At 41.9% G+C, this 103606-nt stretch overlaps 5 protein-coding genes across 21 annotated transcripts; 2 read left to right on the top strand and 3 right to left on the bottom strand.

The window, feature by feature from the left end:
• Positions 1 to 7476: 7476 nt before the first annotated feature.
• On the bottom strand, positions 7477 to 38153 carry P4HA1 (prolyl 4-hydroxylase subunit alpha 1). Of its 4 annotated transcripts, none has more exons than XM_028729617.2 (15): positions 37888 to 38153; positions 33326 to 33447; positions 31728 to 31824; positions 31019 to 31170; positions 29660 to 29797; positions 27814 to 28056; positions 25125 to 25333; positions 24804 to 24980; positions 22637 to 22707; positions 15499 to 15598; positions 14144 to 14197; positions 11252 to 11317; positions 10017 to 10085; positions 9020 to 9116; positions 7477 to 8560 (listed from the first exon to the last, which is right to left on the bottom strand). In XM_028729617.2, exons 1-15 carry the CDS (start codon positions 38136 to 38138, stop codon positions 8490 to 8492), a joined length of 1917 nt encoding a protein of 638 aa, XP_028585450.2. In that variant the 5' UTR covers positions 38139 to 38153; the 3' UTR covers positions 7477 to 8489. The 4 variants fall into 4 exon arrangements, with proteins under 4 accessions (XP_028585450.2, XP_028585451.2, XP_028585453.2 ...); XM_028729618.2 differs by lacking the exon at positions 22637 to 22707 and adding an exon at positions 21197 to 21267; XM_028729620.2 differs by lacking the exons at positions 7477 to 8560; positions 9020 to 9116; positions 10017 to 10085; ... (1 more) ...; positions 14144 to 14197; positions 22637 to 22707 and adding exons at positions 11329 to 14085; positions 21197 to 21267.
• Positions 38154 to 42590: 4437 nt separating this feature from the next.
• NUDT13 (nudix hydrolase 13) lies at positions 42591 to 64709 on the top strand. 9 transcript variants are annotated; one of them, XR_013393254.1, is made up of 11 exons: positions 43486 to 43590; positions 45039 to 45129; positions 45715 to 45854; positions 47110 to 47217; positions 48435 to 48541; positions 50292 to 50417; positions 51809 to 51920; positions 59814 to 59968; positions 60780 to 61004; positions 62727 to 62776; positions 64154 to 64709. XR_013393254.1 is itself a non-coding variant. In XM_028729627.2 (10 exons), exons 3-10 carry the CDS (start codon positions 45041 to 45043, stop codon positions 60972 to 60974), a joined length of 1032 nt encoding a protein of 343 aa, XP_028585460.2. In that variant the 5' UTR covers positions 42591 to 42908; positions 43647 to 43740; positions 45039 to 45040; the 3' UTR covers positions 60975 to 62075. The 9 variants fall into 9 exon arrangements, 7 of the variants coding, with proteins under 7 accessions (XP_028585460.2, XP_077786629.1, XP_077786628.1 ...); XR_013393255.1 differs by having other exon boundaries at positions 62727 to 62798; XM_028729627.2 differs by lacking the exons at positions 43486 to 43590; positions 62727 to 62776; positions 64154 to 64709 and adding exons at positions 42591 to 42908; positions 43647 to 43740 and having other exon boundaries at positions 60780 to 62075.
• ECD (ecdysoneless cell cycle regulator) lies at positions 64662 to 75260 on the bottom strand. Of its 2 annotated transcripts, XM_028729615.2 has the most exons (14): positions 75130 to 75260; positions 73728 to 73936; positions 72793 to 72910; positions 72377 to 72464; positions 71889 to 72067; positions 70958 to 71150; positions 69780 to 69908; positions 69353 to 69478; positions 68589 to 68674; positions 67658 to 67764; positions 67328 to 67511; positions 65920 to 65987; positions 65401 to 65618; positions 64662 to 65178 (listed from the first exon to the last, which is right to left on the bottom strand). In XM_028729615.2, exons 2-14 carry the CDS (start codon positions 73924 to 73926, stop codon positions 64954 to 64956), a joined length of 1920 nt encoding a protein of 639 aa, XP_028585448.2. In that variant the 5' UTR covers positions 73927 to 73936; positions 75130 to 75260; the 3' UTR covers positions 64662 to 64953. The 2 variants fall into 2 exon arrangements, with proteins under 2 accessions (XP_028585448.2, XP_077786626.1); XM_077930500.1 differs by lacking the exon at positions 69780 to 69908.
• Positions 75261 to 75262: 2 nt separating this feature from the next.
• On the top strand, positions 75263 to 95570 carry FAM149B1 (family with sequence similarity 149 member B1). 5 transcript variants are annotated; one of them, XM_028729610.2, is made up of 16 exons: positions 75263 to 75403; positions 77479 to 77574; positions 78743 to 78875; positions 80142 to 80284; positions 80750 to 80869; positions 82236 to 82406; positions 84173 to 84360; positions 84774 to 84907; positions 85417 to 85470; positions 86860 to 86972; positions 87673 to 87897; positions 91271 to 91388; positions 91875 to 92000; positions 92982 to 93063; positions 93167 to 93301; positions 94563 to 95570. In XM_028729610.2, the coding sequence occupies exons 1-16, from the start codon at positions 75354 to 75356 to the stop codon at positions 94628 to 94630; spliced, it is 1956 nt and encodes a 651-aa protein (XP_028585443.2). In that variant the 5' UTR covers positions 75263 to 75353; the 3' UTR covers positions 94631 to 95570. The 5 variants fall into 5 exon arrangements, with proteins under 5 accessions (XP_028585443.2, XP_028585442.2, XP_028585444.2 ...); XM_028729609.2 differs by having other exon boundaries at positions 94560 to 95570; XM_028729611.2 differs by lacking the exon at positions 85417 to 85470 and having other exon boundaries at positions 94560 to 95570.
• Positions 95571 to 96078: 508 nt separating this feature from the next.
• DNAJC9 (DnaJ heat shock protein family (Hsp40) member C9) lies at positions 96079 to 101379 on the bottom strand. The gene is made up of 5 exons (XM_028729629.2): positions 101054 to 101379; positions 99182 to 99322; positions 98070 to 98324; positions 97324 to 97410; positions 96079 to 96597 (listed from the first exon to the last, which is right to left on the bottom strand). The coding sequence occupies exons 1-5, from the start codon at positions 101231 to 101233 to the stop codon at positions 96478 to 96480; spliced, it is 783 nt and encodes a 260-aa protein (XP_028585462.1). The 5' UTR covers positions 101234 to 101379; the 3' UTR covers positions 96079 to 96477.
• Positions 101380 to 103606: the final 2227 nt, after the last annotated feature.

Genomic DNA, 103606 nt, shown 5'->3' with positions numbered 1-103606 from the left:
ATGGAAGAAATGATGCCTATATTCATTGTATATGTGTTCAGAATCTAGGTTATAGGGACATATTTGTAGACACATTTTTAACCACAGGCTTGCAACAGCATCCCTATGTGCCATGAGAAACAGGATAGGGTCAGTTGTAAAAGATCAAAACGAACTAAGCCAGACCAAGGTTAGCTGTATATTTAGGGCACTTGGCACTTTTTCTTCTTCTTCTTTTTTGCAGCGGAATAAAGGAGTTGATGTCACAGATCTAGTTTCTAACAGGAGCAGGTGGGTGCTCAGGAGTTAACATCTCTGAGCATGCTAACTACTGAGCTGGCCAGCTTAGAAACAGGTCTAATGCCTTATCTTCTGCTTAAGTCTTTTCAGGCCACAGAAAAGCTAATGGCAGTCATTTTTAAATTTTCAGCTTCCTTCCCAGTTCAGTTTGAAATGAAGTAGTGAAGCAACTTCCCGTTCAATGGCAGCAAGCCATTATCTAACCAACCAGAACGCTTCATTTGTCTCAACGGCAAAAGCAGCTCTCCATTTGCTTTCGAGCCACTCCAAAATCACAAGGCAACAAGCTTGTGCAACATGTTAAAACTATCTTACTCAAAGATTCCATGTCGGGTCCATTTCACTGAAAAACCCTGTGAATTAAACAGAGCCCCCCTTTCCTGCAGGCTGTATCCAGTTCTGGTGAAAGTTTTCATTGCTCTGAACCTGTGGGAAGTAGCCAAAACTATCTAGCATTGTCCATAATTTAAGTCGTGAGACACTATAGAAGAACTGGATTCTGTGGATGAAATGCAGTGGAAAGCAAAGTCACACCACACTTCAATGTGAAGGATTGATTGTCCCTATTAATGGCAGAGCTTTTTATTTAGAGCCTGGTATTTTTCCATATAAGGGACGCGGGTGGCGCTGTGGGTAAAACCTCAGCGCCTAGGACTTGCCGATCGTCAGGTCGGCGGTTTGAATCCCCGCGGCGGGGTGCGCTCCCGTTGCTCGGTCCCAGCACCTGCCAACCTAGCAGTTCGAAAGCACCCCCAGGTGCAAGTAGATAAATAGGGACCGCTTACTAGCGGGAAGGTAAACGGCGTTTCCGTGTGCTGCGCTGGCTCGCCAGAGCAGCTTTGTCACGCTGGCCACGTGACCCGGAAGTGTCTCCGGACAGCGCTGGCCCCCGGCCTATAGCGTGAGATGGGCGCACAACCCTAGAGTCGGACACGACTGGCCCGTATGGGCAGGGGTACCTTTACCTTTTATTTTTCCACTATCCGGAGGTGCCACCATGGTTTGGCTACTGGATGGTGTCTGTAATTTATCTGTGGAAAGGGTCTGGGTTTGGGTCTGGTGTGGTTGATTGGTGATGGCGTTCTGTGTGCCTCTGGATCTGGTGTCAGTTTTTGTGGGGAGGGCTAATTTCCAGATGTCTGGCAAGCGGGATGTGTCGTCACGCTTGTTCATGTTGTGAGGGTGTTTCTCTATCTCGATGGCTTCCATGATTATTCTCTTGTGGTGATGTTCCATGTTAGAGAGCAATTTGGAATCTGCAAAATTAATTTCGTGTCCTGTTTCTTTCATGTGTTGGAAGAGAGAGGAAGTTTTTTCTTCTTTTTTGACGGCATTCTTGTGTTCTGCGATACGTGCATTTATTCGTCTGTTTGTTTGTCCAATGTACGTGGCTGGGCAGACTTTGCAGGGTATTTCATAGACCCCTTGGTTTTCCAACTGGATTTTATCCTTGGGGTTTCTGAGGATATTCACTCAAGAAATCACTCAAGATATCCCTCAAGCAATTAAGGAACAAAAGAAGAAAAGGCACACTAGCCTGGAAACTTCCTCTCTGCCCAGAACATTGGAGGCCACACCTCCTCAACAGTATTTATAGGAACTCAAACACTGAGATCCTGCTCTGTTCCAGTAACAAGAAGCCGAAAGCACCAGCCTGAAGATGACGAGTGAGACCTCGTCGAAACGTCGCCTAGACACCCCAACTTTTACACGGGAAGATACCCGAGGACACCAAAACCTGCATTCCTGTACCCGTGAAAATCTACGAAAGCAAATATATATATATATATATATATACACAAAAAATAATAATAATAATACAATAAGGCAATTTCTCAAAACATCATCGTTGTAAGCCAAAACAGTTGTCATTCATACTCCACACAGAAGTGCATTCACATAAGAGTTAAGCTCAGTCTAGTCATGGAAGTGAAAAGTAGGTTTAGTACTTGTTCTTCTTCCACCATGAGGAATGATCCTATCCATTTGCAAAAGTGAAGTGTCCACCCTCCTTCAGGTAAGGGGAGGCATAAAAGCAAACTTTTTCCAGAAAAAGAAGTACTCTCTTACGTTTCACTTATTCAAGCATCGTGGTGATTCACTTTGTAACAAGTGAGCTGATAAACCAGTAAGAACCAAAATACAAACCTCCTAAGTGCTTAGCCTCTTAAAATCTTACTCGACCGCCTAGAAATCCAAAATACTAGGTTAGATTGCAAAAACAACCCGCATGGATGAAGCAACATTTCTTATCCAAACACCCAAAAATATTTAGATGTCTCCGTGATGCATGTTAAGTGTGTGGCATAGAAATACAGCCTTATATAATTTTAAAAAACCTACTTTCAGTACAAACTCCAGAAAAAAACTCTTTTAACACAAATGGATTTCCTTATGTCTCACACCTCGAGTTAATCAACAAGAGGTCTCTATTGTTTTGGCACATTCTCCATCTTATATGGCTTGTTTTGCTTTTTAGCAAAATCCAAACCAAGATTTTAAGCTTTCATCCACTATCAAGATGCCCCACTGCTTAGCTCTCGAGATTTCTCTGAAGTTCATAGTAAATCACACTGTGCAGTAACTCTTGCTTCTTTTAAATGAAAATAAAGAAATGCATTCTTACTTGTTTGAGGGAATGGAGTACTACTATGCAGTTTAAACTTGACAGGAGCAATGCTCCTAAACCCAGTGTGTTCCTTTGTGTTCCCCATGACCCTTTACAATTCATGGGTTGGTTTTATTATGGAAAGAAAGTGCATTACTTTTGCACACAAAGAAGAGTGTTCTGTATTCTAAGGGCTATGTTCACTATGCCAAGCAAGTGGAGAGTGTTTGAATATAACGTTCAAACACCTATCCTGTTTTGAACAAACATATGGGACCAATGTTAATTTCTCCCCCAGGCTAAGAGGGTTCAGCTCTGATTGGCGGCTTTTAAACAGTCATATAAAAGTAATGAGAAATGGAAACCCTTTGGTGAAATCGGGTGTTCCACATTTCCCCCACCCCATTAAGTTTTGAAATCCAAAATACCCCAAAACTAGTGGTTTTCCAACTTCACTGTTGGAAAATGTGCCAAATGGAGGTAAATCACTGAAGACCCCTTTTCAATGGAAGTCCAAGTGTATCCTGACTCATTTGGCAGAGTATATTTAGGAATGGAGTGCCAACTGATTGGCAGTACTACTGTTTCTCTACCATGGAGATAAAAGCCAAGGATAAGAACTGCTGTTGAATTTTAACTCGCCAAGAGGAAGAAATGGTTGAACTTCGGATGCGGGTGGCGCTGTGGGTAAAAGCCTCAGCGCCTAGGGCTTGCCAATCGAAAGGTCGGCGGTTCGAATCCCCGCAGCGGGGTGCACTCCTGCTGCTCAGTCCCAGCGCCTGCCAACCTAGCAGTTCGAAAGCACCCCCGGGTGCAAGTAGATAAATAGGGACCGCTTACTGGCGGGAAGGTAAACGGCGTTTCCATGTGCTGCGCTGGCTTGCCAGATGCAGCTTTGTCACGCTGGCCACGTGACCCGGAAGTGTCTCCGGACAGCGCTGGCCCCCGGCCTCTTGAGTGAGATGGGCGCACAACCCCAGAGTCTGTCAAGACTGGCCCGTACGGGCAGGGGTACCTTTACCTTTTTTAATATAGGTAAAGGTAAAGGGACCCCTAGGGACGCGGGTGGCGCTGTGGGTAAAAGCCTCAGCGCCTAGGGCTTGCCGATCGAAAGGTCGGCGGTTCGAATCCCCGCAGCGGGGTGCGCTCCCGTTGCTCGGTCCCAGCGCCTGCCAACCTAGCAGTTCAAAAGCACCCCCGCGTGCAAGTAGATAAATAGGGACCGCTTTCTAGCGGGAAGGTAAACGGCGTTTCCGTGTGCGGCTCTGGCTCGCCAGAGCAGCGATGTCACGCTGGCCACGTGACCCGGAAGTGTCTCCGGACAGCGCTGGCCCCCGGCCTATAGAGTGAGATGGGCGCACCAACCCCAGAGTCTGTCAAGACTGGCCCGTACGGGCAGGGGTACCTTTACCTTTAAAGGGACCCCTGACCATTAAGTCCAGTCGTGACCTATTTATCTACTTGCACTTTGACGTGCTTTCGAACTGCTAGGTTGGCAGGAGCAGGGACCGAGCAACGGGAGCTCACTCCATCGCGGGGATTTGAACCGCCGACCTTCTGATCGGCAAGTCCTAGGCTCTGTGGTTTAACCCACAGTGCCACCCGCGTCCCCAGCTCTAATATAGAACATTTTAAATACCTAAAAGGATTAATGAAGTTGGCACCATCAGCCCATCAACATTTTCCTCAAGGATAAAAGTATCCTGATCGAACGTGAATTCATGTCTATAGCATCTTCCAAGAGGCTCATTGTCACAATCATCCCTCCTGCAATACTTCTCATTTTACGCATGCCCCTTTGGCAGTGCACTCCACAATGTAATTAAGCTGATGTATTTTGCACTTGGAAGTAATAGGCACTAAAAGCAATGAGAGCAAAATAAGTGCTTCAGTTTGAAGTACATTGCAATGTTTACTGCTTTACCTTAAAATTGTCACTGTCGCACGCTGCTTACAGATGTTCTTAAATTAAATCAATTGATTCTTTTTAAGTAACCTGAGGCACCCTGAGACAGCTGCAACAAGGAATTTGGGGTGTTTTGCTAATCATTCCAATTAGCTGCAGTTTACTGTAACATATAGACTCGGACAAACTGTGGTTAAAGGAAAAACCCAACTTCAAACCATGGTTTACAAGGTTGGCATGCTCCCTAAACCGTAGCTGAGACTAACTACAGTTTGTCTGGGTTTGGGTGTAAATGGTAAACTGCAGTCGACTGTAAACAGAAATAAAAACAAACATGAAAGTGTGCCATCTCTTCCTTATGGCTGTGCAGTGGTCTTGGTGGTGGGGAGGAAGTTTTTGAAACTGAGGTCCGTGTAAATTAACACTGTGCTATAGTTAGGGTTACATCCAAATCGAGTGGCAAGAGTTCAACGGGAGTTACCATAAAGTAAATGGGCATGGAACTACGGCCTTTACATAATCAAAGGACTGGCCTTTGCTATGACAGTTTAAACGAACTAATTAAAGTTATTCTCATACAGGTGGATTCAGTCTTTAGATTACTACAGTTCACCCAGGCAATGTGTGTAATCTCCCATTCAAGGTTTCCAAATGGCAAAGTTTTTTGATTTAGTACATAGCAGCTTCATGTTTTCAACACTGGAGCTCTCTTCATTCTGGACTGTGTCTGTAGTTACAGCTTCACTCCAAAGGCTTGTTGTTTTTAACTGCAAGCTGCAGAGCCTATCCACAGGCAAACCTATTTCTGAATAGGTGGCATGGTACATTGGTACCTCAGGTTAAGAACTTAATTCGTTCTGGAAGTCCGTTCTTAACCTGAAACTGTTCTTAACCTGAGGTACCACTTTAGCTAATGGGGCCTCTTGCTGCTGCTGCGCCGCCACCACATGATTTCTGTTCTCATCTTGAAGCAAAGTTCTTAACCCGAGGTACTATTTCTGGGTTAGCGGAGTCTGTAACCTGAAGCGTATGTAACCCGAGGTACCACTGTACTATGTTTCAAGTAGACTCCCATTTTAACTCAAGTTCCTTATTATTCCTGTAATGATCTTTGTGCTTATGCACCACAGAAAGGTACAAATAAGGCACGATGAGGAACTTCAATGGAAGAGGCATACTTTCCCAATGGAACAAAATGCACCAAGGAGCTATGGTGCAAAATTAACTTTTGTTTAAAAACAAACAAACTCAAAACCCCGTGTGCACTCAAAATCTTCCACCAAAAAATGTGAAGACAGACGTTAACATTTTACGGCAGCGGGGCTATTTTAGAAATGGCTGCACTGCAGTCAGAGTAACATACCTACTGCTCTCCGGGGCTGAGTTCTTAATAAAACTAGTTTTGCATGTTTGTCGCAGAAGTGAGCTGTACATCTTGCTAGTTTTCATTCCTTTGCCCCCGCATCCCCTCCTCTAATTCCTAGAGCAAGCTTTGCTTTTGCTTTTTTATTATCAGGGAAACGGTTTTCCTAGCTAACATTCAATACACTATTATGCACATCAGTTATTTTTACTGTAAAGCTCGTAGGACTTGCTCCATCACTGAGGTACAAGCTTTGAGCTCTCTCTTTGTATTACAGTGGTATCTCGGTTTTCAAACGTAATCTGTTCTGGAAGACCATTCGAGTTCCAAAATGTTCGAAAACTGAATACGGAAAATTCAGTACAGAAGCTGTGTGGCATGTTCGAGTTCCGAGGCATGTTCAAAAACAAAAGCATTTACTTCTGGGTTTACGGCGTTCGAGTTCCGAAACAACAGAGAGGTTCAAAAACCGAGGTACCACTGTATGTCTGTCTTCACCACAAAACCTGGCCAGTATTAAAGTGTGAAAGTACGGGACTAAATGGTTCTCTTTGCTTCAGATTTAGCATACCATTTATATACTCTCTGTCTCTCCACAGCTTGCAGCAATTTTGGAAAGCCAGTGTCTGTTTATGACACCACAGAATCAAGATGTCATTTACTGCTACCACAGGAATTTTAGGCTGATGCAAGGTCTTTCGATTAGTAGGTTCAGCTGCATCAGAAACACTTACATACCTTGTCAGAAGAGATTTTGTACAGGAACCAGCCATTTCTGTCCCAAAATACTGATCCAACTATTGCCAGGAGTAAATGTGTACACAGTGGATTCCAAATCATCCATCTTTGTTCAGGCACAACTTTGGCTGTATTTGACAGCAAGCATCAAAGATACACCAGGCATGCTAAAAGGCTCTGATCAGAGACTTGTCTATAATAATGAAAACCCTTACTCAGAAGAATAAGGAAGATGGCTATGACTAACCTCTTCAGAACTAAAAAAATTCCTTCTAGTAGCACCTTAAAGACCAACTAAGTTAGTTCTTGGTATGAGCTTTCGTGTGCAAGAAGTGTGCATGCACACGAAAGCTCATACCAAGAACTAACTTAGTTGGTCTTTAAGGTGCTACTGGAAGGAATTTTTTTTGTTTTGACTATGGCAGACCAACACGGCTACCGATCTGTAACTCTTCAGAACTGCGTATGATGCAGAGTTCAAATTAACATCCTGTGTAAACGCAGCCCTAGTTGGGTAAAAGGCGAGTAAACTGAAACAGAACTCATTCAGGGTCCACAACATACCAAAGTACACAAAACAAAAAGCTTTCAAAAAGATTTAGTATTATAAATATATCATCTTTGTCACAAAACACCTCGGCTGGGGGAAAAGTTTGGCATTTTGGGAATGGAAGTGTGCGTCTTCTCATCATACAAATTGTTTTTATACAAATCAAACTCCGAGACTAAGGCACAATGCTGTGTTTTAAGTCCACAATGTTCTTGTCTCTATGGATCCATAGTGTTTTTTCGCTAGTTACAAAACGATAAAAGCAGCAATCGTTTTTTTAAAGGAAGAAGCTGAATCATGATATGGTTCAGAAGAAGATTCATACTTGGAAAGCAAGTCCTGTCCCTCCCACAAAACTGTTCTTGGAAAGTTGCAAAAAGTACAGAACTGCTTGAGCAACTATATAATTATGTGCATAACTGCTGGCTCATTTGTTTTAGGATCACCGGCCAGGTTCATCCAAGAGGGATTTTTTTAAAATATAAAAAAGGAAGACTTTCTGTGTTTGTACTTTCACAACGCTGGAAAAGTCACCCAGAAAGTTAAGGCTCATGGACACAGCCCTTGATCTTTTGCATTCGGTGGGGGAGTTTTGCTACGGATGTCAATGGGATGCAGCTCACAGCCCTTGTCTACAGTTCTATAGCCATGGTCAGGCATTCTTAAAAACAAGGAAGAGAAGTGGAAGACATGTATAGCATCTTACCCTCCAAGCAAACAAAGTCATTGTCTGAGGACAGACTGTCCATATCCATTCTACCCTCAGCAGAATGTAGTTTATAGTGTCTCTGGCAGAAGTTACTTTGGCCATGGAAACTCAAAACATTCAAAATCAATTACACTCTCTCTATAAAAAATTTAAAACGGTATATTAGCAAAGACATTTGTCCTTATGTAAAAGAAGGTCCAGAGATGAAGAACTGGTTGGCACTGGAGACAAAAGTTGTAGGGGAGTGTTAGTGTAAAACTATCAGTGTTAATCAAGGAAAACGTGGGAGGAAGTTGCAATTTGCACCAAAAGGAAGAGAAAGGGGAGAGGTTTGGATCAGTCCGACTCTGATAAACTACACGGTCTTCGAAATTCTTGCCCACGTTCATGGATCCACTTATTGGATACTACAGGAAAAGGAAGAGAGAAGAGGCACATTTACATATGGTTACTCACACCTGGCTAAACTCAGTGAATACATATTAGTTTGTAAAAGACTGCTCTGGTTACAGAACTTCCCAAAGTCTAACTAAAAACATGGCATGACAAATTACTTCCTATTTATTGTTGAACAATGAGATTATTATTTTTTTACCATTACTAACAACCCTGTGAGGTGATTTAACACCTGGTAATATTGATCTGAAAAGATCAATACTGAACTTGCTGTGGAAAACCCCACCTACCTACAATGAATTATACAGTAGCTGGCAAACTGGACTTGCTTAGGTTTCATCTCCTTACCCATCGCTCTCACATTTCATTTAAAAATTGTATTTTTGTTGTTCTTATCTTTTGGCTATGTGCATATGTTTTAAAATGCGGCAGCTATGATGTCTGCGCAAATTCTCTGGTTTCATACTTACCCCATTTGTTTCCGACTAATACTGGACAGGCAGCATGCCTTGTGCTGTAGTCCCCTTCACCGCTTGGAAAAAGATTGTACCAAAATACAGCTGTCCCCTGGGAAGATATAAAGCCGAGTTGACTCATTAAACTGCCTTCAGTTTAACTTCTGGAAAGCGAAAAGCTAAGGCAGGCTAAAAACAGGGGGAACCACAAGCAACAGCAAAAGTGTGGGAAATGTCCTGATCATTATTTTCCCCCTGCGATTTCTAAGTGCTCCTCAGCGCTATGCTCACACATCACCTATTGAGCCCCTGGCAGCGATGCGAATTTCCGTAAAATTTTGAATTAATCTGCACAGGGTGTTTCGCATCGAAAAATTTTCAGTTTGCATCGGGAAATTTTTCTAGTAATCATAATCATAATCATAATCATAATCATAATCATAATGTTTTATTATTTATACCCCGCCCATCTGGCTGGGCTTCCCCAGCCACTCTGGGCGGCTTCCAACAAAATATTAAAATACAGTAATGCATCAAACATTAAAAGCTTCCCTAAACAGGGCTGCCTTAAGATGTCTTCTAAAAGTCTGGTAGTTGTTCTTCTTTTTGACATCTGGTGGGAGGGAGTTCCACAGGGCGGGTGCCACTACCGAGAAGGCCCTCCACCTGGTTCCCTGTAACTTGGCTTCTTGCAGTGAGGGAAATACCAGAAGGCCCTTGGCACTGGACCTCAGTGTCCGAGCAGAATGATGGGGGTGGAGATGCTCCTTCAGGTATACTGGACCGAGGCCGTTTACGGCTTTAAAGGTCAGCACCAACACTTTGAATTGTGCTCGGAAACGTACTGGGAGCCTAATGCACACTTTACCTCTAAGCCAGGATATGCGTAAGTACCAATCTTCTCATCCAGAACATTTCACACAGCTTCATTATATGATGCAGCATAGATGGCTTTTAAGTGGAAGGAAGAGTATGGAGACTGTCAGCTATGATATACAGGTATTTCACCTACCTTTCTAGGCCAAACACTAGCTCCTACTTCAGGAAATACTGTCGCTCCTCCTGCTGCCACATCACTCATCTGACAAAAGAAATGGTGTGAACCATTAAGCTAGCTACTGCAACAAGTAATCCCACAGATTTCACTACTGATCTGATCTCAAGGGTACTGCAGCACTTTGTAGGGATATTTTTCGCCGTTGATGTTTTGAACAATAAGGCAGATTGAATTTTTTTTAAAGGGGTATGCCTGTACCACACGGATATCTAAAGTACTCCACTAGAAGCACACAGCACTACATTCTAGTACAGGAAGCACCAACCTGTACATGAAAGGAAACCCCATCATCTATGGGGAATACGCTGCGGATGCTGGAATGATACCTGGGCAGGTACAGATTGCATTAAAAGCCTTAAGAGACAGAGGTTATTTGCGACAAAGATACCTAGCTTAGACACAGACATTTCATTCATTTAGGTTTGTGACCCTTTCTTTCAACTCTCAATATGTAGGACACTGTAGTTTTCTATTTTAAAAACAAAACAATTGAAGAACTATGGTCCCTAGCAGCAGGCAATCCAGTGATGCTCGCCTGACCTCCCGTGGCCCACATTACTGCTGTGTACCGGGAGATAAAGGTGAGGTTGGTGCAGCGAAAATGCACCATGCTGACCTCACTGTCACTATCCTCCCTCCTTCCCCACCTCCTCGGAAGCAGCATCAACATGGGAAACATGCAATCAGGTGAGCGTTGATGCACAGCTACTGGCTATGCTGCCATAACACAAACAGACGAATTATGAAAAGAACCACACATTTCCTCATAATTTTCACTGTGTGAGAGAAGCTCTTTTGGTGACATGGTTGAATCTTGCCTCCAAAGTATCTTAAAGTAAAGGTAAAGGTACCCCTGCCCATACGGGCCAGTCGTGTCCGACTCTAAGGTTGTGCGCCCATCTCACTTAAGAGGCCGGGGGCCAGCGCTGTCCGGAGACACTTCCGGGTCACGTGGCCAGCATGACAAAGCTGCATCTGGCGAGCCAGCGCAGCACACGGAAACGCCGTTTACCTTCCCGCCAGTAAGCGGTCCCTATTTATCTACTTGCACCCGGGGGTGCTTTCGAACTGCTAGGTTGGCAGGTGCTGGGACCGAACAACGGGAGCGCACCCCGCTGCAGGGATTTGAACCGCCGACCTTTCGATCGGCAAGTCCTAGGCACTGAGGCTTTTACCCACAGCTTACTTACATAGAATAACCATGTTGCAATTCGGTTGCCTGTACCCAGTTCTTTAAAGGCATCCGGCTCATCTTTCTGTGTGGAAAAACATGAAGTACAAGGTCTTACTGTACAAGCGAAACCCAACAATGGCACACAGTGTTAGCGCTAGGGTAGACATTTACAAATATTAATTTTTAGAATGCATGATGTAAGTGAGGGAAAATTAGTAGTAGTTACCTGAAAAATTATCAAGCATTTCACCCAGAAGTTAAAGGTATCCATTCAAATAAGCTGTCATTTCAGCATTTGAGTTTTACACTATCAGCATACAAAGTTCTTAAAGCATAAGGTATGCTTCTGGTGTCCTGGGACCTGGTTAAACTTTACTTACTAGGTTATCCTAACATGGCATCTCTCTGATGCTGCGACTGAGAACTCTTAACTCCTTCCAGTGATGGATAACAGAGAGAGAGAATGGAATGAGCCAACAGGAATGAGATTTGGACACTGTAAGTTATTGTTGATGTATTGCTGATGCTTAAGATATCACTGACAGTTGTATAATTTCATTAGGCTGCAGAGCAAAGGGAGAGAAGGGAAGCGGAGCTATTCCATTTGTTCTGCTATGAGTTCAGCTGCTCTCCCTCAACTGTCACCTAGAAAGCAGCCCTTCTATCAGGCTATCTGAACAGTTCTGATCTCAGCTGATCAATATAAGAACTGTAACTCTAAGGACGGATGCCTAAGCTTACATGTTTCCTCCTCCCTCCCCATTCATTTTTCGTTGTGTGTCATGACTTTTTGGTTGTAAACCTGAGGGCAAGGGCTATCTTTTTAAAAAAATTGATCTGTAAGCTGCTCTGGGAGCCTTTTTGGATGAAAAGCAGTGTAAATCCAATACAATCCAAATAACTTTAATGTGGTAGCCATTGGCCATGACAAATCTGAATCAAAAATAAATACAAGCAAAAGGCATATCGTGCCACAAATAATGGTCTCTATTTAGATCTCTGCGTCTCCCTTACAGTTCACTGCCTGTCCAGGGTCTTCTTTCTGATCTTTTTGGCTGCTAAAGGAAAAAGGGTGACTTTATGAGTCACTGAAGTGTTTACATTGCTAAGAACCTTCTCTGCTGGGAAGAGACATCTTTCCTGTAAGGTGAGAAATTGCCTCCTGGGTCCAATGTATAGTGGGCAATATAGTAAATAGTGTAAGACAGGCATGGGCAACCTTTGGCCCTCCAGATGTTTTCGCTTACAACTCCCATGATCCCTAGCTAACAGGACCAGTGGTCAGGTATGATGGGAATTGTAGTCCAAAACATCTGGAGGGCCGAAGGTTGCCTATGCCTGGTGTAAGATGTCTTCCACCTGCAGTTGCACGCATATACAGAGTAAGTATGCTTTTTAAAAATAAATACATGAAGTTCTGGGGAACATGGTCTTTGGGGACCTCTCAGAAATCCCATGAAGATAGCCATCACAATCTAGAAAAGTAACATGACTTTTGAAGGTACATAATCTTTTTAGGCTGAACAAGTTTCCATTGCTCTCTCCTACATCTGCAGATTAGAGGAATTGGTCTAAAAATCACATAGAACAACCAGGCAACAAGAAATTGTATGCTGACCACCAACTGCAGCTCAAGGCAACCAGAAGTTTAAAATATACTTGGCAATTTAAATGATTTATGTCAAAGCAAACAATGTGCTTTTCACCCCTAGAATTAGAAGGGATTTTTTTCCCCACTGCTCAACCCTAATTGCTTTCACATGTACATGCTTGGGAAGAATCCAGTGTTTCCCACACATTATATTATTGGATGCTATTTTAGTATATTAAGGCGGCACTCTTATACACACTTACTTTAAGTCAATGGGTTTTACTTCTGCAAATATGCTGGAAGGGTGCATTATTAGACATATGTATCTGGGAGGAAGCTCCATTTAGTAAAGTGAGATTTACTGAACAGGATTGCACAGCAAAGATATTCTTTCAAAAGCAGGTTTTTTTCTAAACGCATGCATGGGAGGAAAAAACGATTAACAACATGCATCATATAAGCCAATATAGACTTATTGTATATAATTTTTTAAGGGGGGAGGGAAATCAAGAATTATGTTAAGGCAATAATTTTAATAAATGTATGGTGGGCTCAAACAAAAATGTTAATTGACGGTGTTATTTAACACATAAATGCCCTGTAAACCACCATTTGAGATCATTTGTCCTATTTCTTGCAGCCTTGTCCCAATATAAAATAAAAGATAGTACTAAAAAAAATAAAAATCTGGCAGCCCACCCAGAAGTAAATATAAGCTAACATTAAGAGAAACAGAGATGTTATCCCATCAAGATCACTTGGTTCCTCTAATTTGTGCAACAACTTAAAACAGGTGTATAAACCTGTTAACAGTTTCAGTGATCTGAAACCCATAAATATCCAAGCCTGCCTAAACCCATTTGGATTTTTTTTTTTAAAGCCCTTCACCCTATGGTTGGTTGCAGATATATCACTATGACATAAGAGCTCTGGGGTTTTTTTAATACCATCACCTTAAATGTACCAGCCACCATTTCCTGCAGTTCCCCCCTTTAATCCTTTCATTCACTTAACAACATTTCACTTTAACATTTTGGTAATATTTGTTATTCTCTGCTGTTCAAATGGTGGTTTAGAGGACTTTAATAATTTCACACGGATTAGAAGACTTGAATGTAACACAAACACCCAATTAAACATTTGTGCCACAGGCTGAAAGGCCTAGGCTTCAGGCTATTTCATTTTTCACCCATCTCTTTACTTGCCCGAGCAAAGTCATAGTGGGGCTCATATTGTCCTCCCACTCCATAATTTGCTACCTGGAAGAAAGAAACACAGTGCGTGTAAAGCACAAAGGCAGGACAGAGAAAGACTTACCCTTCCAAAATCAAAATGAGGCTCGTACTGGCCTCCTACGCCGTAGTTGGCGACCTAGAGCAGAAGAAGAACAAACAACCAATGAACTACCCAGGGTGAGAGATGAAGTATCTGCTTCATACGTACATTGATGCTTTGCTAACAAGGAGTGTCATAAAATCAGGCCCAGGAGCAATGTGTGTGGTGGGGCGCAGCTTACCTTCCAGCACTGGCACCGATTCTGCAAGGCAGTGGCAAAGCTGGAGCTATGAAGGTGCACCATCAGGAACACCTGACTGGCAGGTCCCACCCACTGCAACCACATGGTCCCAACCTCACTGCTACCCTGCCATCTGGTGATGGACAGGTTGTAAGTACAGTGGAACCTTGGTTCCCGAACTTAATCCATTCCAGGAGTCTATTCGGGTCGGGAACCAAGGCACAGCTTCTGATTGGCTGCAGGAGCTTCATGCAGCCAATCAGAAGCCACGTCGGACGTTTTTGATTGTCTGGGAGCCTGAACATTCTGGCTCCCAAGGCGTTCGGGAGCCGAAGTTCCACTGTGCAAATAATTAACAAACCAATAAAGGCTGAACTATGCCCTCTTTAGTAGTGCCACCAACTTGAGTCTACTCTCCCAAATAAGGAACTAAATTAAGCAACGGCCTGAGGTTTCCCTTTCATTTGCCTTTACTGAAGATTCACCGACTTCATTTTCCATTAAAAAATGATTTTCAAAGTATTAAAACAATGTATTTCAGCAATGTAGCTCCCACCCTAATGTAACATTTTTCTTTTCCTTTAAAAAAATCTTTTCCCTGTTTTGCTCAACTGAACTCACCCAAGGAAATTCTGAACTGGAGTTTGCATTTTTTAATTTTTCACCATACACTTAAATATTGTGGCTAACTACATTCCGCACACAAACACAGGTAACAGAGCTCAATTTTTTTGTTTCAATGAAAAGCCATGACTTTAGAGTGAAACAGAGTTGCATGAGCCACACTGCCCCCTCCCACCCTTCCGAAACGGAGCCAGGGCTAAGCAAACATGCAGACAGAATTGCTTTTCTCCTCTAAATTTGCGTCTCTGAAAGTGGACTTTTGGGGTTCAGTTACATGCTTGCCACTTTATAATCTGCTAACACAGCAGACAACAGCAAAACAAGCAAAAATCAAATGTGAAGAAGAAAATTTGAACCAATGCTCTTGAAGCCTTCTCCTTTATTAAGAAATGGGGAGGGTAACACAAACAACATATTCGAATATTTTATTTAAACCAGTACGAGATGAGTTGATGCCAGCAAGATTCTTAATACTCAAGTAGCGTGGGGTTTGGGGGTGGCATTTGGGTTTTTCAATATCTCCTCGGCTCACCTGGAGCTCCTCTGCTGTGGAAACATCCAGTCCTGTAAGATCTTGTATTCTTGCATTAATACGTGCTACTACAGGGTTTTCATATCCAGACAGCCAGGCACTAAACATGGAAACAGATATTATTCCTGACCAGTATGATCAGAGCATCACTTTTCAAGACCAGTAAGAAACAATTTTTTAACTGTGCAAAAATGCCTACAGGCAAATGCCGACACTAAATGTGATAGCCGACATCTCAGTAGCTCCACTTAATGAACAACTTTAGCCCTATTGGCATATATTGCAGCTCTGCTGTATTTCTTCAAAGCAATCCCCTTTGGTTGGCCACCATCAAGTGAAGTAAGTTGTGACCTAAAAGAACACTTGGGAGAGCATGATATACACAATATTGCAATGTATGCCAGACCCTCTTTGATTCACCACGACTGCAAAGGAAATGCTGCAGTGGTGCACACTGCAGTTCACATAATAAACCCGTGGAAATTAACTCGCATAATAAACCCACTGAAATTAATACAGGTCCATTGGTTAATAAGTTAGGTCCAATGATATCAATGGGTTTCCTCTTAGTTAAACTTAAATACCACCCACTCTTTCCAGTCCAACCAGTGAGCCTGACTGTGAAAAACCTCTATCTTGCTTTCTTATATATGCATCCACATCATGGTGTATACTTGAACCCTACCTACACTGATTCAGCTGTTGATGCTGATATATGTGAAAAACAGGAAGCCTCTCCATGGCAGAACTGCACTCAAAATTCCCACCTCTCCACTAACAAGCTGGCAGAAACAATTGCCCTAGAAACTGTCCAACAAACAGCTAAGGATGAATGGACTAAACCCTGTATTGTCTAACTGTATTTTAATAAGCAACTGGTGGCTTAAGAAGATTACTTCCCACTCTCACCCCCAAGTGTAGGAAAAATTCTACCTGCCCCACCCCCGCTCCACATGGGGTGCGGGCTCTCCTATATATATTACTAATTATCCTGAAAACCGGTTTACTGAGGTAGCAGCAGGATCGCCGATAAGTGATGCTTATGATTGTGACCATTTTACAAGGTTACAATTCACTGTACGAGACTAGTTTCCAGAGGGCTAGCCATGTTTTTCCAACAAAAAACCAACAATGAGTCTTGTGGCACCTTTACAGGCAAACACATTTTATTGTGGAATAAAGACTAGAGTTGGATTCAAGACTAGATTAGTCACAAGAACTTATTTCCATTCCTACCAGGGACTGTAATGATGGGGTGGACTGTTTGAAGCAGTAAAGTACATGGACTACTCCCAAGTAAAAAGTAGTGTCCAGAAGAAGCGTTCATTTAAATGTGGGCTGAGGGCTGGGGGCAGAGGAATAGCACAATCTTATCTGAAACTGGAGAAGCTGTTAAGTGTTTGGCTCTCTTCCTGCCAAAATTCTTTGCCCTACCAGACACACACAGGCCCACTCAGTTTCTGCCTCTTTCTATTCAAACCTGAATTTTCTGTTAAGGTGTCTACTCCCCACATATTCTAGTAGCTTGGACAACATTAAAGACCCTAGTTTCACATTTTGTACACCTTAAAAACCAAACAGTAATCAAAAGCTAGTTGTTCGATTAGCAAACGTAATTTTTATGCACCATCGATGGTCAAAGATCCCTTGCAGAAACACATCATGTATATATACTAGTTTGAAAGGATTAAACTGTATTTTCACTACCACTCGAGTTTGTTTAGTACCCTCCTTTTCAAAAGGATCACAGCAAATCTCTAATCAAGAGCGGTAAAATATGACACCACACAGGTTACAGAATCTCAAAGGGTACGGAGAAGGGAGAGCTGAATGTTTGTCTGAAGTTAGTAGGCAAGGAAATTTAGGGGGGAAACTATAAGAACGACTGTTAGCATACAGAGCAATTGCAAGCATAAGAAATATAGACAGAGAATATATTTCTTATAACGAAAAACAATGTCATGTCACATAAAGCATTACCCATAGCGAGACTTATTTCCTAAAGAAGAAAATTCGTATTACAGCAAGCGAAGTTAGTTACAATGAAAAACTAGTATTTGCACCACTTAATAACCCCTCTTCATTACCCCTACATTAACCCGCTGGCTTCCCCATCTCATCCCATGCAGCTACTTTCTGAAGCAATTTCTCTTTTCTGCTCTGCAGCCCAGCTTTGTACCTGTTTTCACCTTCACCCTTATGTCCATGTCTCTTTCTACCTCCATTTGTCCAACACTCCCCCCCCCCGGTTGCACACAAACCACCCCCACAGTAACTTCCTGCATCTTCCTCCTTCCACACATTGCAGCCACTAAGTTTGCTTCTCCCCTTCTGCCCGATTATGAAGCCACCATTGTAGTGGCAGCCAGTTGTTCCAGGACTCAATTGAAGGTGCTGGTTTTTACTTGCAAAGCCGTCTGTGGCCTGGCCCAGCATTTCTTATGGAACACCTCATCCTCCTGTTACTTGTTCCAGCGACTATACAAAGCTGCTCTGGAACTCTTCCAGGTAGGCAGGGTTGTTGGGCATACATTATTCCGTGGTTTTCGATTGGGGACAGTTGCCTCAGCTTCTGTCAGGCCCAGCCAGAATGGAGAGCTGTTAGGTATGAGGCAAGCTCTAAATCGCGTTTTAGATTCTGAATGAAAGCTTGGCAGAATAAGGTTGTTCAGCTCCTTCTTTTTAACAGCAATTTTATATTGTGTTTTAATTCTTATATTCTGCTGTAATGTAGACCACCCTGAGTTTTCTTTCAGTAAGGAGGAAGCTAAATAAACACAGTACATTTTAGCTCCCGAACGCCGCAAACCCGGAAGTGTTCCAGTTTGCGAACTTTTTTTGGAAGCTGAACATCCGATCCAATTAAGTGCAGGAAGCTCCTGCAGCCAATCGGAAGCTGCGCTTTGGTTTTTGAACTATTCTGGGAGTCAAACGGACTTGCAGAAGGGGTTCCAATGCTGCTTCTCTATTACTGTACCTGCTGTAATGTTTCAGCCTTCTCCTTCTCCTGTAGCCTAATTCGTAAAAATGTCAACTTTCAATTGTTTCAATGCCTTTTTTCTACTTCAACTCAGTCAACATATACCCATCAATTGCATATCCATCAGAAATGGAGTGGGGGGCAGAGAGAGAGACGTTATCTTGCCAGAGGAACAAGCATATCCTCCCATTTCCTTTCCCAGGAAGATCACTTGTCAATACTTTTCATTTCAGCTCACAGTCATGTGGAAGCTAAAATAATCCTGCAATGCCTCTGTATCATTTGTGAGGGAAATTGTGCTCTCTGAACACTGCAATGTGCTCTTATTGCTCTCGACAGCATCAAAAAAGCTTTTCCACGTTGAATGTTGTTAAAAGTTAAATTTAGTGGGCATAACAATATTTCTGAGGTTCTCTCCTTTTGAAATAAACTATCACTCAAGAAAGGTACCTTCACTTCCATCAACATTTACTTTCATTCCTTAAAAGGTTCAGCATCTTTCCACTGAAGCTTTTAAAAACGGCACTACTAGGAAGGACTGTTCCTAAAACTTTAAAAAGTAATGTTGAAAGGCATGCATTTGTCTGGTGGAGACTCCACTATCATGGGCTAAATAAATTCCTTTAAAGAAGTCCCCCCCCCCCCTCACACACACTTTCTTTCTAGAGAGGAAACTATATCGTAGAGTAATTGGCTATTTCACAGGCATGCATCACGACCAGCAGTTTCCTGAAAGTCAGGGACTGGCCGAAATATTATGGTACTACATACACATGGCTTGGCTCTAAATGCTGCTTTCCACTGCTGGCAAAATGCCACCGTCATGCTGCCTGCCACGTACTTCAGCACAAACAGTAGTCCTGTCATAAGCAGAGGCATGCCGTTAATATAGAAATGTGTTAGCTAGGAAAGAGTGCTTGGAATGTTTGGGAGGAGGAAGCAGACTTCTATTAAAAATACACGAGAAAGTTTTTGGGTTCCCTGTAAATGTGGCTTTACTAGTTTGTTTGTTTTTTATAAAAAAAATACTAATATCCTTGACAGGAATGAAAACCTACTCCTTCGGCAATACAGATTTCGGTTTTGAAAAAAATCTGTCTTCTTAATATTGCCTGGTGTGTGAAACTTTTCACAGAACTGCACAAGGCAAAAACAGATTCAAACTGGATAGTCAGAATGCACAGCCCACTGGCGGATATTAACTGCAGCTGACGTAAATATTTTGAATGTCCACAATAGGTTCTACTGTGGTTTAAACCACCAGGAGAAGAACAGCTCTAAAAGGAGCTTACAGAGGCACAAATTATACCTAACAACTCACACATTAGTTCCTACACTTTATCACTACTAAAACCACACACATGAAACAGCAGACGTAACAATTAATTACTAAAGGAAAGCAGTCTGCATTTTTGCCTGCTCCTGAATTGTGGCTTTTAATGTAACAAATCCCTGAAGGTCAAGGCAGCTTCTCTTTCCTCGAATCAACACACACGATGCAAGCTTCAAGAAGGTGTTAATATTAACAAGTGGCCTTTGCTTTAGCAATCAGCTTGGCTCTTGTACAAAAGTGTTGGATAGCACCTTAACAGGAGACATTCATTTCCTCTGAACAACTATTCCCCATGTTTTGCAACAGGTGTATATGAGGGTCAACTACTGATCCATTAAACAGCTCAAGACCACTTTCTCCACTAAATTTGCCACACAAGCGTGCTCTTGCATGCTAGTTCCCATCTTGAAAATCTCATGTTATGTTTTCAGGAAGTACTGGACATATTGCACAAATCCTGATTTACACACCTTTGATGTAAAAGCTAGATTTCCCCCCCCCCCTGGGCATTTTTTGTGGACAGGCATATTATAATAGCAAATAATTTTTGAGGCTGCTTATGCCATACTTTTTTTATAAGAAGAAAAACCCATGAAATTGAATGATTTACAAACTATTAACAGTATTTATAAGCGCCTCACTGAAATATCCCCTTAAGCCAGTAAGGATTTTTTTTTTTTTTTTGCCACAAACAGTAACTTTTAATCATACACATTTAAAAGGATGGGAAAAGACAACTACTATATTTAGTACACTAACTATTTAAAAATAGAATCCGAACTAGGAATCTCAAGCTACCATTAACATAGAATGTTTCCTGTTTACCATGTGCCTCCTAGGAAGTGCTTAAGATTATCACAGGCATCCTGACATAGAAGTAAAAGCAAGCAGATGCTATATAGCATGTCATTTACAAGGATTCTTTCTAAAATAAAACAATGTTGTGTTAATTCTGGTGGGATCATGCAGGTAAGAAAGTAAGGTTCATGCATCGACACATATACAGAAGTGTTTAACAAAGCAATCCTATACATGTCTACCCAGAAGTAAGCTCACTGACTTAAAACAGGATTTATTCCAGGTAAGCATGTATGGGATTGCAACCTAACACTCACTGATTTGAACAAGGACATTCCTGAAGTGCTTAACTTTGACTGGTTCTTTACCCACAGAGTTTAAATTTGAGGATTTTCCCCTTTAAGCCTTCCAAACTTCCAGAGCCACAGAGGTTAGTGTTCTATTTTAAGGCTCCATCCTTTTCATCTAGCTAGCAATTAGTTGAAGTGGGGGGGGGGGGGAGGTAAAGAATCCCACACCAAGTTTGACACAAGCCACTGCGAAGAGAATTCCTGTAGCAACTTATCGACATACCAGCGTCCCCTTACCTCTTAGAGACTCTGTAATGTGCTGTGGTCAGTTTCCCAGTCTGGGGGTCATGCACAGTAGCTCGGCTCAGCTACAAAAAGAGAAAGGACAAGGGGCTTACTCTAGTAGCAAGCTTCTTTTGGGCCAAGCCACAGGCAATTAGAAGGGTTCCGATTGGTCTGGATGGAATGTAATGCTCAGATCAGCAAGAACATTTAAAAGGATTACAGTAGCTGCTGCTACCGTTACTCCCCAATTAATCTCAATTGGTTCAGTAAATTTGGTTAGATTGTCCTTTCACTTTTTCCCTCCAAATGGAAAGTTTATGCAAGCCAATTATTTGCAGAGTTTCACAGAGAACTTCTCGGTACCCAGAAGTTTATTGTTTTGAATTGCTGCCTCAGTTTTGCTTTTTGAGAAAAGACAAAGCTTTTGCACGAGACTCAGGAGATATACATAGATATTTAAAGATGTCATTAAACTCACTGTAGCAACCCTGGGCCATTCACTATCTAACCTACCTCACAAGGTATTACAATAGGGCTATTTCAGTTAACTGTTGCATGAACTGCCCAGAGTATAAATATTGTAATTCATAATTTTTTGTAGTGGTTAGTGAATGATCTGGGAGCAGCTGAAGCTAAACAGAAGGGGAACTGATCACTGCCATGCACAAGAGCTTTACATAAGAGCTAGGTGTAAATAAATATTAAGCTGGGATTAATTACTATTCATATTGTGTCACGATACATGGGGAAACCCCACAGCTGTTTTAGTAAGTGTGAGCAATTGCCAAGAGAAAACTCATTTAAAATTTATCAAGCCAGTAGTTTAGGTTAATTAAATCTGTTAATCACTTCCCGCAACTAGTAGAAGTCTCTCTGGGAATGTGTCACCTGGCTCTAGCAAAACAAAACTAGAATTAGCAATCATGCAAGATAAAATGATAGCCTCTGTTACGATGGATGTGCAGAAGTGCTTCTATATCCCTAAATACAAATAGCTGAAGAGCCGTCTTGCCAAGATCACTTCTCTGCAGATTTCACAGACAGGAAGCAGAGAGCTCATTTTACTAGTGAACTTGATAACTCTGCATGCCTCTTTGACAGTTCTGTGGGAGGCTATCCCTTAAAAAACCAAGACATGGAAGACTTTGATGGAGAAAATGACGCTCTGTATTGCAGAAGGAAAAACTGAAATCTCTACCCAAGAAAACACTGAGGCAGATTGGAACAAACTAGGAATACATCCTAAATAGGCATACAAGGACAGAACTTCTGGTTAGAGGAAGAATCTGAGAAACTCAGCAGTAACAGTTTGTTACAGTATCTGCAGAGAGCAAAGAAATGGACCAGAAAAATAATAATCAAACTCTTGTGTTTTCTGGTCATTTTCTCCCCTAATGAGCACCGCAGAGGCACTCATTAAAGGGAAAGAATATACGGCAAGTGAAATCTTACCTTTTGCTAATTCTGTAATGTGCAGTCTCCAAAACGCCTGTTATGGGGTTTGAAATGGTGGCTCGCCTCAGCTGTGAAGCGAACCAATCAGAACAGTTGCATTACAATGTATATTATCGCATCACATCAATCCGACCATTCAGAACCCAATTATGGAGCACAGGCTAAAGTAGGTTGGTTCTCATAGCTATGTATAGCAAGAGTATAATATCATACACAATACTGTATGGAGGAGACCCATTACCAAGCAGGTACTTCTCTTTTTGTAACGTGTAAGAACGCGACTCACCTTCAACTAGCTTGGAGCAACAGGGCATTCCCAATAGCCTTATACCCAGCTTTTTACTTTGGTTTCAGTAATTTATCAGCTTGGCTTGTACAATTACGACCAACCAGGATAGCTTACTGTAGGTATTTGAGATACCTACAGGGATGGGGAACCTGTGGTCCTCCAGATGTTGCCGGACTCCCAAGTCTCATCAGCCGCAGCCAGCATGGCCAGTGATCATGGATGATGGGAGTTGTAGTCAAGCAACCTATGTGCGCCATAGGTTATGCATCTCTATGAAGTTTTTTGTTGGATCAGGTATACTGTACCAAGCTGGTCTACGAACAACTCACATCTGGCTTCACTCTAGACTGTTTCCCAGGGGCTGATACAGCTTTGAAATGCAAGATGTGACCACGCTTCTTACCAGGCAGGCACCTCTTGAATAATCATTTTGTTAAAAGAAGGAATGCCCGCCTGCGTGGGAAGAAGCAGTGATGGGTACCGGTACTCCTAATCTGAAGTGGGGAAGAGTTACAGAGCACTGACGTGTGCCACTTACCTCTTAAGCACCCCTCTGATCAAGGCAACAAGGAACAACCTCTCCTTTCCCAAAGAGACGGTGCGAGTTAGGTTAAAAAAAAGCTTGCAACTCACATGCTTCTACCAGCAGCACCTATTCACAAATTGTTGATGGACTGGTGCTGACGAGCGCATGAGAGACGCACATGCTCTTTCAACACAGCAGGCATCTCCTCCCTTAGAAGATGAGAGGTCACCCCTGAAGGCACTTGCATCTAATAGCTAGCTCTTTAGCGCAACTTCTCATTTCTCAGATGGGGTGCCTGAAATCAATCTTTTGACCAAGGAGACAGACACACCCTGGTGACTAGGCTGGGGGGGGGGGAAGTTTGTGCCATGGCTGAGAAAATCTTTTGCCAAACTATTTGACCTGGGGGGAATAAGTCATCTTTTCCTAAAAACCAAACCAAATAATTAATCGTGTCCACATACAAAGTATAAACAAGATTTTACAAATAGGTCTAAAATGGATCAGTCATAAGTTTTCTATTTTTCCAAGGAAAGGCTATCGTTGGGGCCATTTTTAAAAGAATGAAAATCTGCACTGGGCGGCCGGTTGAGAAACTATGCCCTGCACTCAATCCTACACTTAAAACTCTTCTCTTCCCTTAAGTTTACTTGGGAGTCCAGACTATGTGCAAAATGGCCATGTGCAAACTTGGGCCAAGTGAAACTCCATTCGGCTTACACACTATATTGTAACTTCATAATTGCAGAGTAACAAGAAAGCCCGTGATCTACCATCGTAGGTATTGTCACTTACAACTGCAGCTGAATCAATACTTCTAATGTGCTTTGCAAACAGAATTAAAACAATTAAAAGGTAGTAGTATATTAATCCAAAGGAGTTATTTCTATCCAGAGGCAGTTCATGCATGCTGCAAAGATTGTCAAGTCCCACACTATAGTTTTTCAGGATTGTTTTTCACAGCCAGCCACAAAAAGTCCTCCCCAGCTTAATTGCTAAGACCTGCAGAGGAAGTTAGGTCAGACTGTTTGTCAACCTAACCCGGTACTGCCAACTTTAGATAGCCAGTGGCTCACCTTTTCTTTATTTTAAATGAACTTTTAAAAACAATCCTTTTTAAAAGCCTTAAAATGCCAGGGATTGAACAAGGAATTCTGTATGTTGCAGCATGTGCTCTAACATGGAATTATTCTAAAGTGTCAGTTCTTAATGCAATTACAGGGGGAATATTTTATTACAGACTCATCCAAAGCAAAGCGTGCCATCATGAAAACAAGGCTGGCCGGGAGAGCTCATGCATTTGTAGTATCATTTAAGTTATCATGGACAGATTGAGATTCTTTATTTACCCTCGGTTTTGCAAGCTCTTTGACAGTTTCTATTTCTTCGTCAGAGATTATTTCAACAAAGCGAACAATCCGAGGGCGGTCCCATTCATCCTCTTGTTTAACAGGGCCCAGTATGTACCTGGGATTCCCATTCCCATCGTAATAGCGGCAAAAAAGCTTCTTTTGTCTTCTTGGGGTCTGCAAGAAGCAAAATGTTCCAAAAAAGTTTGTAAACAAATGCATAAATATCTGAAACGATATAGCTATCTAGCTGAACCAGCAGATTTTCACCATCTATATTAAAGCCATTTTTATAAACTGTACATAAAAGATATTAATTACCATTTTGAGACCCTCCCCACGGCACAGCATTTCATACTTCTGTCTCTCTGGAAGATAATCTTTGGCAGGTCCCCTTTTCTGAGTTTTGTTTTCCTTTTCAGTCTGTCCATCAGTTTGGGCAATAGACTTGTTTGCTTCTTTTTCTTTTTCTTTTTCCATGATGTACTCGAAGTATTTCATATTGCCATTAGCTCTCTGGTGTTCTGAATCTATTGGAAAAGAAATGAGCCCCTTTGTGAAAGGCTAACCATTCAACAAACTTGCTTTTCATGGTTAACATTTTCTTTTTAAGCATATGCTTAAATCTGAATATTGCCAACATCTAACTCACTCGTATTCTGCCAGCTGTTTTAGTTGCATACTCTCATTAAAGAGATAAGTTCCTAAGTCAAACAAACAAATGATTGACAGAGTGGTATTTTCACAGCAGTTGTGAATCTTTCCATGAAACAACTCAGAACGAATGAACGCTTCTTTAAATCGCTCCAATCCTTGTAAACTAGGGCTGTATTACAGCTATGCTCACAGAAATTTTAAACTACCAGGAAAAATGTTTGTTGAGCTCTAGATGTTTGCAAGAAACACTCTTCCAGCAGATATGCTTTTTGTGAAACTGTAACACTACACTAGCACAGACAAGGCTAGAAATGTAGCTGATGTGCTACCCTCTATTTGATGTTGGATACAAGAATAGCCAATGGCCAGGGGTAATGGGAGTCCAACAGCGATTGGACGTCACCACATATGCTACCTCTGAAAGTTTACAACAACAACAAAAAGGACCAAAGCAGACATGAAGATTAAGGTGAAAATCTCAACAGAAAACACTTGGTGCACTATCATATTGTTTAAGACCCCTCTGGTAGTTTGTAATAAAAAAGTGAAACTTTAGACATTTACACATTATTGCAATTGACAAAAACAAAACAAAACAAAACACCACTAACACGTTGAACAGAAGGTCATTATGCACCAAGCAGCAGTAAAGACCTGATCCTACTCATAAAGCACGATGCAATAGCAGATATACATTTATAAAGCCTTGCATGAATTAACGTACTATTTCCAACAAGCATTTTATGATAGCATAACAAGAATGTATTGCAGGCCAATGTGACAATCTGGGTGTTTTAGGAAAAGATGCTAGAAAAACAGAAGTTGCTACTATCAGAATGAACGTTAAGAGATGTGTCACTTTGGTGTGTTTTTTTTTACAATCCCAAGCAAAGAATAAAGTATTATTATTATTTATTCAGTTTATATACCACCTTTTATCAAAAGATCTCAGGACAGTGTAAAACATTAAGAACACATTACAGAGCATTAATAATAAAAACGTAATAAAAATCATAGTATCAGACAACATAATAAAATAATCGTAACAACAGAGCCCCACCCCCACCCCAGCTTTAGCAAGCCATAGATTAATTAATGGCTAAACGCCTGGGTAAATAAGTCTTTGCGCATATAAACCAATAGTAGCAATATAAATTAAAATAGAAGATGTGGAATCTAAAACTTGTGCTTGAGCAGGAACTGACATGGGGTGATTGGCTTTTGGAATCACTCCCCACATCTGAATCAGATTCCAATGAGAATACATTAGTCCCTTCCAGAATCGCAATGACAATCTGAAATGGGTCTTTTGGGGCCTGCAGCCTAAATGGGGAGAGCAAACAGGAGCAGCAGGCTGCAGGGAGGCTTCTAAGCCCTGCTGCATTCCCGTTTATGCCATCAGGAGCATACAGACGCATACAATCCTCACCTATTCAGAACTGATCTGATTTATGGTCAGACTTGTTTTGAATGCACAAAAGCTATCAGCTAATGGAAGCAGAGCCAGATTATCTTGCTCCCGGTTGCCCAATACAGAATGCCACTGCTGTTGGCACTAGGAAAAGCTATTGTTTTGAAGACAACTACTATTTAAGAGGGGGCGCGGGTGGGGCTGTGGGTTAAACCACAGAGCCTAGGACTTGCTGATCAGAAGGTCGGCGGTTCGAATCCCTGCGAGGGGGTGAACTCCTGTTGTTCGGTCCCTGCTCCTGCCAACCTAGCAGTTCGAAAGCACGTCAAAGTGCAAGTAGATAAATAGGTACTGCTCCGGCGGGAAGGTAAACGGCATTTCCGTGCACTGCTCTGGTTCGCCAGAAGCGGCTTAGTCATGCTGGCCACATGACCCGGAAGCTGTACGCCGGCTCCCTCGGCCAATAAAGCAAGATGAGCGCCGCAACCCCAGAGTCGGCCATGACTGGACCTAATGGTCAGGGGCCCCTTTACCTTTACCTTACTATTTAAGAAGTTCACAACAATGCCTTTAACCCCGAGATAAATTAACTTTTAAAAAAGGAAGGCAAGTTTCCCACTCCCCACCTGCAGCTATTTGTACCTCTTCAAAACTTCACTGGAGAGACGAGAGGGAATGGGAAGTCCTTCCATGGACTTCCTTAAGTTAACAAATTACAGGGACAAAGCTTGTTTTGGTAGCAATTCCTCTCTCCTTCAGAAGCCCCCTCCCATCCCACACTGCTCAGGAAGATTTCCAGACCATCCAGGAGAAAGGGGGGGGGGGACAAGATAGGAAGCAGAAATTGCACTAATCAGCAAACAGATCTTTGGTGCACAGGAAAATTAGTGCACAAAATTAGTTATTGCAACCCACAGGAAATATACAAGTTCTTTAACATACCCAACTCAAGAAGACGCTTGGTAAGCATCACGGCTTTCTCCAGATCTCCCTGCTGGTACACAGCATAACTCAAGTAGTCTAGGACAGAAACCTTGCCAATGGAAGGAGAAACCTCTCCATCATCCAGCTGTTTTAGAGCTTGCTCCATCCACAGTTCAGTGTGGTAGTAGTCTGCTTCTGTGTATGCAATCTTGCCCAGCTCAAAGCAATCCTCAGCTGTTAGAAATGTCTTATGTTTCACTCCTGTAGGAAACAAGAAGCCAAAAATGTTGAATCAAGGTTGCATTGAAATTGCAGTACTGAATCATTTGCACTGATTTTCTTCTTCTTCTGAAGTTGCATTTTTCTATTTTTATTATGTGATTAATGACACCTTACAAAGCCTATGATGGAAAAAACAAAGTTGTGCAAAATTCATGCTAACTATAGCTACTTAATTTTTACATTTTTGTATAGGCTGCAATTTACTGTAAATTAGTGCACTTACCACTTAATGTAGAAAAGCAAACCTAGACAGCATCTTAAAAAGCAAACCTAGACAGCATCTTAAAAAGCAGAGACATCACCTTGCCAACAAAGGTCTGTATAGTTAAAGCTATGCTTTTCCCAGTAGTGATGTATGGAAGTGAGAGCTGGACCATCAAGAAGGCTGATCGCCGAAGAATTGATGCTTTTGAATTATGGTGCTGGAGGAGACTCTTGAGAGTCCCGTGGACTGCAAGAAGATCAAACCTCTCCATTCTGAAGGAAATCAGCCCTGAGTGCTTACTGGAAGGACAGATCGTGAAGCTGAGGCTCCAATACTTTGGCCACCTCATGAGAAGAGAAGATTCCCTGGAAAAGACCCTGAGGTTGGGAAAGATGGAGGGCACAAGGAGAAGGGGACGACAGAGGACGAGATGGTTGGATAGTGTTCTTGAAGATACCAGCATGAGTTTGACCAAACTGCGGGAGGCAGTGGAAGACAGGAGTGCCTGGCGTGCTCTGGTCTATGGGGTCACGAAGAGTTGGACACAACTAAACAACAACAACAACCACCACTTAATGTTATAATGATAGCGGTTTTTAGATAGGGATCCTAAAGACTACCAAGACAATCAGTCCAAAGAGTGTGCCCTACTAAACTGTTGTGTTTCCTAAGTCCTAGGATGTGGAATCTTCCTCCCCTTGCCCCGAGAGGGGCACATTCCCTCAGGGGTAATGTGCAGGGAAAAAGAGCCAAACACAGGTGGGGCAACTCACACTTTCAGTCAACAACACACACACTATTGCTATTTGTACTGTGGGAAACTAATCCCAATTGCTCCAATAGGAGTGCTTGCCACGGTCCAATGCAAAAAACAGGCACTAAGGGCCAAATTTGGGTCCGGACCCTAGAAGGGGGTTAAAGAAGGGCTGTAACGTTTTTGTCTCCTACTGTTTCACAATCCAGAACCTGCAATATGCATTGCCTAAACAATTTTAATGGACCCTTTTTTGACAACACAAATTGCAGGGGACCTAATCTAGATTGGGATCCTAGCATGGGAGTAATATAAACTTTAACTGCCTGCCCTCTGCAGTGATTTGGAAGTTGAACACAAATCATAGCTATGGTTTGAGCGAAAGAGTAAGCCAGTAATTAAAAAAAACAAAAACACATGCAAGCAAAGGGAGGGGAAGAGGAAGGAAAATAGTGGTACAGGTGGACGTAAGGTTCAGTCTTTTAGCAACAAACCATGGTTTAATACGGTATGTGGGAAAAAAACTCTCCCTCCCTAATCACCCACACCCTCATTTGGTTTCTGCAAAGTCATTTTCTTAAAAGTCTTTCCCCATATACTTACAAAAATTACCAAAATTTTACCTGGGAGATTTCCCCTTGATATAGTGTCTGTATCCAAATTATAGGTATCCTGGAGCCGTAAGAGAGCTTTGGCAGCACCAGTCTGATCTTCATCATTTGGGAAATACTGGCGTTGAATAGTCATGTTAGAAATGAACCCTAAAGAAAGAAAGACGCTCTTAGAATCATAGAATTCTCAAGTGTGGTGAGGGATGCTTGAAATCAGGGTGTGTGGGAAGGAGCAGGGAGATTTGGGCGTGTGGTGAAGGATGCTTGAAATTAGGGTGTGTGTATGTGTGAAGGAAGTAGCAGGGAGAATAAGGCATGAGGTGAAGCACCAGGGTGGAATCTGGCATCTCCTTGATTATTTTTGTTGCGTCAATTATTTTCATTGATTTTCCCAATTATTACAAATCTTGCCGAATTAATTCAATTTAATACAATTTTCCAAAACCAGCTTATAAGATATGTCCAAGATGAACCCATTGCTGCTTATGTTCTCCATTAATCTCTAGATAACATCCCTCAATAACCAATAATATTACCCATCAGCTGCCCCTTTACATCTCTGAATACAGCTAAAAAAATCAAGTAAACCTTCATGTGTATGTGTGTGTGTGTGTGTGTGTGTGTACACACAGCCTGTTGAAGGCCTGGTTGCTAGGGCAACGGTGACAGAAGTGCGACATTTGAGAGCAAATGGCCTGGGCATATTTGGGCCACTCCAAGGTGATTGCAGGGTTGAAGACACCAATATGAAGCCATGTGCATTTTACATACCATGACCTGTAACCTTTCTTGATGTATGTAGGAGGATGTTTAAAGATGCTTTGATGACTCTGTTTGCTGTGTGTTAGTAGCCTATATAAGCTTTGCTCTGATATACCACAGGGCAGTCCTTCCAACTATCAGCTGACTTGCAAGGCAATAGTTTTAATAAATGCTGGGTCTCTCCTGGATACTGGACTTGAATTAGTTTCTTTGGTTCCGTGGTTTATTTAAAAGGTGGCCCCCTCACCTGGGTAACTAACAAGGTGGTGCAGAAGTGAATTACACCTGAATTTTTGGTTTCCCCCTCCTCTCACTCATGTCATAAAAACACACAGCACAGTGTTGAAACTCTATTCCTATCCACCACAAAGATTTCTGGCTTCTAGCAGGTACCACAACACTAAGATGAGTTACTGCTGACACAAAATCCCAAATCTCACTGAGATTTCAGGTCTCCTCAGTATGAAATTATTGACCTTTTAGGAGACTAAAGTGGCTAAAGAGAACGGAAACCAGGGATTTTCTGGCCCACCGCTCACTGAATTATCCACTACCCACACAGCTCTCAGCATGCAAGCCAGCCTTTACAATGGCTTTTTAAAAGCCTACCATCAGACATATCCTTCAGGACTAGGTTCTCCAGCTCGCTCCACTCTGTGTTAAGTCGCTTCATCAATTTGAATGCATTCACAGGATGCCCCAAGAACCCCTCTGGGTCTTTCGTTGCAGTGTCTGTCAGCTTATCCAGTTTCTCTGCCCATCTAGAGAGACAAAATGCAACCTAAATATTTTTACTAAGTCACTTTCCGTGTGCCAACATTAATGTTGTGAATTGACACCAGATACCTTGTATTGTTTCATGATCTAAAAGATAAATAAATTGCACGGTCTAAAGATAAATAAAAAGCACAGATTTTCAAAGCTAGCTCATAATGCGACTAGTTTTTAATAGTTTCTTCTCTACATTCTAAATGCTGCAAGTCACTTGGAGATTCCCTGTGTATCAAGCGACTAATAAACTGAATAATGTACATTTATTCATTCATTCATTCATTCATACATACATACATACATACATACATACATACATACATATGTGCATGTATACATACATTTCTGTACTTTTTCCAAAGGTTTGAAGTAAAGGAAGTAAAGTTCTTTTTATTATCCACAGCCCATATTTAAACTCTGGATGGCTTACAGCCAACATTTTGCAGAATTAGCAAATATTCCTCCGCTCACAAAAAGCCATATATTATTTGGCCTGGGGCAAATTTTTTGTCACCCACTAAATATTAGTATAAAAGCCTGTACATACTTCTTAATCTGTTCCAGCTTGCTCTCTTCTGCCTTGATATAGTCTTTTAGCGAAGTCACCAGGTCTTTCTCCGTATTAATTAAGTCTGTCATGTGACCTAAAAAGATAGTTTAATCCACTCATTATGTCTATGATCAATTACAAAATCTTAACAATATGCTTTAAAAAAAACCAACAACCAACAAACCCAAATGCACAAGGAGTTTGCAATTACTTTACACTGTCTAATTCTTACAAAAAAGGTGCAAGGGAAATATTTCTCCCTGCTATTCTTAATTAGTTTTGCCATGTAATCAGAATATATTGTCAGTAAGTTAACCAATATGTCTCAAGTAGAATGTAAGCTGTGAGGCAGCAGTCTGTTTCTCTGAACTAATGTCTTGCAAATATTGCAAAATCACTCCATACTCTCCCTGTGGATTGTGATTTTTCCACATTAGAGTGTTTCTCAGTGGCAGTTTTACAACACATTAAGAATTACTGGTAAGTTTATGCTATCAAGGATTCCCTTCCTCCCCAAATTGCTTTCTGTAGCACACAATATTGATATGAACAGCCAAGGAAAAGGGAATTCAGAAGTGGATACTGAGGTGGTAAGAAGACTCATACCCTTTCCCACTCTTCTGGAAAAGCAAGTCACCTCCCCACTTTGAAACCCAAGTTGTCCCCCCCAACTGATAAAACATCAAATCATGAATATAACACCATAAACCAAACATCCAACTGAAATATCCTTGCCATTTACTAGTTTCACATAGGCTTAGGAAACTGAGAAGGGCTGGGTTTGTAATTATGTTTTCAAGCATCAAATATTTGTCACATTCCATTTATTAGCTATTATGCAAAAAATCTTCCTTTGAATTATATTATATAAACAGTGCAAATTACCTTTCCCTGGGGCAACTTTACCTTTTGAAAAGTCAATAGAACTGCTATTCAAAGTCAACAGGACTACTAATCTCTAAGAGCAACCGTAGAGTTGGCCATTTGCCCACAGTGGCTGGGGAAACCCAGCTGGATGGGCGGAGTATAAATAAAAAAAATTATTGTTATTATTATTATTATTATTATTAGGAATTATTCCTCTCTTCAGGCTAGAATCGTGACCCAAGTAAACTTGTAACAATTGCCACATGCAAAAGGGTCCCCCCCCCCAATTTATTGGCAATGTTAAGTTAGGTGAGATATACAACCATATTACATATTTAACCAATTTGAGTGCATGACCAGCAGATCTGAATACCTGAGTATGTATTATTAAGAGTTTCATAAATAAAATACAAATATTATGCTCCTAAATGTTCAGTACTACTAACGTCTTTTGCCAAGCACAGCACTGTTTCAGTGCTTTCCAATACCTATTTACTGATACTTTTTGCTGCCATGTTTCAAAGTTATCTGCGGGCATTTTCCTGATTTTTATTAAATTTTCAGACTTTATTGTTGGCCATATTTTAGCTCCATTGTCTTCACTAGATCTTGGAAGGGCAACTCATAAATGATATAAACGAACAACGCAACTGAATGAACCACTTCTGCATCATGATTGCTGAATCGTTTAAAAAATGCTTGACAGTTCTGCTCAAAAGTATTCTCACCAATGGAAGTGAAGAAATCTGTATGGGCATATGAAGAGGGAAGCACAACACAGAGGACTAGAAGGCAACATGATTTTGTGGGCATCATTTTTCTACTGCTCTGCTCTTGCCTTAACAAACGCCTGAAAGAGAAATAAAACAGCACTTTTTAAAATACGGCATAGTTTTAACAATTACGAGGCTCTTGAGAACAAACCAAAGGAGCCATTTACATGCTTCTAACAGAACCATGCACACGAGAAACCACCTGGGCAGCCAAGTCTCTTGGCAGATGTGCAAACAGCACCTCTGGATTGCCGCCAAGCAAACTGGGCTTGTAACATGTCAAGCATAAATGAGCGTCATCTCCCCTGCAGGACTTAACGCACATGAGTACCAACTGTTTCCCAGAGCTACTGATTGTACCGGCTGTGCTTGCACTACTTCTGTAAATCAAGAGGAGAGCAATGGAGGTTGTTTCCAAAGCACCCTGGAGTTTAATCTCACGAGTGCTAAAGGTAAAAGCAACTTACTGCCTCTGTCCTTTTTAAAGTCAAGTTCAATCTCAGCACTGTAGTGTTGATTATTTATTACAAACAGGTGGTTAATAAATGTTGTGAAATAACCAGACAAGGACCCTGGTGGCTGGGTTCAACTAAGTAGTTCCACTAGCAGGAGACAGCTTATCCCCTCTCCTTTCCCAACGTGCTCCCATGCCCCCCCTCCTTGAAATTGGCTCTGTGGCATAAGCAGAACCCCCAGAACAGTGCACAGCAGGCAGAGAGGAGAGGTCACTCTGTTGCCGCAACTGAATGTCTATTTGTCAGGGCGTTGGGACAAGATGACCTCCAGTGCAACAATTGCATTGCATTAAATGGTACAACTGAATTGTGTTAAATGTACAATTCAAGACCGGAAGGGTGCTGCTATGCTTTCCCACCCATAGAAAGCCATTCCTGAAAATTTTCTTTTAGGTACCGACAGAATAAAAACAACATGTCAGTGTCTGGAGGGCAAGGAGATGTTGAGTTCTACCAACTAATATGAAAGATACAATGAGAAAGTCTCTTAATTAGAATGCATATCTGTCTGGAACTTTAGGGCCAGATAGCTTCCTGTCAACCACATCCATATTCCCATCCAACTGCTTTTGTCAATGTCTCCTGGTTTACCTTTATCCTCTCTACCTGGACCTCTTTATGAGTGAGTGTTGCTCATCCACATCCTTGCCTGGTTAATATTAGTGAGCCCTTGCTTGGTTCAGGCAATTAGCTCTCTACTGCCTACTATCCCCGCCTTAATATACCCCTTCTGAGCTTGTGCATCAAGACAAAGCTAAGAGATCAATTTTCTTCCATCTACAGAGGCACAGAAAGGTAGCTGACAACCAGCTGGCAAGCCAGCCTCAACCCCAGAGTACATGTTTTACTCAAGTCTGTGAGTTTATAATCCCCAAGTGGTTTGAAAATCACATGGACACATAATGTGGCCTTTCAAGGTAAGGTGGCATTACTGCCATGCCAGTAAACAAACAGAAAATAGCTTTCTAATGTATTACCAAGGCTTTTGGAGAGTAATTTCACAAAACTGGGATTCATGCGAATCTCAACCACATAACCCATTGCGAAAATTCACCTCACAAGTAAGAATAAAACCCACAAATACATTAGTGTATTTGTGAGAGGCATTAAGTAGGCTGATAATTTGTCAGGCAGCAGAGTTTCAGGGTAATACAACTTCCCAGTAGTATTTTATATTTAGAAGAAGGCCTCAGTTATGTTGAAGTTGGAAGCTGACGTTGCCGTTAACTATCCAGCTCATAGAGATGAAATAATTTCAGGAATGTCAAGGCACTGGAAGCTTCCCTTTAAAATAACAGGGAGAAACATTTGTGCATTCATAGTAATGGGCTATCAGTCAAAATGTCTATTATATTGTTTGGTCTCAGATATACCGTAAATCCCATCTGAATCTGCATCACACTTATACAACGGATACTCACGTTTTTAAGAATAGCACAGGCATTAAACAGCTGGGCAATGAAGCACATGGAATGTTCCCAATCATTTCCATTATTGCTACTGGACAATTAGTAGCTGGACACACCTCCCATGCATTAGCAGAGAATATAACATGCAGGGTTTGTGGCCAATGCTAGTCCTACTCAGAGTAGTAGACCCACTGAAGTTACTAGACATGATGAACCTTGGTCCTTTAATTTCAGTGATCTACTCTGAATCGAACTTAGCTGGATAAAACACACAGTAGTTGTAAAACAGCACATGAGGGTTACGTAGGGTTTTTATTTTTATTTTCTGGGCCTCCCAAATAGATTAAGCCCCCGTTGTAAACAGAAATTGCAACATTGCTTGTTTACTTTAAGGGTACAAATCCTTTCAAAACTCTTACAAGGGAAATCAAAATACATTAATGTAATCACAATAAATCAGGTATGTGGGAACAACTAAAACTCCCGTAATCCCTTTGGCCATTGGCCATGTTTGCTGGGGCTAATGGGAGCTGTAGCTCAGGGACATCTGGAGGGCCCAAGGTTCTCCACACCTGCAATAAGTAAATACCAAAATGCAGCAAGCGATTAGGACCCTTCCAACATAGGGCCTGTAGGAGAGAGTTCAGATGAAGCAGTCACTGATGTTTTCTTCACATGCTTCCTTCATTCTCGTGAAACTTCTCCCAGGACAGTTCAACTAGAGAAGACACAGAGTGTCTTTTTCACCTCCCTACCTTTGTATTCTAAAACTGTTTCAAGAGTTGCACCCCGTTCCAGTATGGAAATGATTTGGTGGCATGAGCATAGCACAGCCTTTGCTAGGTGGGTCTTTTTAGATTATTTTATGCAAGGAAAAAAAGTTATACAGCTTGCCTCTAGCAATTTAAATCAGCTTGGCTACTAAGAGAATATTATGTACGTCGATGCGGGATCTCTTGTCCATAAAGGCTCTTACGCCACACGAGTTTCAGGAAACCCACTTTTACTTCACTGCTGAAGTCTCATATTTAGACTTCGAGTAAGTTCGACAAACTTTTGAATGACCCAAGTGTGATGCAATATTCCTCAGACACTCAAAAACATTTGAATGCTGATCAAATAGCACAGTCCCTGATAAAATTAGCCAAAAAACCCCTGACTCTGCATATCCCCTACATCGAAGCTCAGATTTTTTCATGTCTGTGTGAGCTGCTTAGAAATGCATTCTATTCACACTTAGCAAGCATGAGCAACCAGTCAGCGTAAATAGCTTCTCTCCAAAAGTTTGTGAAGCGAGCAAAAGGTTGATGAAAAAAATGCTACTGCCACGTATTTCACCCTCCCCCACTCACGTAACGGACACTCAAAAATCTTCCCAAGTGACGTCTAACAGAAAGTACCAGAGCCTTATCAAAACAGTCAACTTTCTGTGTAAACAGCCCTCTTTCTTATTGGCTCTTCAGTCCCTTCTTGCAGTTTTGTACCCTCTTATTTGCAAAGAGATCAATTTACAAAGGGGAAGGGAGAGAGGTAACCATTGCTTGCCTAGGAATTTCCGCACAAACCAATCCTGCTCCACAAGTTGTATAACACGCTTAAGAAATAAGTGGAAACTAAGGCATGTTTGGCTAAGTAAAACTTATTCTCTGGTTAAGTCGTGTATTTTGTTTTTTAAAAAGTTTCAACTGTTAGGCCTTGCATGAATACCGATATCAGGAGAAGCAGCACCGCATGCAAACTTGGATGAATATCATCCGCTCAATGAGTAACAGCCAGAGATGGAGATTCTAGAAGGAAGGAAGGAATCAAGTTTCTCTCATATACTACTCTCAGGATATGCTACTGATTAAAGAAACTCACGCCACTTATTATAGGGCAAAATGAACAGCCTCTGAAGCTCAATTGCTGAAGAGGCTTAGGAACAATCTTGAGGGTGAAGAGGGAGAAGGGGGGAAAGACCCGCATCCACGTCAGCCCCAAACCCATTTTTCCCTTGGGGCACAGACATGGGCGGATCTGTGCAAGAATTTTGACAAGACTGGGCTGCCCTGGGCGAGTTGCTACTAGGCAAGTATTTCCAGGAACTTTTTAAATTTTATTTTGGGGGGAGGGCAGAGGGGCAGAGAGCGCTGTGCCAAGTCCATCGCACTCAGTCCATCGCACATCAGCAGCGTAAAAGAAAGGGAAGAGAAAGTGCCTGGTGGAAAGAGAGCCGGGCGGATTCCCCAGCAAGAGGGCGAAAGGGGACTTATCCAGGCAACATGCCTTTGGTGGTGTGGTGGGGGAAGCAAAGAGGGGAGCCCAGCAAAGCAGCCACAATGGAGGGCTGTTTGTTAAAAGCACACTTGTGTGGATTGTGTGCTTTTGTTTTAAAAATAATAATAAAAAAATCAATGCCTAAAATAAAATAAAAAGTACGACATACTTTATGGGGAAGTTAGCTGCTGCGGTTGCTGCTGCTGCTGCTGCAAAGCCAGGCATGCCAGCTATTTCCCTTCCCGTGGGAAAAGGAGTGGGAAAAGACCCTTCCATGCACGCGACCAGGAGTTGGGGGAAGTGGGTGGGAAATGGGAAGAAAAGCCCCTGCACGCACCTCGGAGGAAAGCCGCCCAAGCTGCTCCTGCTGCCGCTGCTGAGCCCTGTCCGCCTCTCCGCCCGGTCCGGGACTGCACGCAGCAAGGCCCCTTTCGGAATGCTTATGCGGGCCGGGATCCCGCCCACCGCCGGCCCTGGGAGGCGGCCCCTTCGGAACGCGGCCGCCCGAGCTGTACGTGAGGCCGGGCACAGCAGCGGCGGCGGCGGCGGCGCCCCCGGCGAATGCGCAGGCGCGAGACCCGGCTCCATCCCCTTCTCTCTCCTCTTCTCTTGGGGGACAATTAGCGCTTGGAATTAATTGGGAAAGGGTTTTTTTTTCCGAGGGGGCGCGCGCGGCGGAATTGCCCATCGAACACAGCGGGGCTCCTTATGCAGGAGGAAACATGCCCAGGGGTGCGCTGCTACGTAACGGGGCGAAAAGAGTGGGGGGGGGGAGCTTTAATTTTTTTTAATTCATCAATAGCGCTGAAAACGCTCCTACGTCGCCAGGCTTCTGCAGACAAGAAAGTGTTTTGTAGGGCATAATGGGTAGCTCAAAACGGACTGATCATTTCATGGTTTCATGGATTGCTCTAGGGGTGAAGGGTTGTTGTTGTTGTTGTTTAGTCGTTTAGTCGTGTCCGACTCTTCGTGACCCCATGGACCAGAGCACGCCAGGCACCTCTGTCCTCCGGGGTGAAGGGTTGCTCAGGATTAATACAGTAAGCGTGAGTGGATTGTTCAGATACCGCCAATCATGGGTTATTGGCAACAGGGTTTTGTTTTGGATTTCCGCCCCCCCCCCCCCAAATCGAAAAGTTCAGTCTGGATGAACTAGAATTAATCTGGAATAAGGGGCTGATGCTGATGATGCACAGGCCCAATGAAAAGCTTGCAGGCATGAGGAATACCCACCCCACAATCGGCACCCATTAATTAATTTAATAATAATAATAATAATAATGGTGTGCCAGTATCTTAATGCCTGTTTTGTATATTCCGGACATTACATTGGACTGATTCCAGCAGTAACTGTTGCCTTGTGAGATATGCTTTCATGGTTGTGTTAGTAGTAGTAGTAGTATAGTGGTACCTCTGGTTAAGAACTTAATTCGTTTTGGAGGTCCGTTCTTAACCTGAAACTGTTCTTAACCTGAAGCACCACTTTAGCTAATGGGGCCTCCTGCTGCCGCTGCTCCGCCAGAGCACAATTTCTGTTCTCATCCTGAAGCAAAGTTCTTAACCCGAGGTAATATTTCTGGGTTAGCGGAGTCTGTAACCTGAAGCGTATGTAATCTGAAGCGTATGTAACCCGAGGTACCACAACAATAAGGTAAAGGTACCCCTGCCCGTACGGGCCAGTCTTGACAGACTCTAGGGTTGTGCGCCCATCTCACTCAAGAGGCCGGGGGCCAGCGCTGTCCGCAGACACTTCCGGGTCACGTGGCCAGCGTGACAAGCTGCATCTGGCGAGCCAGCGCAGCACACGGAAACGCCGTTTACCTTCCCGCTAGTAAGCGGTCCCTATTTATCTACTTGCACCCGGGGGTGCTTTCGAACTGCTAGGTTGGCAGGCGCTGGGACCGAGCGACAGGAGCGCACCCCGCTGCGGGGATTTGAACCGCCGACCTTTTGATCGGCAAGTCCTAGGTGCTGAGGCTTTAACCCACAGCGCCACCCGCGTCCTACCACAACAATAAGAACCATGTAATTTGCTCAGTCCATATAAATCCTTCCTTCTGGTGTCACCAGTGTGGTGTGGGACTTAACTACACAGAAGCAACTCTTACTTTGGGGTTTTTTAAATAATGAAAAGGTGTATTTGTTTTTCCTTTAGGAGGATGCTCCATGGGGATGTTCCCCATAGTATGACCTAGAACGGTATTCATTAACATTCTTAGACCAGGACCCACCTTTAGCCCAACAGTAGCTACTTCAGATATTATATGTGCACACATGGTCCACACAAACTGGCAGTGGAGCTGCACAGCTGGCCCTGTCCTCAGTGTCCTCACACTGAGTATGGGACATCTCAGCAATGACTGGGGTCACAGTTCCCATGGAACCCTATGTGCATAGGCTTCCCCTGTTCAGAAAGCCAACAGGTGAATGTTATGGTGCGGTAGGAGGGAAATCACATGTTGTTGGGGTCAGGACCATCTGCGGGGCCTACTTATGGAACAACTTCACACATATAGTCCACATCTGCACTATATTTTAAGGCACTATGATACCACTTGGTTTCTCCCAAAGAATCGTGAGAACTGAAGTTTAAGGTTTATAAGCAGTGCTAGGAGACTGCTGTTCTCCTCACAGAGCTACAATGGTCTGAGGGGAATAGAGGTCATGTAACTGATAAACCAGCCTCATATAACCAGTATGCTTAACTCTAATTAATGCACGAAGGAGTTAAAGCCACAGAGTAGCCTGTCCTTTGTTCTCCCACTTGCACCAAGTGACGAGGTCAAAGCTGGATGCTCCAAGCTTAGACCGCTTGGTTTAAGCAAACCATCTTTGTGTTTCTATACAAATAATTTACCTCTTTTTGGAACCTCAGTTAAACTGCCTGTGTTTTGTAGTGCTGTATGGAAAAGCACATGAATATGACCTTTGGAGAGTTTGTAAGTAAAGCATTTTTTAACTTCCCAAATGTGTAGTCTCTTTCTGTGCTAAGGGAAGTGGGGAACTCTGGAAGCAACTTGTAAGGGTTAAAGGTCTATATTTTCACACTTTACTTTGGTGCATTTTTGTGATTTTAAATCTCTGCTGGGGCTTCCTCACCAAAGAGTACTCACCCAAAAAACTGGATCTTAGGCAGCCAGGGAACTCTCTTTTTTATTTTAATATATATTTTTTTCCTTTTACCAAACTAACACCAACAACCCCCACCACCCTTAAAAAATTATAGTTCCAGAATTCTTTGGTGAAAGCCATGACTGTTAAAGGGGCATCACACTGAGTTAAATGCATAGTGCCAATGGGACCATAATGGCTTATAAAATCAGTCTCCTTACCCACAGCATAACACAGTAAGTAATTTTTCAAGTAAACTGTGTTAGAAGCATTATATGTTAATAGACGAAAGCTCCATCTATCTTTCTGCCAAGCAAGCTAGACATTTCCTTTATCATAGGCACTACTCTAGTCTTGCTTGTTATAAAGAGATTTATGTGAGCTGTTTTCTCAGTTAATCCTATTAGCCTTGTGGATTAACTGGATAGTGTTTGCTATGTTCAAGAAGCTCGTGAGAAACACTCAAGCATAACTCGGCAGTGCTGTATATCATTCGAAGAACAAGTGTGCCGTATCCCCGTAACGGCTCGTTTTTAAAATTGTGTATGGATATTTATCTTCCAGTTAAATGCCTGGCAACCTTTATTACTGTCTTTGAGAACAAAACAAAAAGGATGGCACTATCAATATACTTTATAAATACTCCCATTTATTTATTTATTTATTGTTTAGTTTAAGAATTCATCAACAGAGTGCCTTAAGCATACAAATGGCATCCTGAAAGTGGTTGTTTTAATCTACACAGCTTCAGAGACTTCATTTAACTTTCCCCCCCTATACAGTGGTACCTCGGGTTAAGAACTTAATTTGTTTTGGAGGTCCGTTCTTAACCTGAAGTACCACTTTAGCTAATGGGGCCTCCCGCTGCCATCACGCAATTTCTGTTCTCATCCTGAAGCAAAGTTCTTAACCCGAGGTACTATTTCTGGGTTAGCGGAGTCTGTAACCTGAAGCGTATGTAACCCGGAGCATATGTAACCCGAGGTACCACTGTAGACTGAATATTATTACTGACTCCTCATTCAGTAAGATCAGTGTTGGCTGCAGTACTCAAACAACTCCAGGCTCTGAGGAGTTCTGGCTGGAAAAAAGCCCTGGGTAGAACTGAGGAAATTCTCTGACTGAAATTCTGGAGAGCTGCTGCCGGCTGTAGCAGCTCTCCAACATTGAGGTAGAAAGACCAATTACCTGGCTTGGTACAAAGCAGGTACATTTGTTCCTGTGAATGTGATTTTGCTGCTGGGCCAGTTGCCAGAGACGCAAGAGGCAGTTAAGGCTGGTTCCCCCCCCCCCTCCCTTAATGGTTCACATCAGATGAATACAAAAAGATTTGCGTGGCATCTTACGCATTTATTCTGGGTTCTGCTCCAAACCGCACCAAAAGCCGGATCCATAAATAAATAGCTGATTCTACCCAGGGCCTGGCTCTGAGTTCCACTATCACAACTAGAAAGGTCACCTGCAGTCGCAATACAGAAACCAGAAATTTGAGTTGGCAGTCTTATTTGGGAAATTAGAAAACAATAGTATAGCAATTCTGCGTAAACACTACTAACGTAAGGGCAGAGGAAGATAAGATCTAGTTCAGCATCCTTTTCCCCAACTAGATGCCTCTCGGAAAGCCAAAGTTTAACAAATATGCTGTTGTTGCTTTTAAAAAGTGGCTTGCTCATTTATTTTTGGTTGTGATTATTGCCAATAATTAGTAACAATACTTTCCTGCTATAATTGTTATGTATTGAAGTGCTCACCCTGGCCACAATAATAATTTTTGGTGTTCATTATTGTGTTTGATGAGAGTGTATATTTTATATGATTGATAATTTTTTGGAGAAACACTTTTAGTATATTTGCATTGCTTTAGCACATTTTCTATTGTTAGCTTTATTTTTGTGTGTACTATTGCCTTTCAGGACTCCTTTTGGCTGTGTGAAGCATTGCATAAATTTCAACCATGGGTCGGCAAACTAAGGTCCGTGGGCCGGATCAGTCCCAATTGCCTTCTAGATCCAGCCTGCAGATGGTCCAGTCAGCCAGCATAGCTCACGCGTGCGATGGTTTTTGCAACTCAGCCAGGCTTGGGGGTCAAAAGTGAGGCAGGCGGCTGCTCGAGACAAGCCCCTTCTCCGTCCGTCACGCGCATTCAGCAATATTTTCTTCCGGGGTGGGGAAGAGTGAAAAAGAGCCACAGTTCGGATTTCCACTGGGGAGGCTGCTTGTTAGCTACATGGTGCGAGCCATGGAAAGGTAAATAGCAGCCGCCGCCTCGTCTTCCCTCACGCGGGGAAAAGAATGTTTTTGCTTGAGTGGCACCGGCCTGACTTAGCGTGGCCAACGGCTTTTCCTTTCACCCACGCATGTGCACATGCTCTCCAGGGCTGACAGGAATGGCGCACTTACCTCAGCCCCCCACGCTGCCTTACGAGAGAAATAATAACTGTCAACGCCTAAAACGCAAAGGAAGCAGCGTGTGTGTATGAGGAAACATCCCCCCCCCCAAATCACATTTGTGCAACATTGGGGTTGGTCCCAATAAGGGTTTTTGCAAAAAATGTGGGTCATAATCATGGCAACATATAGTCTGGCCCCCCACAAGGTCTGAGGGACAGTGGACCGGCCCCCTGCTGAAAAAGTTTGCTGACCCCTGATTTAAACCAACGTTGGAGGAAAATGAGGAAGGGGCTGTCCAAATCCTACTAACATTGGTAAGCACTTTAGAGCACTTTCAGCATAGGTACCTTCACTCTTGGTTATGTTGTTAAAGGAATTGTACCTGCTGAACTACACTTCCCAGAGGCCCATTTTGAGCCAAAGGATTATGGGTAGTGTAGTTCGGATTAATAGACAAGCTGAACCGAGCGCCAATCAGTGTGGAGTGTTTGCTAAATGCTTCCTGCCGACGGAAACTGCCGTGTGCTTTTATATAACAGTACGTGAATACTGTAGCTTTCATTTGTCATTCTTGACTACTGTCTGACCCTGCAGGGATTTAAGACTGAGAAGCAGCTTGGAGGAAAAAGCAAATCTGCACATTTGAGATCTGAAGTTCAACTTCTCTGTGACTGATTTAGCATTTACGGTATGGAAGAACCCGCCACAGAGCCTTGCTGGGACTTTGAATTCCTTCCCTGATGACAGAAATCCCGCTTACATATAACTCTTTCTTGCTCTTTGACATTGCACAGATAGAAATAGGACATTTGTAATAAGGAACACATCTTGTTTTCAAAACTAAAAATTAATTTCTGAGTGCTTCTCTCTTTCCACTTTTGCATATGCCTGAAGACTTTTGTTCGCCTACTGTAGTACTACTGTAGAAGTACTGAGTAAGCTCAGAGGCTGTGACTGATCCAGTGAGTCACATGACTGAGTAGAGATTTCATCCTGGGTTTCTCCCAAATCAGATACTCTTAACTCTGCACCATGTCAGTAAATCATCTTGCAACTGAAGTTACAGTATTTCCATTGTTATTGCATATTTTATACTTTTTAATATATTTATATACATTTATCTATGACCCGCTTTGCAATTTTTAATGGCAAATGGTATAGAAACAGAAATAATTAATAAATCCCATCAAATTTAGTGGGAGTCAAGGACTTTCTACTGAGTAAACATGCATAGGAATGCATTTTAGTCTCCTGCTTGATAGAATAGCTGCAACTGTAATGCAGGCAGCAGCTGTTATTGGCGGATAGAATGGAAGGAAAGTTAATATACCTTTGTGCTTTTTAAAATACATTCCACGGGGAGGGACAGCTACTAGAAAATAAGGACCTTTTTCTGGTAAGTAGGAAGAACTGGAGCTTCTGCAGCTGTTCCTGAACTCTCTTCTGTCTGTGACTTTTAGGGCAAAGTACACTTTCTTCTCAAATGTCTGTTGTCAGACAGTAAAGATCTGAGGATACTACAGGATCCTATGGCACCCTGTTTGTTTTTTCCTGTTCTGTTTGGGTGGTGCAGTTAAGGTGGAACATAAGGAATTCATTTCATGCATAGTTACTGTAGCAAGAGATTTACTGGCCAAAAAATGGAGACTGTAAATGATACCTTCTGTAGGTGAGCAGACAGAAAATGTGGGTGTTTGCATTAATGGTTCAACTTACACTTTTTAAAAGAACAAGAGAGAGAAAGGGCAGTAAGGCATGCTTGTGGTAAATCGGTCTTCATTTTTATTGAATATTGAAAGAACTTGATTTTCCCAAAAATGCAATATGGGTTCACAGTGTTGATTTTCCTCATTCATAAATGAATTAGAGGATCCATCAGGGTTATTATAAGTCGTATGTGTGTGTGTGCATATATATCCTTGGGGATGTATATCTATGCATATGTATGACTTATTAATAATAATATGGTTTTTTCTTGTTTTTAAGCTATGGCACACAAGATGGTAATCACTTTGGTCTATCGAGTGGGATATAGAAGAGCTTCTTCTCTGCATTCAACCTATGTCAAGAGAATGAGGTAAATGCTTAACCTGTGGGGAATTTGGGGTTTCCCTTTGTTGAGCCCGATATGCTAGAATTTGTTGTTAATGGGATAAAGCTAGAATTACTCCAGTATGTTTTTACGGCTTAACTGTTTTAATTACCCAGACATTTGGTGGCCGAAGACTACTGTTCGTAGCAATCTCTGGATAGGATTGTGTTTTTAATTGTAACTGTTTTTCGTTTTCACTGTAATTGTTTTTAGAAGGTTTTAGAATGTTGGGTTTTGTTGCTGTTGTTACTAAATTATGGATCCGTTTGCTTGTTTGGGAGGAAAGGTAAGATATAAATTCAATCAATCAGTCAATAATAGACCTTGTATTATCAGTATTTTTTCAAGTATCTGGAGCACAAAGATCGAGAATGCAACAACAGATTCTACCACAGAATAACCCCCATTGATCTGAGATGGACTTACTTCTGTGTAGAAGTAAGTAAGGAAATCACATGTTGGGCTGCAGTAGGAAACTCACCCAGAGAAAATACCATAGGAACAGATGCGTAGGCTTGCACAGTTAGTCTTCTTCATGTGCTGCACTTTCTGATCCTTTTCCACCTGCAGGTATATGTCTGAGCTAAAAGACAATGATGACGCTTGCAGGAAAGCCTCTAACTCAGGAACTTTCTTCCTGTTTCACAACTACTCTCCCTTCTTGCAAGAGAAAGGAAACATGCTCCTGGCGCCAAAGTTAAATGCAGCAGGTAACAAGTTTATTCTGCAACAATCCTTCCTTTTCGAGAGAAATGTCCTATTTGTTAAGGTGTTAAAGATGCTTTTAGTGCCTGCTCCCAAAGAACCTGAGAGAACAGCAGATTAAGCAGTGGAAGGTGGTCCATTAGGGGAAAGAAGGCATTGCCCCACTAACCTCAGTCTGCCCCCAGCCAGCCCCCACCTGCCAGCCTTATTACTTACAAGCAGTCCAGCGGGAAGCACTGCCTGTCCGCTTCCTTCCACCTCAGCCTCAGTGTTGCCCTTGGAGAACTCAACAGTGAGAAGGATGAGAGAGGACAGGGATAAACCTAGAATTTGTTGTCTCTGCCTGTCGTTGGTTTTGCCTCCTCCTGTGGTTGGCTTCTGTATCACTGAGTTTAAATGGTGGGGTGGGGGTGGGGAGAGAAGGCAGGGAGTTAGAAATTTTTAGCAGGAAGCTATCAGCACTCTAATAAAACTTCAATTCCTGGTGTTCCTTCAGGAAACTTTTAAGCATGATGGCAAGGGGTGGCATAACTGGATTTCTGAGCCGCATAGGCATGCCGCAGAAAGAATGTAGTAGGTCAAGAGAGCCATGGACTCAAAAAGGTTTAAAACCTCTGGACTAGAGGTGCCACAAGCACTAGCAAGGCTGTGCTTATGTTTCTATGAAATTTTCAACTGTGAAACAAATTTCTAAACGACTTCAGGTTTTGTGGTAGAGATTTATAAAATATACCTGTAGCTTTTGTTTTAGGACAGAGGTCTAGGCCTGGGCGATGTGCTGATACATCAGTGATGAAGGATGCTTGAAATCAGGGTGTGTGAGAGAGAAGGAAGGCACAGGGAGAATCAGGCATGTGGTGAAGGATGCTTGAAATCAGGGTGTGAGTGTGTGAAGGAAAGAGCTGTGAGATTGGGCGTGCGGTGAAGGGGTGTGGAGAATCGGGCGGGTGGTGAAGGAGACTTCAGATTGGGCAGAAATGCACTGAAGCCCAGAGGACAAATGAGCTCCTTGGAGAATAGGCTGCCCTGAGGGGAAGGGACTGTGGTGCCAGGGAAGCTAGTGAGCAAGGAGACGGTGCTCATCCTTCCCTCTCCTAGCTTCCCCTCGTCATATCGTGATGTTTGGCTGGTGATACATCGCAATGTTGAAAAGCTGACATCGCCCAGCCCTACAGCTGTCCCAGATTACAGAAATGTTAACCAATGTTGTGCTGATGTGCCTTTCTAAGCTTCCTCTTCCTCTGTTTGTCTGGTTTTCAGAAATTAAGAGGATTCTAGAGAAGTTCAGACAGAGCGAAGAAAAGATAGAGGATTCCATGCTGGTTGGATGTTCAAATGAGTGCAGGCCGTATTTTGCTTTGGACCTAGGTTAGAATGACCTTTTGTATACTGTTGCCTGCAACCCGAATCTTCAAGCAGCGAAAGACTGCAGGGGTTCCTGCACTTACCCAGGGTTCAGTTTCCTTGGAATGAAGTTCAGTGGCGACTGTGGTATTTTTAGGATATGTGGCTTTGTTTACACACACAGAAAGAACATAGGATGGAGGGGCTCACAGCATTAACAACCCAACAGATCTTGCTTCTTGATTAGGTTTCCAGGGAATTGCCAACTCATGTACAGAACTGACATGTCTCTGCATCCAGCTTCCAGCACCAGCCAGCAAACTCCCAGGCACAACTCTAGCTATTGTTCGTCTAACCTAGGATGAGGTGGCATCTAGCCAAGTGCAGGGAGCAAGGAAGCCTATCCACGTCCCTTCTTGGAGAGTGCCATTGCTTAGTTGAGATGCTGATGAGAGCACAACTCCCATCACCCCTCATCATTGGTCCTTCTAGCTAGGGATGGTGGGAGTTGTAGTCCAGCAACAGCTGGTGACCCAAGTTTGAGAAACACTGAAGGCAAGGAAACTTGTCTGAGAAGTTCAGCAGCCTGTTCTACTACTAGATTCTAAGCCTCACTGGATACAGGATCAAAGGCCTGGAAGGGATCCAAGGATATCATCCAGACTGCCCCCCCAGCCCATAACAATACATATATATCCTGCTCTAATCCCGAGGTGGGAGATAGCCAGTTCTTCAGCTCCCAGTAATTTGCCCCAATGTGCATCCCTTTATGCTTAATTGTATTGAATTTGATTTCTTATTTTGGTGCCCATTCACTCACTCAATTTGGAGCCATCCTTCTGGAACACTTTGCAGAAAAGTTGGCCTTTCACCATCCTGAATAATATGGTGTCACCTTCAAACTTGTATACAGGCCTATACTTTTCACACCCGCTTTTCACTGAAGTCGATTTGTCCTAATGTGTCTTCATTTTGTAAGAACATACTGCTTTTGAGGTGATGCTGACGCCTGTGTGACAGCAGCAGTCTCATCTGGGAGCCGCCCAGAGTGGCTGGGGAAACCCAGCCAGATGGGCGGGGTGTAAATACTAAATTTTATTATTATTATTATTATTATTATTATTATTATTATTATTATCAGCTACAGTGCCATAATCATGTGCTATTGATATAGAGCAAAGGGCGTGGGGGTAGGGGTAGTAACTGAGATATCCAATTCCCACAGATTTATTGAATTCCAGGATCCTTGGAAAGATCTGCCCTTGAAGCTGAACTCAATGGATCATTTGGGGAAATGAGGAAAGCTTTCTTCCAGTTAGAAGAAGAAGATGCCAGTTTGATTTCCACGGTATGATTTGATTTTACGTGTAAACACAGAGACTGCTTGTGTTGGATATTATACTAGTGTTAGAAAGCTGAAGACCAAGATGGGGCTGTTAATTCAAATCATTGTTTTTAAAATCCAGATGTTCTTACCTCTGCAGATTCTGGCCCTGTGAACTAATTTTCTCTCCCACTTTTTATTCTCCTCACAAATATCCTTCCAGCCTTATCCTCTCTGCCTCATTCCTCCAACCCTCCTTCCATCACCGTAGACCTGTTTGCCTGCTATCAGGACAGCCCAGCTGAACCAATGACATTCAGAGACCCTGACCAGAGTGGGCCGAATATTTTTAGCCAAAGAACCTGGGGCCTGTCATGCCTTGCCCCTCTGTGATATTGAGACAGCGCTGCCACTTGCTGCTAGAGGCTCCACCACACAATCCCTTAGGTCAGGGGTAGGCAACCTAAGGCCCTTGGGCCGGATGCGGCCCAATCGCCTTCTCAATCCGGCCCGCAGATGGTCCGGGAATCAGCGTGTTTTTAGATGAGTAGAATGTGTGCTTTTATTTAAAATGCATCTCTGGGTTATTTGTGGGGCATAGGAATTCATTCATTTCCCGTCCCCCCCCCCCCAAAAAAATATAGTCTGGCCCACCACATGGTCTGAGGGACAGTAGATTGGCCCATGGCTGAAAAAGGTTGCTGACCCCTGCCTTAGGTGGTTGAACCTTGGCTTAGCATCCTAGGTGCACTTTCTGGCATCTCCAGGAAGAGCTGGAAGAGAACCCTACCTGAAATTCTGGAGACCTCCTGCCAGTCAGTGTATACAAGATACTGAGCTAGATGGACCTGATTCACTATGCTGCAGCTTCCTATGTAGAACACACTGATGTAAGAGGGAGGGTGAAACTGAACCGCTTCTTATACTTATTGCGGTTTGGGGCTGGTTCCCACATTTCCCTTTACCACATCAAAGTCCTCAAGAAATGGTTTTATCTTTTTGGTTGAAGTGTGCCCAGCCCACAGCAGTGTCGGCTGTTGTTTATTCACCACACTGCGGGAGAACCAACTCTTACCGGAGCTGGCAACTGGGTTGTCCAGGACCAAAGATGTGCATACACTCCACAGTTGTGATGCTCTTACTTGAGGGGCATCAAAGTGGGCCCTTGAAGACAATAAAGCCCTCAAAGGGCTGCAGTGGTGATTAAGGAAAGCAATCCATTGGGGAGTAATTTATTCTGATCTTATAAACCCCTGGCAATACTTAAGAAGCCCGTTCCTGAGAGAAAGTGGATACGGAGGCCAAAGAAGATGGTGGGTGGCTCCTTTTGTTAAAGGGCTAGCATGGTGTATTGTCTAGAGTGTTGTGTTTGGTTGTGGGAATCTCAAATCTGTTTCTCATCCATGAAGCTCAGTGGTTATTCTTGGGCAAGCCTCTGCCTAGCCTACTTGACCTAAGGGTTTTTCTGTTAGAGGTTGTGCTACTGTTAGAGGATGTGTGGTGAACCTTGGGCCCTTCAGATGTTGTTGAACTACAACTTCCCTCAGCCTTCCAAGATGGCCAATGACTAGGGATGATGGAAGTTGTGGTTCAGCAACATCTGGCAGGCCAAAGATTCCTCACACCTGTGCCATATGGAAAGAAAATATGCATTTCCTGGAGCAATTAGTTCTTATTTTGTAAACCAAGTTTTGATGGGTGGGGGAGCAGGTTAACAAATGGGTTGCAGTTCGTATCCTCTCAGCATTCTTCATAACCTGATTGATGTTTATAGGCTCAGGCTCTCCTTCGATGGCATGATAACAACCAGTATTGTGGGAAAACAGGACAGCTCACAGTGAAGAACCTGGCTGGAAGCAAACGGGTTTGTCAGAGCAGTGAAATAATCTATTACCCACAGGTGGGCACCCTCAAACGTTTTTGTCCAGCTGGCATGTGTCTTTGAACTCTGATCATGCATCTTGCTTGTCTGGATGGGGGACAGAGAAGGGTGTGTGGGTGTATCTAGAAACTAGCCAACTGTACAAATGTAAAATTTGCATCCAGTGCTCTACCTACTTTTGGTTCCCCTCACCAGTGGCATGTGGCCCTTGAAAGGTTGCCAAGAAAGGAGCAGGAATTTATTATATTCACTGGGCACCCAGGTACCTGGGCTCTCTGGGCAATGTAGAATTGAACCATTTACCGTGATTAAAACAAAAACAAAAACATCAATTAATTGTAATCATAGTATGCATTGTTGTTGTTTGTTGTCAAATAATATGGAAGCCAAAACTGTACAGAGAAAGTTGATCACAAACAGCTAAAATAATCTAAAAGGACAAAGCACTTTCTGACCATCATAAAAGCCATAAAAGTGTCACTCTCAATATTTTTAAAGGATTAAGATGGTGTTCAAAGGCCTGAGAGAACAGAGAAGTCTTTGTCTGGTGCCTGAAAGATGTTGGTGAAGGTATCAGACAAGCTTCTCTAGGGAAGCATTGTGTAACAGGGGAACCATCAAGGCCCCCTCCTTCAGAATTCCCCAGTACCATGGATTGGATCCCAATCCTAGCATCTTCAAACATACCCAGCCCCCCACCCCACCTGCATAGCTGCTATCTGAAAAAGTTTTAAAGAGACAGAGATGCATTCCACATCTCTTGTTCCCGCAAGAGCACCAAGGTGGACCCTGATAGTCGGGATGGTGCCAAAGTCCGCAGCAGGATCCTGTGTTCTGAACTGCCAATTATTTTTGCTCTAGGGTCTGCCCATGGGATGCGGGTGGCACTGTGGGCTAAACCACAGAGCCTAGGACTTGCCAATCAGAAGGTCGGCAGTTCGAATCCCCACGATGGGGTGAGCTTCCGTTGCTCGGTCCCTGCTCCTGCCAACCTAGCAGTTTGAAAGCACATCAAAGTGCAAGTAGATAAATAGGTACCGCTGTGGCGGGAAGGTAAACGGCGTTTCCGTGCGCTGCTGTGGTTCGCCAGAAGCAGCTTAGTCATGCTAGCCACATGACCCGGAAGCTGTACGCCGGCTCCCTTGGCCAGTAAAGCGAGATGAGCGCCGCAACCCCAGAGTTGGTCACAACTGGACCTAATGGTCAGGGGTCCCTTTACCTTTACTTTTAGGGTCTGTCCATAACAGCCAGGAAAGTGTAAGTGTGGGGGCCTTTGTAGTGGTCGCTTGCATTTTTCACACATCCCACTCCTGTGGTTGCAGTTTGTACTCCATATTGGAATCAGCAGGTCTGATCCCTCTCTTAATTTCTTGTCCATTTTGGCTTTTTTTTTTTTTTAACATAAAAAGATGTCTCCAGTTGTTATTACTTTGGTGTCTGATGGGAGTCGATGCCTTCTCGTACGGCAAGCATCGTTTCCTAAAGGGATGTACAGTGCTCTGTCTGGCTTCTGTGATATAGGTAAGGAAACATGTGACACCAGACTGTTAAGTTTGCATGCACAGTATTCTAATTAGAGGCCTGCTACCTCATAGCATGTGGTAGAAAACTTGCTCACTTCAGAGATGATATATGATGAGTAGTGGGGAACCTAACAAGAATTTGCTCATTGTCTGGCATGTAACTTACGAACCTGGGGAAGCAACAATTAATGGCTATATTGCACTTACGCTGAAACTAACAATAATTGAGTCAGCTCTTGATGGACTTAGACATTTTGCACTTGTGTTAGGCTTTTTGCAATTATATTTTCAGCATCAGTGCTGGATGGGCAGTGATTTAAAGCCTGCTTTCTTCAGGGAGTGGTTATGTGATTGAGTTCTCCTTGAGAAACTTGGTTGCACAGGCGGACTTCCGGAGGCGGCGCGAAACCGTGATGGCGGACCTCTTCGAGCTCTGAAGAGGGGCACCGCAGAAAAGGGTTGTTTCGCTACGGCGCAGCGGCAACCCATCAAGATAAACCACGGACAGAGTGAGTTCGTGGCCGTGGGACTCGGCGGGCACCTGGAGCGACCCCAAATTCGCAGAAGGGACCCCGTAAGGGGCTCCGGAGTGAAGGAGGGGGAGCGGTGCTGTGAGTTCATCGCTCTTTCTGCGGAGGCGAAGCCGCGCGGCTGTCACGGATGAGCGCTGACCTTTCTTCCAAAAATACCAGCCTGAAACTGCAAACCCGTGAGTAAGGATTTAAGATTTATTGAAATAATTTGAAGAAATTCGGCTGAAACCGGGAGACGAGAAAGAGGAAGTCCGTCTTCCGGCACTGCTTTCAAGATCAAAGCAGACTGTTCAAAGAGCGGAAAGCGCTGCGAACAGGGAAGCCTTAAGGCTTTAAAGTGGGACTTTCGTGCACATTTGAACTCTATCTTTAAAGGAAAAATACAGCTAAAGATACAGTCAAAAATATCGTTTAAAAATTGACTTGGAGCGGTCTCCCAAGGGGTGAGGGAAGACTCTAACCCCAAATCTTTGGGTGGCCGGGTGAAGTTGCTTAACTGCGGAACTGTAACAAACTTCCAGATACTTTTGTAACTGAAGTGCAACTTTTGAGCTTACTTAGTTTGAATGGATACAATTGCAGGCACCTTGCTGGAACTTTGTTAAGTGTTTTAAAGTGCTCTGCAGGACTCTCTTCTTAGTGTTTTGGAACTAACTTGCTTTTAAAACTGCCTTCAAAAACGGAACAAAAGGGACTTTAATGGCGGAAAAGTTACCTTCTTCTTACTAAATTTTGGTGGCACTCCCCCTAGAGGATATTGGGATAACAAAGGCCTGGGAAAAGTTTTTTCTGTTTACCTTCTCTCTCCAGATTGTTTTTAAATTTGGGCTTGTCTTTCCCATGGGACTACAACATTTGACCTTGAACATTGACTGATGAGTGGCACAGGAAAGACAAGAGCAGCCAAAGCTAAGGAAGCTAAGGAAAAAGAAAAAGTGAAAAAGCAGGCACAGCTTTTGCAAACAACTTTAACTCAGGGACGCAGACTATCAGTTCCAGCTGTGCTTGCAATACAAAAAGTAGAAAGTGAAAAGCCTGAAAAATCTGAGGAGGAAGATATGGCATCAGGAGGATCAGAGGCAGTACTGAAACAAGTTTTGGAACAATTATCAGCATTAAACCAAAAAATTGATAATCAATCAATAAAAATTGACCAAGCTACATCCTCGATCCAAAAACTGACAGATCAGGTTTCCCAACATACCCAAGCAATTGAAAAATTGCAAGGAGCAACAGAAGAAAATCGTAAATTGGCAGGGGAAGCTGTTCAAATTGCAACAGCAGCTAAAAAAGAGGTTGAGGAAGTGAAAGCAGAAGTCAAGCCTCTGCACAAACAGGTAGGGGACCAACAAACCTACCTTTCCTTGGTGGAATTGAAAAATCGCCAGACCAACCTCAGGCTGAGGGCGGTGCCAGAAATCGAACAAGGAGATTTGATTGGATTTTTGACAACAGAATTTTCAAAGTTTTGGGGCCTAAAAGAAGATAGTGACTTTAAAATAGTATCGGCTTTTCGATTGGGAAGATTGGTAAGAAAAGATAGATCAAGAGACTGCTTAATAGCTTTGAGATCAAGAGAAGAGAGAGACAAAATATTAGGCCTACATTTTAATAACTCAATTGAGATACAAGAGAAAAGGGTGGAAATTTACCGAGACATCCCTAAACAGTTATTGGATTTGAGAACCACCTATTCAGAATTGGCCAAGCTGTTGAGACTCAACACAATTCCTTATAGGTGGGAATTTCCACAAGGACTATCATTTACTTACAAACAGAAGAAGGTTAAAATAAGAACGCCAGAGGACCTACAAAAGTTCCAGCACGACCACGGAGAAGATCTCCAAAAAGAAGCAGCAGCCCATTGGCCTCTACCTAAACCAGGACCCATTCTGCCAGCAGGCGGAGGGACGCCTATACCCTCGGAACCAGAGGAAAAAGAAGACACACCGCTCTAGGTGTAACAGAATAGTTCAGGATGTCTCTGCAGCTACTAAGTTGGAATATAAATGGTGGAAATTCCCCGGAGAAAAGAAGGAGGCTATTTCATATATTGAAGAAAGAGCAATTGGACATTATTTGTTTACAAGAAACCCATGTAACCAGGCTCCACAGGAAAGTTTTGGTTAACAAAAGACTAGGCCAAGAGTTTATCTCTTCAGATAAGGTGAAGAAAAGAGGAGTGGTGATCTACGCTAAGGAGAGCCTGTCACCTAAATTTCTATTTAAAGATGAACATGGAAGAATTTTGGCAATTGAAATTCAGACTCAAGGAGAAAAAATATTGTTATTAGGAATTTATGCTCCAAATGACGGGAAATCGGAATTTTTCAAGAAGCTGCATGAGACTTTGTTGGACTATCTGGACTATGCTAACATCATAATGATGGGAGACATGAATGGAGTGGTGTCTACACATATGGATAAGTCTTACAACCAAAATTTAACATCAGACGGCAGACTGCCTAAAACTTTTTTTGAAATGACTGACAATCTGGATTTGATTGATATTTGGAGGACAAAGAACCCCCTAGGTAAAGAAGGCACTTTCTTCTCTGAGGCCCACCTGTCCTGGTCAAGGATCGACCAAATTTGGACCTCCAGGGGGCTGGCACCCAAGACCAAAAAGGTGGAAATCTGCCCAAAAACATGCTCCGACCACAACGCCCTGAAAATAGAACTCAGACTAACTCAACCCGGTTCCTTCAGATGGAGAATGAATGACACACTATTAAGAGATCAAGAGATCGTGAAGAAGGCCCAAAAAACACTAAAGGATTACTTTGAGATAAATCTGAACACTACAGTAGAAAAAAGAACAATCTGGGACGCAAGCAAAGCTGTTATGAGAGGGTTTCTGATACAACAGAATACAATTAAGAAGAAGCTCTGGAATGGAAAGAAAGATAAAATATTGGAGAAAATACGCCAGGGAGAGGAAAAATTGAGAACCAAACCAAAGTCAAAGGAACTGCTGAGAGAAATTAAATTCCATCAAGCAGAATATTCAAAATTGACTAACCAGGAGATTGAATGGAAAATAAAACAGATGAAGCAAAGATCTTTTGAATCAGCAAACAAATGCGGAAAGCTGCTAGCCTGGCAGCTGAAAAAAAGACAAAAGCTAAATACGATAACAAATCTAGAGATTGAAGGAAGGATGGTACAGAAACCAGAAGAAATTAGGAAGTGCTTCCACAGATATTTCAAAGAACTCTACACACAGGGGCCTCAGAAAGAATCTGAGATAGACCAATTTTTAAAGATAAATGGATTATCAAGAATAACTCAAGATAAAAGATCAATCTTGAACTCTATAATAACTACTCAGGAAATTGAAGGTGCCATTCAGAACATGCAACTAGGCAAATCTCCAGGCCCGGATGGGCTTACCTCCAAATACTACAAGACTTTGAAGGATTATTTGATACAACCTTTGTTGGAGGTATGCAACCAGATTTTGGATGGGAAGAGGGCACCAGAAACGTGGAAAGAAGCCTTCATCACATTGATACCTAAGACAGAATCTGAAAAGACTCAGCTCAAGAACTATCGCCCCATCTCACTCCTGAATGTGGATTACAAAATATTTGCAGACATTTTGGCAAGCAGACTTAAAAAAGTCTTAAATGAAGTAATTCACAAAGACCAAGCAGGCTTTCTCCCTGGTAGACATTTATATGAGAATACCAGAAACATCATTGATATCTTGGAACTTTTACAAACCAACATGAACACAAGGGCGGTGTTAATTTTTATTGATGCGGAGAAAGCATTTGACAACATATCTTGGAGGTTCATGAAGAAAAACTTGGAAGGGATGGGAGTGGGGCGGGGGTTTGAAAATGGGTTACGAGCAATTTATTCAGAGCAAAAGGCTAAATTAATAGTGAACAATGTGGTGACGGAGGAGTTTAAAATTGAAAAAGGGACACGACAAGGGTGCCCTCTATCCCCTCTTTTATTCATCTCAGTCCTGGAGGTGCTATTGAATATGATAAGGAAGGACCGGTTGGTACAAGGGATAGAGGTCGGAGTGAAACAATACAAATTGAAAGCCTTTGCAGATGATCTAGTTTTGACACTGCAGGAGCCAGAATCCAGTACAAAAAGAGCTCTTGAACTTATATCTGAGTTTGGTCGGGTGGCGGGATTTAAGTTGAACAAGCAAAAAACCAAGGTTTTGACCAAGAATTTGACACTTACAGAAACAGAGGGGTTTCAGAGAGAAACAGAACTGAATGTGGTAAAAAAAGTGAAATACCTAGGGATCTATTTGTCTTCCAAAAATTTGAATTTATTTAAGGACAACTATGAAAAATGTTGGTCGGAAGTTAAAAAGGATTTAGAAATTTGGTCAAGATTGAAACTTTCCTTGTTGGGAAGGATTGCAGCAATAAAAATGAATGTGTTGCCGAAAATGTTATTTTTGTTTCAAACCCTACAGATCGTGGACAGAGTGGAATGTTTTGGAAAATGGCAGAAGGATATATCTAGGTTTGTCTGGCAGGGCAAAAAGCCCCGAATAAAGTATAAAATATTAACAGATTCAAAAGAAAGAGGGGGGTTTGCCCTGCCGGACATGAGATTGTATTATGAAGCTGCAGCCTTCTGCTGGCTGAAAGATTGGTTTTTGCTAGAAAATACTGATGTCCTAGATCTGGAAGGTTTTGATAATGCTTTTGGTTGGCACGCATACCTATGGTATGACAAGGTTAAAGTTCACAAATTGTTTAAAAGCCATATTGTCAGAAAAGCAATTTTTGCAGTCTGGACGAAATACAAAGACTTATTAGAGAGTAAAACACCGAGGTGGGTGTCACCGGTGGAGGCCAAGGCTGGAAAAAGACCCAATATGGAGGCTTATTGGCCGAAATATTGGGAATTAATTGAAAAAATTGGAGACAGTTGGAAGTTGCAGAGCCAGGAAAAACTAAAAAACAAGGTGCGAGATTGGTTACATTATGCTCAAATGCAAGAGGTTTTTAAAATGGATAAAAAAGTTGGTTTCCAGGAGGAGAAATCGAAACTAGAGACAGAATTGCTAGAACCAAAGACCAAGATTTTGTCTAGAATGTATAACTTGCTGCTTATGTGGAACACACAGGACGAGTTGGTTAAATCTGCTATGATAAAATGGGCACAGGATGTTGGGCATAATATTATGTTTGAAGACTGGGAGAGGTTATGGAACACCGGAATGAAATTCACGGCATGCAGTGCCTTGAAGGAAAACATTATGAAAATGATATACCGGTGGTACATGACCCCAGTCAAGTTAGCTAAGATACATCACCTGTCTGACAATAAATGTTGGAAATGTAAGGAGGCAGAAGGTACATTTTATCATCTCTGGTGGACCTGCCCAAAAGTGAAGGCTTTCTGGGAAATGATTTATAATGAATTGAAAAAGGTATTTAGGTATACCTTCCCTAAGAAACCAGAGGCCTTCCTGCTGGGCATGGTGGACCAGAAAGTGTTAAAGAAAGACAGAACGTTGTTTATGTATGCTACTACAGCAGCAAGAATTCTCATTGCAAAGAACTGGAAGACACAAGATTTACCCACGCTGGAAGAATGGCAGACGCAGTTGATGGACTACATGGAATTAGCTGAACTGACCGGCAGAATCCGAGATTTGGATAAAGAAACAATTGAGGAGGACTGGAAAAAATTTAAAGACTATATGCAAAAATACTACAAGCTGTATGAATCTTAAGATAGTGCATGATTAGGAAAAGTTATGCTTCTGCAATTATGATTAAGTAAATTGTAAAATAAGTGATAAAAGAGAGAAGGAGACAATTTGAATCGAACATGTTATGTTTATTTTAAAGGCATCGAATATGAGATACAATATATCGAATTTGGGTACATAACATTGGAAAGTTACAATAAGGCATGAAATAAGGTAACAAAATGCTGACATTGTTAATGTAAATAACGCAGAATCGGAAGGGGTGGGGAAGTCCAAGTTGTTTTTGTTTGTTTTTGTTGTTAAAAAAAGGGAAAATTTGTTTCTTGCAATTATGTTAATTGTTTGTAACCTATAAAATTAAGGAAAGAAACGCAATAAAAAATTTATAAAAAAAAAAAAAGAGAAAATTGGTTGCACAGGCAATCCAACCGTGCCTCTACCTGCCCCTCAATTAATGTCACGTATGATGTCAGGTGTGGGGTACATAGCCTTGGTTTGGGGAAAACAGCTTTGCAGGCCAAATTGGGTTCCTTTCTTGGCCTAACTTGGTGTTTGGACTGAGTCCTGCTTTAGGACTCATGAAAACAGCTGTCTTTTACTGTGTCACACCATTGGTCCAAATAGCACAGTACTGTAAGAGCTGCAGCTCAAAGGTAAAAGTGGATTAATACCATAAAAGCAAAATGGATTTCTGGAAGGAACTTCATTACTCTTGCATTTTTCCTGCTGAAGATGAAGTCTGAAAAAGGTGCAAGTAGATATGAGAAGGAAGCCATATTCTGCCATTTTAGATTCCCGTGTTTAGCATTTAGCAGTTAGTGCTGGTGGTGATAAATATTAGCTGAAGAAAGAGCTCTGTTAAAGTACTGAGGGAAACCAGCCTGTAAAGGAAACATGAATATCTCCATTGGTAGTCCCCTGTTCTGTTGGTTCGCTTGATCCAAAACACCAGAGTCACTTTTTACAGTGGCTCTCCAGCAATCCACCAGCCAAGTAAGTTCTCCACTTGTCAGAATACATAGTTAAGATCAAGTCTCAACTCTTCCAACTTAGTTGGGCACTTGACCAGTAAAAAAATAAATAAATTGGTCAGCTGTCCCATCAAGCATTTTTTATTTATCTTTATTATCACCAAGTTTAATCATTGTATTTATTTGTCAAAAACAAGTAAGTTAACTGCTATTGTGAAATAGTGAATTAATTTTTTTAAGACTTGCAATAAATTATTATGACTTTACAATGTTAGGTAGGCTTTTCAAAGATGTGAACAATTCAGGGAACAGTTCTTGTCATTGGTTTTTATCCTAACTCAACAGGGACGAGTTTGCATTTCATTTAGGAAGAAAACGTAACAGTAAGCAACTATTAAATGCTGGTTTTTCAAAGGCAGTTGTACCACCAAGTAGCAAGCCACCTCTTCAGACACCACCAGCATCAAGCCTTCATGATAAAAAAAAGCTGGTTGACTGACTATGCTTGACCAACCCTGCTTGAACTGTGTTAAAATAGGGCATTTAACCTAAAAGGTGGGCTGGAAATCCATTAAGCATAAACAAGAAATGCTTATCGTGAGGTATATCCTCATGCCTACTCAAAAGAAAACTTGTAAGCCTTCTCTCAGGATACAATGCTGCCCTTAGAGACTCTTTCTACTCCCAAGGTGAAACTCTGGAAGAGACACTCCGGCGAGAAGTGGCTGAAGAGGTGGGGTTAGAGGTGGAGTCTGTCAGCTATTCTGCATCTCAGCATTGGCCATTCCCAAGCAGCACGCTAATGATTGGCTGCCATGCCCTGGTGAACCCGCAACGGAGCAAGGTAAGGAGGTGGTGGTGGAATCTTTCATTTGATCCACTTACCTTGTTGGACTACAATTCCTATCACTGCTGACCAATGGCTAAACTGGCTGGAGATGATGGGAGTTGTAGTCCAACAACATCTGGGGACCCAAGGTTACCAAACCAAGCTTTATTGATTTGGCTTATCTAAATGTATATGATCAGTGACGTAAAATCCTTCGCCGTCTTGGTTCTTCTGTGGTTTTGACTACTGAAAACAGTTCTGGAGAGCATGAAGGTGTATTCGTATTCCCAGCCCTGCTTGTCTATCCAAGCAGCCTGGCAAGCAGAAGTTATTTTCACTGTCATAAATAGCCGACTGTAAGAGATACGTGTGTATGCACACAGAAACACACACACATGCATATTTGTCATTGTTGGCATCTGTCTGGCTCGAGAGACAATGGAGTGTGCCTCTGGGGGTGAGATCAACTTGCTGTGTTAGCAGCACTGAAGTGACCTTTCTGGGGTGCAAGCCTGGGCAGTGTGTATGGAGGTCCTGGGCTGCTCATATGACAAGACCCCCTCTCGGTCTCGCTGATGTGGTCCAAAGGAAAGCAGAGAAATATGTTTGGCACCAGCCAGGCTGCAGGAGTTGCTGTTAAGATAGGTTATTGTTATTAACTTCACATTGATTGGGGGGAGAGGCAGGAGTCCATTGTCTAGCCACCAGGTGATTGTGTGACAGGGGCGAGATTGGTACTTGAGGCTTCCTGTCTGTTAACTACAACACTACTCTAAGCTTTCGTTATGACGCTGCTGTTTTTATTTTTAAAACTTTTCATTTGCAGATTAATATCAACAGACAGGAGCTAGAAGCTGCCGAGTGGTTCAGCCATGGGGAAGTGGTGAAGGCTCTTGGGCGGAACCCAAAACCTTCCAAAGACAAGGATGACAACCTCTCATTTTGGGTGCCACCTAAGCAAGCCATAGCCCATCAACTGATTCAGGAATGGGTCAAAAAGCAAGGTCCTGTGCCTACTTAGAGACACTTATTCAATCATTTACTGCTCCAGGTAAATATCCGAGTGCCAGTCGACCTTTTAATTTCAGTGACTCCATATGTTAAGATTTTCTGCAGGACATTTATAGGCAGAGAGGGTGGTTCCATTTCACACTTTTGCCTGAGGCTAAAGAATTTGTCCGTCAGATCCTGAAGGTGTATATATATATCAGCTGGATGGGTTTGTAAGGGGGGGGCGGGAGGATGCTGCTAAGGGTCAGTGGCTCCTCCCTGCAGCTTCCATTGTTTCACAGTTCTTGATGGAAATCATTCCCAAGTGCTTTTCTAGAGTATAACTGGTAAGTCAGAGTTGACCCTAAGCAATGGTTGCTGGCCTTGTTGGACTCATGAGCACATTTGATTCTATGATTTGCAATTGTTGTGGGCACTACACCCACCCACCCACCCACCCCACAGCCTCTGCTGTTGGCAACAATGAGTATTTCAGGCCCAAATTCAGTGGGAAAAGGAGCGAGGGGCATGGATCCCATGGCCAGTGACATGTTGGCAAGCTCTGGTCTAAAGACTCTCCCGATGTTTTGTAAAGTTATTTGCTAGATACAATGCCAAAGTTCCAATTAAAAACAAAAGCCTCTCAAAAGCTTACGCCACCAGAAATGTGATTTTTTTATTTTATTTAGTGACATTTATATGCTGCTTAATTGTACAAACCTCTAAACAGTTTGAAGTCAGCCAGCAGCTGAAAAACGAATACTCTACAGTTATTTGTAAAGTTCACTTTAGTAAAGGCATTCAGCTCTCATCTTCTATTTCACTTCCTCTGTGACAGCCTGCAACTGAATTCCATCTTCCTGGCAGAAAGTAGTTAGACTTGCCTTCAGAATGCAGCTCTTAGTATTTACTGCTATTGCTATAAGCTCTCTGAGGTTTGAACTGTTTCCTACTTCTTTTAAGGAACTGATATACCAAACCAGAATTATTATTATTATTATTATTATTATTATTATTATTATTATTATTATTATTTGCTTCATTGTTTCCCTATGGTAGTTCACAATTTTTCCTGTCCTGGGCGTTGTCTGTGTACAACACTCTCATCCTGCAAATAAAAAGGATTCCATCAGCCTAGATTTCTTCTTTCTGGGAATATTGCCCATATACTGCTTCCAAGCCAGAGTGCTCGACTGTTTTCTTGTTCAAAAATGCTGCAAAAATGTAGCTGGAATAAGGTTGCAGTGATAAATGCGGTTGAAGCACCCATTTGGTTCAACAGCTTATTTAATTAAATGTTCCAGATGGAAACTCAGATCAGTTATATAGAGGTCACATTCAGTTCAGGAGCCTGCTTATCAGTCAAAATGTGGAAGGCACAGCAACTGCCCTTTCCTCAGGAAAGTTCAATAGATGTTTCAGCCCAACAGAACTCTGTATTGCGGCCTGCCACTCTCTGAAAAAGACCTTATGAGATTCTTGGAACCAAAGTCGAGTGGATGGCTTCTTTTGGCCTCAACAAATGTTACACTTTTCATCCACGACCTCCTATACTTAAGTTTGGGAGCAATTGTCCATTCTTTACCATAGATGTTTGATAAATGAATTGTTAACATTTATTTTAATTGATATTCATGTTTAAGGTAGCGCATGCCCTAATTTTCCATGCATGTTGAAAGACTAGCAAATGACTGCAAGTATTTTAGCTATCTCGAGAGTTGTTAGGAGCAGCTGTAATACTCCTTTTTTTTGTTTTTGTTTTTGCATAACCTCCCCCCTCTAGGGATGTATTCCGTTCCAAGAGAAGGGTGGATTTGAAGCTTAGCAATGAATGTCAGTACTTCCTTCTATTGTGGTAAAATGTTTTGATATATTCCTTCTTTTGAGAAAGGCCAGAAGCAGATACTTATTGGTACTTAATAGAAAAGTCAGAAGAAAATACTTCAGGCAGGGTGATCATATTTACAGTAAAACTTGAACCATGTAAACAGACCCCTACATCCCATTTTACAAAAGGAAATGCAGTGGTTTGGTTTTCAAACAGAATGCATTCTGGGAGTCCGTTCAACTCCTGGAACCGCCCGAAAACCAAAGCATGGCTTCCGATTGGCTGCAGGACGTTTGGCTTCCAAAAATCGTTCGAAAACCGGAACACTCATTTCTGGGTTTCAATCATTCGGGAGCTATTTGTTTGAGAGCCAAGGCTTTTGGCTTCCATGGTACAACTGAAAGCTAGTCATTCTTTAGTGGGAAAAGTAATTTCTCCTTTCACCCACCCATTTTCAGTAGCAACTACTGAAGCTACTAATAGTTGGTGGCAACCTTACACTTCAGAAAGCTGGTAAATCAGGGTGAGTAACTTGTCGTCCATTCATTGTTCATGGCTTGCAATACCCATCATACCTGACTATTGTCCTTAGTGACTGGGGCTGCTGGGAATCAAGAGTCCACTCCTGGACAAAACAGTCAAAGACTTAAGTTCTCCACTGTTCCCACAAAAACAAATGAGTTGTGACATGGAACCACGTGAAGGCAGGAAGCAACATTGCACTTGAGACACCCCCCGCCCCACTTCAGGATGCAGTTTGTCCCTTCAGCTGTAAACTTTCATCATGTATAACTTACGGATATGGAAAAGCAGTATCAAAATTAAAATATACTTCCAGTAACTACTTGAGGACAGAAAGACGATAAGAGCATTATAGAACAGCCTTTCTCAACCTGTGGGTCCCCAGATGTTGTTGGACTACAACTCCCATCATGCCTAGTGAGCAAGGCCAGAGCTCAGGGATGATGGGAGTTGTAGTCCAACATCTGGGGACCCACAGGTTGAGAAAGGCTGTTCTAGAATGCTCTTATCGTTCTAGAATGCTCTTATTGTTCTAGAACCTTCATTTTTTTTACCTGCAGCTGTTTTTGAATGTTTACCTATGTCAAAGTTGAGTTTTAACAGTGAGGGGGGTTGGAAAGACAATAAAAACAAACTTAATGCAAACTATAATGGAGAAAAGAAAAACATTTTCCCCACTACAATTATTTAATTTTGTATGGAGAAAAAAGAGCTTGAAGAAAAGGCAGTAATCTGGCCTGGTTTTATCATCACTTTTAACAGACGGTGAGTTATTTCATTTGAAATTAGTTTACTTTCACAAGCTGGAGAGATTATGACATCATTGGGCAACTTATTAAATCAACTTGTTCATATTGCAGATGGGGAAGATGAAAGCCAGTTCAAAAGGAATATACTTAGGACTTGAGACAGAAGTCAGATCTGACTCAGCTGCATCAGGAGTTCAACCTACAATTGACTCCTTATGTAAAATAGGCTACTGACAGCCTAAATGTTGGCAAGCAAGGTCAATCCTAGTGCAAGTGCTGTTCAAACACACAGAAAATATATCTGTACAAAGAACACAAAGAAAACCTTAACAGCCACGATCAGCTCAACAGATTAATGTTGCCTTCTCTGAACTGCTTAACCACACCGATAGATGCAGAAAGCTTTTTCCTGCATAATCACTGAATGCCGAATTATCTAATATTGGAGATAAATATAAAAGAAGCTGCACTGAAAGATAATCAAATTTCCAGTTATTACAACTAGTAAGCAAAAAAAGAAAAAAGGGTAGAGTTTTGATCTTTTGCAAACACTGTCTTTGCAGAAGCCCTCTGCGCCCTTCTAATATTTTTAGTACTAAAATGACAACATGAAAAAATGTACATTTACGTGCCTTTTATTGAATATAAAAAGTCTTATAGAAAAATATTTTCAATCCTCCCTCTTAATTTCTTATACTGTATACACCCATGACTTTTTTTTAAAAAGGTGGTTCCGCAAGGGTAGCAAGTGAAACTGAATACTGTATGCTGCTCACATGTATTTAAAGTAGTTTGCATACTAGGTCTCCTGGGTTCTGAAAAGCTTTCATCCCTCACTCAAAAAATAAAAATCCAAGAACTGCTCTTGGGTTTCTGTTATGACACGTAACCAGATTTCTCCATCTGAACCGCTAGAGAGATTTTTTGTCCGTATTTTCAGGCAAATGTACTCCCATGCTTTGTAGGAGATTAGAGGCAGGTCCTGCTAGTCCAGCTTGAGCATTATATGATTCCAGCAGGTTAGTCACAAGGTTCAAGTCTATATCCACAGGTGCCAAGTCAGTGTCTTCTGAACCAATGTTGTCTTCAAAATCACTGTCAGGGTCTTGGGACGAAGATCCTTTACCAGACCCAACCTGTAGAAAAAGGTAAACAGTGAAATTTCAATTACGTTTTTATTTGTTGTACACAGAGATCTTTAATGAAATCACATAGCTGTTGGCAGAGACAGCCAAATGTTAGAAGCACTATGCAAGGTTAAATTGTAGGGTTTTTTGGAACAACACAATGATTGCATACTGTACTTCTTTCTTCTTCTCCCTAATCGTCCCTAGATAGGAAATCTAAGTTAAACATACCACTTTGGGCCGACTAGTAAAGCTTTTCCCAATATTGGTGGATGCCAGTTCAGAGTCCATTTCATCCATGTATGATCTGAGACTTCCAGGTGTTTCAATCTGTGATACTGTTTCCCCATGACTTTCAGCTTTTAGCTCAGATTCCTCATCACTGTCTAGGAATTCAAACTCTTCTTCCTCTTCTAAATCATCAGAGTCCAACTCTTCTGAATTTGCTCCTAGAAAAATATAATAGAATCAATGCCCCCAGGGAGAAAGAGAATCTATTCGAATAGCCAATAAAACTGCTTGCTAATACTTTGGGAAGAATGTTATATCTGCTTTATGCGCTTATTATTGCTGTTTTACTTTTTGCTGATTATACTTTATTTTGCGATTGGATTGTAGTTTATATATCCTGATCTGGGGATCTAGGGTAAAAGGCAGGTAATAAACAAAGAGATTCAGGCAAAAGGATAACATGATTTATATTTCAAGATACTTCTATCTCTCAATTTCCACCACCAGCAGTAAACTCACCCAGTATTTTATCTAATGCATTTGTGAATGAGTCCACATCAAAAGTGACAGAGGCCTCAGCAGAAGACCTGAAAGTAAAAAGTTCATAATTGCATTATTATTTTTTTATATATATCTAGTGTTTGGTATTTGAGAAAGAATATATTGGTCTGGATTCAGCAGAGCCCTGCCATGAATGGAAGGAGTCCTATTTGCAGAAGGAGCTTTAATCCAGTGGAAGCTTCTGCAAACAGGAACAGCAAAGCAAATTTTGCAGATTTCCCCCACTGCAGTCCCTTGTGCCACCTCCCACTCTGTTAAGAAGTCATCCAACCCGCCCATTTTTTTTTATTGGGGGGGGGGGGGTACTGGTGGTGGGACTTCAGAAGGAATCTGGAAAAATCACATCAGCTCCCCTTTTCTGGGAGCAGAGATTTACTCAGGGACCGTTGGACCCAGCCCATTGTATATTAACAGAAAAGCACAGAAATAATTACAAATACAGTGGTTGAATCAGTTATACGGTCCAAAGCTTATACTAACTCCTGTTTTTGTTGCAGCACAGTAACATTACTATTCAAGAAAAAAACATGTATCCATGCGTAGTCTGCCTATGAAGGTTGGCAGAATTTGCCAACCAGGATGGTTCAAAGTCTTTCAAAATAAGACTTTTGACTGAAGACAGCCTTCATCTAAACATTAACTTATCGGGCCTGCGTATTTTAAAGTCATGCACATTGACCAGACAGACTAATTGTGCGGTCTTCTCCCTGTATATTTCTGGCCTTTTGGGGGAATTCCAAATACCTGCTGTTTGTATCTTTCTGCCACATCTTTTGGGAGTGTTCAAGCCCACCCAATCCATCAAACATATGAGTGAAAAATGTCTGCGCTCATCACATCCATAGTACTTTCCCTCTCTCTGGGGGCTTAGGGGAGCTGGTGCCAATTTCTCCAGCTTATTGCAGCCAACAAGCCAGCCACACCACACAATCCATCTGCCTTACCTGGTGGATCAACTGCTGAGTGTGTGAAAACTTTGTTTGCTGCTGCTGCTGCTGCCAAACTCATGGAGAAATGGTGTGTGTGTAGGAGACCAAACAACTTGTACAGAGCAACCAAATTCAACAGGTCCCATATTATCCATAGATTCTATACCATCTCTAATTCTGAATAGGTTTTGCATTTCTGGAGTTTTTCCATTTCCTATTTTTGCCACAGTTAACCAGTTCCGGATGAGCCAATTTAACAAAGTAACTAAAGGACATGGTTGGCAATTTTGTAAATGCTTAAAAGTTTTTCCATGATGCAAAATTTAGGGAAGATTAAGCCTCTCTGAATTCACTATATCTGCTTGGAAAGTTGAACTATTAAACAAATGAAATGACTCCACCTACACAGAAACTTGATTAGATACTTAAGAGCATACCATGGGATTTCTGCTCCTTCATGAGTTGAGACTTTAGATATAAAAGCCTTCATGTTTTCAGTGATCTGCGACAAGTCATAGTTCTGTTCCTCCTCGTCTGAGGTGTAAGTGGATTTGTTTGTGCCCGCTGCCTCCTTAAGAATTTGATCCAGTGTGTCTGGAGAGATTTCCAGCCAACTGTCATCTGAAAGAGAAGGACACAATACATGCTGCTTAAAATGTGGCCACTTGTTGCATCTGACAATCACAGCAAAGAAAGACATGGTAAATAGGCACAAAGTCTTCAAGATGTTCGGGTTGTGACTTTGCTCTTTCATTCACTCTTCTTACCATCTTCTGGAGGAAGGCTGGTGGTTTCTTTTCCAAAATCCTCCAGATTAAAGGAAGTTGCTTTCAATATGTTCAAAATTTCTTCACCTGGGCTATCGGCAACTGAACTACCAAAGAAGACAACACAATTCTAAAAATGCAAATAAAATTTGCTGAGCACACACAGTTTATAACCACTTTTCTAGTTGTATAGCTCACTACATTCACAATTATTACATGCTATGTTTCACATACACAGGTGTAGGAAAAACCGTGTACGGGTGTGAAAATTTTGAGTATTTTGGTATGTATACATGTGTTTGGAAGCCAGCTGTAGTGAAAAATCTAGAAAGGGTTGAAGTCTCTCTGCAGGACATTATCCACTGTACTAGTTTACTATACTTATTTTTTCAGCACGTTTGTAGTACGTATTTTTAAGGTTCAGTGTTTATAAAGTCTTAATCCGACTAACAGAAAACTTTTGACACAGTGTTGGTACATTCTTAGAAAAAATATTTGTCAACAATTCCAGATGGCACAATTTCTTTTTGTGGATGTATGTTCACCAAGTCAAAATAAGGGGAAACACAATAAAAGCTATTTGACAGTGAAACAGACTTCCTCAAAGGTGGTGGACTCTCCTTCCTTGGAGGTTTTTAAGCAAAGGATGGATGGCCATCTGTCATGTATAATCTTGTTGAGATTCCTGCATTGCAGGGGGCTGAACTAAATGACCTTTAGGGACCCTTCCAAGTCTACCATTCTCTCATTCTCTGATTGTATAATCTAGTGGGAACTGTATGTTAGAAATAAATATTTCACAGCACTGAATAATCTACATTTGCAGTATACATACACATTAAGTGCCAGTGTAAGCAAAATACACAGAAATTAAGGAAACTAGAAAAGCTAAGCACAGCAAAATATATATAAGCCACCTTGGCGTTCTTACCTTTGTGAGCTGATTACAGTATGTCGGAAATAATTTTCTGCTCTGTGCAACAGATTGAGATACTGCACAGAACCTTCCAGCTCTCCCTACAAAATTCAAACATAATAGCAGGTCAATACATTCTGCTCTGATACAAGTATACAAGGAAATGTCCACAATGCAACGTATGTGTGGGGAGGTTCATGAACTCTATAATGCACAATAACTCTCTGGATTGGGAAATGATTTCTAAACACCTCGCCAAATACCTAATCTATAGCCTGAAGTCCAGAAACAGATTAATTACGAGAAACTGAACCTTCTAGTTGAGCTCTTATATTCACCCTCCAAGACCCTGAAGAATCCTGTTTCGGTTGACTTTGTATAAGTGAAGAAAAAGGTACAATTCCTTTCGGTCTGTGACTCTGGGCGGGAACAAATCTTGTTTCATCTTCAAAGCGCTTAATGCAAATTTGGTCAATGGCCCAGCTGGCATGTCCAACAGGTAGATAGCGATCTACTAGTAGATCGCGGGGGTGTCCCAGGTAGATCGCGGTATGAAGTTTAGTGATCGCCTTTGGTCAACCCTCCTCTAAAAAAAACTCAACAACTCCTGGCAAAGACAATGGGTAGATCACAGCCGATCTTTTTCTACTGTGAGTAGATCTCTGTCTCTTGGGAGTTGCACGTGCCTGGCCCAAAGCAACTATGGTGACATTATAGCTGCAACACGTGACCTGCAATTCACAAAGTTAAATGATAAAGTGATTTTTGCAAATTCTCACCTTAAAATAATTGTTTTTCTTGAGACTGTTGAGAAAGGTATCCCACAGTGGAACATTTAACGTGTGTTCCTTGGAATCGTCAGAAGGTGATCTGCACTTGGAACACAGAATTTCAAAACCATGAGCCTGTAAGAGATACAGAGTAAAAGGAGTGATTTATTACAGTCACAGACTTATAAAGTTAGATACATTAATAAAACATACGAGCTAAAAAACAATTAAAAACAAATGAAAAAAGATTATTTTTTTATATAAGAAACTGACAAGCATTCACTGAAATTAGGAACACGTTTGCAACCCTCTTGGTAACACAGGTAGAAAATCTCTCAAACTAAACAATACCAAATCTTCACAAAACTGTCTCCAGAGAGTTCTTAATGAAGCGAAACAAAAGTTTTGTGTGGGGAAATATCAAGTACAGGCTTACCAATTTCATGCCTAGTTCATATGCTTTGTACTGAGGATGCGAACGAGGAGGCAATGAATATCCACTTCGTCTGTCTGGTACGAACGTCTGTTTAACCAACTGTGCGTACAGACACTTCGTAAAAGTAACCTGAAATGATCACATCATTTTATTAAATTTGCAGCTGCTTCATTTGAATGTACCTTGACTAGTATTTCAAGCATTATGGAAACTGGAAAAACACACACAAGGTTTTCCAAATATATAGTTTGATACATTGGGGACTTCCTGTCTAATGACTCATGATGTTTGATAACCCACAGCTTGATTCATCAGATGCACTAAGATAAATTTGAGTAACATGAGCCTGTAAAGCTTAAGCCACAGCACTGTACATCAGTTAGATGCTGAGGTCTGATTATGATCAGCTGATGGTAACACAGAGACAGGCTTTTTCATTGGTGGTACTGCTGTTACGGAATGTACTCCCTGCTAAAATATGAGACCTGATCTGTAATGGCATTCTGCTGACTTCTGAAGACACAACTGCTTACACAGGGATTCCCTTGATCATGCAACCTGAGTTTCCCATTTTAATTGCTGTGTTTTAATGGAATTGTTTTAACTTGAATTACAGATATTTTTATGTTTGTGTAACTGGTTTTTATATTTCGAAAACTGCTCAAAAGCCCATTTTGTCACAAAATGTTATATAAATTCATTAATAAATAATATTATTATTCAGCATCAGCATCACGCTCTCTTAATGCTATAAAATATTATGGCCAGCATCAAAAGAGCTGCATGCAGATTTCTGCTCAGGCCCTCCCTTTCCATTCCAGCCCCTCGCACACATTAACAAAATGACTCATTGCCCTGAGTAGCATTAAGCATAGCCTGACTAGACACAGAGAAGAAAAATCAGATGTGAAAGCTTCAGATGTGAAAAAACCACAGGACTCTTTTGATCCTGGGCCATGCCTACTTCGTGTTTTCATGTTCTATTTTCATACATTTTCTTTCTTCTATTAAACCATGACAGAAAATTAATGCTTCTCACAAAAGTAGATTTCAATAGGTGCAGTTTCAATCATTTTTGCATTTCTGCTCGTCTTATACACAGCAAAAAGATGGCATGAAAGCCCATTTAAAACCTTATGTAAAGCACACATGATGGGACTTATAGAATCATCACTTACTGAAGTCATTATGCGTGTATCTGGAGGGAAAATTTTGAAAATGCGGCATGCTTTTAAGTCAATGGGGTCTCGCAGATAAAAAGCTTGGACTGCTGCAGATACTAATGCAGGACATTGCTTCAGTACTGCTGCAATACCAGCTGGAAGGTAACAGTGAGCTCGGTGAAGGAAGGTCTGGATTCGCTCAGGATACCTGTGGCACAAAATTGTAACAAGATGCTGATTAAGACACATAGTTTGAGCGTATAAACCTTGTTTATATGAAGGTAATTTCTCTCCTTTGGTCTAGAAACATACATCTGTATGTCAGATTTAAGGTAGCAAAATATATTTATAAAATCCAACTGGAAAACTCAAGCCTATCCACAGGGTCAGATATATTCAAAGTCTGGACAGAGTCAAAGAAAAATCTGTTTTCTCCCAGACTTCCACAAACCCTACAATTACCCAGGTGAGTCTAATGGGGCTTACTCCCAAGTTAGTATTGGGCTGCAGCCCATGTGACTTGAATTTTTTTTTCTATTCAAAGAGACTCTTGCTTCAGTATCATTTATAATTTGTCTGCTCTTGAAGGGGGGGGGGGTGCCACTACTCTGTGTTAAAATCTGCTAATGCTATTTTCTCATAGACAAATGACTAAAAGACTGGAGTTGCCAGATTTTAGCAATGTATTTCTCCACCTCTCCTTTTTTTTTTGCACAAGCCAGGTGTGAGCATAGCCCTGGATGTCAATGGTTACACAGTCCTTCCATTACAATATTGTTTAGAAATCTGTCCAGAACATACAACAAACAGCAACACTGAAAGGACGCCTAGAGAAAACTCCCATGCCTTTATCATAGAAAACATACCATAACATGGACACCTAAGCATTATGTGAAGCATTCCAGACACTCTAATAGAAACATTTTTTTCAGATCAGGTCACTTACCCATTGATGCGTTTGTATACTGCTGTTCTAATAGATTTTGCAGCCACAAAGCCACCAGAATGGGCAGATAGCAACTTCAGCGCCTGAGGAATTGTAGGACTGGTGGCAGGTAATAAGGCCTCTTCTTCAGGAGTTTTTGGCAATGGAATTATGCATAATTCCCCACAGTGAAAGAACACCTGACAAAAACATACATTTCTTTGCTGTCTGAAAGTACTTCATCCAAGTTACAGATTCACAATTTATCATAGTTTACAGAAACAAGAAAACGAAACAGAAATCCCACAATCTTAAAAGTCTTCAACACTGTATTTCTGTAAGATAAACATTGAAAGCATTTTGAGCCACTTGGGGGGGGGGGGAGCACTTCCGAGGCAGCACAGGGGGAAAACACACCATTTTGAACAGGTTAAATAAGCATAGCCCATATAAACACAGGCATAGGTTTAGCACTGGTTTGGTAGCTAGCACACTTAAATCTCTCTTACCCGATTGCAGCTGTTTTCAGGATTCAACCACTTCGGAAGGAAGTCAGCTGCTTCTATCAGAAGGAATTCACCATCGTTATCGTCCACCCTATTGAAATGGAAAATAATGACAAAACTCAATGGGGCTTACACAGGCACATGTGTATAGGACTGCAGCTTTACTCCTATGTAAACATAAAACATTCTCGTCCTGATTTAGCAAGAATGAAAGAAAATCTATAAATTACTTGGATGTAATCAAACTATGGCCCACTCTTTACTGAATACCCTCCTCCATTGGACACTAGTATAATATAAATCTAATGGTTTAACATATAGAAAACATGCACAATTTTAGCTTAAGCTACTTCCACAAGTGACACCTTAATCAGCAAGTGTTCACATTCTGAATGTAAAAATTGGTAATGAAAAGGTACCTGGCTGCTAATTCTGGAAACTCTTTTGTAATTTCCTTGATAAGGTATACAATAAACCATTCATCTTCAATATTATCCCCAAACTTTGTAAGACCACCAATATGAGCAGGAATATATTCTAAAAAAGAGAAGGGGAAGTGAGACTACAGTATATTACCACCAAACTATTTTCCAGATAGCCTTTGAAATTACCCTCTATTCCCAATACCTTGTAGCAATCCAGCCAAAGTACACTCATTGAAGTTCAGAGTATGATCTTATCCTATGCTGCCATCGCCTCCATCTCCTCCCTCCCCCAAGTGTCTATTTTAAAACCGTAAACTCCTTGGGACAGGGCTCTGTCAAAACTGCTCTTTGCAAAACACAATGTAAATAATAGATGGTAACTCTAACAAAACCAATTTGTATTCTATTTTAGAAGTAAATAGAAATGTAATCAAGAGAAGGCTGCAATAAGAGAAGGCTGAAGGAGCTCCGTTTCCTCTTACAACAAGGCTGATCATTCGGCTAAGAGATATATGTTCATTTGCATTTTTTCTGAATAATTGAAACTAGACTTTGCTGTTTCTGAATAATAATAGAAAAATAAACATAGTTTTAAGAGCATAGGAAACATTTAAATAAGGACCTCAAAAACCATACAGAAATATCCAGTATGGCAAAAATTCAACAATTTTCAGGTAATCCAATATCCATTATAAAATTATAATCAGCATAAAAATTTACTCTGCTGCTCAGAATGTTGCACAGAATCACTGTTTAGTGTCCAATTGGGTCAGCATAAATCATGATAATTCAGTATAAAAGCTCAAGACAGCCTGTATAATGCTACAGAATCACTACCTGCATGTTCTATTGTTTCTTACAGAATTGGGAGACCCTGCTCTAGATTCACAAACATCAAAACAGAATGGAAGCAAATTTAATAGCTTTACCTTTGGCAGGTTTGTACTTCAGATTAAATGGTTGGCTTTGCCAAATATAGGAAACCAGCATGGGTGCAAGGTGTGCTAATATTCTTTCAATGTATTGTTGAAGAATTTTTTGACAGTGCGCAGGGTCTTCTGGTTCATGTGTTAAGAACAACTGGTACTGCACTGCATCTTCTGTTGCTGCAAGGTTCAGTTTCTCCATTCTGTACTTCCTGAAAAAGCACCATTTAGAAATAAATCTTTCAAGACCATTTACACAAGCACAATAAGAACTCCTCCAACACACACCACACTGAAAATGCTGGCAGCACCTTCAAGCAGTGTTCAAAACTCCCATTGTTCTAGGCGCATTTTGCAACAAGGAATTTCATTAGGGTGAACAGTTTCTGAGCTCTGGGAGTAGTACTGCACCTAAGATTTCAGGTAAAAATGGCAAAATGGAAGGAAAAGAGGCCTTTTTCTGCTTTCCCACTTCCAGCTACTCTGTTAAGACTGGATAAGAGACTCACTTAAGAATATTAGGGGGGGTGGGCAGGGGAAGAACTAGACCATGTGAAAAATGAACATAATATTTTAGCAGCAGTTCATTCATTTTCAGCTTTGTATTCTTATTATAAAAAGTGTGCCTAAGCATTCAGTTGTTGCGCCCATAACCTAGGTTTAAGGTGCCATTTTGCTCCTAGCTTTCATATCTCAATTTCTAACAAGTCAACCTTTATTGAGAGAACATGCATGCTCCTAATTTTCCTGACTAGGTCAAGGACAGGTATATCCGGACATTTCATAAGGAGCACTTTTTAATCAATTTTCCCCTGACTTCCAAAACAGCAAGAAGAGTCCCAGAGACAAGAATCTGCCATCAGGAAACCTCTAAATTTTAAAAGCCGGAGAGGGTATTTTTTTCATCTGTGTTATCATTTGGACACACACAAAAAACCCATTAACCCGCCCTCCATTCAGCTTATCAGCCTGATTAGCCGTTGAGTGACTGAATGAAGTCGCTTTGAATTTCCTCTACTTCTATTTGTTTGCAAAGTGCCCCAACAAAGCAACAAAGCATTTGAAAAGAAAATACCACCGCCCCTTTCTATGTCAATACACATAATAATAATAATAATAATAATTTTTATTTATACCCCGCCCTCCCCAGCCAAGGCCGGGCTCAGGGCGGCTAACAAGCAATAATAAAAACAAGTTGAATGAATACAACTTAAAAACAGGATTAAAATACAACAATTAAAATATTGAAACATTAAAATATTAAAATGCAGCCTCATCACAGGAGGTACTCATGTATACACGTAGCTGCTCATGTATAATCAATAGAATATTTATATTTGTGTTTGCGTACACGAAAACACACACACCCCACACTCTCTTCCCCACCGGGCGACCCACCGCTCACCTGAGCTGCCACTGACAACAACGCCGCCGCACGCGCCCTGTCACGTCATCACCGCGCGCCGCCGGCCGCGCTTGCGCCCCACCACCACCACCGAGAGGAGGCTTCCGCTGGCCTAGAGCGGACCGGAAGGGCAGGCGGGGCGGGGCGTCGCCATGGCGGCCGAGGGCCGAGCCGGCCAGCCGGCAGCGCCGACAGGGACCGAGATGCAGCGCTGAGGCGGGAGGATGATCTCGCGATACACACGGAAGCCGGTGGCCCCCGACGCCCAGGGGATGTGAGTGGCTTTTCCTCGCTGGCGTCGCGACCCTGAGGCGCCCTCCGTCAGGGTGGGGGACCCTTCCGACTCCCCGACGGCGACCCTGCCGCCGCGGCCTGGTGGGGCGTCCCGGAGGAGACGGAGGCCTCGGGAGGGGGCGGGTCCGGGCTGTATCTTTCCGGAGCGCCTCGGGGGAAAGCAGGCTCCCCTGACGGGATGCCCTCGCGCCCACCAAAACAGGCCCCTCCACGTGGAAAGCCGCCTTGCTGGAGAGAAAGGTCCCAGCCTAACTTTCACCCTGAAGCCTGTTTTCTAGACTTAGAGCAGGCATAGGTGTTGTAAATAAAAATATGCCCTTTTCCCTTATGGGGTATCCAAGAGCCCATATGGAGTCCTTACATAGGTTCCCTATTGGTAGGAGAGAATAACAGAGGCCAACCAGAGAATATTGAGAAGCAAAGCAGCTAGTAAGCTTGATCTTTATTGATCTGTTGCAACAGGGTGCTCCCCTCACTCGCAGGAAAGGAGGAGGACTCACAAAAATGCTGTGCAAGGGCTTATAAAGACTTTTGAAATTCCCATCCTCTAGATCAAGACCACCCCCAGAAACATTATGCATTCATCACAGAAGGGGTGTAACCTAAGACCACCCCTCAGATACATCCCACCTACATCACAGAAATTTAAATGTTGTTTTTCTCTTGTCCTTGTTTATCTCCTGTCTGGCAGGTTACTTGATTGGATTTCCTTGGTAGCCTGGCCATTCTTTTGTAGTGATAAAATATTTATTTCCTGGGCCAGGTCACAGGCTCACACCTTATTCAAACAGACATATCCTTGAGACAGGATTTGTGAGGAAAGAGACAATGGGGAGGCTTTTCCAGTTTAACCTTGCAGAGAAAGGATTTGGTCAGTTTAGGAATCAAAATGGTTCCAGGTTGGTCTTCCTGTGTTGATCTATGTATGTGCGGTTATGAACATTGCCATATATCTAAGACCATAAAATTCCTATCACATAGGCAAACTCGGCCCTCCAGATGTTTCGGGACTACAACTCCCATTATCCCTAGCTAACAGGACCAGTGGTCAGGGATGATGGGAATTGTAGTCCCAAAACATCTGGAGGGCCAAGTTTGCCTATGCGTGGCTTGAGTGTTGTTTTTTTCATTGGTGGAGGAACAATCTGCCATACCCACAGGAGCTGATTTACCACCTCCCTGAAAACCAAGGCTGAGATAACAGCGACATCAATAAAATCTTGCCACTGCTACCACCTAGGGCAGAGCTTCCCAAACTTTCCGTTTTGGAGACAGGCATCATTTCACGACACAGTAATTCAGCGTTAAAGTCGTACCTTGGTTCTCAAACTAAATCTGTTCCGGAAGTCCGTTCCAAAAACAAAGCATTCCGAAACCAAGTCGCACTTTCCCATAGAAAGTAATGCAAAATGGATTAATGCGTTCCAGACTTTTAAAAACAACCCCTAAAACAGCAATTTAACATGAATTTTACTATCTAACGAGACCGTTGATCCATAAAATGGAAGCAATAAACAATGTACTGCAGTCACAAAATCAATCAATCAATCAGCTGAACTGGGTTCCACACAGTCTCAAAAACAAAACAAAAAAGCCCCAAAAACAAAAATGCAAAATAAATAGCAAAAACAGACCTCAGTGTAACACTCAAATTGCCAGCATAATGCTCAAAATGGAAGTGTGGCACTCAAATCAGAAGTGTAACTTGTGCTAGAGAACCAATCAATGTCATACGAAAACCTTTTGCATTCTTCTGGTGTGACTAGCTTGAATATATATTTTTAAAACTTAACATATTTATGTTAATAAGAAACAGTTCCCAACAATTTTTAATGCTGATTGCTTGTTGTTAAGAAGACATTAAAGTCACTGTTAGAGGTTGTAATTTATAGCGGCTTAGTCATGCTGGCCACATGACCCGGAAGCTGTACGTCGGCTTCCTCGGCCAATAAAGTGAGATGAGCAACCCCAGAGTCGGTCATGAATGGACCTAATGGTCAGGGGTCCCTTTACTTGAATCACATTTTTACTTTTCTTCCCCCACCCTTTTTTTAGCCGAGGACTTACAAAAAGTTCCTTAGAACATCATCCCCTGCCAGACTCACTGGATGACAGTTATCCATCTACTGAAAGTCAGGAAGACATTTCAAGGTATTCAGATAGTGTAAATATTTGTGGGGGGAGGTTTGTGAGAAGAGGTTGGAAAATACATTTCTGTTGACTGCTTTCATTTTTCATTCATTTTTCATTCTATTTCCCCCTCCACTTTTAGTAGGTCTGGGACACTTGTTAAACATCCAGTCAAATAGTGACTGTCTGTTGTTTGGCTATGGTCAAATGTTAATCCTATGAAGCCAGCAATGCCCTTTTGGAAAGGCGTAACCTAGAATCATAGAGTTGGAATAGACCACAAGGGCCATCGAGTCCAACCCCCTGCCAAGCAGGAAACACCATCAGAGCACTCCTGACATATGGTTGTCAAGCCTCTGCTTAAAGACCTCCAAAGAAGGAGACTCCACCACACTCCTTGGCAGCAAATTCCACTGTCGAACAGCTCTTACTGTCAGGAAGTTCTTCCTAATGTTTGTTTAAACATTGCTTTAATTTGCTTTAATTTGCATCATGGTGTCATCAGATACCAAAGGCAATAGTCTTTCTCTCTCCTTTTTTTAATTACAAACTTTATTGAAAATAAATAAAGTCATTCTTTTTTTCCAGTGCTCTAGAATGGGGACATGGTAATACACGGAAACCCCATTTAAGAAGAGGCACCTATTTTCTTGCACTAGATCATAGCTGCTTTTAAAAACAAGTCTTTGTTTTCTAGTTGATATGAATGTTTCATTTTTAGTTGTATAATTGCAACTTGGGGCTCCAGGATAACAAAAAACAACAACCGTTCTTAAGTATTGTTCACATACATTGATGTTTAAATAATATTGTTAGAAACAAATATAATGTGATTTCATTGTTACCAATCTTTATTTCATGATGTTTATATAATATTGTTAGTTACAGTATAATTTGATTTCATTGTTACTAAACTTCATTTGGTGATGTAACTTTAGCTTCCTTCTTCAGTCCAATAGTAATAAATTGGACTAAAACATATTTTATTGTTAGCAGAACTTCATATATGTGTCTATTTTATGGTACCTTTAACGTGTATCCGCAGAATTACATTACTTGAAAGATACCTTCCCCACTAGAATCTAAACTGTTCCTCATATACTTCCTATTCACTTTGGAAAGCTTAACTCATATGACTTTTCTTATATTAAGATTCCCTTTCTCTCTCCACTCCCCCTGAATATTTTAGTGAGTCTGAAAGTACAAAAGATTCAAACTACCAATCTGTCACTTCAGTAGACGATGGAAACTCATGGTCAGCTAGTCAGAGCTTCACAGGCACCTCTACAGAAGACAGCTCAGTCTTTTCTTGGGGCTATGATGTGAGTAGATTATAATCCTTCAGTTAAAATGAGAATAACCCTTTGAAAAATATTATTGATAAGTTTAGATCTCTGTCCTTCACATAATTTCACACAAATACACTTATGAGTCAGTAGGCAGGCCGGTACAAGCTTTGACATATTTCAGTTACACTCATGCACATGATTTTTTTGCAGTGAATGCTGCAAAAATATTGTAGTTCTAATAGAGTTATGTGTATTCATTCTTGGAAGTTGGTACAGAATTTAGCATCCTTAAGAACAGTCTTTATCTTAAAAATATTTGCAGGTTTCAGAGTCCAATAACTTTAGAAGAGTTTCTGATAAAAATTATTAGTGTAGTTCCTCTTTATCTGTTTTGGATAATTTAACAAACAAGATCCTTCGAAAATTAGAATTGCAGTCTGATGCATTGTTTCAAATACTTAAATCATCTTATTACCTGGATTGTACCTGGGGCTCAAGAACTTCTTCTCTTATCTGATCCTTCCCAATCCCTCCCTTTTCTGCTCTTCATCTTTGTTAGTTTTGTTATTGTATTGCTGATTAAAATGTATACCGTTGCCTGCAAATCAGTCATTAAAACCTTCATGGCTTAGGACATACTCAAGTCTTATATATTACTGCTTTAAATAGTCCTTGGAATAAGAACATTCAATTTTAAGGCCTCCTGATAAGATTCTAGAAGACTTGGTTCCCATCCTATAACAATGTACTTGGTGCAGCTCCATTGCTTTTTGGCCTTGAGCTACATTTTGAGTTGTACTAGCAATTCTGCATTCAGGTTACTCATTTATTCTTTCCTAGAGGGCCCTGCAACAAAGAGTGCTCCTACGTATTGTGTCATCCTGTCAGTCATATCCTCCCAATATATTTGTTTATGTATTTATTTTTTAAAAATAGATAGATATTCCATTGTTTCTCCCTCCTAGGTTTCCTAAAAAAACACTTTTAGCACACAGTCAGTATTCTCTGGCCACTGAGCATATGCTTTCCTCATTAACCTGGATTTAAAGCCTTGAGTAACCCCGAGGACCCCTTAACCCTTCAGGTGTGGTGCCTGGAGGAGGCATAGTGAAAAATGAATTATAAATCCCCCCCATCTCTTCTCATGGAAGTGTGTGCTACAAGGTTAATTTTATATTTGCTTTATGAAGAAAGTCCTGAGTATCCTGCTAAATTGTGAAACAAGCTAGCTAGTCCATATAATCCCCCAAAGATGTAATTTTGTTTCCCATTTTTATTTCTTCCCTAATTTCTGTTCAGGAATTTGATAAAGCTGCCACGCGGCAAGTACAACAAATATTTAGATATATTGATGAGCTCTTGTATGAACAGAAAACAAGCATGTATGTTGAAGGCCTAGAGGAGGAGTGCCAACAATGGATGTCAAGCTTTCCCCATCTCAGGTATTTTCATGATGTGTTAGTGATATATTTCACAGTACTAGAAAACAGCACAAAGCTGTACTTTTCAGCTTCTTCACGACTGCTGTAGAGGCTCAGTTTTTGTTCTAAATATGCCGCCCTCTCTGCTTTTGTTCCTGAGTGAATCACTATGGACCAACACAGTGGCTGATTCCGCTGTTTCTTTCCAAATCTCTTCTTTGATGCTGAATTACTCAACTGTAAGAAGTGCTTTTGTTGGAACATACTAACATAATGTTGCAGGAGATGATAATTTTATCTTGATGTTGCTCTTCCAGAGTAGTTGTTGCTCACACTGTCCTTCCCTCACAAGTAAATTCCTTCCTTGAGTTGTAGGTTTTGTATACCTGCTGAACGCTTCAGGTCTTATTTTGTGGATTAAGCATACTTTGCCAGTTTCTCCAAAGCCATTTGTAATTTTTAAAACAATTCTCTCTTTAATATCAGGATTGTAGGGAAACAAGTAGTGATTCCCACAGACGAAGGTTACGGCTGGTATTCGAGTTCAACTTGCAGCACCTTAGGTTCATCAGATATGACCCCATCACTAGAGAAAGATCCGAGTGAGTAAGTATCAGTGATCTCTAATTCTGCAGAAGTGTTCCATTATCAGTGAATGATTGGCAGAGCAAACCTACTGGGGCAAGGTATGGGGAATGTTTGTGGTGGATGAACTGCCAAATACAAAGCCCTGCTGAGCTTTCCCCTTTTGAGCTTTTTTTTTAAAGCTCCCCACCCCACATTTTGCATCAAGGAGGCCTCGGGGAGGTGGAACTCATGCCCCACACATGGAGCTTCTGTGGAGAGGGAAACCTGCTAAATCCTATCACCCTTTGAATGCTTTCCCCTCGCCCCGCCCCTGCAGGACCATGGGATTGCACTTTAGGACTGCAGTCTTATATACACTTAACCTTATATACCTTTCACTTATATACATACATGGGATTGCACCGTGAGCTGCTCTCAGATGAAGCATAAAATGACTTAAAAAAAATAGCATCATTATAACCACCTTATTTTCATTGAAAGAATAAATTAGACTTCTTTGTAACTATTTTGTTTATGAAATATATTTGCCGTTCAGAACAAACCATGATTTTTGAAAGTAGCTATCGCATCAGTAATATATTGCAAGCAACATTAATGCATTTCAGATATTGTCCACATGCCTAGCAAACACTGGTGTTATTGGCTAGGATTCAAAGAATTGAGCAAATGGAGACTTTACTATTGTTTCCTTAGACATCTGCCCTCCATGCCATATGGCAAACCGTTTCTGAAACTTAGGTGAGCTTCAGTAGCCATTTATGATATATAGGAGTCGTCATTTCAAGGGGGGGGGGCTTTATAGTAAGGATAGCTTGTACGGCATTGGTAGGATGGTTGTTGTTGTTTAGTCGTGTCCGACTCTTCATGACCCCATGGCCCAGAGGATGGTAGTTGTTCCCATGTCAGAAGGTGATCACATACCAAGTATAATAAAGGAATTAAATGAATCTCTAAACAATCTTAGCATTCTACTGCTGGTTGTACTAGCTTCTACAATGTCAGAGGGCTCATAAGCTAATTTCTCCACAACTACTTTTTGGAATATTTAAGAAAACTGTTTCTGAGATTATTTCTTTACTCTTAGTGCTTGAAAAGAAGAGAGAGGGTATAATTGCATTTAGGATAATTAGGTCTGTTTTTTGGGTTTGTTGTCTAAAATGAAATAAGTCAACTCAAAAGGCTAACACCATCATCATCATTATTAAAACTGAATAATTTTTTCCAGCTTTCATTTTATGGTTGGGATTTGATATCTGTCCATTGCTGTTGGGAGAGCTTAAGAGCCTCCATGGGTGAGCGGGAAAATCTGCCCATGTCACCAATACCATAACTGTACCATTGAGATATAAAAGTAATCCTCCTTGTTTACTGCCATTTTTTTCAGATTTAGTATTTTGGGCAAAAAGGTTCCTCTTTCTCTTACTCCTATGTGTAAAGAAGACAACATTTCAAAACCACCTGAATTGTGTTTATTGGAGAGCGAAGAAGGAGACGGTGGAGTGATTGTCTCTGAAGGTGTAATGGAGGAATATTTAGCATTTGATCGCAGAGATGTGTAGGTATTGAATATTTGTTTAACCTAGTCTGCACTGATATTTGCTGCTAGTGACTTGGAATTAATTGCTAAAATGTAATTTGTTCCTAACAGTAAAGGTAAAGGTAAAGGTACCCCTGCCCGTACGGGCCAGTCTTGACAGACTCTAGAGTTGTGCGCCCATCTCACTCAAGAGGCCGGGGGCCAGCGCTGTCCGGAGACACTTCCGGGTCACGTGGCCAGCGTGACATCGCTGCTCTGGCGAGCCAGAGCCGCACACGGAAACGCCGTTTACCTTCCCGCTATAAAGCGGTCCCTATTTATCTACTTGCACCCCGGGGTGCTTTCGAACTGCTAGGTTGGCAGGCGCTGAGACCGAGCAACGGGAGCGCACCCCGCCGCGGGGATTCAAACCGCCGACCTTTCGATCGGCAAGCCCTAGGCGCTGAGGCTTTTACCCACAGCGCCACCCGCGTCCCTCTGTTCCTAACAGTAGAAAATAATAAATCACACAGTGATTTTGTTGTTTTGGTTGTTCTTCCACTGAAGTGCTCATAATAGTTCTGTAAATCCTTGTCGGCGGTGCCACACTATAGATTTGGTGATTTTCTCACTAAATAGCTGTTGAGTTTAAAATTGCAGTTTATTCCTCCCCAGCATCACGGTGTTGCTCTTAATTCTGATTATCATGCAATGCGTATAGTACTAGGTGGACAAGTTGCTGAATGGCAGAGGACACACTGGAAACTTGTGAGCCAAAGGACCTGAACTCAAGCTGCACATTTTATTTATGTCTCATTTGAGTAAAATGTCTGTTAACATGGTAGATCCAATGCCGTTTTACTAGCATAACTAGTGGAAATATACTGCTTGCTATTTATCATTCACAAAGTTCCAAAAAAAAGAAGTGCAGAGAGTTTTTGAGCCACTGGACTGACCGGGAATATGATCAGCATTTAGTGAATGCTGCCTTCTAGAACAGTTATTTATCTTTACTGTAGTATCTCCTTCTAGCTGTCTTGATCATTTGTCTTTGGGATGGAGGTAGGGAGTGTTAATTCTGTGATCCAGTCATAGCCACTGAGTACTGTGCCAAATCCTGGCTAGTCATTGAATCCCTCAAAGTTTTCAATTGCTCAGCAGGAACTCATTGCAACAGGGAGTATACCTTAACCAGGGAAAACCACAGACTCAGGATTATAGCTGAAACAAATCACTTGGCTTATTAGTGGACAAATCTTAATGGTATTATGACATGGTAATACAAAAGCTTACAGAACTTATAGAAAACACATAAGGTGGAATATTTTGAAATGAGGCAACTTAAAGCAACTTGTGCATAATTTAAAGCAGCTTAATACAATAGGATATGTACAAAAATAATTATTAGTTTATAATTAAACCATTGAAATGAATGAGCATGACTAAGTTAAGACCATTAATTTCAGTGGGTCTGCTCTGAGTAAAACTTTGTTGACTACCACTCTTAAGGGCAGGAGTCACCTAACCATCTCTGTCAGCAGAAGCCCTGTGCAAGAACTTTCACAAAAGGGTTTCCTCTCCCCACCTCTTAGGGGCATTGGGAAAGCCCCCCAGAGCAGTGGTGGGGGAGGGGGGCTCATTCCATCTGGTCAGCTGCAGGGATTGCTCAGACAGAACAATTAGAAGAGTTCAACATTGAATTCCACCCATCAGCTCTAAATTTGTCAGGTAGGCACAAAGTCGCTTCTGGCTTTGATTATATAAAATTAAAACAGAACTGTAACATTATCTTGTTTCATTCAAAGGGAAGAAGAGTTGCATGATTGGAAAATGGGTCTTTCACCTGACAGACGGAAATTAGGTTTCCCTCCTATCTCGCCATCCTACTGCATGAGAGATGCTGTCCTTTCCTATGTATTTGATGATGTCTGGAGTGAAGTCTTGGGCCATATGGAGCAATTAATCTGTAGACACTGGGAAGGGTCAGTCTCAGGTAAGTTTCAAGGCTAAAATGCAGTGGATATCATTCTCCAAAGTTTTCCCTGCCCACTTCAAAATGTAGTGTTAAATACTTAGCAAGCTATATTCCCGCCCCCCGAAATATGCCTTATGCCTAGAAACAGTTTCAGTCCAGTGAGTCATAGTTTAAGACTCTTGCACTTTGCTATAAATTGCATTGGGAAGTCTTATCCTGTGTGGATTTTAATGACCAGATATTTTGGTCCACTGACATGCATGGAACTCCATGTAGTCTAGCTCTTTTAAATGTCTCTGATTAAAATCAAGAGTATGAAGCCCATTTATGTATTTTTCAAGGAGATAAAAGCCACCTTTCTTAAAATTTTGCTTTATAAGAATCCAAAGTGAACAGTGCATAGTGATTTATGTTTGTCCTATTTCTGGTAGACGATGAGAAGAATGTCATAACTGTTGAAACAAACCGGACAGATTCAGGAAGCCCGTTTATGCAGTTTGAGCCTTTGCCACTGTTATTACCTCGAATGCCTCAAACTAAGATGCCCTCCATCCCTTCAAATCTGGTAAGTTTAAGAAGACACATCAGGTTGAGATGGTGTCTAGGCAAGGAAATTTATCATGTTAACTTGCCTGAAAATTAGACATTGCAATGGCTTGACTATATCTGTCCTTGCAAAATTTTCACTTTATCACATACTGTCACAACTCTTAAAATTCTATCTACCTTATTTTGAAAATATTTTCCTTCTTTGCGCTTTGATGAAATAAGAGGTATACAGAGTTAGAGGACTGGTATGGGAGATACCAACTCAATCATTACCCAGCTTAGTGGGCAATAGAGAGCACTCTTATTTTGCTGCTTGGATGTATAAAGCATCTCTGTTAATTACCTTCGTTTTTTAAAATGTGTACTAGTTCTTGCTCTGCATACTCTCCATAATAAAGATAAGAACCCAAGGTTTAACTAGTGTTTGATCCATTTTAACTCGGTTTCTTTCCTTTTTTATTTTCCCCCTTTCACTTCCCTGTATAATCCTCTGTCTTCCTCATGTATACCTTATTGTATGCATAGTACTCAAAACACCGATGTGGCCGCAAAAGCAAAAAGAAGAGAAAAACACCGGAAGTATGTATGATGCAGGGGGTATAGCTCTTTTCTTTCTCCTGTCAGTGTCATATGGTGGGTGGATGATGATGATGATAATGATGATGATTTTGCGTTTTCCCAGATGATGCAGAACTATTTTGAGTCAAAATTCATTACCACAGAAGTATTGTATATTAATTTCAGCAGAACTTACTTCCAAATTAGACAGCTTTGGGTCACACTGTTTCTTGGATTCCTTTGTTATTAAGGAGGCAATGGGACATATGATGCAGTGTCTGGGGAAGGGAGAACCTCATTCACTAGTGTATTAAGCAATTTAGTTTAGTCATACATTAGTAATATTCCATCTTAGCAAGTTTAGGCTGATCCTGAATAAATTCAGTAACAAATGGCAATGAGATTTGTGCTTACATTTTTTAGGATTATAGATTTGGCACCCTAGTACTAAGTAGGACTTTTCCTATTCCCCTTTTGCCCTTTCAAAAACCTACTCCTAAAGGTCAGCTAACTCTAGAGTGGTATTATATTGCATTGGAAGTTATAAGTGAGGGAAGGCTGCAGCGGGCTATGATAGACACTGTGTCTTTTCAGTACAGAAGCTGCTGTAACCAGATATACTTTAGGTGAGAAAATGCTTACAAGGTTGGGGGAGGCCTGCCACAAAGAAGTGGGCGGGAATGCCCTTTCTCCTAACCATGCCCTTTCTCCTAACCTGATAAGGGAGGTGGTTGTGAAACACAGTTGTAAGCCCAGCTGACTTACTGATGCTCAAGTCTCATTTCTCTGCCATTGGGTCAGGATGTGGTTACCAATATCTGCGGCAGGGACCAGTTCAGCAGCTGAGAACAGCAAGTGCCCCCTCTCCCTGCTTCCTAAGATTTACCTCAAGATTTTACCTCAAGATAATGCATGCTTTGTCAACAATGAGAATTTCAGCAGTTGTACACGTGTAGCTGGTAACAAGGGCCACTGAAATCAATCTATCATGCAGTCATGCAGATGTACGAGGACTGAGTAGTTAGTTGGTAGCATATACGCAAAGTAGAAATCTAACCATGTTGTCATATGTTTGCTTATGCGTGTGACCTAAACATTTTTTCTCTGCTGAAAGTATTTCGTCCAGATTAATTTATGCTAAGTTTAAATAATTGAATTACCTTGGTTACGAAGCCACGTTATATAATAAACAGTGTGTAATTTTTAAAGATATAAGAACTGCTTATAAGACCATTCATGCCTTGTTACGCGTTTCTTATGAACAAATTGAGGGTATGCACTGCTTTTCTTGAGTCCATTGACATTTACTCTTTTCCAATCCTTTTTTCAGTAAGAGCCGAGATTGGAAATTAACAAATGCATATCTTTCATTTAATGCTGAGGGCAAATTTAATTTCTTGTAACCTGCAGGCAAATCTCTCACAAGGAACGAGCGGTGGTCCACAACGTAATTTGAATGGTTTGATGGTTATTCATGGGATCCCCTTACACCAAAGGAACTTGCCTCTGATGGATAAAATATTGTAAGAGTAGCCATCTTTTGTTTGTTCTGTATGAAAGCTGCACTGCGAGTTAGAGATATAAGGAAGCAGTAGTGTTGGGAGTCAAGTTTTTCTAAGTTTATATTGACTTTTAAACTCCTTCCTCCTTCTCTGTGCATCCACAGCTGTGGAGGAACCATTGAATGCTTCTACTCTATTCCATTTTGGCTTGTCTAAAACTGAGCTAGGCTAAAGAACAAACTAGCTCAGGTTACTATCAAAACCCCTGCATAGAAATCAATTACGCCTCTCAAAATGCAGAAGATGTAAAATTCATACTTTATATGCTAGTGGATTTGCTCAGTCTAGTGGCTCCTGCACCACAATAGGTGTTGACTAGCATCCCCTTTTCATTGAAATGCAAATGCAAAGGGTAATAATGCTAGAATGGAATCTGTTTTCCTTGCACATTTTTAAAAACTCATTTTATACTGTGCCTTTCTTCTGTCATGGAGCCAAAGGTGGTGGACTTGTGGTTCACACACCCAGGCATGAACTGAACCTGCTTAGCTTTGGCCTCGTGTGCCTTCAGACCATCCTACACATGGGCTTTATAGAGCAGAGTAGCTGTGCGGTAGCTGCCTTTGTAGTGGTATTGTGCCTCGTTAATTGATGCGGATGGTGCGAAATCAGTTTATGAATATTTCATTTTGCTCCTGTGCTTTCCCCCACTTGGTGCCAGAGACTTGGATGACAGATTGCTTATGAGGCCAGGCTCCACTTCTGTCCTGTCAACCAGAGCTCGGCCAAATCGCCCACTTGAGCTCAGTACATCTTCTCTGTCCTATTCTGCACAGTCTGCTAGAAGGCGCAACCCTCCACCACGTACTCTGCACCCCATCAACACGAGCCATTCTCGCTCAGGGACACCGAGACCCATGGAGGATGTCATCAGGGGAACACGGCTGTAGGTTGATACGTACTTCTGGCTTAAATCTCTGCCTTTTGAAACGTTCAGCGTGACAGGATCAGATCTTAGGGAAGTTGAGGGTGGGGTGGGTGAGACAGGCAGTCAGATAAGTAATATTTGTTATCTAATCTGTTGTTTTGCAAAAGGAGATACTAGACACTGCCTGTGAAAATTGTGACCATGTTCTGAGCTGTTCTTTTGTAAGATTTCATGTATGAGCTGAAGCCTTTCCTGGTTATGTCTTTATTTGTGCAGTTATTATTTGATGTTGGGACGCGGGTGGTGCTGTGGTGTAAACCACTGAGCCTAGGGATTGCTGATTGGAAGGTCGGCGGTTCAAATCCCCGCAACTGGGTGAGCTCCCGTTGCTCGGTCCCAGCTCCTGCCAACCTAGCAGTTCGAAAGCACGTCAAAAGTGCAAGTAGATAAATAGGTACCGCTCCGGCAGGAAGGTAAACGGCGTTTCCGTGCACTGCTCTGGTTTTGCCAGAAGCAGCTTAGTCTTGCTGGCCACATGACCCGGAAAAAACTGTCTGCGGAAAACCTCGGCTCCCTCGGCCAGTAAAGCTAGGTGAGCTCCGCAACCCCAGAGTCATTTGCGACTGGGCTTAACTGTCAAGGGTTCTTTACCTTTACCTTTTTATTATTTGATGATGTAGAGAATCAAAACATCCGCTTCTCCAGCTTATACCTCTTTTGCAGGGAATCACCATTTCCCTATCACCCAAGTCACGATAGACTGTTGCAAGGAAAATGCAGACTTTCTCCAGCAATAGAGTACAGTGGTACCTTGGTTCTCGAACTTTATCTGTTCCGGGAATCCATTCGACTCCCTAAACCATTCAAAAACCAAGGCGCGGCTTCTGATTGTCTGCAGGAGATTCCTGCACTCACTTGGAAGCCTGTTGGAGATTCAGCTTCTGAAAAACATTCAAAAACAAGAACGTTTACTTCTGGGTTTGTGGTGTTCAGGAGCCGATTTATTTGACAACTAAGCCATTCGGGAACCAAGGTACCATTGTACTACATAAAATGTGGCTGCTTATTATAGCCATCTGAAAGATAGTGCCCATTATATCTTTAGTGCTGGGCAACACAATTCCCCTTCCCATCCAGTTCTTCACATCTGTGCTATTTTATGATCTACTATTTTTGAGGTAAAGCATTTCACCATTGTACTGCTCAAGAGCAGGAATGTTTATGAAACCCTTTAAAATAAGGACAAGAAGGGTAACTCTATTGAGCGGATCCTCTACTTTACATAAGCCTTTAAAATTTATTCTTCTTTAAAAACACAAAGATTTGTGGAGGCTCTGTTCCTCTGGGGCATGTTACATTTTTCAAAAGCCGCAGAGGGACCTTTATTTATTAAATTTATATATCCTACCCTTCCTCCCAAAGGAGCCCAGGAACAGCACTTCCACCTCCAGAGCGAGTTTATCCTTCATGCATTGCATGTGGATAGCCACACTATGCCATCAATGCTGAATGAGGACTAGCACGATTATACCATTAAGAACAGAATCTCTGCAATAGTTTCAGTTCTTTGTAAACACATATTTGATTCTCTCTCCGCAGTCCTTCTGTTCTTGTTTACTTGGAAGTTTAGAGTTTTGTCTCTTCGGGATATTTCTCCTCGCCCCCTTTTATGGTAGCAGATAAGTTTAGAGTTAGGGACGCGGGTGGCGCTGTGGGTAAAACCTCAGTGCCTAGGACTTGCTGATTGTAAGGTCGGCAGTTCAAATCCGCGCGGCGGGGTGAGCTCCCGTCGTTCGGTCCCAGCTCCTGCCCACCTAGCAGTTCGAAAGCACCCCTAAGTGCAAGTAGATAAATAGCTACCGCTTTATAGCGGGAAGGTAAACAGCATTTCCATGTGCTGCACTGGTGCTGGTTCGCCAGAGCAGCTTCGTCACGCTGGCCACGTGACCCGGAAGTGTCTTCGGACGGCGCCGGCTCCGAGCCTCTTGAGCGAGATGAGCGCGCAGCCCTAGAGTCGGTCACGACTGGCCCATACGGGCAGGGGTACCTTTACCTTTACCTTTAAGTTTAGAGTTGCATCATGCTCCCTTGGCTGTTGGCTTTTAGTCTTTGTTTCGTCGTGTTCTCTGATTTTGTGAAGCTGTTTTATTTGTTCATTGCTCAAAGAACATTGTTACAGAGCGGCTCATAAATATAATGATCAAATATTACAGAAGTTCTGCCACGGAGGGGTGCTTGCTGAGCAGTGAGAGGGCCAAGGTATAGGCAGAACAAGGATTTCCTTTGAGTCCAGTATAAAATTGAGAGGCAGTATAGCGGTGATGAAAGAGATTGGCTACTTGAGCTTGGACCAGTTGCAGCTACTCTGTATTTTCCATTCTACAGCCCCAGGTAGAGAGCCCTGCAGTATTCATCCCTCAAGGTAACCAAGGTATAGACCTAGAAGAAGTAAATGTGACCACAGTTGAAACTTGGGCACAAGATGGATTGGTCCCAAAGTGTGCCCCACCTACACAATCAACGGACAGGTGCTGGCAACTAAAGAGGTTGATGCAGAATCTGCAAAAAGCTTCCCTTTTGCCCTCAAGCATCTGTCTTACTTGAGTTTAACACAACTTGTCTCATCCATTTCAGCCATATATCAAGATGCATATTATGTCAGACACTTAGCTTCACTGTGTGACGATATCTGCTTCAGATGCTAGTAACAGCTTGCCTTGTTCCATTGGTATGTTTCTTGTATTTCAGCTCACACATATCACTCTCTTCTCTCGTGATTGAATAATGGATGGCAAGCGAGTATTTTGCCTCAATCCATTCCTGAAGACTAGGCCTTTGATAACTTATTAGGCTATTATTGCAGATACATGTTAAGCTTGAGGCAAATCCGTCAGTTAGGTCACATTGGCCATTGATTTTTAGAGGTAAAAGAGAAGCAGTGTTTTGAAAGGACTCAACAAGGAAGGCATTTCATAGACTGAAAGCAGTCCTGAAGTTGTGTTGCTGTTAATTGCGGTGAAATAATTTAAATAAATCAGCTTTGAAGGGTGCCAGGTTACCTGTGGAAGACAGTTATTTTCCTCCTTTAGCCTTAAACTAGGAAAAGTGTTGAAGCTTGAAATAGCTGCAGTCACTTTGTATTCCTCACTGGTGATGGAGAGAATTGTCTACAAAATGCATGCCGATTCCTCCATTTCTCATCTCTGCTGGAGTTTCTCCCACATGGAGCTCACCATTTAAGCCACAATCTCATCGACTCCCCACACTGAAACCCAGTATTTTTCGTCAACTTGCATGGACACTTCTTTTTGTTATTTACCTTGAATTCACATCAGTCTTACAATTTCCAGTGCAAATGTCGTTTTTAGTAATTGTCATTGGTCTTTTCCAGGTCCACGGCAAATGAGCAACTATCATCACCTTCCCCAATGCCACTGAGTAGAAATAACCTCCTTCCTCCAATTAGTACTGTAGATATAGCAGATCATTTGGGATCTCAAAAGCAAATGGTAAGCCACCTCTTCTGTTGAAACAATTCTGGTCTTAGAATGACAGGATTCTTCAAGCCTCGCATTGTGGTCCTTACTCTAAGATAGTAAGAATCGGTTTTTGTTTTGTTTTGTTTGAATGAATGTTTATGATTTACAAGAGAATATTATAAAAATAATTGTTGTGCATTTTAAAACTAAAACCCACACCCACCCTCAAAGCAAATATTAATTCTTAAGTAGTTATATCTAATTTCTGGGTTGTGAGTGATCTGTTTTTACTTCTTGAGACTATCAACCTTGAAGCAGAATGCTTCATGCAGTGTTTGTTTACCAGGAGAGTGAAAAGGTTTTCTCTCTCTCTGTTATTCATCAGATTAATCAACTGCACCACTGTCTGTTGCTGCCTTAATGCAGAGGGTGTGATAACAGTATTTGCAACCTTTTGCATTCTTTTAGTGCAAATTTGTATCTAAAACCCATGGCTTTTTTCTCTTCACCATGCAGAAATCTCGGGGGAATGCTAGCCGGGCTCGCAGTGCAATAGCAGATGAAATTAACCATCAACCAGTGCATGAGAGATTTTTATTACCTGATAGTTTCTCCAGGCCCAACACATCGCATGCATTTTGGGTAAGGTGTGTTCAAATTACATTCAAACCTGGAAAGAGTAGATATTCATCTTGCCATTATCTGTGGCCAGTATCAAAACCCACAGGCCTATGCTTGCAGGTTTCCCTGTTACTTTAAGTGTGGGTACAAAATCCTTCAGCACTCAATGGTAGATTTTAAGCAAATGAATTAGGATCTGTACAGGTCCCTTCTAATTGTCCCAGGTTGTGTGGCTCCTACACGTATATTAATTAATTTATATGACACCATCTGCGTACATGTAACTTGACGAAGATCTACGACAAGGGCTTCCCATCTAAAATAGGCAGAGGGAAACAAGAGGAAGCAAGGAATGGAAACATGGGTAGGTCGACAGAGGTAGAAAATGGGATTGCTTCAGTTCCATGTACCTTGGCTTAGTTTCAGGACTATGGGGGAGAAAGGAAAGAGAAACAAGTGTGTGTGTTTGTGTGTGTGTGACTGACTTCCCCCTGAGAATAGATATGAGAGCCTTCAGAGTGGCTTTCAGATTCATAAAAGTAGCTTTACACAATGATTACTCTCTGCCTCTCAGTATGTGGAAGCAGCAACATACCAGGACATTATACTCTCTCTCTCCATGCTTAAGTTACTTGAGATTTCGAGAAACTTTATAGTGCAGAGAAGAAAGAGTAGATGGGGATGTGGAAAGAGTACAGCCTGTTCCCCATAATGCCCTGGAGTGCTGTTTGGCTTTGGGGTAGGGAAGAAGCAGAGCTACAGGAGAACCAGACATGGGGAAGGATTGTGCGCTTTGAGGATTTTGATTTTGCAATAGCCTGATCCAAAACATGGTACCTCTAGTGGCGCAATGGTTCAGTGCGTCTGGTTGGTGGTGGTTGAAGTCCACCCAGGGCCGGCTGGGGACAGGATTCCTGCATTGTAGGGGGTTGGACTAATTGATCCTCAGGCTCCCTTCCAACTCTGATTCTTTAACTTCTTCTTTTTTTTGTGTGCTTTTAGCCAGACTCACAGTATCGTCGCTCTTGCACTGTTATTGATTATGCTAATCAACCACGAAATAGTAAAGGATCTGCTGGCACAGGTATGCGCAAAGTGGAGCATGTATTGCTTAAAATGGCTTTGGTATGCTAACTGTATTAATAATATGCCACAGTTTAAGATTGAAATCTGGTATTACGTTACAGATGCTATAAATGTTGGAGTGATGGGAGTCAGTCTAGGGATATCCAGCTCTTCCTATATTAATTCCTTCCACCACCAGGCTCTTGGTAATTTTCTGAATGAGGACGAGGAGGACAAAGAAGACCAACCTCCCCCGGGTAAGAAGTAAGAGGCAAGCGATGCCCTTGATTTGCTTGCAAATCATAAAATACTTAGCATTCTCTTTGAAGTTGTTGGCCATTTTGTCAAACGTGTAATTTTGAACCTGGAATAGTGCATTCAGGTTATATTCCTGTCGTTTCTGCTGTCGAGTATACAAACCAGGGTTCCAGCTATGTTTATTCTTTCAGTCTAACCGAGTACCCATGGCACACACCCTCATACATGACAGCCACGGAAGTCTTCCAAGTTCACATTTCTTCAGCCCTACAAATGTGAATTCCACATTCCAAATCTATATTAATAGACAGTGCCTTTAGATAGCGGTAGCTTTGAATCGAGACTGAAATTTATATAGGGCTGCCATGTCTTTTCAAATACTTGTATGGAAAGATGAAGCTTCTTCCATCACACCCCTTGTGAAAGAGCTGTGCTTGCTGTTTTAAAGACACAGAAGTCTTGCTCTGTCTTTTAATCCAGCAGTATGAACCAAATTTAGGGCACAGCATTGCTAATTTCCTTTTCCAATTGAGGTCTAGTACTTCCATTGCAGGAGCAGGGGGGTTGCTGTGTTCTCCTGGTGACTTTGATGCCTTTTGGGCAATGTTGTGATTACGTGGGATGGACTGATGATGTGGCTATTTCCTGTGCCAGGCTCTCTGTACTGCTGAAGGATGTAATTACTGTCACTGGTCCCTCTCATCAGTGTTGTAAAGGAAGTCACATGAGAACTCCTGAAAAGCAACTATACCTTTGTATAAAGTGGGCCTGAGAGCAAACTCAAATGGTACAGTCCTTTCACATGCCTCGGGCATTTTAGAATGCGTCCCAGTCAAAATTTGTTTGGAAACGTATGTGTCATTGAGGGCCCCATATGCATTATGATGTACACTGGCACGAGCGGATCACACCACAAGAGCATGTGCTGTTCTGAATCATCAACAGGTTTATTGTGGCATGATCACTTGTGGCCATAATTTTGGGTTGTATCCAGTGATGGGCCAGCAGGGTGGCACTTGTACAGTGGGACTTAGGTTTCCTCTCCTTCCCCAGCTTGCCCCCAAAAATCTCCCCTGGAGGGTCTCCCAACCCTCTGGAACTGATTTTGAGTGTGCAGGGGGAGCTGGAGGGGACAGAAGAGGAAGTTCTGTTCTGCACATGAAGTCCCATGCAGTGCTGGATACAGCCCATTACTGCATGCATGAAGTTTGCTTTTAGTACCGTTGCTTTCACAGCTTTTATCTGGTTTTTGCTCAGTAGGTCTTCAGTTACATAGCTCTGTGAGAACTCACAGCCGAGGTGGATCGAGAAGCAGACAGGGACTATAATGTTGTGGCAATAAACCATCTCTTTCCAAGATGAGGGAATGACCGTAGAAGCTTTTACAATCAGTATTCAACTGTAGCAATATCAAACCTGTTTACAGAAGAAGTCTTAAAACTTTCTTTACAAAACGTCTTATTTTTGTATTGACTTAAAACAAATGCCAAAGACTACAAGGTTCTCTCTTATTTTTGTTCCTGTAAATCGGCTATGCTGTTCTGTTGGGTGCTGAAAGCATGTGTTCAGGAAATCTGCTAACCTCTAGTATTATTGTTAATACAATCTATTACAAAGAACGTCTGCGTAAAGAATTGGATTCCTCTAGGAGTGATAATGTAACACCAATTGACTTGCCAGTTATTGGCACTTGATGGCAATATATTTAGTAAAATTAAATAAGTCTGCTTGGGCACACTTCCAGTATTTTGTCTTACATGTATAAAATGTTCTGAGTGCCAGTTGTTTGCATACTTAGAAAAAGCTGCAGGTGATGATGTCTGAAAGGTGGCCAAGATTAAAACTTGGGAGTGCAACAGTTTTGTGTACTACCATCTATACTTTCAGTACTTACTTTCCCTTGTTTTACATGAAGCAAGATGTTTGGTACACACATAATGTACAGCAGGAAGGTTCAGTTTTAATGTTCTCTCATTGGTGAGAGAACACTTTGTTAACATGGAAATATTTAGAAAAAGCATTGCCTACATTGAATGTTGCATTTAATGTCTGCTGTAATTTTAATGTAACATAAAAAATAGTTCTAGGTCTTACTAGACAAAATAAGTGCCAGATGACAATTGTATGAAGTTATGTAAATTAAAGATAGCTTTGCATTATATTCTAGATACCATGTGAAAGTTGTAAAAAACTGGTGGGAACAGATTCTTATTAAATTGTAATATGGAATAACTTTTATATACAAATAAAAAAATATTTTCTAAAATGCATTTGAATTGTTATTAAATCCCAATGGGTAGATCTTGGCTTTGAGAATGGTGCAGTCAAGAGTAACTGACCCAAGCAAGCTTCATGGCACAGGAGGGATTTTAACTTGGATCTTCCCAGCATTATTCCAATTCTATCACTATAGCTTCTGGCCCTGAAAAGTTTGTATGTATGTTCATAGTTATAGGCATAAGTATAGGCATCATTGGCAAGACCTTTCATACCCTTAGCACGCACTGTTTTTTAAAGTCTGGGAGATACTCTCCATCATTCAGGCTGCCCCTCTTGCACAGTTAGAAGGCAGGACCAGCTTGCTAATTTGCTTCTACTGTTGGACAGACTCCCAGACCACACACACCAGCAACAGTGAAGCAAGGTTTTAGATAGCATACTACAGAGCCCAACAAACACCTAAGTTTACCATTTCCCCCTGTCTGCCTCCTACCTTCCTTCTCCAACTGATGCATTTTAGCTAGAGCCCATCATGGGCAAGTTCTGACTTTTCACATACTTTTCAAAAACATATTTTATTAAGTTTAATAAATGCCTTTATAAAATCAAACTGACAGTACTTGCCCAAACATATTCCTGCAACATACAATACTGTTTTACATTAATTCAGATGGGAAGGTTTTTTAAAAAGATTGACGTTTTTTCATTTTACCAGTTTCTTTTTTGGTCACAGCAATCTTGCTGTACTGCTGCAGTCCGAAACGCCACCTTGACTCCTCTGTGGCATCTTGAAGCATTTAATAGCAGCTTTAGTTCTGCAGCTTGCCTCTTCAGAATGTCTTCTACCCAATGTGTGTTTCAACGAATTGATGGAAGCATCTTGCTTTCCTTGGCTGTCTCAAAGCAAGATTAATGCTAACGGAAGAAATGAAATGAAAGCAGAAAATTAATAAAGTCATTTCATTCCTTTCTTGGCTGCTGTTTTCTTTCCTCCTTTTTTGGATTTGGTGCCATACTTTGCTTCCATCTGAGCCAGAAAATCACCCATTTCCTTTTTTCGATTCTCATTTTTGCTCTGTTAAATGACAAAAACAAGATGGTTAAATGAGCTTACAAATATTTCTCAAGTTTTGACTACAAAAGGTTTGACATTTATTCAAGTTACTAATAAGGTGGTATACATAAGAAAATATATATAAATATTTTAAAATAGTGTATCTGCAGAGTATTTGAAAGAGATCAGATTGTTGTGAAGTATGAATAATATTGTTCAAGACGAACTATTTAAAAATGCAACTCTAAGGACAACTGTTGGCTGGTGGTTAACTTTGATGAAGAAATCAGATCACACGTTGCCTCTCCTTCATGCGCAAATTCCCTTAAATATTCAACCCTTTAGTCACAGCTCTATTCAAACCTCATCAGCATGTATGTGAAATTACAGTTGTTATTATTTTGTCCCAACATGCATCACTTTACAACTTATTATACACACTAAATCTCACTTGCAATTTTGTCGCCTTTGGATACCACTATCATGAACAATTTAGTGTCATCTGTAAATCTGGCTGTCTCATTGCTCACCTGAGACTCCTGATCATTTTGGAATAAATTAAATAAGACTAGTCTCTGTAAAAAAGAATCCCAAGGGGACCTCACTGCTTTTTGCTATCCTGAACATTAAAATTAGCTCTGCAATGCTGGAGGATTAAATCGTTTAGAGTTAAAGGCTGCCTCTACCCTAACAAAAGGTAATGCTATCTAACTTGTTAGAATGATTTGTAGCTTTCTCCACTCTTACTTGAATTAGTGCTTTTAGGTCATCTTCCCCTTCACCAAGACCCAGTTCTTCTCTGGATTTTTCTGCCTCTTTAGCTTCTTGTCGAGCCTGAAACAATGACACAGTTGTTGAAGCGAATGCTAAATTTCTTTCTTAACCTATTGCAGCAGCAAGCAATTTATTTGTTAATATTATATTGTAAGCATTTCTACCTGGCCATTTTCAACAAATTTGCAGGATGGCTTGAACAATGTTAGGAAAACTTGCTTATGAGTCCCAGAGAGAAGAAAGGACAGCAAATGTTTTGCTGCATTGTAGGTAGATTCTAGTGTTTTACATTCAAGGATTACCACATCATAAATAGTAAATAAATGGGAGTATATCATAAAATCCTAGATGATACTCATTTAATACCTAGCAACTATAAAAGATCAAAAACCAATAGGATTCTGTTCCATAAGGATGTTCTGAATTTGGCGTGTTCACTCAGTGCATCAAGATAAAGAAACACAGGCTTTCTCTCCTCTCAAAGAACTGGGTTGAATTGGGGAGGGGGTTCCCCTTCCAGAAACCAGTAGCTGAAGAAAACAGGCTGTGTTCTCTCTGCAACTCAAGCACTGGTTCAACCCCTAAAAGGATGTTACATTTGAAAATGTACATTACATGAAATAGGAAATATGTTTACCACCGGTGAAACATTCGGAACTGTAGTTGATGGTAAGATTTACACATTTTGTCAGACAGTCTTTTGCCTCTTGCAAACCTACCTTCCTTTTTCTTGAATTCATCTTTTGCTTAGACTCTTTTGTAAAGGCTTTGTAAGATGGAAGTTCTCCAGAATCAATGGCATGTTGGATAATCTCTCTTATTCTCGGCTCATCTGTATAATCAACACACAGTACAGATTCCATAATTTTGTCCATATCGCCTTTAAAATCCTCATATGCTGCTTTAATGTCCACCAGCTCTTCTGCAGAATCTTTGTACTTCTTCTCAAAGTCTTCAATATCTTTTACAGTTATCTAATTTTAAAACAACAACAAAGAGAGTTGAATTCCATGAACAACAATCCTTTTTACCACACTCAAGTTACACACACACATTTTCCCATCCCAAATTCATTGTTACTTTAAAATTTTACTTTTCTGTAATTTGAGTTCATTGAAGACAAGCTCCCAGCACCAATCATCAGACTGGCGCTGAAAGAACATCTTCAAACCACCAATCTTGTTACAATGAGCTCATCTGAACTTTGGCAGGTGTCAACCACTTGTCATTAACACCCAAAGGGTCCTGCCCACCTGTCAAAGTTGGCCTGTGAACGGTTGCGGGGGATTAAGGATCCATAAATCATACTTAGACCCAGTGAAATCAATGGGCTTGACTAACTCAAGTGTATTGATTTGAATAGGTCCACCCTTGAGTATTTCGCTGTGGGATACAACCCACTTGAAAGGATGGTATTTCAGCACTAAAGCATTTCAGAGCTATCATTCCTTGCGATGCCATCTCCAAATTTTTTTATAGCCGCACCCTGTTTACTACAATAGCATTAAGCAAATTTCTCCAGGGATCAAAGAAATAATGAAAGGGCACTGAACTTCTTCAGCTGTGAAAACAGAATATCGTATTTTGATATTACATAAAAAAATCACATAAGGTTCAGGTTTGCAAAAATCCATTTTTGCAGCCAGAGAAAAAGTTGGCATCACAAATAACAACCCATCCCGCAGATGAAAATAAAATAAAGGGGATGAGGGCAAAGGTCCCACAGAAGTTACATCTGCCCTACAGATAAAAGAAATAGCGCTTTCTTTACAAATTTTATCACTCCAGTTGTGAGATAAGGACCACCATCACATTGAAGAAGACTACCTACTTTTTTGAACAGCAGCCTCCAGTATTCTTCCCAGTTGCGGTCCTGAGTCAGCACAGTTGACTCCTCATCCACAATCCCCTGCTGGTCATACAGAGCCCGCAGTTCCTGGTCACTCAGTACTGCATACACCTTGCCCAGGATCTAAGAGGAGACAAGACAAACCACCTCACTACTCCAGTAAGACACAACCCATGCCATCCCACTTGCCTCACAATTGGCTTCTTTCTTATTCAGGTTATGCTACTATGCTAGCATTCCCTCTAACAGTGGAAATTCCAAGTAGTTGGGTGGCAATAAGTTTACAAACAAAACGGGACTACCCCAAAATTGCACAGTGGTTTCAACATACTCGAGGGACTCCGTAGGCAAACAGAAGTGTGTAATTATAAAACCCCAAAATAACACCAAACATTGGAGAGAACCAAAACGGGTAGGACAGAAGATGAAACTGGACCTTTCAAGTCCTAACAGCTTATAGTAAGTGGGATTTAGGTTGAAGTAAGGCTGCCATATTTCAAAAAGTGAAAATCCAGACACAAAAGTTGTTGAGCTTTTTCTGCAAAATTTCAAGAAAATAAGTAAGTTTTTGAGGTGTTCTTAAGGGAATTTGCCAAAATCTATACTTCCGACATGAGTTGCCATACATCCAGATTTTCAAAGCAAAGGCAAACAGGGTGTTCCAGCACCTCTCAGGATTTGCACAATTGCTATAAAAATTCTTTTTCTAGAATAATACCACTGGGTAAACCTTTTCCTTTTCTACCATGCATAACCATTAACCACCCCACCCCTGTTATATAGCTATAAAATACTCAGGTTCAGAATTAGCAGTGTGCCCAATCCTTACCCATCTTGTGCTAGGCCACAGAGCAGGGCATGGGCTGGAAAAAAGGGAGAAATGGTCCTCTTGGCTCATGCATTTCCTACCAGGCCTGAACTGAAGCACTGCAACGCGATGTGGCAGGTTCTACTCTCCCCCTCTAAATGCAAAGGTGACTTGGTCTCTCAGACTGGGAGCAGAACAGGGGACGCCCCCCCCCCCCCATAGACACACAAGTTGGGGAGGGGGACTTCTTAAGTATGTAGATATACACTTGTAAATTAAACAACCTGTTAATCGATGCCCTTTGAGACTGGCAAGGACACCTACAGTAGGTGGGGGCAGGCAGAGGCAACTCTTTCTAGTTTTGCCCCATTCTCCTCCCTGCTGAGGAGGAAGTTGACAGGCAGAACCAGCCCCTGGACTGGTTGTAAGCAAGGAGAAAGGGCAGGGCTCCTGTTGCAGACCTGCCTAGAACAAGAGGACCCTCATGGAGCTATGCTTTGTTCTCGTGTTTTTTTTTATTAACGCGTTTTGTGTTTTTTATCTTAAGCTGTGAACCGGCCTGAGATCTATGGATGAAATTAAATACTGGAGGATGCCTAGAGTGGCTGTGGAGTACAAATAATAAAATCATCACCATCATTATTAAAAAACAACAACAATTATTCCTATTATTTGGCGGATCCCACTTTGGTCATACTTCCACCCTGGGAGCCCAGGGCGGCACACAATTTTGCGAAATGAGGCGGAGGGTGCAAGTGGCCTAAGTCACTACCTGACTTTTAGAAGGCACCTGAAGTTTAGGGAAGTTTCTAATGTTTGATGGTGTTTTTAATATTCTATTGGGAGCCGCCCAGAGTGGGTGGGGAAACCCAGCCAGATGGGCGGGGTATAAATGATAAACCATTATTACTGTATTATATTATGATTAAGTCGAGCTTGATGTCAAGAGAGTCAGAGCAGGATTTGAACCCGGATCCCGCGGCTAACCAACTCGCAGAACCTCCAGCCGGCGAGTCCGAGTCAGGTTTCCCGGCGCCTCCCCTCACCTGGAAATGCCGGGTGGCCGCCTCCTTGCTGTCCGGGTCGGCGCGGTCCGGGTGCACCCGCAGCGAGACCTTGTGGTAGCCGCGGCGGATCTCGTCGGCCGAAGCCTCGCGCCTCACGCCCAGCACCTGGTACAGGTCGGCGGCGCCGAAGGCCCCGCGGCAAAGCTCCAGCAGCCCCATCTCCGAGCCCAAGCGCGCGGAGAGACCACCACCGCGCCTGCGCACGCTCTCTCCCGCTCTCGGCCAGGGGAACAACCGACGCAACCTGCTGCTACGCGGGCTGCCGTTTGTCAGCCGCGTCCGCCCGTCCGTTTTCCCGCCCGCCACGCCCACTCCTGCCTCCCCGCGCTGCTTTACGGCCGTCCCGCGAGATGTCGCGAACTTAATAGGCCAAGAATTAAAGAGAGGGTGGGGGCAGAGAGGAGGAGGAAAGTGGAGGGACTAACCCTAGATATACAAAAAGGTGAAGAGTGACACATAGGCTGCAGTCCCTGTAAAAAAATGAAGAGAGATGCGTGGCCGGGATTCTCCCATACAGGGACGTAGCCAAGCGGAGGCAGCTGCGCCTCATCAGTACAAATCAATACAAATCAATGCAAATTTGAGGTTTTGCCTCCCCCCTCAAGAACACCTGCCTACGCCCATGTTCCTATGCGAGAAGTGAGGTTACAGGGAACCAGGCAGAGGGCCTTCTCAGTAGTGGCACCTGCCCAGCAGATGTCAAGGAAATAAGCAACTATCTTACTTTTAGAAGACGTCTGAAGGCAGCCCTGTTTTGGGAAGTTTTAAATGTTTGATGTTTTATTGTGTTTTTAATATTCTGTTGGAAGTCGCCCAGAGTGGCTGGGGAAACCCAGCCAGATGGGCGGGATAAAAATAATAATTATATTATTATATCCCATAATGAAGATGGAGCCTATATAACCCACACGCGTTTTTATATACTGTACTCAAAAGCTAGGAAGCTTACAGTGGAAAACTCCGTTTGAGACATGGCGTGTTCGCGTTACTCTCATGGATGTGTGCCTCTTCATTTTTCCTATCTCTACCTGTAGAGTCTACCGCTTTCAAAGGCAGCAGTGGCGCGCGGAGCTCGTGGGTTGCCCAGGCCATCCATTGCGCGGCGGCCAAATCCAACGGGTAAACCTATTGGCAGATGGCATTACAGTAGATCTCACTCGTTGCGATTGTGGTTAAAGCAACGAGTTGTCATGTTTTTGCTTGGAAAGTACACTATGCCCGCAACTTCCGCGGGGTTACGTCCCGGAGGCCAGGTCTAAAGCTAAAATCGGGTGTAGTCCAAACACACTGGGTTCAATGGCAGGTGGGACAGCCACTCTTTTCCCCTAGAAGCCAGCCCCCTTTTAATTTTTTTGTCAAGTGCATATAGCCGAACGCACACAAATTAAATGTGCGTAAATTGCAGGTATACTTTATCTCAATAACAGGGCGATATCCATCTGAATCATATTCTGAGTAGATACACTTTACTCAAACGGGCTGCATTTAAGTCTATATTTCAGTGGGTCATGGATTCAGTGGCTATGGACTCACTGGATGTCACCCATAAATATTTATTTTTCATTATTTAAAGCAGGCTTTTTTCCTTCATGATTTAGTATGTAAATCTGCCTTGCCATTTTTGAAATGCTCCTCCACTTGATGTTGAAGAGTGTAAGTACTGATAAAGTTACAGATGGGTAGCCGTGTTGGTCTGCCATAGTCAAAACAAAAAAAATTCCTTCCAGTAGCACCTTAAAGACCAACTAAGTTAGTTCTTGGTATGAGCTTTCGTGTGCATGCACACTTCTTCAGATATCTGAAGAAGTGTGCATGCACACGAAAGCTCATACCAAGAACTAACTTAGTTGGTCTTTAAGGTGCTACTGGAAGGAATTTTTTTTGTACTGATAAAGTATCTTGTTTGCGGAGGTGTTTAGTTCCCCCATATATGTTTTCCAAATTTTTTGCTTTAAAATATGTTGCTGACCTTCTAATTTTCTTGTTACCTGATTTTTATGATGTTTTTGGCACAGAACTTCTAATGAACGGATTCAAATAATAAGTACAATAAAGATTCCAACTAAACATTAGGAAGAACTTTTGATAATGGAATATAGACTACTTCAGAAGGTGGTGGGCTCTCCTTAATTGTATCTCCATTGATCCAATGGTTCCTGGTGTCTCCAGCCAGTGTTGTAAAAAAACTCCTGTCTGAACTGCAGGAGAATCACTGCCATCAGAGTAGACAATACCAGGATATATGCAGCTTCCTTTTCCCCGATACCATAAGCACAGGGATGTCCAACCAGTAGATCGTGATCTACTGGTAGATCCCCAGCTGATTCTGGTAGATCACAGGATCCATATCGTGTACAAAAAGCTATGGGGGGAAAGCTAATAAATCCTCCCCAAAAAAGCTCAACAACTCTGGGCAATCCGCCCACCCCAAGCATGCTCCTCCCTCCAATGACAATGGGTAGATCACTGCCAGTTTTTTTATACTGGGAGTAGATCGGTGTCTCTTGGGAGTTGGATATGCCTGCAAGACTG

Source organism: Podarcis muralis, chromosome 6, assembly GCF_964188315.1.
Source record: "Podarcis muralis chromosome 6, rPodMur119.hap1.1, whole genome shotgun sequence".
Taxonomy (NCBI): Eukaryota; Metazoa; Chordata; class Lepidosauria; order Squamata; family Lacertidae; genus Podarcis; species Podarcis muralis.
The sequence above is the reverse complement of the archived record's forward strand: the minus strand, read 5'-3'. Positions and strand labels throughout refer to the sequence as shown.

Excerpts from the sequence above, each read along its gene's own strand:
- P4HA1 (XM_028729617.2), bottom strand. The coding sequence starts at position 38,138 with ATGGAGCCGGGTCTCGCGCCTGCGCATTCGCCGGGGGCGCCGCCGCCG. Across the intron at positions 31,825-33,325 it reads AGATTTCTTCACTTCCATTG|GTCACATGACAGACTTAATT; the intron begins GTGAGAATACTT and ends CTATCTTTTTAG. Across the intron at positions 10,086-11,251 it reads TTGCAACATGGTTATTCTAT|ATGAGTGATGTGGCAGCAGG; the intron begins GTAAGTAAGCTG and ends TTCTTTTGTCAG.
- NUDT13 (XM_077930502.1), top strand. The coding sequence starts at position 43,548 with ATGCTTCCTGCCGACGGAAACTGCCGTGTGCTTTTATATAACA. Across the intron at positions 43,591-45,038 it reads CCGTGTGCTTTTATATAACA|CTATGGCACACAAGATGGTA; the intron begins GTACGTGAATAC and ends CTTGTTTTTAAG. Across the intron at positions 51,921-59,813 it reads GTCTGGCTTCTGTGATATAG|GTGAAACTCTGGAAGAGACA; the intron begins GTAAGGAAACAT and ends TCTACTCCCAAG.
- ECD (XM_028729615.2), bottom strand. The coding sequence starts at position 73,926 with ATGGAGAAACTGAACCTTGCAGCAACAGAAGATGCAGTGCAGTACCAG. Across the intron at positions 68,675-69,352 it reads AGAAAAACAATTATTTTAAG|GGAGAGCTGGAAGGTTCTGT; the intron begins GTGAGAATTTGC and ends TGAATTTTGTAG. Across the intron at positions 67,765-68,588 it reads ACTGTAATCAGCTCACAAAG|TTCAGTTGCCGATAGCCCAG; the intron begins GTAAGAACGCCA and ends CTTCTTTGGTAG.
- FAM149B1 (XM_028729609.2), top strand. The coding sequence starts at position 75,354 with ATGATCTCGCGATACACACGGAAGCCGGTGGCCCCCGACGCCCAGGGG. Across the intron at positions 75,404-77,478 it reads GCCCCCGACGCCCAGGGGAT|CCGAGGACTTACAAAAAGTT; the intron begins GTGAGTGGCTTT and ends CCCTTTTTTTAG. Across the intron at positions 92,001-92,981 it reads ACACATCGCATGCATTTTGG|CCAGACTCACAGTATCGTCG; the intron begins GTAAGGTGTGTT and ends GTGTGCTTTTAG.
- DNAJC9 (XM_028729629.2), bottom strand. The coding sequence starts at position 101,233 with ATGGGGCTGCTGGAGCTTTGCCGCGGGGCCTTCGGCGCCGCCGACCTG. Across the intron at positions 99,323-101,053 it reads CGGCCACCCGGCATTTCCAG|ATCCTGGGCAAGGTGTATGC; the intron begins GTGAGGGGAGGC and ends GTCTCCTCTTAG. Across the intron at positions 98,325-99,181 it reads GGAGGCTGCTGTTCAAAAAA|ATAACTGTAAAAGATATTGA; the intron begins GTAGGTAGTCTT and ends TTTTAAAATTAG.